Below are 144,179 nucleotides of genomic sequence, written 5' to 3' on the forward strand. Positions count from 1 at the left end.
CTCAAGCTGTTACCATTTGCACAAATTATGTGTTTTACTGACAGGCTGCTAGTAACAAAGTGTCTAAAGGTACAATTGGAAATTGATTATTTGCCAAGTTGTCTGTTAGACACAACATTGGTTTATCCCTCCGGTTGAGCAACTTTTTATACTTGAATATGATTCATAGGTCAGTGATAAGTGGCTGGACAAACAACTAAAAACAGACATTTCTCTGAAAATGGTCAAATACAAGGACTCAACTGAAAATGAGTGAAGATGATAGCAATGCCCAAAAGAAAAGCCTCCAGACATTCAGAAAGAGAATTATTGCTGAAGACCACTTTAAAAAATTGCTTCTTGAAAGCAAAATATAAAGAAATGAGGCCTACTTCAAGACTTTTGTACAGTACTGTATATCTGGTGATTCTGATGGGTTCTGGTTGTTCAGGTTTCACTTCATATGGAATAACCCAGCAGTAAAATTAGAAATAATTTAATAATCAAGTTTTTCAACAGAGCAGATAGAGAGAAATATAAAATATAGTAATTTTTAAAGGTGTTTTAATCAGAGGTGTGTGGTAATATGAACAGAACTGCAAGCAAACCTGTAGGCTCCAGTCCCCGACCCTGATAAGTATACGTGAAAGACTATGGATGACTCCATCATTAAGGCTTTCCCTAATAACATGTCAGGAGTTTTTGGTTAATAAAAGTTGCTGTGATCATTTGGAAAGAAAGATCAGAGTGTAGAGAATAAAACAGATGCATCAATATTTGACCACCACAGTCACATTTTCATCTTTATTGGACATGATGACAACACAGTTTTACACAGCAGATTTATAGGACGCACAGTAGAATCAACCTGTTCTGTTACATCACGTTAAGCTCATACATGCAATACATCACACACTCTTAAATATGTAGACGGAGGTGCCTGTAAACAATAAATACAATCAAACTAAAATGAGTAAGAAACACCGATTTCGTTTAGTGTAGACTGCAAGTAAGAAAGCAGGTGTTCGGCTGTACAAGAAGAAGAAAATATAAGCAGAAAATGGGAGAATTTCTATATTAAAGTAACAAGACTGCTTCACTTTGTTGTAAACAGCTGGGTAAAGATGAGTTTTACCATCTCCAGTTTGGATATTTCCAGCAAATGTACCTCATGTGTTTAAAAAAGAAAAATCCCCAGAAGGTTCTAACCATTTTGGTTCACTACCTTCACAGCAGAACCTCTTTTTCTGGCTGGATGACCTGATCTTCCTCACTTGTTATTTACTCCTCAGCTCTTCCTCTCTGCCTCCTTCATTTTTCCTCACCCTTCCTCCCTCGAGAGGCTGCCAAAAACATATTTTTTCAAACTGTTAAGTGTGCCGGAGAAAACGAAAGATTAAGATCTCAAAGCTGTCAGGACCTGGTGGACTGTTTGTGTGTGCGTGTTTTCAAAAAGAAGCCGTCTGACGAAATGCTGGAGGAACTTGTGAAAAGCTTTGACACGCCCGGGTTTACAGGTGTGTATCGGTGTTAGAAGCTTTCTGACTGCACTAATGAAACTGACAGGAGATGGAGAGAGGAGAATGACGAGTGGAGAAAATAGAAGCAAAGCAAGTTTGAGCATTTTGCAAGTCACAAAAATCTAAGCTCAGTACAACTGACAGAAAACACTATAAATATATTTGCATATATATTTATATATAGATAGAATTCACTTTTTGAACGAGTACTAAAACAGTTACATTTTTTTAAAGTAATAATGTGCAAAAATGTGTCATCAACCACAAAGAACAGAGCTCAAAAACCTGATGGTAAAATTATGCCGTTGGAAATGTCCTTTGTTGCATCTCTAAGCACCCCTAACATCGATGTAATCATGTACCAACACCGTAGAGTTTGTTTATCCCCCTGCAGAATGGCACAATCAGTATGTGCAACTTCTGCTAGTTTGCTATTGTTAAATTTCATCACCTTTCTCCTAAGAGGTGATGGTTGTACTTGGCTTGGGGCAAACAAGGTAAATCTAGAATGATAGCAGCATTTTAAATATAAATGTACCTCTGCATCATGTATTTTTAGTGTCATAAGACGACTTTTCCATTTTGGCTCTTTTAACTAATCCTAAATAAATTTGGTCCTTCTTGTTAACCAATGGGAAAAGCACATTTTCCAAAAGAAGTGATTTGTGGTTTAAAAAAACAAAACAAAACAAAACTGCTGGCAGAGGCTTGAAAATGGACTGAAAATTGTGAACTGGAAAAGGGGAAATTCACCACATTAGCCACAATGCATACAAAACAGGACAGATGCTCAGATCACTGTACAACATGAACAGCCTACATACACTGCACAATGGCTCTGAGGATATGTTGGCTGAATATGGACACATTTATAGTCATAGATATATTTCAAATGTCAGATGTGAATTGCAAGAAGAGGACGATGATTTCACGTGCAACTGTCAAATATACAGTGTTGTCCTCTGCAAAGAAACAATCCAGTGGAAAAAAAATGAGCTTTTTAAAACATTTGTTTTAAATGTATTAACCTACAGAATTTTTAGCCTTTGAAAAGAGAAACAAAGTCCAGAGAAACTTTGTGGAAGTGATAGGAATGATTTCACTGGAAGAATAAAAAAAATGGTTGTGGTTCATTTGGGAGTTTAAATCAAAATGTCTACATTTTGCTTAGCCGCTTGGCTTGTTTTCTTTCCAAGACAAAAAGCCAAATTTCCACATCAAGGCTCAGTTATTTAATTATAAGGCATAGATTAACAAAAGGAAGCCACACAAAAGATGAAAAATGGCCAATTTCATCCTATCAACACATAAAATGGTTAGTAAACTGAGCTTTGCGATGATGTACCTACTTATCTATTTAACTTTGTAGTTTGATTATTTCAAGTGGACCAAAATATTAGTTTGTCTACTTTGGTGATACAACAAACAGGATAAACTTTCCAATAGTCAGATGGGAGGTGGATTACTAAAAATTGTCAGAAGAAGAAAGGTATAAGAGTCGGAATTAAAGCAACATCATTTGCGTAGAAGCACAGAATCTGGTTAAAGAAAAAAAAAAAAACCTCAAATTGTTTACTTTAAATTATTAACTTCCAGGAGAGCTTTTCCCTTTCTTAAATACTCATAAATGTCCTCTGAAACCTTGTGGAAGAGAATGGAATGATCAACCATAATATGAAGAGGAGGAAATAGAAGAATTTCATTAGATATTTTAGACCAAAAAGTGAATATTTTGCTTTATGAAGGTGCTGAAGGCTGAGGATCAGCTAGCTAAGAACCAGCTGACATACAAAACGAGGGGTAAAAGTTCATGCGACAAGTGAAATTAACAAACACAAGAAATATGATTTTTTTTCTTAAAAATGACCAAACATTGGGAACTAAACTGAGCTTTGCCATTAAAAAAATAAAATAAAAAAATACTACAAAAACCCATTACTGGTAACCACTGATGATGTATCTAACTTAATTTAAATTTAAAGGAGACCAAAATAGCATTAATTTGTCTCCTTTTACATATCTGCAGTAAGAGCGGCTACACCTCCAACCTCCAAAGCTTTAATGGGACTTTCAGGACGAGCAGTCTGAAGTGAGAATGTGTGTTTAACAGTGAAAATACACTTGGGTGCAGACACACACACACAAACACTTCTGTGTGAAGCCAGAGAGGTTTCAAAAGCTTCCAAGGTGTCACAAAAATACTCACACACATGCACACGCACATTTGTGCGTGAAATGCATGTACGGTCTTACAGAGGTCGGAGCGTACCTAAGGCCAGAGGCCAAACTAATTCCATTTTCTACCCCCCAAAATACACATTTTAATCAAAGTTTAATCACCAAAGTAAATACCTCCCATACATAGAAAACATTTAATAATCAAGTGATCCAATTACTGGAACTGAAATAAAATTTAAAAAAAAAATGAAAAAGGAGACTTAAATGAACAGCAAAGGTTTGGAGGGTCTGTGACATCCAGCATCAACGGCAAATAAATAGGAATGGCAAAGTAAATTATTAAAAATACATCAATGCAAATCATGTAAACAAGGCTTCTATCACGGCCTATAAAGATATCACACAGTCACTTTCCTTACAATGATTACTGCAGGAGATAAAATGAGAACATGAATCTGGTCCAAACCTGGGCCTGAGCTGGGTTTTTATCATTCCTTCAGATTTTGACCTTAACTATTAGTTTTGATCATACTTCGAATTTCTTAACTCTAAGACTTGACCTCTAAAATATCATCTGAACTGCAAATACCAAAATTACCACCAAATACATCCAGAGTGTAGCTTTCTAGAGTCTGCTTCAAAGTAAAAACCTCCTACCAGGCCCAGGTCTGTCGGTAGTAAATACAGCTTGGATTTAGACCATGAAGCGATGCTCCTTGCCATCATGGGCCATCAGGATGACATTGCGGTTGGAGGTCCAGATGAGACGGGCAAGCTTCAGGTGGTTCTGGGAGCCTGGGGAGGCCGGCTGGACCGGAGGAACCTGGTACGTCTTGATGCAGCGAAGCTGAGGAGCAGAGTTCAGCATTCCGATGCTGCCCAGCAGACTGGTGTTCATCTGAGGAGGACCAACAACACATGAAGCTACACATTCACCTCATCTATCAATCAAAACCTCTTAACATTTGCCAGGTGTTCATAGGTGACCAATTTAGGGTTAGGTTTAATTTTTAGCAATGTGCTAAACAAGCAGAGTTTTATAAACTAGAAGCTAGAAGATGCTTTCAATTCAAGTTTCTTGGATACTTGGATACAACAAAGGAGTTTCTTTTGGTATATACAAAGGTGCCTCTATGTCTTCTTTATTTGTGGCACTGAAATTGTATCAAGTCACCTCATTAGATAAACTTTGTGAACTTTTTGCATTTACTGCCGACACACCATTAGTTCTTCTTTTAGGACAAACGGTTGAATATTTCATATGAAGGGGTATTAGTAAACATAACTGTAACCACCTACTCTATTGGCCTAAAATTGAATGACTTTTTCTGGCCTGCAGTAGATCTTTTGCTCCTCATCTTGAGGGGTTTCTTGTTGTACAGTTTGAGAGCCAGCTTGTTCATTGTCCTTGACGGCCGATGCCAGCACATATTCACGGATAAAGTAAAGTTGGTGGACTAAAACAGGGAGAATCACTGAGATACTTGCACTTCCCAAACACTAAACAGGTCACTAGCAACCTGGAGGATTTTAACCAGTTTATTGCTCAGCCAACCTGGGAGGCTTGAAGTTATGTTAAACTAATTTTAGTTCCTGGGGAACATAAATACCACCCCAAGTTGATCTCAGATGGGCCAGATCAGTAAAAGCACTGGCTAGTAAGTTATCTTTTTTTTTTAACGTAAGTGCAAATGCAGCTATTGGTGAGATGGAATCATTAATGACTTTTCTGCAACTTTTGCAGTTTGCAAAGCCATCCACAGTAGACTGGATTGGTCCACCTTCATCCATGGGTACTCTTTTAAAAGAGATTTTTGATCTCACAGTTTCATTTCTGGAAAATGAAAACCCACTTTATAACTATTTCTGTGAGCCTTTTGTGTCATAGTCTTGGTTTTCTGCGTATTACTCAAGCATCACTTTCTGGTTAAATACAATTCAAAGAAAGATTTTTAATGGAGCAGCAGGTAACTGATAAAACACGAGGCAGGAAGAGCTGGGCTAGCTGGTCAGTACTGCTTTTATTTTGAAAATTCAGGCAAGGGAATGGTGTCATTCTCAGACAGCCATTAATAAACCTGAACATCCCGCTCATGCGCTCATGTGAAGTCTGTGTGGGAAACACTGCCTTCTCTTTCTACTGAGAGCTGATATGGTATCTCCTCCCTCATTTTGACAAAAACTGCAAAGAAAAATTAGTTATTGAACATCTGATGATCATCAGTTTCTGCTGAACCCTGTGAAGACGTCTCAGAGGGAAAACCTGGAGTTTAACCCCAGAGTGTGTCTATGTAGGAAATACACAGCGAGTGGAAACCAAGACTACACTGCTTCATACACACACACACACACACACACACACACACACACCCCGACAGAGCGTCTGCCAGCTCATTACCACAGCAGCCGTCTTGCCGGCGCGCTTACAGTGGTTTATGCTTACAGTAATGCCATTAACGTGTGTGTGTGTGTGTGTGTGTGTGTGTGTGTGTGTGTGTGTGTGGACATCTGTGTCAGAGGTCGTAAAGACCTTTCATTCAAAATAACGGTTCCTGGAAGAAGATAAGAAGAGCCTGATCGGTTATCTGAGTTTGTTATAGTTTATTTAGATGCTTTACATGTTAAGACTTTTATTTTCAAGTTATTTTTTTAGTTTGTGTAGATACAGTGGGATTAAAAGCAAACATTTAAATGAAAATATCTAAATTCAGTTTTTTATGTTTTTAACCCACTGTACAGAACAGTCATGACTGAAAGCACCCAACTGGACAGTATTTTTTTTATTTGTTCAAATCCACCGCAGGTTTGTCTTTAACAGTGAAAGCACAACTGAAAAAAGAAGTGAAATCTGAAGCTGTTTGCATGCTGATAAACTGATAGATCTTTACATTTGGCAGATTTCATGTAAACTTTAAGATACCTGCAGGGAGGAGTCTAAAGGAGGGCTCAGCATTTATTCCACTGTATATATACTAAAGAAATCCTTAGTTATTGTTTTTTCCCCCGATACAGATTTATAATATAAATATTAATCTAGAAATAAGTTATTCTCTTGTCTCATAGAATAAACTTTTTGCAGTTTTTTGCTTTTAAAAAAGGGTCAGTCTAATTTCTTGCACTGCATAAACTACATCCTTTCTTTTATCTATTTTATCTAATCTATTACTTTAGTTTTGTGTAACGTTTTTTTGCTTGAATAAAAAGACAAGACTGGAAATGTGCAAAAAAGGTTGCCCTTCATATAAAGCTTTAAATCTGCTTTAAATATGCTGGAAGTTCATATCAAACCACAAACCCAAGTCCATGTTTATTACATCAGAAACAAACTGACCTTTGTAAATCTGACTCTATACAGTCTTACCACAAAATAGTTAACGACTTCAGAAGGAGGACTTGCATTAAGACAGTTTGTATGTGTCTGTATGGGTGAGTCTTACCTGCCAGAAGGAGATATGGCTGTCAGCGTTGGAGTAGGTTGCCAGATAACGGCCATCAGGGGCGAATGATACTGCTGTGATTGGACCTTTGTGACCATGAATGTTCTACAGAGGAACAATATGGGATAAAACAAACTCATTAAAAACAAATGAAGAATAAAATAAAGTGAATAAAAAACACGCCGTAGATGGAAAACATAAAAACAGAGCATCAATGCTCGTCTCCTTCTACTAGTAACTGTTAAATGAAAAACTTATGCAAACTTCATTTAAAACTCCAGGAGTCATAAACTGTGTGTTGATGGTGTCAACATGCAGAAATCAGCCTGTTAAAATATTTACTCTTTAACATTTACCACAAGTACATTACTCAGAAGACAAATGAGGTGGTCTAATTCAAACTGTGCTATGGGATTAACTTTCCACCAACTGGTTAAACATTTAAAACAAAAATAAATTAGGGGAAAGTGTAAAGTAAATAAACACAAGAAAACTTAAATGTAAATTCACAAGAAAATAAAATTATTCAATCTTTGTCATGTTTTATGAATTAATATCTAAGAAAAACAAACCACTCAAATCAATTAGACAGGCATCCGAATCAACCAATACATCTGGTAACCAACCAAAATAGAAACAGGTAGGCAATCAACTAACCACCCAGGAGGACAACCAGCCAGGCAAGCAAGCAACCAGGTGGATAACTAAACTAAGCCAATAATTCTTGAATTCAATAAAACAAATAGGAAGGCAACCAAACCAGGAACCAGGCAAGCAGGCAATCAAACAGGCAAGCAACGAAGCAACCAGTCAACCAGGCAGGCATGCAACCAAACAACAAGGTGGGTAACCAGTCAACCAGCTAGCCAGGTGCGTAAGCAACCACCCAAACAAGTAGGCAGGCATGTAGCTAAACAGCCAATCAATTAGGCAGGCAATCTATCAACCAAACAGGTAAAGAAAGAGCTCTTTTATTACTTATTTATTAATACGTTTGTGGTTTTGATTCCCCACATTTGTCTGCTTTACACTTTAAATAGCCATTTATAAAAAGCACAGTTCTGACATGTCCAAACCTCTTCTGACGAGAGCTTGTTGCTCTGTTTGTTGCTGTGATGATGGCAAGCCATTTTTATTGAGGGTTTTATAACACTGAGAACAGACCAGAACAAAATACCACTTTACAGTATCACAGTGTTTTATCAGGCAGCTGCAGATCACTCACTAGCATCACTTAAAGCAGCTAAAATGAGAGCATGCCCCGATTTCCCAGACAATTCCTCTTTCTGATGGCTGGAGGTTCAGTTCAATAAACTCTGCTCTGTTATGAAGCCTGAATGAAAAACAAATTTTGGCCCTTGTTGAAATTTCATCGAGGCGTTTTAGAAAAACTCGGCATCGACAGCACGTGTTCGCTTTGGCAGAGATAATTCCATCAGATGGGTGGCAGCTTCTGGTCCGACAGATGCTGCCATTCGCCTCCAGAACTCTGGGGACAAAATATACCGCTGCGTGTAACACAATAAACTGTCCCACCAGATGCAGGGTGTGTAACGCAATAAAAGAAATCATCCCCCCACCCACCCGCCTGCCTTTGCTTGCGACTGGGATTACAAACTCTCACCTCCAGATGAGATTAAGACGCGTCGCCTCAGGCACCCAGACTCTGAAATAATAACCAGTGTGTGGCGATTAAAGCTAAAAAAAAAATAATAACACAATGAAATGAAAATCTCATCTTTTTAATTCGTTCTCTCCCTACTTTTTTTTTTCCTTTAAAGGGCAAACCCTATTAGATTCCAGCAGTGTTGTCTGGGAAAAAAGCAGAATTATTTTGATTTCCTTCATCCCTCTCCTCCCCCCATTCAGTGTCTGTCTTCATCTCTACCTTTCCCCTCCATTTTTCTATCTCTTAGGAGAGATCCCAAATCTCATTTCCTGTCACTACTCACCTTAAAGGGAAAATGATCAAAAACAGAGTAAATGCAGTTTGTCTGCAAACAATCATCAGCCCTAACTAAAGGATACTGAAGCCACTGAGAGGGAAATATGACAACTACATCCAGTTGCTCTAAGTCAAAATGCCCACAGTCATGTTATTCCAAAACCAATAAGTAAACTATGTCTTTAAAGTGCTTTTCAAGACAAAGAAGAGTCACAACCTGCTTTTACAAAGGTAAATAAACAAAAACAGCCAATGCCCAGGCAAACACAAAACACAGACACTACCGCAATTGCTTGTCTGAACAGATTTATTTTAAACTGGGGGTTTAAAATGAATCATTTCAGACAAGGATGAGGTCAAAGAACAGGACAACCATGGAGTCACGGTTGTGAAAAGATAGTGGTAAGATGGTCCATAGTTTTGGAAGTTTTGAGGTTTGGAAGACCCAATCATCTTTAGTTTCCAGTGGAATCACAAAAAAGCCCCTGTCTGAGAACCTGACCACATGAATGGATTATTTCCATAGTGCAGGTTGGGGGCCTCACCCCGTGAGGGCATAAAAGAACGAACCAAGATTTTAAAATGGCATTACAATGTAAAGTGACTTGAGGCAACTGCTGTTGTGATTTGGTGCTATATAAATAAAAATGACATCAATTTGAAATTTTAAAACAAATTACTTATCCAATTCGGGAGATTTAAAAGAGACGTAGTGTCATCAGCATAGAAGTGATACATGATTTTAAAACTGCTGGTAATAGAGCTGTTCGATATACATATGTATACACATATATACACATACATACATACATACATATATATACACATACATACATACATATATATACACATACATACATACACATACATACACATACATACATACACATACACATACATACATATATATATATATATATATATATATATATATATATATATATATATATATATATCGGCTGATGTGAAAGCATCTATCGTTTCATATTACGCACATTTGTTTCGTGGTGTTGCAAAATAAACTGTTTATGGCAATATTTTTTCATCATTTTGATGGTCACTGTAGTGGCTATATTAATTTCTTAAAGTTCTCTCTTTCTCTTATGTTTAAAATAACCACACTATGGACGGACAAGCGACTGTTTTTACGCGTTGTCGTTAGCAACAACGATGGTAAACCCAGCGTGCGGCTCCACCGTCCGCTTGTTTATTTTCCACATAAACCTTTTACAATAAAGCTAAAGATCCTGTTAAGGTTTTTCAAAATAAACTGAAATGATAACAAAATACATTATTCTCAAACATCAAATTTCAGAATATGCATCAAACAAATTACCTCAAATAAAAAGATGAAGTGACTATAAATGGTGCTTATAGTCACCACGTGGATGCAGGCACAGAGAATACCAGCATGGCCAGTGAAGATAAGTCAAGATGAGTTGCCTGAGATTGTACAGAAAATGTAAAATTTTCGTGATTTCGTGATGTTGTCGGGACGATAAATGTCTTATATCGGGATATGAGATTTTGGTCATATCACACAGCCCTAGCTGATAATGTGAGGTAATGGGAGAACACACAATGAAAACAAGAGAAGACAACCTGGGAATGTAGTAGAATAGTAAAATGCTCCAAAATATCTAATTCAGTGATTCAAATTTGCAGATGTAAAGTCTAGCACACAGTGTTTTCATCAACTTTAGACACAAATTCTACTCCTCGTGCAGTTTTTTGTTAATTTCTGCTGTAAAGTTAAAATCAAAATTAAAGTCTGGAGCTTCAGGTGGGCATTAGAGGAACTGAAGTTTTGGGCTCTTCTCCACCGGCTTCATCAGTCAACTACACAGTCTCCCAGCTCTTGTGCTTAGAAAACAGAACAAATTTAGGTTTATACACACTTGAGAGTTAGTTACTTATATTCAGGTGTTTTTCTTGTTTGTTTTGTTTTTTTTTTAGACAATTTTTGAGTTCCTGACAATAAACAGAGGATTCTGACGTTGCTATGTGGGGACAGTTTCATTTGATGTGCAGCTGCCATTTTGCTCAGATGCCCTCAAAAAGTCAGAAACTGGAGAGGTATTTTTGTTTTCCCTCAATGTGGATGCATAAACTAGCTCCTCTGCCTGACATCCTTCCTTCTTGCTCATAGCAGCGATCATCACGTTTTGGTTCACAGTTAGTGACTGTTAGTTTTAGTCACTTCATTTAAATATTATTTTGTCTTCCTCAGATCCTCACACCGAGAAGGTGAAATAAAGAATAATGTAGAAAACAAACTGTATAACATGGATTAAACATTGATGCTTCCATATATATTATGATCTGTGTGTGTGTGTGTGTGTGGTTTGTGTGTGTGTGTGTCTTACAGTGGATTGCCTACCAAATCAATCAGCCTATCAGAGCGCAGTGAAGCACACTGAAACCATTTACAGCACTCTGTACTCCAATACACCTGACGCCTGGGGCTCGGCTGTGTGTGTGTGTGTGTGTGTGTGTGTGTGTGTGTGTGTGTGTGTGTGTGTGTGTGTGTGTGTGTGTGTGTGTATGTGCGCGTGTGCATCACATGGGTGCTTCACCCCATTTTATTCTTCCATCTTCTCTGCCGAAGACTGACAGCTTGTAAATCCCGCCCCCTTGCTGAACAAGTATTACGTCAGCCAATAGGAGAGGGTTTTTTGGTTTATTTTTTTGGACAGGCAGTACCCCGTATGTTATCATCAAATGGGAATTATAATAGTGAGAAGGTGTTATGTGTGGACAAAAAGTGGACAAAAAACTCAACACAAAAAAAAAAACCCAGGACCAAGACAGCTACGGGAATAAAACCAACTTCCTCCTGTCAACAATAAGTACAGCTAGAAAAACAAGGGTATGTGCGACTGGTAGACTAGAAGCTGTTACTGCTCTCGCTAGTTGACACCAGAAATTAAAATCGTTCTAATTTTTAACTAAAGTTGAACATCGTAACAATTTAAAGGTAGAAACAGTACTTTGAATTATAAGAGGAGCGGCTGTTTATTGGCTGTGGGATTGAACTGACATCTAACCGAGGCTTCTACCCAAATCCTCGTCCTTTTAAAATGCAATATGGTTATCAAAGAACTAGATTAATACTTTCAAATAGCACTTAAATACACAGACACTATTTTTATGACCAGAGTAAGTCTTCTTACTTTTAGACTCATTTTTCCCCTCATTTATAACTTTAGCATTTAGTTTCCAGGAACATCTGCAGTTAAAAACATGTTCCTCATAGAGTGTTTTAAACAGCAAATAGCAGCTGAACGTGGTGTAGGTATCACAGTAGCCCAATTACCACCAGAACAGGGACACAGTTTACATTAATTCATCATGTCATGCATTGCGGGAGACGATTCTTCAGGTTAATTTTGGCTACACTGCCACCTTCAGCTGCAGGTTTCAGCTGTTAGAGAGAAACAGATGCAGAAAGAGGTACGAAATCACTCAGATTGTTTCTTTGTGTTCAATTAGTAGACTGAGTAGAGTCTGTTAAAGAAGCAAGCAGCTGGAGACACACACACACACACACGCTGCTGACAAAGGGCTGTTCACGGAGGCTGATCAAAGCCGTGGCAGATGGTCATGCGGGGACTAGCTAGCTACGGTTGGACACACACACACCCGCTCGCACACACACACATGCAAAGATGGATTATGAACAAAAACTGCCTCTCATCTCCTTCTACTCTCCGTCTTTGCTTTTCTTCTGGTCCCCATTTCTCGCCTCCTCCACCATTTCAGAGATGTCGTCTCTCCTTTCTCTCCTTTCTCTCCTCCTTCTCACTTTGTTTTAGATACACTAAAACAAATCAAACAATTTAGCTCCTCCGAAATTCTTGGAAATCGAGATGTTCCCATTTTTCCAAGGAGATGCCGTTTATTCAGAAGTCTCTAAAGAGGTCTGACAACTTTCTGTTGCTGCGTTAAATTTTTATCCCCATGGAGGACAAAGCTGGCCTCTATTGTGATGATTATTTTAAGCTGTCATGAATACAAACTGACAGCTGACATTCTTGGAGGTGATGCAACACACAGTTTCTGAATTCCCCTTTTGAGTACACAGCAATTTACTTGTGTAACTTGGAACAGCCCCCCTGCAACCCTGATAAGGATAAGAGGAAGAGAATGGATGGATGGCAAGCTGACTATTATGAGTGCATGACTTTCACCAGACTGAGTCTGAGTCTGGTGAAACAATCTACAGTGTAGTTCAGAAAACTTTGGTTTTGTATTATTCTGCAGTCAAAGAGTTGCAACAAAAAATATTTTTCCTCGGAAGTGAAAGAGGTTTTGTCTGCTCGGTGATATAAGTGACACGCTGCATTGCAAATTAAATGATTTTTTTCCCAAAAAAATCATTGTTGTTGTACTTGCATCTGAACAAACCACAAGACTTCTGGAACAATGTCCCTTAGACAGACGAAACCAAAGTGGTGATGTTCAAGCATAATGTGCAGCACCACCACGTTTGGAGAAAACCGAACAATGTATCAGGTGGTGGTGGTCAATGGTAAATGGACTGGTTCTTATATAGTGCTTTTCTACTCTTCTGAGCACTCAAAGCGCTTTACACAACTTGTGTAATTCACACCCATTTGCACAAGAACATTTTCTTAGTGCTTTCTAACTAACACACACATTGGGTTAGTACACATTTGGGGTTAGTATCTTGCCCAAGGATATTTAGCATGCAGACTAGTGGAAGCCAGGAATTGAACCACCAACCTTCCGATCAGTAGATGACCTGCTCTACCGCCTGAGCTACAGCCATCCATGGTGGTGGAGGGGTGCTGATTTGGGCTTGCTTTGCAGCTACAGGACCTGGGTAACCTTACAGTCATTGAGTCATCCATGAACTCCCTCACAAACCAAAATATTCTACCTAGGACTGTGCATAAACCAATGCCTGCAAACCTAAATGAACTGAAGCAACGTTGTAAAGGTAAGTTGGTCAAAATCCTTCCCCATGATGTGAGAGACTGAAGTCATACAGAGAAGGTGGCTTCCCAAGCTACTGAATCATGGGAGGTTCTCAAGTATGTTGTAAACCCTCTTTATTTACAAAGTGCAAACCACTGGTTACAATCAAGAGGTGGTTATTTATAAATGCTATCTCCGGTTTTTAAAAGACTCCTAAATACAGGCAAAGTATTTGTCTGGCCAATGTTTAACCTCATCCATTAGCCTGTGCTTAATTTTAACCGTTTTCTGAGTGTTTGCTCACTTTTAGACTCCTCTACTTTTTAATCGACTAATATTAGGTGCCTGGAACATTGCTGCAGGTGGAAGCCTTGCTGTACAGGTTTTAATTACAGCCCTGGGAAGACCATTTAAGAAATAGTGAGCTTTAAACATTCTTCTTTTCTGGCTGAATTAATTACCCATCACTTGATAGAGGTTTCTGTAAGTGTGTTAATAAAGATAATAGCTTTATGTTGCACCTGAAATAAAACACCTGTAATGGTTCCAGCAGAGAGACACACACTTCCCACAAAGCCATTATCTATTAAAAGTTAATTACTGCAAATAACACACACCAAGTGTCTCCTGTCTCACACACACACACACACGTACACACACACACACACACACACACACACACACACACACACAAACTCGCTCACAATCAAACGAGATGTTGGGTGAAAAGGCCCGTGCTGTTATCAGATATAAATGACCCCCTCCACCAGAGTAGACTGCTCAGGTTACTGCAAATCAATACACAGCAAATTATCAACACACACCCCCCACAAACACACACCCGCTCATACAAGAAATACACACAAACATGGAGACCAGCAGCTCACACACACGCGTGCGCAGGCTGAGACACAAACATGATTAAGAGAGTCATTGCTTCATCATTAATCAATTACTGAGGGGTGAAAAAATAAAACTCTTCTCCTCCTTTTCTCCTCCTCTCTCATTTAAACCTACTGTTTCTACTCCTCCTCATTTCCTCCAGTTTGAGCTAAAGCATCCTGTTTGCAAACAGATGGAAAATTTCCAACATAATGAGCAAACAGAGATTAAAGGCATCTATTATGCTTAATTTTCTGTCATATCTGCTGTTTCAGATGGATTAAACATGGCCAAAATTTCAAATAATGACATCAGTGTGTGCAAAAGCCAAAGACAAAAACTGAACACTCAGTTTACCTGCTCACATGTGTTTTCTAATTATAAAAGGATGAAAACATGATGGTGCTGAAGTTTTGAGATGTCTTAGAGTTTAGTTAATATATCTGAGTTTTGGTTACCTTCTCGCCAAGGACTTTGTATACAAGACATTAACTATTTGGTTTTCTAATCACTGATGAAATCTCTCTTTGCCTCCTGCACTCTGTACTAAAGACCTATCTGTGGAGAGGGCTGGTTTTCCGCGTGCAGTCATAATTATAAAACTGGCTTCGGAAATCTGTTGAACGCCTTAACGTAGGCCGTGAGGGCTACATGCAGGGGTGGATTAATACAAAGTGGGATGAATGGATGGATGTGAGTGAGAAAATGAATGAAAAAGAAGATGATCTGTGTGAAGGAGGCGGTGGAAGAAAGGATGGGTAAAGCTGGGGTCCAGAGTAAAAACCAACTTCATCTGGTGTAATCAAACAGCTGCTGAGCTGATCAGTTTAGGTTTTTCGATGTACCTGACATTTCCCTGTACGGACATCGTAGAGGGCCACTGAACCTTGGCGAGCTCCGACAGCGATGCGGTGACTGCGGTCGCAGTAACCAACCATGTAGAACCTAAAAAGGTGGACGGCAAACACACATGAACATTTAACACTGTATAAGGGAAGATGTTTAGCGTTGAAGGAAGATTTCATTCATCCATTTTCTTCCTCTTGTCCAATTCTGGGGGCTCACCCCCACCCCCGCCTCAAGGTTAATTTTTATGTAAACAAACAAATGGAAACACTAATAGCACACTGAGGCTGACACACCTTAATGTATGAATATATTCTTGTATATAGACTGATCTGGTTAATCCACCAGCACTGAGGCTGATGTCCGAAACAGACACAGCAGTCAGGGCCCAGCTCGCCTTTCCCAGCCCCTCCCAGTTTGAAGATATTACTTGGGGTTGAACCTGATGACAAACTTACTTGCAAATAGCAGGGAAACATTCCTGCAGTCCTTTCTTCTTCACCAGAGAACCTTCAATACAGTACATGATGATATCCATCACCTAAGGATCAGGAGAACAGTTTTTATTGTAGTTGAAGCTAACCTATGTAGCTTGTTTCCATGTATTAAACACTTTTTATTGCCAGGGTCTGAACAGATCATCTTCTCTGACTCTCCTTTAGTTTGGTTTATAAATCCAACCCTGAGTCATGGGGTTGACTAGCCAGCAGCTTCTGATTCAGCACATCCAGGTCTTTTCTGTCTTAGATGATGCTAGCTTTCACTGGTGTCATTAATAACAATAGTTGTCTAAGGGTAAAAAGAGCTCCTTTTTTATTTTGGTAAAGTCAAATACTTAATTGAATTATATTATGCTTGTGTCCTATGCTGGGATTTTTGAGAACGTTATCTTTCATCGATCTCAAATATAGTTCGAATTACTTCAACCAGAAGATCCACGACGTCTCCAGGCATCTTCTCAATCAGGATGTCGATCACTCGCAGGATCTCCGTCTTGGCTCTGGCCAGAGTGGTCGTGTGAATGTTCTGCTGTGACTGAGAGTTCGCCTGAGCAGCGTTGTGCCGATGAACCTGAAAAGAAATAACACTTATATTTATAAGAGCTGGAGAGGGAAAACAGTTGGTGAGTACCTAATAAGATGGCTTTGGTTTCAGCAGCTGGCAAAGAAGTCTGAAAACACACCTCTTTTGCAATGGTGGTGATGAAGGCAGGCGGCCGGGCGGTGGCAATAAGAGAGAGGGCGTGACGGGCTGAACGGGCCGAATCTGCTGGAGGGTTGAGGGGCAAACCCATGGTGACACTGTAGAGTGAGGGAGTAAAATGTATCATTCAGATGTTTGAAATTACTGTTTAAAAAATACAAAATACTAACAGAGACAGAATTAATGCAAAAAATACTAATGCAAAACAACAGTAACAACAGAGTTTCAACAGCTTTAAATTATTACAAGTCTTGACTAGCAAAGTTCCAACTCAAAGCCCTGCAGCGGTCTGCAGCAAACCCCGGCAACCCTCGGTTGCTAGGGAAAAATTTGTATTCCCTGATTGGTTGGTGAGTGGTTGCAGGAGGTTGCTGCCAGTCACAAGGGGAAATTGGTCAAAATGTCTTACTGCAGCCAACACATTTTAAAAGGTGCAACTATAACTATACAGTTTTATGCTTGGAGAGTAGATGGCAAGTTTTTGCAGACAAGCTGGCAACTTCCATCCAAACTACAGGCAACTGCAGAAATCTGCTAACAAAAGCGATCACAAGGAGGTTTTTGGTGCAAGGCCTTATTTGGGACCGATTTCACCAAGCCACTGCCATCACTCGCATACTTGTTTGGGAATACACATTTTAAACAAACCATCGACCAAAGTGAAAACAACAATCTGGGTTGCCAATGCTTGCTTATGTTCCTCTTATTCTTCATAGACAATAGATTAGGGGATTTTTGCTGTTGATAATACAACATATTGCAGTACAGTGATGCTGAAAGATGGCTATGGAAGGCAATTTTTTTGCCTGTAAATTGTGACACTTTGAATGAATGTAAAATTGATTTGGTTTCAGTTTTTAAACAGAGCCAAAGTGTGTTTCCCAGCACTGAAAATTGAATGTTCCATCTTTGGTAATTATGAAGTTATGAGACCTTAAAAACACTGGAAGCCATAGCACCAAATTTAAACCCAGGACATACTCATTATTGTTTTATGTGCTTTTGCTGGGATTTGTTGACAATAAGAAAACATGAAAGGCTTATCTCTTAGAGATTTTACAAATCTAAAGGGGGACTTAGACATTTCAATCAGCCACTTTAGGCGAGAGGAAGAAAACAAGACAAATCTGAGAAAAGCAACGGCGAGATTGAGTTTTACAAATATATGGAGTGAAGAGATTAGCCAGCAGCTTATAATGTCAAGGCCAAGTCAATGGGAGCCATTCACCAGGCGACAGCATAATGGACTCCCACAATGCAACAGGAATTAGACACACATACATACACACACACAGACACCCCTCAGAGAGTGTATGTGTATGATTGTAAGAGAAAAAAAGACTACGAGGGCGAGTGAGGCCACCTTGTTAACAAATGGAGGAGAGAGAGAGAGAGAGAGAGAGAGAGAGAGAGAGAGAGAGAGAGAGAGAGAGAGAGAGAGAGAGAGAGAGAGAGAGAGAGAGAGAGAGAGAGAGGGAGGGAGGGAGGGAGTGATGGGTGGACGGCTGGGCGAGTTGCACAATTCATCTCCTCTGATTACACATCACAGCCGCAGATCTCGTAATTAATACCGGTAATATATCGGCAATATATCAGCAATATTGAAATGTTTAATTTCATTCAGAGAGGTGGCTGTAATTGGAAACAGTCACAGTCTTGATATAAGGCAGCAGGAGTGCAAAGGGCCAATTGTGCCGAGACCGGCTGAGGTTAATAACCAGCGTTTAGCACATGTAATGAAATAATCTGGGTTACCATTAGAGTCACAGGAGACAGAGAGAGACACAGAGTCATGAAACAAAACTAAAGCCAAGAAAATATTAATAAATAAAATTAAATATTAAAATGGGTCTATTTTAAGAGTGTTTCATCATCCAAACTAGCAGCCAGCAACTGTCCATGAAATAAAAACAAAAATTCAGCATTAAAGTGGTTGTACTGAAATGGATTAATGAGTCCAGATAGAAACAATTTGACTGTGATGAACTTTCAGTGCTGACATGAAACACACACTCAGGGCTTACTGTGTGTGTGTGTGTGTGTGTGTGTGTGTGTGTGTGTGTGTGTGTGTGTGTGTGTGTGTGTGTGTGTGTGTGTGTGTGTGTGTGTGTGTGTGTGTGTGTGTGTGTGAGAGAGAGAGAGAAGCTGGCAACATGACTGCATTCACAGCCAATATCACGCTGACATTATCCAGTCGATACCAAGTCACACACACAGAGCGAGGACTGGAAGTATTGATTTTTGTGTGCGAGGGAGGAGTGAATAACTCCAGTCACATGACCAGAATCCACGCTGCAAGAAGCCAGCGCTGTGTGTATATGGCTGAGTGACTTCCAGGGACTCACTGGCTTACCGATTGGCTTTCTCACTGAGTTGCAGATGGGGTAACTGGACGGTTTACAGACTGATTTACTGGATCGTTTCTGAATTGTAAGATGTGCCTCTAGTTAACGCACATTTGACCTTTTCTATATAGACTGATGACCCTACTTTTTACTGGGGTTGGGTGACTGGAGTTTAACTTTGAACTGTCCAGATTTATTAACACCCACCCAGCTATATTCAAATTTATTCCATTAAATTTTCAGGAGCAACCCTCCTTGCATTTATTCTAAAAGTTCTGCAGTTCTTAACAAGTAAGGTTGAACATGTTGAAGTTCTCAGAGTCATTTGGTCCGACCACAGGACTCACTATAGACAGTACAAAAGATGGATGTAGCCACCAGTGTTTTCATTCTTGCCATCTTGCTGTTTTTAAACCAGGTTTGAGGAGTGATGCGCGAGCTTCAAGCTGATTGGCTAAGCATATCCTGTATAGTGACAGTTACAAAATGAATTTCATATTTTTATTTAATATCACCTAAAATGAGCGACTGAGCCCATAAATTAGGTAGGAAACATTTTACAGAGGTTTGGGCAGAGTGTAATTTTAACAGATTTGTACCAGACCAGAAGTCTTTTTGTGTCACCCTTGGCAACAGTTAAAACGAATGCAGATTCAAGACACTAAATAATCCCGGGGTGGTGATTTGTTTACTTTGTTTACCGTAATAACTGAGTAAGTATGCTGGAGGGAATTTGTGTGAATATGTTGATCAGCTCAGGATGTAGAGCAGGTCATCTACTAATCTGCTGGCAGCTCCAGTCTGCATGCTAAATATCCTTGGGCAAGATACTAACTCCAAGCTGTTAGACAGAATGTTAGAAAGCATTTACGTAGACAAAACATAGAAAAAAGTGCTCGTAAGAATGGGTGTGTGAACGGTTGAATCAGGCATGTTGTATAAAGGTAGAGAAGGCAGAGCAGAAAAGCCCTATATAAGAACCAGTACATTTGCCATGTCCACACTCTGTCTCTTCTGTCCTCCAAGGAGTGTTTTGAGTTATGTTTTGGTCATCATTCATAGCTTTTCATAAACATCAAGAACAAAAAAAGTATTGATAAAATGAATAAATAGCAGCAAACAATTCAATTAAATGGAAAGAACTAAAGTTCAATTTATTAAACCTTTTTTTTTTTTTTAAACAGCTTAATCTAAAGGTAACAGTTTTTTTAGATTTAAAGATTTTTAGACCCCAAAAAAATAAGAGATGGATGCTTAAAAGCTTGGCGGTGTACAATCTGTGGAGGGTTAGCTGGCGTGTGCTGACCCGTTCACATAAACTCTGACATGGGCTGGTCACGCATCACTGTGTTGGTCTAAATGGACTGACTAACTGGTTTTCTCAGCTGCTTAAAGGCATGGTTTACTGACTGCAAATGTACCCACAGACTGCAGAGAGCATGGTGGAGAGGTGGAGAGTAGGGCAACCTTTTAATGCAATCTTTACAGCAGACACTGGCTTTCTCAGTAGTTAATTTTATTTTTTTATTTTTTATTTTTTTTGACATTTTGGAATAATATTCATGATATTCCTGAGATTCTGACAGCCTTATCTCAGGTCTGGGTGGAATTTACACAAACACAAACACACCCACAGATCAAAACTGATCAGTAATGGTGACCTGCAGTTTCCTGATTTTTGTTTTTCCTTTAGGGTTCATGAGTGGACATCCATGGTGACAACAACACGTACTTATCCCTGCGTGACACACAGATTGCCAAAGCATTCATTTACCCCTGCATGACAAACGCAATCGTTCAAAACTTGTAGACAGACAAAATACAGTGTAAAAAGATGTATTTATCCCTGCAAGACAAACACATTGAAAACATGCATTTATCCCTGTGGTGGTCTCTGACTGGATGGAGACAGGGAGGAGATTCAAACACCCTCAAAGTTTTAGAAAACTTTCTATATAAATGTGATATCTCTGTAGATATGTAGTATGAAAGCGGGCTTAAATTCAGAGTGATCTTATAGATAGTGCAAATGAGAACAGAATTTAAAGATCCAACAATGTCCAACAATCACTGTGGAAAAAGCTTTAATCAGGATACCCATACAATAATGCATGGGCCACAAGAATAGATACTGCAGAAATCTGCCATGGAGAAAGCTTGCAGTCAAATCTTGTTTGTAACAATCCCACACAATTTTAGCATAAAACTATTTGGGGGTATGGAAAGATGCCAAGCTTTTCTCTTTAATGTACATATTGCTGATCATGGTAGAAATCTCGCGAAAGTGGCTTTGACTTAAGGAATAAAAACTACTTGTAGAAGCTACCTTTCAGCCTGTGATTGTATGCACACAACCTACTCGATTTTCAGTCAGACATGCTTCTCTTTGTTTCATTACATTAATTGGTTACCACTGAATTCTTTATGATTTTGTAGGCTAGCTATGACTGACCACCTGGATAAATCTCTCTCTCTCTCTCTCTCTCTCTCTCTCTCTCTCTCTCTCTCTCTCTCTCTCTCTCTCTCTCTCTCTCACTCAGAGAGTAGTTACCAGCTGTACTCTGCCAAAGATTTTTCTTTAAAAGGTTGTCTGGAACTTTCTTACTATCAACCTTGGATGTGTAATGCTTTCAATCTGGCCCCTGATTGCCAAGCCTACATATTCTCACCATATTCTGCCTTAAAGCAAAAATGGGGTGGAATGAGAGGACTTCGAGAAAAGTAAGCTGAATTGTAGGACTTCATAGTAAGCTCTAAAAACTATGTTACTGTAATCTGATATAATCTGGAGCTATCAGGCTCCTCTTTGTCATGCTGGCTGTTAGCTGAATATTTGTGGGTTTCCAACAAGACTTTATTCATGTAAGCTCAAATTCTTTTTTGTCTTTGGTGTGAATGCAGCATAAGCATAGACTAAAGCTAGAGGTGCTGGAGAAAGACCCAGTATACACTCACCGGTCAGTTTATTTTAAACTGTTCATTAATGCAAATGCCTAATCAGCCAGTCACATGGCAACTCAATGCATTCAGGCATGCTGACATGTTCAACCTGCTGAAGTTCCAACTGAGCATCACAGTGAGAAAGAAAAGTGATTTAAATGACTCTGAACGTAGCATGGGTGTTGGTGCAAGATGGGCTGATCTAAGTGTTTCAGAAACTGTTGATCTGCTGGGATTTTCCCCACATACCCATGTTTACAGTTTACAGTTTACAGAAAATGGTCCGAAAAAGGTCAAATGTCCAGTTAGCGTTAGTTCTCTGGGTGAAAATGTCTTGTTGATATCAGAGGTCAGAGGAGAATGACGGGACTGCTTCGAGCTGAAGTAAAGCAACAATAACTCAAATAACCACCCATTAGAAAAAAGATATGCAGAAAACATTGAACCTTAAAGAAGAAGACAACAGCAGAAGACCACACCGAGTGCCCCTCATGCCAGTTAAGAAGAGGAAACTGAGGCTACAGTTTGCATAGGTTCCCCAACACAGGACAAAAGAAAATTAGAAAAACGTTGACTGGCCTGACAAGTTCCAGTTTCTGCCGCAACATTTGGATGGTCAGGCTTTGGTGTAAACTACAAGAAAGCATTGATCCATCCTGCTTTATTCTGCCTGTGCATTGTCACTCATCCTGTCCACCCCTTTATAACCACACTGTATCCATCTTCTGCTTTCAGCGCAGTGACACAAAGCTGAAATATTCGGGTTTATTGAACATGACAATGAGTTCAATGTGATACTGTCAACATTTAGCAAAGTCTGTGAGGAATGTTTCCAGCACCTTGCTAAATGATTGTCACAAAGAATTAAAGCAGCAGGGTCCAACCTGGTACTGGGAAGGTGTGCCTAATGAAGTGGTGGCCAGTGAGTCTAAAGGGAATATGGATTATTACGACCCATTAATCATGCAAAGCTACTCTAGTAGCTTCACCACAGACTTTGGATATGAAATTATACGGAATAAGGAATGTGTTAGCGTTTCCTGGAGATGGCACTAGTGTTTTATACCATGTTGTATATCTTGTACTTTGTGTTGTATTTTTAATATATTATGAGTTTGTGTGGCTGCTACCTTGGCCAGGTCTCCCTTGTGAAATAGATTCGACCACAGTGGAACTTTCTGGTTAGATGCACAGAGGTAAACACACAGAATAAATACATAAATAAACGAGAGAAAAAAAAATGCCGATTCTATATGGGTCAGGTGGACGGCGCAGATTGATTTTTCATGGAACGACCCTGAATATTTTCTGTGTATTTTTATCAGTTATTTTTTTTATAGTCTAGTTATCATTATTATTATTATTAATACACTTTTTATTTAAGTTAAGTAAAATATGTCTTCACACTTAGCTTTAGTTAGTAGTAACTATAATAACCCTGGTAGGGTCAGGACGCACCGATGACCTTCACATAAAAGTAACTCAGGTGTTTATTCAGACAGTAAGCAGACAGGCAGAGCATATAAAGGTGTGCGTCTGCTGAAAGCAGCTTTTACCTCTTAGAATGGATTCCTTGAAAACTGTGTGGAGACTGCTGAAGCAGTTTCTTTCCCTTTCTTTTCTTTTCTTTTTTTTTTTGGGCTTGTGTGTCTGAAAATATAAAGTGCAAGTCTTCCACACCGGGAGCTTTTTCAAATCTCTACCTATTGAAAAGGGATTATCCCACATACACACACAGCTCTGCGAGGAGTGTATTGACAACTGGTTGGGTGCATCAGGGACAAAAAGCCTCACTGCAAGTCAGCTGCATGGAAATACATCCTCAGAGAGAGAGCGGAGAAAGAAAAAGAGTGAGCGTGTGTGCTCTCTTTTACCCAGTAATGCATTCAACTCCTTGTTTCTCTGTCCACAGAAAAGAAAATTGCCCAAGTGAAGGAATACTGACTGTGTGTGTGTGTGTGTGTGTGTGTGTGCGTGTGTGTGTGTGTGTGTGTGTGTGCGCATCCTCTCCGTATGTATTATAATGTACTGATGTGATTACTGTGCGTCTCATTGATCAGCCCTCGTGCTGTTTACTTGAACAACACCAGGAGGCAACACCACACACCTGCAGACTTCACATTATTAATTATGCATGGTCATGAACTCTGCGCGTGTGTGTGTGTGTTCCTGTCTAGCTATCTTTGTGAGGACCAAAATCTGCATTCTGCTATACTTGTGAGAACCAACAGTCACTTGTGAGGACACACAACCCGGTCCTCACAAATTTGAAGGCATTTAAAGGCATTTTTGAGGCTCAAAATGTGGTTTTAGTGTCAGGGTTACAATTAGGTTATGGTTATGTTTAGGGTTAGGCATTAATTTTTAATGGTTAGGGTAAAGGGCTAGGGAAAGCATTATGTCAATGAAGGTCCTCACTAAGATAGCTGAACGGGTTGTGTGTGTGTGTGTGTGTGTGTGTGTGTGTGTGTGTGTGTGTGTGTGTGTGTGTGTGTGTGTATTTTAAGTTTTAGTATTTACTTAAGCTCACCACTAAGTCGCTGAGGACTCTAAAGTATCTAAAAAAGAACATTTGATACTGCAACACTTCTCCTATAATGTGACTCCTGAACACACACCACATGATAATAGTTTAATTGAAGCTCCCATTAGTGCTACTGCTTATTTTTGCTATACCTTAGTTTAGTCTCAAATGTGATTCCAGAGGTTGATAGGCAAAACTTTGTCTATATTATCTATGTTGAAAAGGTTATCAAAGGATTATAGGGACAGCTGTTGCTATAAGGAGACTTGAGATAATCTTTCTCAAACTGAATGTTCAAAAATCCTTTATTTAAATTTATTTTAAGTTTCCAGTTTAGTATTTTTTCTGACTGTTACCCTTAACTTTATTTTCCATTTCTTATTAATTTATTTAACATTTCCCTTTTATTAATCTGAATTTATTTACTGGCATATTATGCACATCCATATACATGTTAGAGGGATTACTTACCCATCATCTGTGTTATTAAATTATGCATTTTGATTGGACATCATATCCATGTGATGTGATTATATTTGCAGAAACATGTGATTTAAGGTGGAATAAATGTGTAAAACCTGGGGTTCTGTAAAAAAAAGATTTTTTTAAAGACAAGATTATAATAATTATGTCTGCCTGTTTTTTTAATACATTTTTTATTGTTGTCTTGTGTGGCATCATATGTTTTAAAGGTTCGTGAAGATTTGTTATTAAAAGAACAAAAGATAAAACAACATCAGTGAGGTGGTAGCTTATTCAGCACATAATCCCTCACAATTTCCAGGTTATTACCCAGAAAAGTCAAATATGACCTTGATCTTGGTCGCAATTTGCACAAAGCGCTCCTAAAGTGACCAATGTGTGTCAGTTAAAATCTGACCAATGCTCCAAAAGGAGTAGTAAATATTTAAATTGGGGAGGGATAGACAAGCACTTCACCAGGGCATAAGCTTGTCAGCAATTACTTGAAATATAAAATTACTAAAAATATAAAATGACAGAGGAGGTGAAAAGAGATGCACGTCAAACACAGGATTTTCAAAATAAAAGACTGTGCAAGGGGGAAGGGGGGAAAAAAAACTATAAATTATGCTTCTGAGACGTTCCTGGTGTGATTGGAAGCACTGTGAAGGATTAAATTGCTTGGAGTCAAGCAAATTTTTGACTGCTATTTTTTGCACTACTGGCGTATTATCTACTGTATCAACATTTTTTCACTGTACTGTAACTTATAAGAATATTTTTTGCATTAATTCTTGTGTGGATCTTATAGGCATCTTCCCTTTCTATTTGACCGAAAATGTATTCCATTAAAATGGAATTGTGTCATTTCTCTTCCAGACACACCACTCTGCAGCTTTCCTTGCTAGGATACTTCACTGACTTCAATTTATTGTGAACAGCCCAACACAAACCCTAACCGGGACCCCAGAAACGATGTTTCGCCTCATTAGGACCTGGTTTGGGTCCCCATGAGGACTAAGGTCAGTGTTTATACTGAGAGAGGTCCCAGGGAGGTAACAAAAATGAACGAACACACGGACGGAGAGACACACACACACACACGGACACACACACACACACACACACACAGAGCGGCAGACATATCTATACTCATTTAACCAGACTGGGCCAGCTCGAGTTTCAGACTTAATAGGATCAACTCATATTGGCCAGTTAAGATTTCAGCAGGGAGGAAGACCCACACGCGCTGCTCTTTGTATCATACATGAAGAAGAAGCCACTGAATTAGCCTCTCTGCATGACCCCTGACCTTCGCTTGTGTAAGAAGCTGCTTCAAACCACAACCTCACTTTGATTGCATGAATGCAGCCACGACCTCTGACCTCGACTCTGCTGCCAGTAATGTTGATGGTCGAGTACGTGAAACCGGCTCTGCTGACATCTGTGGTTTTACAAAGTCTTGTAACTCAGCAAGTCGGAGTGTCAGTGTCTTTACCGTTTGCTCATCTTAGTTCTCCAAAAATATTTAAAGGTGTTATCTAAGCTGGGAAATCAGAAGTCCACACTCTGGTGCTTATATTGTGTACTTTGTTAACATCTGATCTTGTCTCTCACCTGATTAAAGTCTAACGGGTTAATCTTGTCTGGAGCTAGAGACTGCAGGGCAATCTGCTCGCTTTTCTAGATGGAAATTTTTAAGAGCCACTTTAAGTGGGGCACAAAATGCTAAATAAAATGAAGAAAAAGACAAATGTGTGCACAGAGACAGAGGACTCTCGTGTCAGGCCAACGCAGACATCGTTACATCATCATAATGTCTTGAAATCAGATTAGAGTCGGGCTTCCATAACTCACTGTGTCGGCTATATAATGTTCGTTTGTGTGTGTGTGTCTGTATTTGAGCGGATGCATATGTTTGTATCTATAGGATATACTCTGGAATCTGAGAGGGACGGATACAATTTAACAAACAAATTAACAAACAGGAAGTGAGTACAGACAAATTGTCTGTTTTCAGTCGCTGGAGAGAAAGTATACAAATGCAGAGCGTTCAATTTCCAGATGCAAAAGGAGATTTTTTAAAAAAATTTACCTAATTATGTGAAACACCGTCAAATCGGTGTGAATGTGAAAACACTGAGTGTAAAAAAAGCAACTATTTGTTAGAGAGGGTCCATTTCAACCAGTCTGCCCTTACAGGAGAATCAGTCGGTGAAAACACCAATGACCACTATGGTGTTTTGACTTTACATCTTGTCAGCATCTTCTGCCTGATATGAAACATTTTTTAAAAAGGCAGCAACTTCATTTCTGTTTAAGCGGCTCATCGTGACTCACTTGGCAAGCTGCTTCTCGGCGTCGGCGCACAGCTCCAGCAGTCCCATGAGCACCGCCGACACATCCATGTACGGCTCCCACACGGTGAAGCCTCGACCAATCAGATCGATGGCGGTGCGTCGGATGGTGCTGTGTGCAGGCAGCTTGGGGCTGGGGGGCTGCAGCAGCAGGAAGGTCAGGGCCTTACCTGCAGAGAGAAACAAATCAGAGGGTTTTATCAGAAAACAGCAGGAGTTTGAAATCAGCCTGTGAGGGTTCAGCATCAGACAATACTAAAGAATACACACAGTCACCCTCTTATGCTGGAATTTTTGTCAGTTTGAGGACATTAATATTAGTTTTCATGATCCCATCAGCTCTGAAAAGCAGCCTCAAGCTGCACCACAGGCGCAATCTTAAACAAAGAAAAGAAAGGAAAACATTCTCATAAAGACAAAATATGTCCTGATATTTTTGGTGAGGTTTTGGGTGAAAATAGTCCAACACACACACTGACAGACACGCACCCGGAGGATAAAGACAGCAAGCGGGATGGAGGTCACTTCATAGCTGACCTGACATTTGAGCCAGTCTCAGTGGGGACAGACTGACCATTAAGACTCCTGAAAAAATCCTCCACCCCACCCCTCAATAACGCTCTCCTTCCACCACCCTCTGTCCTCCCCACCTCACATCAGTCTGTCTTTCCTAGCTCGTCTTACCCACCTATCTTTGCAGGCAGAGGTCCAAAGATAACACCAAACAAAAAGAGTTTCATTTGTTTCATCCTCTTTTTTGAGTATCATGCATTTAAGTTCTCATTTTATCTACTGTGAAGCTGAAAATCTGTCTTTTGTCTGTTCTCTTCTGCTGCTGCTGCAGTCTCAGAAATCAATACGACCCTTTGTGTGTTTTCACTTGAAATGCAAAAGCTAAATAGGCATAAAATGAAGAAACATACAATATAAAACAGATGATTTACTTTAGTTATAATCCTGTGGTGGCTCTAAAGGTCCACCGGTCTCCAGACGCACTCGGCTAATTGCATCACCAGGATCTCCTGGCATTTCATCATCAGCCTGCCTTAAATGGCAAACCCCCTTCCTTATTGGTTTACATCTACACACACAAAAACCTATGGATGGGTCTATGAAAGATATGGCAAGAGGTTAACTGTGTAAGAATAGCAGCTATCTACAGACAGTGACAGCATTGGCTAATGTTGTTAGCTGGTATAGTTAAGACAATAGGGTTTATATTGGCTTGTGAGCTCTGCACTTTCAAGGCTCCAATTTTAGCTTCACAACCACATTGGTTTTTTTGGAGCCAGAAGTGACAGTCTTTGAACGAGGGAGTGAGATGAAAGTAATAACACACCAGAATATCATATGAATCATAAAAAACCTAAATGATACATGGAATAATTCATGGGCAGACTCGCAAAGGTCAGCTTTACTGTTTACTGGAAAGGAAAGTTCAATTTTATACTTTGAACTGGAACACTCCACTGTGATAATGTTGTTGGTGGTAGCTGTTAATTTAGGACTTGCTTTTTAAGTCCAAATGTTGTCGCATTGGATTAAAATTACGGGAAAAAAAACCAAACAAGAGAGAAACTGCTAGCTTTGAACCTTCAAGTCTAAAGACCAATAGGTGACATGGTAACTATTTCAATCTTTCAATACAATTCACCAACACCCTAAACACAATATGAAAGGTCTAGTTTAATAACTTTAACTAATTAAAATGAAGTCAATTTACCTGGGGAGCACATGCCAGCAATAATACAAACTTAGCACTTCAAGAAAATAAGAAAAGTTGCCTTTTAAAAAAGATTCACCCATCTGTGTAATTGTTATGATGGGGGACACAAAACAATTTGTTGTATGAGGCTGTAAATATGTTTACTTCTGCTGTAAAGGTGGTCAATTTAACATTGGAGCCTATGGGGATAACCTAACTTTTGGAGCCTCAAGTGGTCACCAAAGGAACTGCAGCATCTCCTTTATTGCCGCTTGGTGAAAACAATGAAGCATGCAGATCAGGTAGGTTTGTGCACTTTCGACCCCCAGCAGGTAAGCAAACACAGACATGAACTCAAATCTATCAATGTTTTTATAAAAAGCATCAATAAGCTTACAAACTGCGGACTATAAATATCAGCAGAAATATGGGGCTCCGTGACCTCTGACCTCCACTTAGCGATCGTTACAAATAACAGACGCACAGAAATCAATTACACTTGAGTTTCTGGCTTTTTAAAAAAAAAAAAAAAAAAAAAAAAAAAAAAAACCACACACATTTTGACAGTTTTATTTCAATCAAAATCAGTGAAAATAGAAAATAATCTTTAATGACAGTTAGAAAGGCAATAGTGTACCCCTTAAAATGTTTCTGTGAGATTTAGGGACACTTCCAAAGATGAGCATTAATCGTCCTCAAACAGGCTAAATGTTATAACTTTAGTGGTTTTCTTAGTGTGAATCCATCAGAGCATTGAGCCAGGGGACCGATTCTCTCCACCTAATGCAAAATAGGCTTTAGAGGTCATGAGGTCAAAGTTCATTAGTGTGAGCAGCAAATGTGGGTGGGGTGTGAGCATAACAAACCCTAAGGGAGCCCACTCTGACCACAGAGCCATATTTGCTCTTCGAAGCCTCATTATTTTACTTTTATTTCCTCGCAAGACAATTAAAGACGGCCGTTAACAGTCAGCGCTGTAATTGGCCGGATCGAGATTCAAATTTACAGCCCCTCCCCCCATTCCCAGCGAGGGGAAGACTTTGACTCAGGGCTCATTTCTCACAGCGGACATCTTTGTTTAAAGGCAGCACCGGGCTCCCAAATGAACCGATTGCTATTGACAAAGCATCAGTCGGCCGTAATGAGCTGTTAGTTAGGGCAGTAAACATGTCACATTAACACACAGAGAATGATTAGAGGAAGAGGAGGAAGGAGGGAAGAAGGAAGGAAGTAAGGAAGACGGAGGGGGAGAAGTAGAGTGTGTGATATAGTGACAGATTGGTGACGTCTAAAATTTACCAGGCCGAAACGAGCGCTAACAGGCTTTGTGCTTTCTTTTCTCCATCTGCTAACTGCCCCTTCTCCCTCTCTTCCTCTGTTTGAGCTTAAATGCGAGGTGAAGGTAAATCAATGCTGGGGACTTGGTTAGTGGATGAGAGCTGGATCAGACTGGCTGCAGAGTGCTTGAGAGAGACGGAGAGAAAAAACAAGACAAAAAGAGAAAGAATGAAGGTTTTATCTCATGTAGAGACGCTGTGCACCTACATGAGAAGTGTAAGAAAACCTGTGTAACCGTTCACCTCTAACTGGCACCTAGCAGGAGTGTTTGTCCATCATTACATTGCATAACCCTGTAGTCAGTCTCACCCCTTCTATACCTGGTAATAACTGGCCTGCAGATCCAGATCATCAGGATATGACAGGCATGCATTACGCCATTTTTTCTGTGTATTATTGCCAACGTCTGAAAGGATTTTAACAAACGAACGACCAAATGATGAGATCTTTCCTGATTCTCTATGTGGCTACATCACTTTTCACAAGTTATTTGCTGTTAATGTAATTTTTTTCCCCCCATAAATGTACAACTTTGAGCTTGAAATTTTTCAACATTTTCTCCCCTTCTGTTTGTTTCTCAAGTGTTGATGAAGAAACGGTTGTATTTCTTGTATCCCACTCACAGCAGCAGAGACATTTCTACCTTCCGTTACCTGCGTCTCCCTGTTAAATGTCCTACAACACAAAGTAAAACTCAATTTCCAATCAGCTCTCATGAATGTTTGAAAATGCCACGGATCAGACTTGAGTGGGCCTCAGAGGGGACTCGGAGCATTTTGACATTTACTGTGAGCTTTTTATTGTCCAGAGACTGAACACACTGATGTTCAGTTTGTTTCTCCTATCCTGCCCAACAGCAGGATAATTCCTCCCCCTTCCCACCGTCATCATCGGTCCATCAGTCCATCCTTAAGCTCGATTCCCCCCCCACCATATGAAAACATCAATCTATACTACAGGCTACTGTACCCTCCCACTCTCTAGGTGGACAGCTCTCATTCATCACACACTGCGCTGTACGCCAACAACACCGATCCATCTTTCAATTTCATAACAGAGTGAGGGAGGAAGAGGGGGGGAAAAACAACAAACTGAACAAGAGTAGTAAAAAGGAGGAGGAGGAAGAGGTAGGAGTAACAAAAACCTATGAGAAAGAAGAGAAAGCATAAAAACGTCCTAAACTGTGCTACAGTGCATATATAACCAGGCTAATTATGACCATAAGATGACCCAATATAAGAGAATGTGCACACACACCCTTCCACCATTTAATTACAATCTACTAGTATCAACTATATCTGATCTTGAACATTGTTCCTTCACCACTTTCAAGTCAAAATAGAAACTTTAAGACCTTTAAGGCCTAGCAGACCACTTCCTCTGTCCGCAACACCTAACTTCATGGGACATTTTGCTAATAGAGAACATAATACTTGATTTTTTAACTCTGGAGGTTTCTGCTAAATAAATAAATAAATAAATAAAAATGCATATTGGCTTAAAAATTGATCAGTGCCGTTTTTGGAAAAAGAGTAAAAAATAGAAATAACAAATGTTAGCCACACAGGGTTGTTAATTAACTCATTTTCCATATAAGCATGGCTGAAACTAGAATAAATCTTAAGTAAGGAGTAGTTTCAGTGTGTTCATATTCAAATTTACATGTAATGCTGATGATTGTTTAAAAAAGCTGTTATAATTAATAGCTTTTCGGGGTCTCCAGTCGTGAAGTTTGGCTCCAGGAAATCAATTAAATCTGGAGTTGTTTTCATCTCATGACATGGATTTATGGTTTCTGGTGCGTGTGTGTGTGTCCACACAGGTGAGCCGACTGCTGTGTGCAGGTCCAGCTAAGAAGCATCACGCTCCACAGCCTATCGGCGAGAGCGCAGGCTGTGTCACCGGGCGGATGCCCCCCTCCCCTCCCCCAGAGGCAGCCAATCAGAGCACGGGAGCAGTGGGACGGAAGAGCAGCTCTACTTAGTGCAGGTTTGATGCCCACCAAGGTCCAGCGCTGCAGGCACAGCGTGGCACAGGGCCGGGCTCGCCGAGTGTGTGTGGAAGTCAGCGCCAAGCTCCTTAAGGTGTCAAGCTTGGCAGGTGAAAATCAATCCCATCTCTACTCACCTCTAATCCAGCACTGAAGTTTCTACTTTGTCAGTTGTGGAGTTGTGGATGTTCACGGTGTGTCTTTAGGATGTTTTTTTCCTTCAGTTTAGTTGGCTAGATGCTTTTAAAATTTGATTGGGTTTAAGTTGGGAACCAATTAAACCTCATAAAATAATAATAAAACTGTGCTATTGGTGGCTTTTGGACCATTTTAGTGGAATTACCTGACAATAACTATGGGCTTGTATGTGGCACAATCAAGAAAGTTTGTTTTTTATTTGTTTGTCACTTATTAATTAGTAGGTACTGTACTATACAGTCACTTCTGGCTCCAAAAACCCAACACAGCAGCAACCAAAACTCTAACGTTGAGCAAGCAAATTCAGCAGCGTAGAAATGAGTAAAAAAAAGGAAACCGTTACAGGCTTCTGAAAGCTGAAAACAAAGAGTCCTGAGGGTCTCTACAGGTTAGTATCATAAAGCATTAGGACACAACACACCTGCTATGGTGACACCTGCCAGGACTAGAGATTTTCTGCAGAATTTACACAAACATAAAAATGTAAAACCTATAAGCACCACAGTCATATCCATCCAAAGGTTTTTAAGATTTCTCTTTACCTATCAAACTAAACAAAATGTGCACATCTTGGTGGTCCATTTGAAGAAGTCCAGGGTGCAAATTTAATCAAATAAATGTGTTATCATGAGTGTGTTTGCCGTTTCTGGACTTACAGGTGTGTCTGGCCAGGGAGTAGTTGGACGATCCTCCGCTGGTCAGTCCAAAACCTTCGGGTGCCTGTCCACCAGCTCGAGCCCGGGCCGAGCCCTTCGGGGGTTCGATCTCTGCGCCAAATTCAGCCCCAATGACTCCCAGAAGGACAATGGCAGTGGCCTGTTTACGGCGCTCCTCGTAAGAGTTGGAGATCTTCTTCGCGTTTGGCGGGAGGTTAGACAGACAACCTTAAGAGAGAGACAGAGAGAATATTTTTGGATTGTTTGAAATATTGCCTAAACAGAAAAGAGATCAACATACAAACTCCATGTTTAGAGAAAGAAGTATAAACATATAGTCAAAAATCTAAAAACTAGCATGAGAATTTTTTAACACTGCCCCCTGGTGATGGTAAACAGCTACAAAATGTAGAAGTTCCGCTGTAAAGCTTGCCACCACTGGTGTTTTCAACTCGGAAATAATTTATTCAGTATGACCGAAATAAGTGACTGAGCCCAACAAGTCAATAGGAGGTCAGGACTGAGGACTGGTTCCTATAAACCCCAGGTTTATCGCAACTACAGGTATCGCCCCCTGGTGACTATTTAAAAACACAACAGGTTTAAGGCCCTTCTGTTTTACCTTCACTTTCCAAACCCAGAAGCAACATTTATCTTTTATACCGTGTATGGATGACAACTTCATGAAAACTGACCAAACCCTAAACAATAATAAGGACAAAGAAAGATACACTAAAAACTCCAGAAAATTACGATCATCTGGTTGAGGTATTGTTAAACTTTCTGTGTTTGAAATTGTAATTAACAAGTCTGAATCTTAATTTGACCAACTCAAACATCTTTTGCCAAGAACCTCGAGGCTTCTTTCAAGGCCCTGAACCATATAGTTAAACGTAATCAGGAGAACCAGAAAACATGGATTTTATTCCCCTTTTCATGCATTCTATCGGTTTTTAGACACTGCATTTATTTTAAAAGATCTGTAGATCGATATATTATTCAGATCAGTGTGAGGACCGTATTATTATCATTATGAGTATTTTTTTGTTTGTTTGTTTTTTACTTTTTAATTTCTGTCCTTTTCACACTGAAGTAAAAAGTGGTTTGAAAAAAAAAAGGGGGGGGGGGGGGGGGGGGGGAGTCTCCAGTGAGCCGATAACAACTGAACAGGCACACGTCTATTGTCCTGGTATTAATCATCACACACACACACACCTCATTGTCACGCTGAAAGCCTTTAGTCACAGTGCAAACACATTTACACACAGACGGTCGTGTTCACAGACCTCTGGAAGGATTTCGGACATGTGCAACTGTAGGTGTGTGTGTGTGTGTGTGTGTGTGTGTGTGTGAGTGTGAGAGTGTGAGAGAGAGAGGGAGTGAGAGTTTGGAGGGGGACGTCCTTTTATTGTGTCCATCAACACGACCCCAAAATAACCTCCTTTGTGAGCACGTGTGTGATGGGGTCTGCACAGTGGGGAAACTCTAAGAGAGAGAGAGAGTGTGTGTGTGTGTGTGTGTGTGTGTGTGTGTGTGTGTGTGTGTGTGTGTGTGTGTCACAGCAGGAGATGAGAGCTCCTTACACACTTTGGATCAAAGCCCCAATAAGGACTACATAAAAAGTGTGTTGAGCCCCACACACACACACACACTCTCACTCGCACACCCGCCTCCACCCTCTGATATCTAATTCTTATTTTTCTCTCTCTCTGGATGAGCAAGCACAGCATTGTTATGGATTTGTATTGCAGGGTGAACAAGCACTCACTCACAATGAACACACACACAGATACACACACCCACAAGAAGAGGCGGCGTGAGCGAGCACACTTGGTGTGTTGAATGGAAACCGAGTGAGAGGGTTAGCCACTGCTGGGTCTGCGTCCTGTCCATGTTCATGGCCCTTGCCATTACTACAAGTGTCCCACAGGGATCTATACTTGGGCCTCTTGAAAAATAAATAAATAAATAAAAATTACCACCCACAACTAATGTACTTTTTTTGTTGTTTTAAACAGATGATTTAATATGTCACTGGCCATTTCTGAAAACACTCAAAAAAAACAAAAACAAACAAACAAAAAAAAAAGCTTGTTATAGCCCAAATATGGAGAAAATCCAGCATTATGATTACATTACAGGTTCTGGTTGGAGAAACCCTCCCGCTTGCAGCAGATTTCCAGAACTGAACCAGGACTACCATCGCCTGCTGTAGTCCAAAATGGTAGAGCTGGAGTTGGTCTCAGGGAAAAGCCACAACAGTGGCCTGATGGTTCTTATGGTTTCCTGCTAACTGCAGGAAACATGAGAAGGGAATGATCTGTGCCTTCCAGATCTAAACCGCTAAGCTTCTAATTAAAAAATTTTATTTTGGTCCTGAAATACTCAACATGTTTAATTTAAATAGACTGTAACACACATATTATGAACGGGGATAGATTGACATGGCCTTTTCAGAGCCAATAATGATAATCGATATTACAGAAGACCGATAACCAATATCAGAAAATAATACGACATTTGCTGTACAACAAAACAAAAATAAAATTAAGAATAAAACATAATTTTTCTTCAATAATAAAAATGTATTCATGAAAAAAACATTGCAGGCAAGTAGTTATTTAACACTCTGCTTCTTCATTCCCAATTACTTTTAATAATTAATTAGCAGTAATATATTGAATGTAATGACACAGATAATCTGACAGTATCATCAGTGGCTTTAGTGATCCGATAATGAAATCAAATTGGCCAGGTAAACCACAACCTTCAGAGGTGTTATCTGGACATCAGAGTGTATTTAGATCCACCTTGATTAAAAATGACTATTAGTCCAAAATACAGTAATGGTGACTCTATGTAAAAATGTGATTTTGTTTTATTCCCAGGGTGTTTCTTCTCTGTCCCTTGTTTTGAGCTCAGGACCCCCTTTCCCCCCCTCCTGCCTCCAATATTTCCATACTATATCTTGATGCTCTTTATAATGAGATTGCTTTAGGCCAGCTGTCATTTGGAAGAAGGCCCAGCGGCCGCCTCTGATAAATGGATTACAGATGGCATCCATCCCTCGGGCCAGACTGGGCCAGTAGATAACAGAATTAGAGATAGACTCCCAACCAGAATCACTAAAAAAGTTCAGGTTAACAGAGAGGAAAGTGAAAGTAAAGACAGAGAGACAGATGGGGGACGAAATAAAGGCATTTAAGTTTTTAGTAGACAAGGTTGGTCAGAACAACCAAGCACAAGTACATTCTTGGTAGTTTCATTCGTGTGCTTTTGAAGTCTAACCAAAATACTCTTGGAACTCCAAAGAAAGACTTTTTAGCTCTGCAATAATTTTGAGCTTTTATCAGCTGCTTTTTGCTGGCTATTACCAACTTTAAGTGCCATAGAGTGCTCCTCATTTTTGAATCAGAGATGTATTTGATAACTACTCGTATACTCAAGTCTTAGACTTAAGCTTCAAAAATTCAGTCAATCCTCTTTCCAACAAGTTAAAACCTCTTCAACAAAAACAATCGGGTTAAACAAACAGCAAAAGGACAGAAGACCTTAAACGGACCATCTACGAAGTTGGAAATACTACAAAAATAGACAACATGCAGGATGTTTCTAGTCACCAAAATCATGTGCTTTCTAGTCAGACAGAGCAGACAAGAAATTATAAAGAACACACAACATGAATATCATCGTGTCTTCGTAAAGTAAATGCTATGAGTGACTGATGCGGCAAATCCACGTTCATGTGTGTTAATAAACTTCAACTTCCTGGAAAAATTTTCTTCACTCTGCATCACGAAAACCCATCAGGTGGAACGCTTCTGAAGCCATCAACAATCAGAAATGGACGACAAGCTAACAGAGCAGTAGCTTCACCATTTTTGAGACAAATAAAGTTGCTTTTATCTCTCTTTCTTTTTTGACAGCATTTATTTTATGTCACTTATCGCGCATTTTCACTCTGAAGAGCCACATGACTATATTATATTCAGGTTTAGTTTACCAGTCACATTTTAACTAGTGAAATTGACTCTTATATAGTCACTTTTATTGTTATTTCCTCACATCTACCTGGACTCAAAACAATATTAATAAACACCGTAGATGTGGATGAGATCACAGAGGCCCAACAGGTAAACAGGTTTTTGAACTAATCCTAAATGTTTGTACAATCATGAAAGTGACGAGCCGATAATGACGAGCTTTGATTTGACATGTTAAAACCATTAAAACAACTTGCTGGCTGGTGAGATGTGAGGCAGTATCACTTCCTGTCCAGTGTGTACCTGCTGCCTTGGTTTCTGCCCGCGTGCACAGTGTGATTGATTTTTGAAGCCTATCGATCCGCTTCCTTTGCGACCAGCAGATCTATTATAATGACATTGTATCTAAATCCTATTTGTTGGGCAACCTGCTCCCAAACATAACCCAATAAACTAAAGAGGGGGACGGACGAGCTCCCCTCTGTGCGCGCCTCCGCTTGGCTAAATCTTCATAAAAACCAGAAATGGATTGGGATAAAAAGGCTTTCTGGCTGAAATGACATTATCCATAAAGGAAGGAATCTATTAAAAAAGGGCAGGACGGTGTAATGCAACAACCTGTGGAGTCCATGCAGTTAAATTATGGACGTGTCATAAAAAGGAGAACAACTGAAATGTCAAGGAGCATTAAAAAAGGCTGTAACCTTTAAGAGGTAGCTTTATTTCAATGATAATAACAAGAAATATCACCAGAATGCCTTTGCTTTTAATTTTATTTAATCATATTTAAGTAATGTTATTGAATGTGCTGTGAGGACTGAGGTCAGCTTGCTTGTAATTTGACAGAACTGAAAGGGTTTGGGTTTTTTTTTTTTATAATGATTAATGATGACTGATGATGGAACAGAGAAAAACCACAAAGCTGTGTCCACAGGAATAACGTCAGGACCTCATTTTAAATAAAATGTAAGAATAGTGCTTGAAAGGAAATTCACATCAGAAGAAAGAAACTGAAAAAGACTGGAAGGAAGGAAGGAGGCAAGACCTAAAAGAAGGAAAGAAGGAAAGATCCAAAGAAAGAAAGAAGGAAGAAAGGAAACATTGAAGGACAGAAGGAACACTGTATGAAGAAAAGAACGATAGAAGGAAGAGAGAGAAAAAGAAAGCCTGAAAGAAAGAGGGTCAGATCGAAGGACACAAGGGAATAAAGAAGGACAGAATGAATGAATTCTGAGTGGAAGAAGGAAGGAAGGAAGGAAAGGAACACTAAAAGGAAGGACGATAGAAGGAAGGAAGAAAACGGAGAGAGAGAAAGAGAAACCAAAAGGAAGGAGGAGGAAATGAAGAAAAGAAAGGAAAAAAGAATGATGGAAGGAAGGACGAAACTAATGCTGAAAGGAGGAGGGAAGACTGACAGAAATAAAGGGAAAGAAGGAAAGCTAAGTAAATAAAGGACCAAAAGGAAGGAAGAAGGACAGAGAAAAACCAAAAGAATGATGGAAGGAAGTAATATGGAAGACTGAAAGGAATAAGGAAGAAAAAAAAGAAAGAAGAAAAGCCCAAAAGAAAAAGAACGAATGAAGGAAGGAAAGAAAGGAGAGGTGTTGTCTGATTGACTTGAAGTTGTAAAGGGGCTGCTGACAGAAAATAAATGTTTTTCATTATCAGTGTTTCATTTAGAAATTTAAACAGATGAATTGATTGATCATATTTAATTTAAAAAACCAGCTTCACTGATCGTCCAGACAGACCTCTGCTGTGGCGACTGTAAAATTAAACGCTGTCTAAATTTAATTTAACCTTAACACATTTACGCCACTGAGTCAAACACTTTCATTCAGATAAGCAATAATTTAATAATAATAATAATAATAATGATAATGATAAGCAATAATCAATTACAAGTAATAGTTAGTATAATACTGCACTATGTTTATTTGTGAGACACCCAGATCAATAATTAAGCTGTATTTTTTAAATATCTTATATTTTTGGTAATCAAAGCTAAAACCCTCCCATCCCTGCCTCCTACTGCTGCAGCTACAGCCCTGCAATCTTCCCATCATGCACCTCAGCTCTGCCTCCATTGGTAATCAATGGGAGACTGGTAAAACCTGATCACCAGGGACTGAGGGAGGGGATCAATACCAGCAGGAAACTGATGTGAGAACGAAGGAGAGGGAGGAGGTGGAAGAGAATGACAGACTGAAGGAAAAAGAAATGAAGAGCTCAAAACAAACTCCCGAGCACGGCCTCGAGGGTTACATTTCTGTCCGTTAAGGAAAAACTTCCATAAAACAAAGAAATCCTGGGCTCGTGGGGAGGAGGGAGAGGGGGAAACTGTCCTTACAGCAAATGTCAGGAGACAGAAAATCTGGGCGAAATAATTGAAAACACAATTAAGTTGATAGAGAAAAAAGATTCGAGTCCTGAAACGGTGGCTGCCCTTCCAACCGGCCCGAGTCCATCTGAAGGTTAAGTGTATTTTATTTGCCATCTTAAGACAGAGACAGGAGAGCTATCTGCGCTCACCAGCTTCAATTAGACGAGGGTACGGAGGGAGGGTCAGCGGGGAGTCCACAAGACACACCACAAACAAACTGGATTCAGGTTCATAAGAGGAAGCAAGCAGCCCTGAACCAGACTGTGCTGATCATTCATCAGATTTTAGACTTTTATTTCCTAAATGGTTCAAATTCCTTCCAGAACAGACACGTGATCAAAGCAAAGCACTTCGCAGTGTCACCACTCAAACATTAAAACCAGTATTTCCCCACATATAAATTTAACTGGGCACACTGGCCACATCTGTTTTTTTGTTTGTTTGTTTTTAAATCTTTAACTTTAAATGGAGACAAGCCTTGCCGTTTTAGTTATTGTTCTCTCAAGTCTTGGCATTTAGAGGGAAAAATAATTATTTTAACTGACACGTATTAAAATTTGTAATTTTTTACCTCCAAACATCCCCTTTTTTTGAATATTCAAAACATAAGGTTAGAGCTGGAGTCATCACTAACGACAGCATGAGATTTAAATTATCCTGGGTTGAGCTTAACCCACAACGTTTTATTTTCTCATGGAGGGAGGAACAACAGCTCAGTGCAAGAAAGGCCCAGCCTTGGTTCAAAGCCGGGATCCTCACAGTCTTCAGGCAAATGTGCTGCAAACTGATGCATAAATTAGCAGATAATCTTGCCTGCTCTTATTTTGAAGGATTAATCACTGTTAACCAGTTAGGCTCTTGTTTCCCTAGCATTTGCCTCGCTGGTCTGTTTTGCTACCATGGCAGCCTCATATCCTATCGTCTCCAGCTGCTGATGGAAGCAGATCTGCTCTGAGACGGAGGACCACTAACCAGAACCCGCAGCAGGTCCAGAGCTGGTTCCTGTGTCGCTACACCGAGCAGAACATGGAGTACAATGTGCAGTCCAAGTCGGTGGAATTGGAGTTCGTCCACAGGATGAGAGAGAGCGGTGGCTTCATTGCTTAGTTATACCTCACAAAGAACTTGGCAAAAATAAACAAAAAATAATGATATTGGGAAACATTGTTGTAATTTTAACTAAGGATCTCAGTCTCTTTAATCAGTTCTTCAGGTTTCATTTCTTTTTGGTCTCTTTGCATGCTGGGTCGCTATCATTTAACACTTAACCACATCACATTGATCTGATGGTTAGGGCTGACCCAGGCGTGGCCTGTATAACTTTATTATTACTATCATTACTATTATTATTATTCCCAGCATTTCAGACACTCTACTGCTTTCTCAGCAGAAATAGACAGATGCAGAGTAAACGCATGAAGGAGGAGTCTCCCGTTCCTCCTCCCAATCACATTAACTTCTCCGCACTTCATATTTCAGTCACACTGTATGAAAGTACAGTTTGGCAATATTGAGAGCCTGAGGTCTTATTTTTTAATCCTCCATTATCAGTTATGTGTTTGTTTTGCAGTTTAATTTCCCCTCCGACAGGTTTTTAATACAGCTAATACTTTCGGTCCTCTGCAGCTGTCACTTTCATGCTGTTAATGGAACAGTCTGAAAAATGAGTCTGGATGTTAATTTCACTAATGCAGAGACAGTGGACGGCCTCCATTGCACAGCGTCTTCATAAAGGAGAAATTATTTTTTATTAAAGCCACCGCACCTTGGTCACACTCTCCTCTCGATCACAGATGAATCAAAGCCATGTGACAGAATTAGATTTCAGCTCTGCCAAATGAAAAGCATCACAACTTGGAGAAGGTAGAGGAAAACGATTTTCTCCACAAACGGAGGATGGGGGTCCTTTTTTTTTTTTTTTTTTTTAAATGGAGGAAAAAAACTGACTTAATCCCCAGATATTTGGAACATTTAAATCTGATTGAAAAGAAAGCAATGGTCAAACTTTTAGGATGCAGGTGGGCTACACCTCAGGTCTGGGCTGACTTAAAGAAAGGCCACACAATAGACGCATAGACAAACAGTGAAAAAAATCGATTAAAAAAATCAATTAATGTTGGGAGCATAACACCTTAGTTGGATTAGATTTTGAACAAACTTGGATACTGTTTCAAGAACCAAAAATCTTCTATTAAAAAATGTTGATTTGATGTACGATCCACCTGAACCTCAGTCACACGAAGGAAAACCGCGGCATGATCGCAGCACCACCAGAATAATTGCTGTTGTGTACAATGAACTTGTAATGCTTTTGCCTTTAAAGTTGTTTAAGACGACAACTTAAAATTGACTTTGACGTGTCAAGATGGTGATAAAACAGCAATAAGACAGAGTCAGTCTGCTACCAGTCTGCAACTGAATGGAGTGAAGTTGGCAGCTACATGCATAATAATGTGGTGATCAACTATGATAAATCCATGAAAATCACAAATCTGATGCCAATTTACATGAGCTAATGACTGTGTCCAGCCAGAACCTCAGACTGGAAACTGAAATTAGTGATGTAGCTGCTGCAGGACCAACATTTCACTGCAAAACAAAAAACAAACAGGCACTCACCGCCCATCTTGTTATATACAGGAATATAACCAGAATACAAAGTGTTGGCAGCCAGCTGAGTCGAGTCCCCTATTGCAAAGAGATCCTAGATCAATATTTCATTGATCACTTTGAGTGTTGACTAATTTGTATTGCATTTACTATACATGAGATTTATGTCTAGCATGGATACTTTTACTTGCTCCTTCTTGCACATGTTCTCATTTCTTAACGTCTGGTCACATTTCGTTTTTCATATTTGAACTTGGACTGAGCAGAAAATGTACGTTTATTTAACGTGGAGCCACAAAATTTGAACATTTATGATGTCATATTTTATTTTATATTTTTCTAATTGCTCTATTTGTGTTTGTTATACCTATGAAGCTCTTTGCAGCAGACACCATTAGCCCGGCACAATTTTCATTTTCATGATGACGTTCTTGTTTTGATTCAGTAATTAAACACAACGTTCATATTTCCATTATGTTATAAAGGCTGTACTGTCACTGGCATTTTCACTAGTTTGCAGCCACAATCCAAGGCAAAGAGTCAAACATACTTTTATGTTTATAAAAATACCACAACATATAAATGTATGACTGCTCAGTCACTTAAAGGTTAAATTAAATCAGTTTTGGTACTTCGGAGTTTGAGAATTGTTTAGTTTGTGACTCCTACTTTAATAATACATAAAAACAACAAAAACAAATCCCATCACTGGTTTGTTGTCTATCAAAGAGCTCGATGGCTGCTGAATTGCAGAGAAATGGAGCAGAAATAACAGAGGAGCTTGATGACAGATTTACAGTTTGTTGTGTCGAGTCTGAAGTGTCGGATCAATTCAAGACGTCTGACAGTTAATCCGACCTGATTACACACAACGAGCAGATGTGAGCAGCCAGGAGACGAATTATCTGGGAACATCTGAACACAACGTTTTCCTGAACTCAATCACTGCCAACGGTGGTGGAAGCAGGAAGATGAAGGTGGAGCGAGCAAATGGGAACAATATGGACATAAATACAGACAAGGCGGTGAAGGGGAGACAAAAGCACTGATAGAAAAATTACTACCAGTTATGTAGCCTCAAATATTATGATTATATACACGTCTTTAAAATGGAGTTTCCATAGATTAGAAGAGTTTTTCTTCCAAGTAAAAGTGGAACAAATGGATTTAAATCCCTAGCTGTAAATGTTTATGCTTTCAAAACACTTTTTAATGAAAATATGATTTAGATATTATGATTTCATAAAGTAACCATTGACATGAGTACTGATTCAGCAACAACAACAGGAACCGATTAGCATTAGCAGCTAACATTACTCTGTTTGCTTCCCACCTGCTCAATGTGCTCACATCAACTGTACTTAAATTCATTCAAAGTCACAGTAAAGGTGTTCTTATTTACATAATTTCTTGTTTGTACTAGCTGTATAGGCATGGGTAATGTAATGGCCTTTACTCTCAAGTCACTGAAGAAAAAACATCTGTTATGCTTCCTTGGCTGTATTCACTCGTTAAAAAAAAAAAAAAAAACAACCTCAAAATAATACCTCAACATTTCAACGTACCTCTAGTTGGCTCTGAAAACGAGTATCCATAAATACTGATAGTTATTATTTTTCCATCTTTCCCCAAAGCATTGTTAATTTAGTATGCAGTCTATGAGAAATGGTCATAATTAATATGGAAATTGATAGACTTTTGTTGAGGATTTACATTTTAAAGTTGCCACTTTTCTGTAACATTTATGCATCCTTCATTCTTGTACCTTTTCTGCATGAGGAAAAAAAAAACAGTCTTGTGAGACATACAGTTTACTAGTTTTTTTCTACTACTTCTCTAAATGGGCAGTCACTGCTCGACACAAGCAGCTGAAATCACTTTACAAAATGATACTTGTGAATATTGGCATGACATGCACTGTCAAAATCACTCATCCTCTCTTTCGCCATCCCTCCCTTTATCTACATATGGGGCCATTTCCATATAATCCGATTACACTTTTTGTGTTGTGTATTTCTGTGATGAGTGTAAGACCTCATCCTCTGAGGTGAAGCTTTAAACTGATCAATCTGATCAGTAATACCATCTGAACCTGCCCACGGGGCTGAAAACAACACAAAGGCTCACTGTCTCTCCATCTATGTTTCTTTAGTCCTAGAAATTAAAATATTTTTAAGTTGCAGCAGATTTTTATCACTGATATTGTACATCTCACCCAGCTCAGCTCGTTTCAGGTCCATTACAAGATTTTCTTATTATATCAAGATCTGTCTCACCTCAGTGGGTTCACAACTTTCTCTGGAGAATACCAGTCTGAGTGACCAAGAAACATGACCATGCCATCTATCCATTTACAACACACACAAAAAATCCAATATCTACTCATATGGCAGACTGTTGCAAACTTGCCAATTATCCTTAAAACCAATTTCAATATTTGATTTTATTTTATTTTTTAAATCACCAGATCCATCATCAGTTTTACAGAAAATAGAGTACATACCAAGCTCTCAAACAATCTCCATTCAGCTTTCCCTTCCACGTCGGGACCCAACTGCCATGTGCTGACAAAAGCAGACCATGTGAGCGACCCTAAGCTGACAAACATGACTCCAAGCAACTGTAAAGAGTTTTACCACATGAGGGGCACAACTGCTCATTTTATCCCAACTACGCCCATCATCTCACATAGTCCCATTCATCCTAAACACCAGGTGGAGAATAATACAAATGGAGAGCCCATATAAATACTGTTTCGTAAGATCACAGTGATCTTCAACCACCAAGTGAACGTGTGTGAAATTTAAAGAAACTTCCCAAAACCGTTACCAAGTTTTCAGGTTTAAGAAATTGGAACAAACTGACCTCACATCTGTGGTCAGACTGCTTGTCAAAAAGACACACACACACACACACACACACACACACACACACACACACCCCAAGGCCAGCGCTTTATCTTTGTGACACATTCATAAACCATGACACACACACAGAGACAGTCACACACACTCAGCAGGGTTGGGTGTGTGAAGGTGGGAGAGGGTGTGTGTTTCACACTGTAACCAAACTTTTATGGTACCATACTGTACCATACTGTATAATATTACAGCTTTACTACTCTGAAATAAATCTGCTGTAATGTTAAAAACAAGTGAATGAAGTATCCACGCCTCTCTGGTGATAACTTTTCACTGCTCGGCTTAAATAAATTTTAACAGCAGCCTTCAGATGCCAAGAGAGGCCGTGGTATTTGCACCACATCTTTCCTGCAGTACTGTTTCCACTCCACAGCCAGCAGAAATACATTCCTGTACATTATTAATATTTGGACTACCTGTAATACAATAATATCCTCATACACCAGCTGGGTCCCTCACTGTGTAACACAGCAGGGACACAATTGTCTGAGACAATCACCGCGTTCGGAGTGGCGGCTCGGAGCATTTATCTCCCCATAAGTTCAATCTGTTCTGAGGAGAAATGTGATCTGACCCAAACGACCTCCAGGCTCGGGTATTAGATTAGCCAGGGAGGCTGACGTTTCAGATAACCAAATCAAAACTGGGCTAATGATGCCGAGAGGTGAGGGTCAGCCTGACCTTTGACCTCTGACCTCGATCACCGCTGCTGTGGACCCCTCAAAATGGTAAGAGAGGACAGAAATCCCTTCATACTCTGTGTTGTCCTGACCTTCCCTCCTCATAAACAAACCCATATAAATATTTTATAATAATAATGCAAGATCAGCTGCATAATGTATAAAACCACTTATTTAATTTTACTGAATGACTTTGACTGGGAGCAATCAGCAGGGCAAAACTGCCCAGCAGTGAAAGTGGTTCAGTGTGTGAGGAATGGAGGGTGTTGGGGCTGCGTCCACCAACAACCTTTGACCTCCCTGGGGTCATCCCCTTCATCAAAATCCATGGGTGCGCTTATTTCTCAGTTAGTAGAGGCAGACTTCCCTCTAGTGTAGAAACAAATGACTGTTCCACACCAATATGACCATGTTTGAAGGTTACCCACCACTGAACGAAAGTGCAAAACCAAGAGAGACACCCACAGGATCTCAACACACTTAGCTGTTGATGTAAATAAATCAAATCCATGTGTTTATATAATTATAAAATGGTATTTCAGAATTAACCCAAGATTACTGCAGGTGGGGCATTCTATATTTGTGCTTTATGACAAACTAATTAGCTTACTATAATGACAGTATGTATCGAGGTTATAGTTAACTAAAATTAAAAACTAGGCGTGAAAAAAAGCTTTACTTAACTACAATAAATTTAAAAAAAAATTAAACTTGAAAAAATTAGAGCTGCAAAAAATAAGTAAATAAAAAATAATAATAATGACAGCTTTCCTGATGAGGCACTAAAGTATGTGTTTTTTGAGACTACAAAACTTTGAGTCAGTTGCTTTTAGCAAGTTTTGTGGGGTTCTCTGGACTGATTTTCCTAAATCTTGCTTCAGGGTCTGGAAACTAACAAGCGAAACTAAATTCATAACAAAAAGTCAAAAAGACACGTTTTGAAGGACAACCTCTGCGTCAAAGATTTGGCAGTGGGACTTGTTTGTTGTTTGTGAGATCATCTAGACTGCAGTCATTCAGGAAATAGCCAGGGCCCATAGTGCTGCTTTACACAGCATAACACAGTGAAATGTAGGAATTCTTGTATTACAATAACAACAAATGACCTTACACTAATTGTTTAGATTCTTGGGCATCATTTCCCACCAAAATGCCATGCCATCAGAGATTTAATGAACTAAATTCAAGTGAGAGTGTGTGTGAGAGAGAGAGGGGAGGAAGAGGAGGCTGTGGATCCTAATGACATCCCCTGACACTGCAACAGACATAATTACAGGTTTGTGTGTGTGTGTGTGTGTGTGTGTGTGTGTAGGGGGGGGGGGGGGGGGGGGGGGGGGGGTTGTGGCACTGAGCAACAAATGTTCTCACCTGCACATCCTGGTGTGTGTACATGTTGGTGTTTGTGTGTGCAAGTGTGTGACAGCAGACTGATGTGATGAGTCTATCGCCGTGGAAACAGCCTGCAGCCAAGTGATTTTGCTGCTGTAGACATCTCTGTCTTCTCCCCTTTGTCTCGTCCACTTTCTCTTTTTTCCCCTTCACTCGTTTCATTTGCTTCACATTTTCGCAACTCACATTTTCTCCTAGCAAATCCAAAACATGACGAAAACCTCGAGTTCCCACAACCTCAAATGGCTATTTCTGTCTATACAAAACACAAAAACTCTATAATAAAACAATAAAACCCACAAAATCATCTTACTAAGTATCTGAAGTAAAATGTAATATTGCACATGGGCATGTACACAATTTTTCCTGACATGAGCTAAACAATTACAGTACCACTGTGCTCACCATAAAGCTCCACGTAAAGCTGTAAGACTGAACATAAAAACACTGCACATTAAGTCAGTATGTGTTAGTGTAAGTGTAGTCTGTATGTGCATGAACAGCTCTGATGCTTGATGGGATGAGCCTGAATTAATCCTAATTACGTCTTCAGTCTGCCTTAAACCGTTTGTTCCCCTCTCTGGGCTCTGTATGATGTCACACAGAGCAGATATCCACTGAATGGTCACCTTGGGGACACAGCTCAATTGCAAATATGTAAAATATGCTGGAGCTAAAACCGATAACACAAACAGAAGATGAATTAAAGGGCTGCACTGAGTTCTACTATAAGAAGGATAAAGGAATAATTCAAACTACTCTGATAGAGTCAAAGTATAAAAACATAGAGACAGAAATAAGCGTCACAGAGTGAAATCAGCGGTGCAGCTCCATCGAGTTAGTGTCATGTTGTTGTTTTTTTTTTTTACAAAAGTTTCCTAAAGCTGCACAGTGCACAAGAGGAAAACAAGAAGTCAGGAACAGAAATGACAGACAAAACGTTCCACTCTGTGCAGACTCACAATTTGTGAATTCTTGAGGTAAAACCCGTTTGCCAACTTTTAACATGAAGCAACGGAAATCATACACACATCTAGGGCTGTTCGATATAACGATATATCAGATGACGATATAATAACATCTATCGTTTCATTTTACGCTATCGTTTGTTTCGTGGTGTCGCAAAATAAACGTTTACGGCAATATTTTTTCATCGTTTTGATGGTCACTGTAGTAGCTATATTAATTTCTTACATTTCTCTCTTTCTCTTATATTTAATATAACTACATTACGGACGGACAAGCGCCTGTTTTTATGCGTTGTCGTTAGCAACCACGACGGTAAAACCATCGCGTGTCCGCTTGTTTATTTTCCACATAAACCTTTCACAATAAAGCTCAAGATTCTTTTGAGACTTTTCAAAATAAACTGAATCACGTGAAAGAGTATGCAGAGTATTTATGAATGAGAAGCAAAAAAGAGCCGTCAGGTGCTAAAAAATAAACCTTAGACTCAAACGTTAGAACAGGCTTTTCCCCGCAGCACGCCGTGTAATAAATACTCACAAAGAAAACTGCGGCCGTTACAACTTATGCCTAAAAATATATAGTTTCATGCATCGGTTAAAACGCTTGACTCCAGGTACACGACGCCCAGCTGGGAACACTTCACGCAAGTCGAGCAGCCCGAGATTCACAGAATTTACAGAAAACATTAAATTTTTGTGATTTATATCGTTATCGGGACGATAGATGTCTTATATCGGGATATGAGATTTTGGTCTCATTGCACAGCCCCACACACATCATTTTTCATATGAACCCATTCAAATTATAACTGCAATTTTGGTACATGGTAATGTTAAATACCATGTAGAAATCCAAGTAGTGAGTTTATATACACTGATAATCTTCATATGAGAGGTTTCCAAATGGAGAGTGCTTTCATTCATAAAAATGTTAAAAAGTTCAATTATAAAAACCACAAAAGAAACAAAGAGGCAAAAGTTCTTCCTCCACAGAAGAATAAGGTTCAGGTTGCTCTCTGTTTGAGGTTTCTGCTAACAGATTTAATCCTGCAGAGACCGAATGAAAAGAGAAAAAAACCCCACAGCTGTCAATAAGAGAAAAACGAGCTGAGAGAAATGATAAATTGTCAGACACATCTGTGATATTGACTGGTCTGAGAGAAGGATGGAGGATGGAGGATGGAGGGAAGAGGAAAAAAGGTGGTGCAGACAGTGAGAACCCAGTGCCTAAGCACTGGGTTTTTTTTTTCTTTATTACAGAAATGAATGTCTTTAAAATATTTAGACAAATGAGTCAATCCTGCTTTATTGTTCTGTGATTCTGGATGCAAAAACTGCTGATGTGTAGGAAGAAAAATAGAAATGCAGTGCTTAAATGTGTTTATCTTAGAGTGGAGAATCGTTCTATGTGTGTGTCTGTCACAGTTAAACATTCAGGAAAATGTGGCAAGGATAAATGGACTGGAAAGTGTGTGCATGTGTGTTTTTCTACCTGTACTGCAGGTGTGAGTTGTTTCCTGGGGAGAAGTGCTTCTCACCTTACTGTGTGTGTGTGTGTGTGTGTGTGTGTGTGTGTGTGTGTGTGTGTGTGTGTGTGTGTGTACGCTACACTAAACTGCTTTTAACACCATGCAGGTCACAGTACACGGGTATTACACGCAGGCATTGATTAGGACACGCGTGCACACAAACAGTAATGCTTATCCTCCACTCAGAGTCAGCAGAGCAAAACACCTGAATTCAGCTGCAGATAAATAATAAATGACTTCTTCATGTTTTTTTGGAATCAAACCAGATGAGACTTCTCAGGTCGCGGAGGGGAAAAATGAGCCCTTAATTTTAATCCTCAAACACCGGAGAGGTTCACGAGGAACAGAAGAAAGTCTGAAGAGGTTAAAGCTACAGCATCGTATGAAATGTGTTTCAGCTTGTGATCATGGGACAAAGCAGGGATGCTTCAAGAGACTTGAATTTCCTTGTCAAATATTGTGGGGGTATTTGCTGAAATTTTAATCTGCACACACAAGATTCACATTAGATTGCAGAGTGTGGTCACTGTTCTTTCTTTCCTTGGAGGTCAGCATCCACACGGCAACTCGTTGGCTGATTATGGCTGACTTCACATCACAGAGAGATAGCTAGGCTGCTGGTCTTTTTAGGACAGTTTTCAGAGTTTTGCTCAGAAAGCAGCTGGACGTTCTAGACAAAACTGTCACTGCCTTCTAAACTACGACTGCAGCAATATGCTAGTGACCAAAGCAATTAGCAACTTTTAACAACTGGAATAAACAGTAGATGCACTTGGTCTTATACAGTCCTGTTCTACTCTAATTGAGCACTCATGCCAATGAACGAATTGGAGAGCATAGTGGTGTTCAGTATCATGCCCAAGGATACTGTGGCATGCAGAGATTAAACCACCAACCTTCCAGTTACTAGATGACCCTCCTCTTCCTTCCTGAGCCCAATGCAGTCTCATGACCAGTGGTTGCCAGATGATTGCAGACCAGTTGTACCTGTGCAACTGGATCCTGATCCACTTTATCCAACATTGCCACTACACATGACTGCAAAACCTCAATAGGTAGCTCAGCAGTAGTAACTTTCCTTCTTTCTTTTTCTCTCATCTATATCATTTGGCTAAGAATTACACTTTGGATCTCTGTGTTTAAATAAATGAATGGCCTGGTCTTCACAATTCACAAAAAAACCCCAACAATAATAGATTTGGCAGCTTCCTCTCTATTTACATACAGTGTTCCCTTGTTTATCGCGGGAGTTGCGTTCTAAAAATAACCCGCGATAGGTGAAATCAGCAAAGTAGTGAACTTTATTTTTTACAATTATTATAGAGGTTTTAAATGGTAAAAATGGTAAATGGCCTGTATTTGTATAGTGCTTTACTAGTCCCTAAGGACCCCAAAGCACTTTACACATTCAGTCATCCACCCATTCACACACTGGTGATGGTAAGCTACATTGTAGCCACAGCCACCCTGGGGCGCACTGACACAGGCGAACGGGTGAAGTGTCTTGCCCAAGGACACAACGACCGAGACTGTCCAAGCCGGGGCTCAAACCGGCAACCTTCTGATTACAAGGCGAACTCCCAACTCTTGAGCCACGATCGCCCCCATTTAAGGCTGTAAACCCCCTCATTACACACTTTATACGCTTTTCTCAGACAGGCATCGACATTTTCACACGTTTCTCTCCTCTTTAAACACTCTCAAAGTTCAAACCTTCGTAGAAAAATAAGTCCAGTACTATAGAATGAAACCAAAAGTCAAACCCTGTTTTCAGGTCCAAAACATGGGAATAGAGCAGCTGCGAGAGAATTCAACATTAATGAATCAAAGGTACGGAAGTGGAGGAAGCAAGAAGAATGAGTTGAGTAAAGTTTGACTTATCTGACTGTTTGGTTTCACTTAATGCGCCTTATAATCCTTTGACATTGACAATGTTTTTGTTGTCTTCTTTTAGCGAAGATTTATGTAAATTTGACAAGCTGAACGCATTCTGTACTGTACAGGAGACACAGCACGAGATTGATTAAAAATGGTCTACAGCCGATCAGGACACAGAACACAATGCACTGTTAAAAAAAAACATAAACAAACAAACAAAAAAACATGCAAAATTGCACCCCCAAAAAATCTGTGAAACAGCGAGGCCGCGAAAGGTGAACTGCGATATAGTGAGGGAACACTGTACCCTGTGTGTACCCACTTAAATAGACGCAGTAGGCTATTATTAAAATCATTAACTTCTACAGTTACAAAGCCCATCGCATCAAAAATTGGAAACCTGGCCCACTCCCAGTATACCATAAGAAAAATGAGCTTAACCAACTAAAATTTCTGGTTCCAGCTAGCAATGAAAGCATTCAATGTTTACAGTCAGTCTAAGGCAACTTGATGAGTGTGCGAACGACCAATTCAAACCATGACCAACCAAGTTGCAGCTCTACAGTTTCTATCATTTACTCCTGAGATGGGTAAAAAAAAACAAAGAATACCAAAGAAGTGTGCGTACTTTAATCCTATTTTCCCCTGCTTAGAAAGAAATTTGTGCTCTTACCTGCTGTGATGTCATCATCAGTGACATCCATTTCCTCCTCAGGAGCCTTGGTTTCTACTGGCTGAGCCTCTGGTGGCGGCAGGGCTGGAGGGGGAGTGTCGGTGGTTGTTCCAGCTGAGGAGAAAGAGACAAAACGGTTCAGTGCAGAGTCCGTCCAACGAGCACAACCCAGGTTACTATTATAGATATAATTTACACATCTCCCCTAAACGCATCATAGCAATTATAAAGTCACTGATTCGAAAAGAGAGCCACTGTAAGAATGAACTCACTGAATCTGTGTGCATTATTATTTAGTAACTAAAAACAATTTAAGTGAGATTTAGCACGTTAAAACTACTGTGCCCCTACCCACTTCATTACAGCGAGGCATTAGAAACTATTCTGATAGATTTAGACAGCAATACTTCACTTGTGTTAGATTTAGGCACTAAAACGTATTCTATTTGATTTAAGCAATAAAGAGAACATAGATTTACGCACTAAAAAATAAGCCATTAGATTTTTATGTTTATTTGTTTCAGGGACCAAAGTACATTAATCACATAAAAGGAAACAATGCTAATTTAGCTATCAGCTAGCCTCCATCTGCAGTACCTGGGCAGGTAAAACAAACAAACAAACATGCAGTTCGTTAATTTAACCACTAAAAACTACCCCACTGGATTCAGAAAAAAAATGTTTCTATTAAATTTAGGCAGTAAAAAGTACCCCAGTAGAATGTAGTTTACTGCTCAAATCTTTTAGATTAAGCCAATAAGATAAATTTGTCAATAAAATTTACTGTGACAGATTTAAGTAATAAAAACTACTCTAAGCAATTACGTTAACACAGTAAAAACTACGCCGATAGATTTAAGCAGTAAACCAAACCCTATTAGATGTAGTCAATAATAACTACACCACTAGATTTAATCAATAAAAACTACTTTGACAGAAAGTTGATGGTTTGGTAAAAATAAAACAACGCACACACTGCAGACAAGCAACAAACCAGTTGAATTAAGTTAGTTTCATGTCTGTGAACGTGACCAAACAGGTTATTCGTGACCATTTCACATTGTGCCATGAGATCAGGCTCACTGATGTCACCGACCATCAGCGTAATGGTTTGAATGTCTGTATGTCAGGATGCTCTCCACTGCGAGTTTCTGTTCTGGTCCTCATTATTGTTATTATCAGGTTAACTGCTCTGGTTAAGCAGCAAATAAAGGCTTATTGGACGTCCTCGTATAAGCAGAATGAATAGAAACACACGGACACACACACACACACACACACACACACACACACACACACACACACACACACACACACACACACACACGGACAGAGACACGCTTTTATTTAGTGTTTTCATTTAGCTCTTATCTCTCTGTTGGCAATTAAGAGTGGCTTTTCATTAGCGGCCGGCACTAATGAATGACACTGTGCTAATGAATGAAGCAGCTTAAGGTAACAGAGTCGGCACAGGGCTAATCTCTGGGAAAACAGCCTGCTTAATGAATTACAGAGACGCAACCACAAAACACTTATCAAAAACAAAGAAATATATTCCTTTTCTCTTTTTTTTTTTTAAGAAGAAAATGTAATTAACAAAAAAAGAAAAAGTTAAATAGCACAGTTTCATAAGGCTTCTTCAGTACACCAATAAAATAAACTGTAATTACACTGTGTGTAATTACATTGATTAATCCAGGTTAACATGTGCTTCATGTTCCAATTAACCTGCTTACACACACAGCTGACAGCTTGACATAATGACTTTGTATCTCACACACACACACACACACACACACACGGTGACAGAAGGCCAATACACAGCCCGGCAGTTGATTACCTGTCTCTGACATTAAAGTGATAAAAACGTAATTGGATTTAATTAAAACATAACTGATGTTTTACTGTGAATGAACAAAAGGCCTGCGGAGAGCGAAAAAAAGACAACCAACCCTCGCTTCAGTTTCTATTTGCATGTTTCCCTCTCTGAGCAGGCGGTTTCACGCCACAGATAATGGTGGTTACATCCATCTTTTATATACAGTCTGTGACCCTCGAGGCTGCTGCTTGGCCTGAAGGTGGCCCAGTTCTTGTGTTCTGCATCTCCAGCACACACATCATGCACACCAGCTGGGCTATAACCTCCAACTTAACTGTCCTGGTTGGAAGAATGACAATGAGCGATACAAGAGCTGAGGGAGAAGAATAAACAGGAGGAGAGGGAAGTGGAGGGGTGGAGAAGGAGGGGAGGAAAAGGAGGGGAGAAGAAGGAGGGGAGGAGAAGGAGGCGTTCTGCCCTGCTCCAAGGTCAAGCTTGTCATGTCAGCCATGACACATTGCTCCCAGCATGCCTTGTTAACCTCCAGGACCTCCTCCTCCTCGTCCTCCTTCTCTTCGTTTCTTCTGACTGTTGCTCCCTGTATTCCTGTTTGAGACCCACACTTCCTGTTCTTCAAAGCACAGCTGGGCCTCCTGTTTCCCAACCTCTACTGCTCTTTCACTATAGTTTTAAATCATTTTGAGGAGAGATTCATCTAAAGGAGGACTCACATAAGGATGACTCGAATATTTTTAGTTCAGATTCTGTCTTATATAAGATGATGCAAGGGAGTTTAATCTTCAGCCTCTATTGTTGTACTGTAGTCCTGATATTTTAACTTTGCACTACAATGTTTCTGCTTGCTTGATTCTGTGTTTTAGCCATAAGAAGAAAAAGAAGAGGGGAAAAAAGGTTTATGAAGATATGAAGAGAAATAAAATGGATGATTGAGGCACTAAAACCTACTCCAGTAAATTTAGGAACTACTATGTCAGATTTAGTCGATAAAGACTACTCCATTAGATTATGGGACTAAAAACCACTCACTACTCACTAAATCTAACCAAGCTGCTACTTGGTTAGATTTAGGCAATATTACTGACCATCTTTAGGGACTAAAAATTAGTGAATTACATGTAAGAGACGATCATGATTTTGGTTAAATTTTTAGACACTTTCATGCTCTTGAACATGAAGAAACAGGGTTTTCAGTGTGACTATTTTACATTTACAGAAAAGCTGGGAAAAATGTGTAGGAAAGGATGAAGGGAAAAAGGGAAGACGCAAGAAAGAGGGGGAGAAGGAGACTTTGAACAGCAGGTTGATTGGAGTTTAAAAAAAAAAAAAAAGTAAGAATCTGGATGTTCGAGGCAGACTGAGAAGCAACAACGGAGAAGAGCAAGAGAGAAAAGGGGGAAACGGAGTGCTCTTCAGTGATCAAAGAAACAGCTGCTTCACACATCCACCATTTGACCCTGAAAATTGCATGTGATCATGCGACAAGGAACAAAGCTCGGGGACTTTGGTTAATGAAGTGTGTGTGAATATGAGAGCTAAGTGTGTAAGTGTGTGTGGTCCCTCAGTACCCTGCCTCACAGCTCCTGTAGCTATGAAAGACCTGTTTTCAGTTTTTGTTTTGTTTTGTTTGTTTGTTTTAATTGCTAACAGCAGCTTTGCCACTCATGGCTTTCCAGATATGACCAGACCTCCCATCTGCAGGTAAACAGCTCCATGCAGCCACTTTCTGATGATAAAACTACATTCCCAAAACAATATGCGGCTCCACACCATCACAGCAGTGATGATGGAGACTCTGTGGACAGTTCATTTCTTCCTCTGAGTGGAGGTTAACAGCCCCTGTTTTCTCCGTGTTAAAGCCTTTTAAACACTTCCAGGAGAGCTGAAAGGTCAGGCACGGCTGCTGCTGTTTGTGTGTGTGTTGTCAAGTTGGCTCCCTGCTGCGACGGAGGGACTCGGCTCAGTGACATTTCCTCTGCACTTAAGCCTAACAGATAAATACAGGCGACTCTCTACCACACTAGTCAGATAGCACAGGTCTCACTAAAGGTCTCATCCCACCCTCATGGACTCTGACAGTTTCGTCAGAAACATACACACGAGTAACCTACTGAGGTCATTTTCATGGTAGGGGTGGTCATAGCCATAACATGGATAGTAGCTGACAATATCAGCTACTATCGTGTCCTCTCGTTTCCAAAATAGTGAGATTTTTGTGTCTAGGACAAACGGTAAACGACTTATGGTAATTTAAAGAGCGCTTATCACAGGGTCGATACCCCAACCCCCCACCCCCCCCCCCAAAAAAATAATTGTTAAGAACCATTTTGAAATCACATGAAAAGCATTATTTGATAAACAAGTCATGCTTTAAATGGATCTGAAATCCATTTGGTTAACATTATAGCAGTGCTATCCGAAGCGGCCTTCCTTCCTTGTGGGATTGTTGTTTGCTGTCACTTTATGAAAAACACTCAGACCCAAATTTCTGAGATGTGTTCTGCTGAAGGTGCTGGTCAGCATCTTTACATCTTTACTAACAGTAGAAAATCATTTAATCAGTTAATCAATGGGTTTTGTGCAGAGAAAAAAGTTTGGGTTTTAAGTTGCGGTAATTACTGTAAACCAAAGACTGATCCAAGAAGAGCCTCAGGGTTCAGAGGACGTCTCCAGAGGATTCAAACACATCTCCGACTGTGCCCTGGAGATCCAGGATTTCCAGGACCAGCAGGAGTCATCTTTCTGCCTTTTCCAGTCCTGCTATGCAGCACACAGCTCAAATTCAATGACCCTTTAACCTCCTTTTCCACCCGCCTCCATTCTCCCTCATCCCTGGAGGTCACTAGTCCATCACTCCCCTCCACATAGGCACCACCCCCGCCTGCAGTACTGCTGTGGTAACACAACACTGACCAGTGCCCGTTTCCACGGCAACTGTTCCCCCGAGAAACCCTTAGCATCCTCAGCAACCACAGGGCGACTCCTGAACACACACACACACAGCATTTTAGAGCGCTGTTTCTAGTAAAGGAAGGTGGAGATTCACCTTTCTTCCCATCAGCAGGTCTAACTATAGACAGAGAGGGAGACCAGGGAATAGACAGAGCCGGAGACAGCGTGGCAAAGCGAGAGAGACGGAGGTAAAGAGAGACGGCACTGACAGCTGCAGAAAGAAATGACCAATCAGAGCAGTTCGTGCGCAGCTACTGTGAGATATTCGTTAAAAATTTAGATGAGCTGGACAATGCTATACACGGCTTTAAAAGTCATCTTAACATATTAACAAGACTAAAAAAAAAAAAGAAAAAAAAAAAAGAAAGAAAGTGAGGTTGGTCCTTGGTTCAGCCTCCAAGTTCATTTTGTCTGAAACAGGCTATTTTAGCTTCCTTATAGTTCTCTATGACATTACAGAGAGCCAAGAGTGAAGGAGACGGAATACCTTTATTTCCCTTTTTTGTTTTTAGAAATTCTGCTAGGAAACTGCTGTGGATATTTTTTTAGTAGTAGTTTAGTAGTAAAATTGGTAGTAGTACTAATTTTTTAGTAGTAGTAGTAGTAGTAGTAGTAGTGGTGGTAACCAATACTGATACAAATACCTTTAACTTATAAAGGCAGCTTATAAAAGGGACAGCATCATATCATGATTGATTTGATTAGCACACAAAGTTGTGGTACTTACGGGAGCTGACTGTGTCGACATACTGGGGCAGGTATGGAGCCCACATGTCAATGGTTTCTTTGCGTCCTGACTGGCTGATCCTCCTCAGTTCAGCCAAGAGAAGAGCTTGGGCTGCTTCTCGTACCTGAAACCACAAACACACTAAATCACTGTGAATTAAAAACAATATCACATGTTATTATTTACTGTATTTTCCGCACTATAAGGCACACTTAAAATCCTTTAATTTTCTCAAAAATCGACAGTGCGCCTTATAATCCTGTGCGCCTTGTGTATGAATTCTGGTTGACCTGACCTCGAACAGATTTTATGTAGTACACAGCGCTCAAAAATCTGTCAAAAAATGTTTTAGTACAACTTAGGTAAGCTACGAAGCCGCACCGCTTGATGGATTGTCGGAGCATTACGGCTGCCGTAGTCAGGAGCCTCGCAGAGTAATCTGGGTCCAAAACTCCGTCTGCTTCAGGTCCCAAAGTCAAATGAACACTGTGGCATCACTGAGAGTTAAAAACTGTCTAAATTCTTTCATCTTTAATAAAATGATCAGCGTTGCTGCTTTACCAGGTGTAACAATTAAGTTTAACATCCAGGCATCCATGAAAACAGAATTTATTAAATTTAACAGAGTTAGCAGGAAGTAGTCTCCACCTAAACATGATATGCCATGTTCTGACTGAGAGATTTCTGAGAAAATTAAAACGTACAGCTCTGCTATCACTTCCAACATAAATGAAGACAGAAAACTAAACAGCAGTGACATTTGTAGGGTTACTGAAGTTTGGCTAGCTGGTATATAATGATGTGCTATGTGATCGCTAGCAACACAGCTATGTTAGCATAGCATAAACAGTGAAGCTGGAGGATGAATGCTAACTTTTTTCCGCTCAATAAAAGTTAACGTGAGGGTTCCCTATGGTTAGGGACAAATGCATTCGCATGGCAGGATGCTGTAAACGGACCAAACTTCAGTCAGGAGAACAACTGAGATAATCCATCCACAATAGAGGTTAATCATTAATTTACTGCAACAACATGGGAATAGAGCAGCTGCGTGAGAATTCAACATTAATGAATCAATCGTACAGAAGTGGAGGAAGCAGGAAGAATGAGTTGAGTAAAGTTTGACTTATCTGACTGTTTTGTTTCGCTTAATGCGCCCGTGCACATTAATATTGATCTCTGAAGAAAAAAAAAAAATAGATTCCTTCTGACATTATATCTAATACACTCTTAGTGAGAAAGCAGAAACAGAGTCAAAGTGTAGCCAGTGACCTCAATTTGGACGAAATGGGCATTTTAACCACCACATCAAACCTGCTGCTTTGTACCAGAGTTACACAATGCTTTTTACCAGATCCTGATTTCTGTGTGGATGAACTGTTGCATAAATTAATATAATTAATGACATAAGAACATTTTAAAATATAGGTATGACAAACACAAATAGAGCCATTAAAAGTAAAGATTCATAAATGACCAACTCCACTCCATTGAAAGTTTAAAGTGGTCCAAATGGCACCAACCCCAGGATGTGTAGGGATGCCTGTCAGTAAAAATGGCCACACCCCTAAATTTAAGTCTTAATAAAAATCCAGTTGGATGAGTTATTAAAAAAATTCACACCCTGTAAAGTTTTTTATGAAGGGAAAACTGAACAAAATTTATGTCTGTATCAGGCTATAAACAGCTTTATTTATGCTGTAAAGATGGATTTTCAAACATGGGTGTCTATGGCGACCAGAGATGGGCAGTAACGTGTTACTGTAATCCAATTACTTTTTTCAAGCAATGAAAAAAGTAAACAGTAATTAGATTACTGTTGCTTTCCCGTAAGCACGCTGCATTACTAAACCGTGATTTTGTTTGTGAGAGTGTCTCGTGACAATGATGTACGAGCATGCGGCGTCCGTGGCAGCAACAGACGTGTAGATCAACAATGGATAATATGGAGTGCGGGAGCGAGTACGACCATGCAGAGTTTAAGCTTGGAAGTACTGACATTACTTTGAGCTTTCAGTTTGACTCGTAAAAAGTGACAAAACCATTAGCGTCCACTCTACACTCTGCGTGGGAAGAAAACTTATTTCTACGGCAAAAGATTAAACTTCAAATCTGAGCAAGCACCGAGCATGCTGCCACGGGAGTGTGAAATTCACAGAAACACTGCTGTGGTACCAGGAAAACCTGCACCGGTCCCACTCCTGCTAAACAGGTGAAAATAGATTTAAGAGCGATAGGACTTAGTGCTGCTGAACCTTTGATTTTATTTATTTTTTGCTGTGTTTGACTTGCATCTATTTGAAAGAGTGAGTGTAAGCATAAAAAATATTTTATTTTATATGCTGGAATATGTTTAAATGTTAAACAAATTTCTTCAAATCAAAGACTGCTGCATATAATTTAATTTTTGATTTATGCAATGTGCATAAAGTTAAAAGATTAAAACTAATAAAGAAGCCTTTAAAAGAGACTTTTTCATTTGGTTCACTTTTATACGATGGATTATGCAGAAACAATAGAATTGGGCTGAAAAGTCAATTGCTTTATTACATATTCAGGTTGTGTATCATGTTTTTTAAAAGTAACTATGTAATAAAGTAACTAATTCCTTTTGAAAATAAGTACTCAGTAAAGTAACTGGATTAGTACTGGAGAAGTAATCAGTAATTAGTAACTAATTACTATTTTGAAGTAACTTGACCAAAACTGATGGCGACTGACTCACTTTTTTTTTTAGCTTGCCTCAAGTGGCCGTCAGAAGAATTGCAGGGGGGTGGGGTGTTTTTTTATTTTTGTTTTTTTTTTGTTTGTGTAGGGTTTTTGGGGTTTTTTGTTTGTTTGTTTTTTCAATTTTGACTCAATTTTTCTTGATGCCATCATACATACCTCCAGACAGCGGTCCTGCCATCTCCTCGCCAGCATCTCCAGCAGTGGCGGTCTGAACTTGTCCAAGCCAAGTAGGTCAGGGAGCATCACGCAGTGCATGGCCGCCAGCTGGCTCCATCCTGCACAAACAATCACAACCACACACACACAGACACATTTTACACACACAGTCAGAAAAACTACAAGAACAAGTTAAAGTCTTTCTAATGCTATTGCTGTCAAATAGAAACACTGTTTTTAATGCAGTGCCTTGAAAAGGTATCCATACCCCTTGAACTTTTCCACATTTTGTCAACCATGAACTTGAATGTATTTTATTGTGATTTTGTGTAACAGACAAACGCAAGGCATGGAATGGAGAGTATGTGTTCACAGTCGCTCTCCATCCAATCTGACTGTACTGGAGCTATTTTGCAAAGAAGAATGGGCAAATTGCACTCTAGATGTTCAAAGCTGGTGGCGACATACCTCAAAAGACTTGCAGCTGTAATTGTAGTGACAGATAGTTTGAGAAAGTATTGACTCAGGGGGGCTGAATACAAATGCACAATATGAACAGACGCCCCCGATCCAGTGTGTTGTGTTTGTGTATCACACAAAATCCCAGTAAAGTACTTTTAAGTTTGTTGTTGTAACATAACAAAATGGAAAAGTTCAAGGGGTTACTAGGTTTTTGAAAGCCTTGAAAGTAATTTATTTTATTTTTTTTGTTGTTGTTGTCGTTTAAATCGTGGCCAAAAAACAAACTTCAGTGTCTTCTTGAGTCATCCTTGCAGAGAAAGAACATACTTAACTCACCATTTTAGTCTTTAAAAGGACATTAAAAAGTATTTTTAAAAACTTGTTTCCATGTGACAGCACTGACTTCCAGAGGAAAGGAAAGAGAAAAAAAAAAAAAAAAAAAAAAATCACAGTAACAACAGTCAAACACGGGATGAGAATATTATCGACAACATTATCTGCAGTCTTGGTTAGAGCAAACTAATTTTTTCTGCTAACCAGAGTCTGTCTGATGGAGTTTAAACAGGTAAACAACAGGTATACAAAAGCCTTGTAACGATACCTTGGCATGATGAATTTAAGTGTGTGTTCTCAGCTACATGTGGGTTTTTACTTGATAACAAAAAGAAACACTGAAGGCTTTCACAATAAATGGCAGACACTGAAACGCTCCGTTTCTCAGTTGTGTGACAAAAACATTCAAAATGTCTTGGTATCGCTTTAAAAGGGCTCAAAACAATGGCATATCTTCATATTTTTGACCATACACCAAAGATATACACATCACCTCTTACACATCTGTGACGCTAACTTTTTATTTGCAGATACTCAACATAAATCAAGCACCTTATTCACATATATTGGATTAATATATGGTTTCTGGACATGATGCATGTCTATGAAATGCACTTGTGTGATGGAGACTGAATGGCTGTTAGGCAGGAAAGAAATTTCATACAAATTTCTTTGCTGGGGGAACCGTATAAACTTACCTCCACCAATGAAATATCCAGATATTACAGAAAAAATAAAACGTTATTACAGAAATACTATGTAGAGGTTGACAGACTAAAGATTTCATCATGTATATGTGACAGATATATTATAATAACTATTTTGTTTATAACATAGGAAATCAAAGCAATCAGTCAACCTCCACATGCAAATATGAATCACTGCCTTGCAAAAACTGCAGAAATTTGAATCAATTCTAGTTCCCAAAATCAAATTTTACTGATATTATACTGCAAAGGCTGCTCCTGTTTTTTTTTGTTAGTTTGTTTGTTTTTTAAAATCAGACTGGACTTTGTTAACCAAATGAATCCTCAAGCCAAAGAAGCATAAGATGCTCAAGGACTGTACTCACAGGCAGCTGGCAGCATCCATTTCATATATGAGTCCTATTAAAAAGGTCAACAGCAACAACAAACAACCTCCAAAAACAATCTCCATTAAAGAGTTTGTTGGTTTGTTGACAACCAATGAACTTTTGGAACAAAGCTATGCTCATCAAGGTCCCCTCCTTGTCATGGACGAGTCAGAAAATCAAATGGTGCAGAACTAACTGATATTTGAAGAACAACGAGAGAAGTGCCAAAAAATTTGAATTGTTACCTGGAGGGAATGAAGAGGGACCTGTTAATGTTTACAAGAAGAGACCAGAGTAAAAATTGTTTTGTTTGTTCCTAAAGGGTTTTTATTTCAATAACCAATTGGATATGCTGCTTTTAGTTTTATTTAGGTTGCATTAGTTGGGTTTATGGGCTTCGTGTTACCACAAGCACCTTCTAGGTGAACTGCTGCCGACAGGACAAGCTTCAGGACAAATCAGGAAAAAAGCTGTGGAAGTCCAATGAAAGTGAAATAATGGACAAACAGAAAAGCAGCTACCAGTGGATACAGATCTTTGTGTTATTTTAAAATGTATGCTTTTATAATTATTGTTCATGCAGCTATTTTTAGTGTGTGTGTGTGTGTGTGTGTGTGTGTGTGTGTGTGTGTGTGTGTGTGTGTGTGTGTCACTTTGTTCTCTGCTAACAGTATCTACTATCTACTACAACAACTACTAGTGTAAATTTGTTTTGCTATTACTGCAACTGCTAGTGGTAATATATATTATAGTACTTATAAACAGCAAAAAGCAACAAAGGAAAAAATTTGTTTTTGCAGGGCAGCGTTTTTGACTAAACAACTATTGAAATTAAAAAATATATATATTCCTACATGTACTGAGAAAGAATGTGACACTGCGAGCATGCTTGCTGTCTCCCATTTGTTTTAGTATACAAAAAAGTTAATTAGCTTTGAAAAGGAACTTGTATTCCCTTGAATTCCCTTAGACATCACAAATAATCTTTGAAAAACAAACAAAAGAACACATTCATCAAATGTGTGGGAGTGAGAGCAAGCCTCCATGGTGAAATCCAAAATCCTGTTTTTTTAAAAAAAACAACAACAACGAAAAAGGTTCATAAAAGAAGGAAAGGAAGGAGAGTAGTAGGCTCTGACACCAGAGAAACTCCAACGACAACTCCATGTAAAAAAGAAGCCTTAAAATCAATAATGCAAAATTTTAGTTAGCTTTCAGTTCTCCGTGTTTTTTTGTTTGTTTTTAAACGCAATTTTCCGTATTGCATCTGTTTAAAAATAAATAAATAAAATTTAAAAATTTAAATTAAAAAACACACACACACACACACACACACACACACACACACACACACAGAAAAAAAAAAAAAAAAAAAAAAAAAAAAAAAACAGTCGGAGGTGGGTGTGCTGGTGTGCATTTTGTTTGGTCTTGCTTTCCTTTTTGATTTTTTTGTTTGTTTGGGTTTTTTTTTTTTTGTTTTTTTTTTGTTTTTTAATCTCCTCAGTGAAACACTCAGGTGGAAATAGCAAGCATGCAAACAGCACAGAGACACTGGAACATTAAGACATGTGGACATTCAGACAGGCGGTAGAGACAGCAGAAACGGAGCAGGACTGTATATTACTGCCAACAGTTGGGAAAAATAGAGACAAGACTGGGGCATAAGGATTGTTTTCAGTGCACACTCAACTCTGTCAGTTCCAAATAACAGTAAAGTCAGCCTGTTTGCAGACGACACCACTCTTTATTGCACCAAATTTAGGAAAAGCATTAAATCATTTTAAAGCTGCTGACATGTTAGCAGCTTCTTGTGGAGTATTTCACATTTACAAATCATTAAATTTGTAACAGATTGGCCCAGAATTGCAATTTCAACAAAATTGCAAAGTGCAAGGCTTGGAGAAATAATCACTTGCTTGGTAAGCCAGATTTTACAAATTTACTCTACCTCTTCCTATGCAAAGTTTTTTGTGACATGCAGATTAACCTAATTCCTTCAACTGACTGGGCTGAAAGTGGACTGAACAGGTAAAAAGATAGCAGCGCTGTAGACAAAAACAAGGACATAGGACACTCAGGGAAAAAAACTAAACACAACAAAAATGGAGCTAGATACCAAAACTGGCTGCAGTGGAAAACAGGACTGGTGCAAGAGAAGAGAAATGAGGTGATCCAAGGTGAGGTGAGGGATTATAATCACATAAAGAGAAAAGTGAAGAGAGGAAAGAAGAAAACACTAAAACAGGGAAGGTCAGAGAACAACTCATAAAAGAAAAGAAATTAGGGGGACAGATTCAAATAATAAAAAAGGACAGGAGGCAGTGACAAAGATCTGGGAAGCAGAAGAAGGCTCTGAGACTTTTCCTAAGTGGCAGCCGTCAGTTCAGTCAGTACCTTCGTTGACTGAGAGGATGTTATGAGAAGCAGGCCCGGGGCTGGGGTAGCCAGGAGCCCCCTGAGGGAGTCCCCCAGGGGCTCCCAGAGCCCCAGCAGAGGCGGCAGCAGAAGCACCGGTGTTGGCTGCAGGAGCTACAGCAGCTTGTAAAGGAAGAGAAGGAAAGAAATAGTCAAGAAGGAAAGAACAGTTTAGAAAGATATGAATATATTAAGTACCCAACAGAGAGAAGAGACAAGCAGTTTGACAGGAGGGAAGAAGAAATGAAGTTACAACAAAAGAACAGCAGAAAAAAAGAGAACAGCAAGAGGTTAGAAAATAATGTTTCCTTTTCAAAATAAATTAATTTCTTCTGCTTGAAAATATGCAAATAAAATTAAAATCAAAGTAGTTCATCTTATTTGGTAAACAAAAGAAATATGTGAAAATGGCCTTGATAACCAAAGGATTGGAAATAATGGACCAAAGGCTAACATTAGTGTTTAGCTATGTCAAATTTCCCCACAGATAGGATAAAACGTGGACGTAGTGAGCCAAGTCATAATATTAAGCCTTGTGTTGATCCTTTCAACATCACTGTCTTGGTGTTTTTAAAAACAGGATGACTAATTTTTCCAAATAAACTCACCTAGATACTAATAGCAGTGTAACTGAATGCTGAGTGTGAATGAGTTCTCATCCTTTTCAAAATAAGCCTTCAACTATTTACTGGATGTGCTCAAGCTGTTTAAAACGATAAACAAACACAACAAAGTGACATAAGTATTTGCAAGATAAAAAAGTTAATTCAAACCAACAAAAATAAATGAAAAAATAAAGTCAAAGCAGATTATAAAAAAATTATAAATATAAATTGTTAAACAAGACTGAAAACTCACATAACTGTCAAAATAAAAACAAGAGAAACGAAGATGGACACTGTATTTCCCACCAAGAATTCAGTGAAAGCAATAAAACACCACCCAAGCAACCAACAGCTAAAAGAAAGTTTTCATACTATAGTACCATTTTTTAACCCTTTTCAATCTGGAGCAATTGAAAAACCCCAAACAAACCCCAGTTACTTCAAGTCTGCAGGTAAAAATGTTATGCACCCAGTGTAATTTTAATAATTTCATGAATCAGAACTACAAACCTGAAACCTTTAAGGCACATTAGTAAAAGTTAAACCTCATTGATATACACCATTTTAAAAAAACATTTCTTAGTCCTTAGATACACAGAAAATTGTTCTTGATCAAGTTCTTGATAACAAAGTTCATCTAGTACAGAGGAAACATGAAGCACAGAGACAACAAAGGAAACAGAGAAACATTACTTCAGTAGAAAAGTAGAAAGAAAAAAAATGGTTAAAGAAAGAAACCCTGTAATACAAAAGAGAGATTGAATGGAAGTAAGTGAAAGAAATCCTGAAGGGAGTGGTGTTTGTGCAGAGAACAGGCAGCAGGCTGAAGCCATGCAGTGAGCAATGAAAAGAGAGAGGAAGAGACAGAAGAGGACAATGGGGAGAAAAAAAGACTGAAACAGTAAATGATCAGTTTGAGGTAATTCGACAGCAGTTTGCCAGTACATGAGGAGCATTAAATGTTTATTTTTTCCATCTTAAATCAGTTTTAGCTGGCAGGTTATCTGCTGAGCATTGTAGCATGATTTAAATGTTGGTTTAATAAAATACTAATTTATATAGATGATATAGAGCTATTTATGTCTAACCTGAATATTTCTAAAGCAAAGAGAAAATGTAAAGAGAAAGAAGAAAAGCAAGAAGGATGGGGATAAAAACAAGGAGGAGAACCCAAAGGAGAAGGAAACAGAGTAGGAGAAGAAGAATGTCTTCTCCTTCACCTCCTCCCCAAAGAAAAAGAAGAAAAGAGAATGAGAAGAAGGTGGAAAAGAGCACAGGAAGAGGAGGAGGAGGAGGAAGAGGAGAAGAGAGGAAGGAAAATTCAATAAGTAGAAGAAAAAGGAACCAGAAGAAAGAAGATGATTGCTATAAAGATCTTTTAAGAAAAGCAACCAGCATTTCCATTCTGTTATTTCCAGTCTGAACTTGTGTGACAAGTTCAGCATAATATGAAGGTAATATTCTTCATGGCTTTATTAAATAAAGTTTACTTTACCTTTTTGGGAAAGTAAATTAATAAATCAGACAATTCTGAGGGGGTCAGGTGGGAGACACTGATTGGATTTTCACAGATTGACCCTTGAAGGCAAAAATTCACTATTAGAGTGTTAAATATCTTTTGATTTATGGAAACTTTTTGACAAAGAGAGAAAAAAATGTAATATAGAGACAGAATTTGAAAGCTCTTTTGCACCTTGTTGTGTACATGATTATAAAATACTAAGTGTGTGACATTTTTTGGGGGGGGGGGGGTTAAAAAAAAATCATGTGTGGACTCCCTGCTCTCTCTGTTCATGTCTCTGCTTAACCGGAGTATATTAGAGGGGCCTCCTCATTTATTTCCATGTGAAAAGAGACAGTGAGCAGGGTTAACAGCACTGCTCTTCTTCACAAAGCCACACACACACGCCACGCAGGAGTAGCTGGCTAAGCAGAGGTCACGGCCGAGCGTTCCCTCTGAATGGCGGTGAATAGGCGTGTGGCGTGAATAAGTCCACGCGCTTGTCACGCTTGGCCTCCATTAAGGCGTGACAATGGCACAGAAACCCTGCCTCCACCCAACACCCGAGGGTGCCACTTATAGCACACGCTTGTGTGTGTATGCATGTGGACCTGATTTTTAGCGGTGTGTATTTGTAGGTATTGAGGCTGTTGCTGTGTGGTAGGTAGATGTGTGTGTGGGTGGGGAGCAGGCAGATGGTGACGGCTGGTTAAAACATCCCCTACAGTGAAGCAGAGCAGGTTTCTCTCTGCAAACCTGTAAATCTCTCCCTCTTTTTGCCTTGTTTAGGCGTTTGATCATCCAGCTCTTACAGTTATGGTTAAGAAAACGTCCCACAAAGTTACAGAGATACCACATGGGGAAGCAACAGAATATATTTTAGTAAAGTTTTTCTGGGATGCACAGAGGAATCATTCATTGACTTCAAATATAAGCATTTCCAATCACAGAAGTTGTTCATTCGACTGTTTACTGATCTGCCACAGATGTGATTAACCTTTGCTTAAGATAGAGACTGGTTTAGGTAAGAAAGGGGAATAATATGAGAATACTGATCCCCATTGGTTTGTCAAAAGTTAACAATAGCTAGAGAAATTGTATCAGCACTCCTACAAGTTAGGTACCCTGGTTTACTCCTACTGATTTCCACTTACTCAGAGGCTGTGGGTCAGGTGGTAGAGTGGGTCGTCTACTAGCAGTCGGGTCCAATAACAGCAGACTTACACAATTCAACACCAAAACAAAATAATTATTCCACGTACTTAAACTTGAACTAGTTTGTGAGGTTGAAAAGAAATGCCAACTGGTTGTAAAATGCTAACATGGTGGCAGATCATTTATTTAAAATGGTAACATTTTATTTTGTTGATTACACACAGGAATGTGTGGTGTGGTAGGATGTTTGCAGAGTAGCCTACTAATATCACAGCTACATTATGTTAGCTTCAGCATTTAATGTGAGCCATTGCAAATATTTTAGCCTATGAAAAGAAGCTGACTTCATTTCAGTGCCAGCTGTTTTGGACAAAATGATGAACTGCATTTCAGGATAACGTAAGGAGGACAATATTTTGGATGTTGTTACTATGACCTGAAGCTTACTCAGCTTGAATTCTTTGAACATGTCTGGATTTTTTTAAGTGCTTCCCTGAACTGGAAGTATTTCTTCCCTTGGTCTGAAAAAGACAATAACATAATTTTCTCTTCACTTCTTGTGAATCCATTATCATCCCTTGGTAACCACCCCTCGAACACTGCCTTTCCTATCACTGAGTTAGAGCAGAGCTATCATGGAAACTGAGCAAATCTACCAGTATGTAGTTTTTCTTTTGCTTTTGGGCCATTTTCGTTTTCATTTTCAGCATCTACAGACAGTCTAGAAGACTTGGGGTCGTATGCTGCCCCCATCAGTTCTGGATATACAGCCTTGGTGGTACCAAAGAAAAACAAGTAACATTGCATTCACAGAATTTTGGTATCAAACCGTACCCTAAGTATTGGTTCTGGTGACATCCCTCTCATCTACTAACTGGAACGACAGTAGTTCTATCCCTGGCTCCTTTAGTCTGTATGTCAAAGTATTGTTGGGCAAGACACTGAACCATGAGCTGCATCCACTGAAGTGTGTGTGTGACTCAATGTTAGGCAAAGAAACAAAAGCACTTGTTAGAATGTGTGTGTGACTGGGTGAATGAGGCTTGTAGTAAGAAAGCTCAGTGTGAATAGAAAAGCACTTCCTAAGCACAGTCCATTTACCACTTTACTTCTTCTGCTGCCATTTTTTCCAACCCTCCTGGAAGAGACTAGATCAACTCAAAGAGAGTAAAAGTTTGTTTGGATTTCACCTCTAACTAACGTAGAGGTCATCCAAATGAGTCCGGCTGTGGTGAATGACTATTGGATAATTAATGGACACCTACCTCTGCACCACTTACTCGATACTTTTTCTAATAGCTGTGCTTCAATCATCAAACACAGATACAAAATATTGTTTTTTAATGAGCTGCTTTTTTGTGTTTGTTCTCTGTTACTGTTTTTGGAGGGTTGGTTTTTTTTTGTATTTTTTCATGCCGATAAAAAAAAACAGCCATTTCCCCGAATTTGGGATAAACAAAGTACATTTTATTCACAAAATCATTAAGGAAAAGAAAAAAAGGGAAAAACCAAACACTGAGGTGCAAGCATTATTCCGAAAATGTGCCTGTGGGGTTTTGTTTTGCTTTTGTTTTGTTTTTTTAACACTGATTTTGAACATAACTTCATTTGCTTTTAACCTAATTCAGAAGAAACCCCCTGGCCTAACACTGAAAACTCCAGAATGGCTCATTCGTAGTGAGAACATGATCCGACCTCAGTCTGACCCAGTTTCATATAAACTTCGTCCTGTAAACAGGAATGCTTTGTACGCTTTGCATGCTGGGATGCATCACAGCACACAAACTGTAACAGAGCACTCGCTAAGACGAACAACAAATTCTGCCCATAGCCTAGCGTAATTCGTCCTGTATTTAGTTTTGTTTCTTCACTCTTCTCACAGGGTTTGTAGTGCACAAACTCATAGACTTATTCGGACCAAAGTAAAGTCAATTCACACAACTATGAACAAACACCGGTCATTTTAGGCTTTTGCGCTAATCTGTTTTTTGTGTTCACAGTGAATCTCTGAACTTGTGGTGACAACTGAGTCAAAGAAAAACCCTTCAAAGCCATTAAAGCAGAGCACTGCCGCCCATGCTACCCCTATCAGAGCACAGTCTGAGTTTACCCAGCGTCAGATGCAGTCTTTCATGGATCAAATTCATTTCCAGAGAACCCAGATGCAAAGCTGCAGTCATATGTTTGTACTTTGAAGTTCAACAACTGCAAGAGAGCCCTTTAAAGACCTGCTGACTTTGGAAACAACAGCAGCATCCTCCTGTGATATTTTTGTTTCTTTTCTTCAACCCTCGGTGGGTTTTATTGCCAGTGGGCTGCATTATCAAACCCCACCTCCCTCCTTCCCTCCCCGCAGGGCCCCAGGGGTGTTCGAAGCGAGCGCCACCTCCTTTTGTAGTTACCTTGTTTGATCTGGGCCTGTAGCGCCGGGTTGGAGGGCTGAGGGGGGGCGGGAGGCGTCCGGCGAGGAGTCTCCGGGGTTCCTCCTGGTCTGGGAGGCCTGGAGGAGGATCACAAAGAGAGGGCATGAAATATTAAAGCAGCAGGGAGCAGAGAGATGGGCCAACGCACAGACAGAGAGACACACAGAGACACATTCACACACCCCTAAAATTCAAAGAAACACACAGAAACACATGCATTCATAAAAACCAGGAGTTCACATACGCAAGATTCTTATTTCTTTTTCCTGAAACCAGCTAAGTAAGTAAGTGTGTGTGTGTGTGTGTGTGTGTGTGTGTGTGTGTGTGTGTGTGTGTGTGTGTGTGTGTGTGTGTGTGTGTGTGTTCAGGCTCCAGCCTATTGAATTTTGGTTGGAGGACAGTCCTCTGTGAACAGACTGGAGGCGTCTAACTTTCAGAGACACACAAACACTTCCAATACAACAATCCACTGGGTGATCAATTGCAGTTGTCGGGGAACAAAAACACATCCAGAAAGCTCCATTTAAAAAAAAAAAAAGAAAACGACAAAAAAGACAAAATTCTTTAAAGAGGGCAGGACAGTGGTCACAGCTCTAAAGACGAGATCAAACAATTACTTTTTGTCCTTCTGCAAATATCCTGGACTACACTCAGGGTTCCTATGATAGAAAGCTCTTCACACATGCACTAAAGTCAGATGTGCTTGTGACAAAATATTATAGAGGACTAAAACAAAATCAGTGATTAACGTAACATTTTCCCCCACTGGCATACAGAAAAGCTACCTTTATCCACAAAAATAGAAATCCATATAAAATCAATTTTTAAAAAAAATTCATAATTAAACGAACAATATAAAAGAACAATTTACTGTAATGTCACCAGAAGCAGCTAAAAAGATTGGATCAGTTTAATATGCAGAAAAGCAAACAGGTGGTTTACTGGTGTTTTAATTTCAACCAAGCTGCTTTACATGAGAAAATGACTGATAGAAATGCCAAACAGCCCCTTTTTTCTGCCTTTGGAGGTCGCCACAGTGGCTCATCTGCCTACATCTTAGCCTTCCCAGTGTCCTACTCTGTCGCACAAACCCTCTGCATGTCTTCTTTCACTACATACATACATCTTCCTATTTTCCTCCTGCCTGGTTCTTCATCTTCATCATTGTTTGCCCAAAATATCCACTCCTGTGCACATGTCCAAATCATCTCAGCCTTGCCTCTCTTTCTCCCGACCGTTCAACCTGAGCTGTCCCTCTAACATACTCCTTTCTAACTTTGCCCATCATGGTCACGCCTAGTAAAAATGTGGCCATCCCCAACTCTTGGTTATTTAAAATTGCAGCAGGACCACAATATTTTAGTAAACAGAAAAGAAAAATTAAAAACTAGACATGATACAAATGAGAATAATCTAAAACTGAAACAAAACCAAATAAAAACAATACTGGCAGCAGTCAGTGGTACCCATCAGCCTCCTACTAGATACACCTATGGTATCAGTTTCAAAATCCCATGTCGCCTTGTTCTCAAGTTATTGCATTCACAAGATTTTAAGAAAACTTGACCTCTGAACTCTGTCCTTGAGGTCGAGGCCAATGAGATTCAAACTTGTCCAAGATTTTTAGTAGATACACCTATTCACAAACTTGGATGTCCACATCGCCCGTCCACACAGCAGGATGACGACAACACCCTATTAGCCTTTCACAGCTGGTTACAAAACAAACTATGTACAATAATTCTGAAGTGAGAAATGTACAAAGAAGTCTTTAACCTGCCAGCTTCCTACAACCATATCTGTAAAACGTCCAAATGTACCGATTCATCCCTGTGCAGGTGACAAACAAAATCCAAAGGGTCCAATCAGGTCCACTGGATCACTCTGCAAAGTGTGAAACTATAGAGAGGTCATTAATTCTGAATTCACAATGCTGATGCTTCAAAATGGCACCATGGCTAGGATCCACCTTTTATACAGTTTATGTCCAAAAGGTAAAGCTCATGTTTTCCAAAAGGAGCTTGTCAGAATCCACCCAAAGTGAAGACAAAGACATGAAAGTTATTCAGGTTTGGACGAGAGAAATAGTTTTGAGGAAGAAAGAGCTAAAGACAATATGATCATAGACGTTGACTTAGAAAAATCACTTAAATGAGGTTTGGTTGAGGCTAATTCAGTCTCGTCTCAGGCAGCCAAGCTGAAGGCCTAAGCAAAGGCAGGTGGAGGAACTGCTGTTGAAACTCTTAAAGAGTTCAGGAATACTTCTTTTCAAACTCCAGCACACAGAGAGGAAGCTTTTCCGCTATCATAAATGTAAGATGAGAAACATGAAAAAGCCAAAAACCAAAACAACTTCAAATATTCACAACTGCTGTTCTGCAGTTTCGAGGCGAAGACGGCCAGAGAGAAGATCCTTGTTTGAGCTTCATAAAGAAGTCTTCAGCTTCTGTTTGTAGCTGCACAATCACCTCCTCTGATCTGGACACACCACAGAAGCACAGTTACGGGTTTATGTGAAAGTAATAAACTTCTCTGGAAAGTCAACCTATGAGTGACGTCTTTTGTTCTTCTGCTTTTTACTTTTCATGCTATAGCTGTGACTGCATCTACTCCACAAAGTTTGACTTCCTTTAATTTCTTACTCAGAAAGTTAATCTGATAATAGCGTGACATCAGCAATGCCACCAATGACAGGATGCAATGGCAGGAGTCGTCAAATAGAAAAACAGCTGATTTGATTTTAACTTTGACATCCAGCCACCAGTTTTCTTCTGCTTTCTGGAATTTGGCAGCAGGCTAATTCAAGACGTCCTTCACCCCAGTAACATTCCTCAGTCCCTTCTTTGTGATCCCTACGTGTTTCCAGCCCAGATGAGATATAGACTATCTGGCATGTTCTTTTAAACCTCGAGACGGATGCACCCAGGAGGCAACCAAAATTAGATGATTTGACCTGCTCCTTTGAATGTTAAGGAGATTCAAACTTATCACTATATAAGTTGATGGGGCTTTAGCTCTGGCTGTAAGGACTTCAGATTTGATTGTGAGGGAAAAAGTCATCATGACTTTAGAGTAAACTCAACAATACTGTATTTCAAGGATTTCAGAACTGACCCAAGACTGACACTGAGGACACCTTACAGCTGACTTTTATGTCACTTATATTAGACAAGACTCTAATGATGATTAGAATCCAAGCTGTACTTTCCACCCTAACATATTAGACATAAGGGGGTTTAACCCTTTAGCCCTTGAAAACCTATTTAGGAGTAACCATTAAAGCTCTTTTCTGAACTGGTTTCTGTCATATTACAGGTATGCTCATTGAACAAAATGACTAGGTTTGCATCAGGGTGGCAATTACCCTTGGAAAAAATCTTTCATCAAACCACGTTTTTATTGACAGATCCTGAGGTGTCAAAACACGTCATTATGGGCACAGCGGATGTCCTCGAATGTCGTCTTTATGGGGGAAAGAGTTCAAAAACGACATCGAAAGTACTGAGAGGACGAAACTTTACAGGGACTAAAGTAAAGCTCTGTAATTTTTGCTTTTGGGTTCTAATAGAGAAGGTTTGCCTGATCCACAGTTATAAAAAAAATATCCTTATTTATCTTATATTGGGCCCGTCAGCTAATATTTTGCCTGAAATGAGTTGTTTTACTGCCCATACCTTTACGCAAACTTTACTTTAGGCAATGTTTGTGTTGTGAACCAAATCTATGATTTGTGTTTTTTTCCTGTGTTCTGACAATACTTACAGCTCTTGCAACTCTTGAATCACCACCACCACACCCACCCAAACCCAGCATCACTTGTGTTTATTCCATTACAACAGCCTGGTTCTTCTTTTGTCTTGTTTTGGTATTTTTGTATTTATTTCCAGTTATGTATCCCAGCTCATGACAGCTCATTTCTGAATTCACAGTTTAAAAGAAAAAAGAACTTTGTCCTTGTTTAATGTGAATATTTATCATTGTAAAGCTATAAAGCTATACATATGGCAGGAAAAATATATTTTAACCACAAAAATAAGTCAATTATAGACTGAAAACTTATGAAGGCTGGTCAAACACCTCACTACCCCTCGACCTGTGTTTTTATCATCTCTGACTCTTCGCTGCTCGCCCTCCCTGCAGAGTTATCCTTGAAGCAGGGTTGACGGGACGATGAAATGTTGTGTTGGTATTACAGCAGCAGCAGGACCTCGACCTCTGTGTTAAATCTTTCACAGCACAATGAGAGCTCAGACAGACTAAACAATCAGCCACACACACACACACACACACACACACACAGGTAGCCAGAGCTCAGCCGCTGGTGGTAGGATAGTATATGTCCTGCACTTTGAGTTCAGTTTCTGCTGCAGTTTGAGTTGTTATAGCGTTTTTAAGCTGGAATCAGAATTGTGTGTTACCAGCCTGATAATTCTAGATAAAATGAACTTGGGTTCATAAACAGGTATCAATTTAAAACAAATGTGGATACATTTTTGTGCACAATTCAGGGTGTTGAAATAGACTGATTTCCACAGATTGCTGTTTGTTTTTAGCTGATGAACAAAGTTTGAAATTTAAATCCCATAAAAGCCACATGAAGGCAAAACAAGTTTGCTGCAGCTTTGTTTACTCAGCGTGGGCCAGAGCACCTACAGAAGAACAAAGATCAAAAGTAAATATAGAAGTAGACAGTAATGTATAAAATGCGACAGTTCAAAGGGAGTAAAAACAAAAACATTACATATGTTTTTGTATTGTTACATATGTATTGTATTGTTATATTGTTAAGATAGCTTAACAATATAAATATATGAATTAATCACATTCCATTTAGTTTTAATACTGTTTTTGGTTCATTTAATGGCACATTATATTTTTTTTAAAAAGTTATGTAATTAACTACCAACATGCCACCTATCCAACCGTCTATTCATCCAACCACTTTGCCTCCATCCAGCTGTTGGTCCAACAAACCATTTAGCCATCTATCCACTCATCCCACATTTATCCACCAAACCATCCATGCATAATTTATCCAGGTATCTATCAATTATACCATCCACAGACTAAACCATCTATCCATTCATGCACACATCCAACATTTCTTTATCCATCCAACATATATCCATGTCATTATCCATCTAATAGACATCGAATCTTCCCATCCATCCATGCCCAAAACATCTTTTATCCATCAACCATCTTTCATCCAACTATTTAGTCATCCAACTATATAATTAGCCCTTTAACTTTCTATCCATGCATCTGTGCATTTAACCATTTATCATTCTTCCAATCATTGAACCATCAGTATTTCAAACCTTCTATCAATTCATGTATCCATCCATCTTTTTATCCATCCATCTATCATCCAGCCATTTAACCATCCCTTGATTCATTCACAGAATCCACCCACCCATCCACACAAGGAAAATCCTTCAAGAACTGGCTAACATGTCTTGATGCATTCTCAATCATCCAGGAAAGTAAATCTCCAAAAGTTGATTCTGTTCATCTGGACGTAGCGTTTTGCGGGAGAAACGTTTCGTCACTCATCCAAGTGACTTCTTCAGTCTCAGCTGATTGCAGGTTTCCCCAATCTTATAAACAGTACATTTGCATAATGACTGAAACCAGCCCACTGAAGGAACAATGGGCTGGGAGGTCAGTTCCTTAATCTTAATTATGCAAATTCTCATGACCATTGATCAACAACCACTGACCAAAACCCACTGATCAAAGACCACTGATCAATGGCCATGAGTACCATTCACAGAGAGTTGGGGATTGGCTGCAATCACAGCATTGCAAGATCATACATCCAACATTCTTACTTCTTTAACTTTAGTTTGGGCTCAAACAACTCTTCTGAAAAAAAGAGTTTTTAAAGAACAAATATAAAAAATAAATCACTTTTAAGAGTTAGTCCATGTGTGTTTGTTACCTGGCCGGTGCTTTCTTCATGTGCTCTCCAACAAAGGTGGCGTTGGTCATGCCCATCAGAGTGTTGGCCAGTGAGATGACGGAGAGGAGGTGATGTGTGGTGACAGCCCTCGACACACCATATGTCCCCTTCCCCACTATGTCTGACAGAGATAGCTTCCGACCTGTCGCCAGGGAGAGCTGACGCAGCAAAGACTCCTGGGAAATGGAGTTATACAAAGAGAAGAGGTTCTTATTTTCGGGTGCCCTGTTATCAAACCATTAATTTAGCTTTTTAAATGCTTCATGCTCAACGGTATGTCTTTCGTGGAAAGACACCTGGAACCCAGGTGATAACAGACAGTTACCTTGAAGGTGGGCAACATGAGGGACATGTGGCCTCCTCTGGAGATCAAGCCGAAGGAGATAGGGCAGTGTGGTCTGAGCATGCCCAGTCGCTCCAGACAGATGGTGTCCAGCTGTTCGTTGAGACCCCAGGCGTGCAGGCAGGACATGAAGAGCTTGGCTGTGTCCATCGTCAGGTTATACTCCAGCAGACTCAGAGACTTGGACTTCTCCTCGCGCCGCCTCATCTCCTCCTCTTCATCCTCATCTTCATCTAATAGGTGCTCCTTAATGGTCTCTTTCATGGTCTCCTTCACCTGGTTTTAGGAGAAATTATTTACATGAAAAACAAAAATAATACATTAATAAAAGACCTTCATTAGTGGGTTTTTTTGTGTTTATGGACCTGTTTGAAGATTTTATGAGCCAACAAGGACCCGCCCTTATCGGCCCCAGCCTGGCTCTTCTGTAGCGTCTCCGGGGACACCAGCATGGGGTTCGGTCTCTGAGCTTCCTCTGTCAGCAGCTGGATGATCACCGCCTCCACGTCGAAGAACAGCACATGCATGTCAGGGTCTGTCAGGTTGGTCTTCATCGCCTGGACCACCAAGGCATTGTGGGAATATTTTGGTAAGTTGCCCTGGTGGAAAGAGAGTTCAGTTTCAAGAACATTAATTAGCAGGTAGCACTAACTATGAGAAACACGATTATTAGTTTAAAAAAAAGAAAAAAAAAAAAAGCCAAATATATGAGACTCCATAAGATAAAGTGTCCACCTGAGAGAACATAAACAAAATCATGCGCTTAAAATCAATCACAGTGTGACACTTTTCACATTAAATATATTTAAATGATCCATTGTCGATATAAATTTAATTAAGAAGTTCAAGAGCTCCTCATCAAAAGCTCATTATTTAAATAACAAAAGACAGGATCAGTCATTCTCACTCTCTCTCTCTCTCTCACACACACACACCTGTAATTGCCACTAATATTAACACTCGGCTCAATTTTAATTGTATTAGAAGAGACAGCATGTGCATGGAGCTGTTTGCTTCTCGTTTCCATGTTAATGAGCTGATGACTGCAATTAAACTGTGATCCTGTTAGACTTCGATTCCAAGGGAGGAGACAGGAGGAGGAGAAAGTGAGAGAGGAGGTGGTGATTAAGAGAGGAATGAAGAGGGGAAATAAAGAGGAAAGAAAAGGCCAAAGCTGGATTTTTATCTACATGTTTTGTTTTTTTTTTAACCTTTTGCCTTGAGATCACAGAGCTTTTTCGCCATCACCACAATGGTGTTTGAAAAAGAAACATGACAAGTCATCACATCCTGCCCTATCATTCTGTTTGACTCTAAAGGGGCCAAAATCTACAAAAACAAACATTTTTCATTAAATAAGACAAACAACAGAGTCCATAAACTTCTCAGGAAACTCACAGAAGGCTCATTTTCCCATAGATCAAGTGAAGCGACCCGGTTCTCATTCCACAGGCTGCAGGTTTCAGGGACGAAAGCACCGACTTCACTTTTCAGACCCAGAGTTAAGCCCATTTCTTTTCACGTCTAAGCTCACGTCACATCATGTCTATCATTTACCTTTGTAACCATAGCATTGCATCAAATCTTTCTTTAAAGATACACAAAGAAACAGAAAACATCTGATTCCTAACCGAATATTTCTCCTGTTTACTTGCCTTTAGAGTTAACTCACTGTTATAATCATGTTATTTAATTTTCTCTCCACATTTTAAAATAAACTACAGGAAAGTGACTTTAAACAGACACAGACTTCAAACTTTGCTTTTTCCTCTCGGCAATAAGCCACGTTTTTCTTTCGAGATTTGCCATTTTTCTTGTGAATATGACATTTTTCCATAGAAATTTGGTAGTGTCACTTTCGTAAGTATGGCACTTATTTCTTTCATAATTTGCCAGTTTTGTCTCCGTTTTCCCTTTCCTCTCGACAATGTACCATTATCGTGTAAATTTGCTCATGTGTTTTACAAAAATTTGCCTTGGTTTTGTCAATTTGATATTTGTTCCCCCAGGGGGTCTGATATTCTTTGCCTTCTTTTTCCTTAAAAAAAAAAAAAAAAAACTTACCAGTTGTCGTTTTTTTCCTTTGTGAATTTAAAACTTAACTATTGAAAATTATGAGTTTTTAACTTAAAAATGTGAAATTTAAATACATTGAAGTTGAAGTTGAGCATGAAGTTAAGCATTTGGTGCTGCAGGAGCCAATATTTTTAAAATTATGTTAAAAATCTTCAATATAAACATATTTACAGACTCATTACTTCTAAACAGTAAAATCTCTGTGAGCTTACCAAGTTTAACATTTCGTAGCACAAGCTATGAATCAGCGCACAGAGAAGTGACGATGAACTGATTCTTTTATGTGATAACTAGTTTTGTATCTGGATCACTGAATACTGATTGACTTTGTGTAAAATTCTGGTATTATTTTCATATTTGTACCTTCACTGATCACTGGTCATTTTGTTGCACTTAAGTACTTTTTTTTTCTTTTGCCTGAAGCTCTTTGTATCGAGCTGGATGTGACTGTGTGGGCGAGAACAATAATTAGCGGTAAAGACACGTCCTGACTGACCGAGAGACACAATACACCTGCAGCTGGGACACACACACACACACACACACACACACACACACACACACACACACACACACACACACACACACAGCGACATCACAGCTTTGACAGGCTGGTCCTCCCTGAGGGCTGACGTGTTGTATGTCTTTGTGTGCGTTTGAAAAGTGGTGCTGAAAACAGTGATGTGCTCATAAATTCAGTGTATTCTTCAAACATGTATAACTGATCAAATCTGGGCTCATTTTGATATTTTTACTTGTCCGTTTATTTTTTTTTTTTCTTATCATTTACATGTAAAAAAAAAAAAAAAATGATGTGAAGTAGATAAATATCGGCACTGTTATCGGTCTATTAGACACAGTTTCCTGGTACGCTGGTGCATGCACAGAAAAACATACATTTGAGGATGTTTATGAAGTATTTTATTCAAAGAATGGCTAGACTCCTGCTCGGATCATTTTAATTCTGGTTTCTGGCTTCAGACTAAGAAGTTAGTTCTTATTTTCATAGATGTCTTTGATTTTTCCTGATACTGGAGCCTCATCCCTGTGTCTGTGTGAGTGAGGCTCCATTTTGGTGGAGTAACACTGCCATCTAAAGGCAGTCTGCAGCACTGCATGGGTACAATAAGAACAACAACACTTGCACACATATCTATTGTCGGAGGGTTTTTTGATGATACACTGGATCACTATTCATCTCTACAGTGGAGTGCAGTCTGTAATATTTAAGTTTGAGAATGAAGAAACATGAACACATAAAAATTCAGACATTGTGATGTGAGGAAACATGGCTTCAGAACTAGGTGAGAGAGTCAGAATTGAAATTGTTCTCCTGATCAAAGAGCAGCTTTCTTAGAGTCAAACACGACTCAACTACAAAACAGATCCAGCAGGAGGACGTGGAGTTAAAGACAGAGTGACAGGAGCAAGAGAGAAAGGCGGATTAGGCATGAGATCATTTAAGTAAATGAGGAGAGATACAGTTAGCTTGAATTTGTGCAGAAAACAAAAAGAGGAGACAGAAGAATGGGCAGGAGGATAATGCGGAGAAGGACAAGGACAGAGAGGAAAATGAGGATGAAGAGGAGGCGAAGAATAAGGTGGAGAAGAAGAAGTTGGTAGAGGAGGGGAAGGTGGCAGAGAATCAGGTGGAAAAGGAGAAGAAGTTGAGGAGGAAAAGGAGAACAGGACAGTAGAGGGCAGAGGAGGAGAAGTAGAAAGTGGAAGAGGATGGAAGGAGGAGGATATGAAGGCAGCAGAGGAGAGGAAGGAAAAAGGAGGAGGACGTGAATAAGAAGAAGGTGGTCAAGGGAGACACGCAGAGAGAAGAAAGTTGAGAAGGAAAAGAAGAGGAAGGAGGAAGACGAGGCAATGAATGAGGTGCAGAAAAAGGTGGGAGAGAAGAACAAGAAGAAGATTAGATGGGGGAGAAGAGGAGCAGATCAACGCTGTCATTAAATTCAGGTGCAGCAGGAGGGGGAGGAGTCACAGAGGAACTGAGGCACCTGACTCAGAGTTCCGGTTTCCCTGAGCTCAGGATTAACAAACTCAGAGTTCCAGTAAACTGACTTCCTGGATCCTGGCAAAGCTTCAACCTCAGGTTTGAAGACCTAAAACATCATTCTTGCAAGCTCCAAAGTCTGGATACAGTCATTTTTCCTCATGAACACAAACATTCACAGATCAGCACATTCAGCAGAATAGCTTCTGAACAAACCCACACACACACACACACACACACACACACACACACACACACACACACACACACACACACACACACACGTCAGCTGGGTGAAATGTTTGGGTTGATAGTCTGACATTTCATGGTCATTATCCACCATTACACCCAGCAGGGGAGGACACATACACACGGTGGGGGGAGTCGGTGATGTTGAGCCATAATTTCAGCAGGCATGAGGGGGAAATGACGGCGGGGGTGGGAGGCAGGAAAGTGAAGCACAGTGATGCATTTCTGACATAAAAGGAGAAGAAAGATTACAGCTGTTGTTTGTTGGCCTTTTCACAGAAGAGCTGTGATTATGGGCAGTTATGACCGGGGGGGGGTCTCCACAGACGACCCAGAGGAGAGAGAAAACAACACAAAGGTTATCATGTGGAAGGAAACAGGAGGGAGGGAGGAAAATTAGAAAGAAAGATCGACCCCTTAGAGCAGAGGAGACTAGAGGTAAATGAGTTCCAAGTGAACCTGCAGAAGTCAAACTGCACCGGCAACTAAACTAAACGCTGTTCAAGCACTAAATAATTCACAGCGCTTGTTTTCAGTGCTGGGCCGCACATTTGGGCGGGGTTACCGCTGTCGGGACAGATCAGATCATCACATCTGACAAGTGGTCCCCTCACAGGTGAAGCTCAAAGAAGCTGAAAGCTACCGAATACAGCAGAGAAAGGGTCACTCAGGTGTGTCGTGAGCTAAAATATAATTCTTAATTACGTATGATCGTTGTTTAAAGCTTCTTTTCATTATTTCCAGTCATATTCAAAAGGTAGATATTCATAATTAAAATACCTTAAACACAAAATTTAAGACATTTTATGGTAGAGTGCCACAATAAAACATTTAACTCAGTTTTCCTCTATGTTAGTTTCATCTCCACAACAGTCCCAGGTTCTCTTGTGGGCCTGACTGTGGGACTGACTCACTTTTGGAGTGAGCCTCTAGTGGATATTAGAGAAACTACAGTTTTTGGTACTTGAGCCAACAGGCACGCCTCTGCTCCCATACATCATCATGTAATCAGCATGAGCCATTACATGGTTTCATGCACAGCACTAACTGTAAAAACTGGTTGCAACATCATTTTCCCGGAAAAGGCAGTTTGTTTTTTTTGAAGCTCCATGTTTGAATTTGTGACTTTCTATACGTCATTTCGTCATGAATGTAAATGTTCTGTTGTTTTATTGGTATTTTAAGGTTTTCAGCACCGATCAAAGACAACTTTTTAATTTTGTTGTTCAAGCACCAATGACAACAAAGATATTCATTTCAATTCAATTCCTCAGACACTGAGAACTATGCACTTTTGGAAATGGAATTTTGATGTACATACTGTCTTTTTGCAAATTGTGCACAGTGTGCATTTTATTTTCATTTTTATTATAATTTATAAAAATGGGTGTATCTCAAAAACAAAGTTATGTGCACACTCAAAATAATGTTTTGTGGTTTGAAAGGATTTTATGCAACTTTTTTCCTTTTACAATTTCTGTATCTATGTTCTGGGTAGTTTATTGCATTTTTTGTGTTTTTATTTAGTTACTGTAAACTTACTACACACGCATTTTCAAAACTGGGGATATAAAGGATGTATTGATGCACAGGAAGTTGGGAAAAAAGCACAAAGGCACTACAGCATGTAAAAATGTAAAAACAAGCTCTGGAGGGTAATTTTAAAGTAGAAAAATAAATAATTAGGACCCAGTTTAAGATTTGAGAGGGAAAAAAAAAGAAAAAAAAAAAAAGAGGGCTACTCTAGTAGTTTGACTTGTGCTGGTACAGGTTTAAATGTTGAAAAGCTAGTCTCCAGAAAGTCTCTGACAAATGAAACGCTGGACTCACTCTTTTTCACCATTATGACATTTAATATCATCGTTCCCTGGAGAAGTCACTGTACGGTTGACCTTTGGGTCGTCTCCAGCAGAGTTTTAATTGGTCTGACTTGAGCCAGCAGCTTTGTGACTGAGATGACGTGTGTGTGTGTGTGTGTGTGTGTGTGTGTGTGGTGAATGATGCAAAGAGAAAATCATTATATGAGGAGCATAAAGAGACATCTGAACTTCGTAGAAATGAGCAATAAATAAATAAATAAATAAATAAAAGTAGAATCAGGATTTACCACAAAGTGTTGAAAAGATTCCCAATCTGAATCAGATTCCTGAAAGTGACGTCAATCCGGAACCTCTATTATTTTAATGACCACCAGGGGGGCGACTCCTTCGACTTCTTGGTCTTCTGTGACCTCTATGAACTTAATGGGCTCAGTCAGTAGTTTCAGGTCATAAACAGAACATCAAGTCATTTTGGTGGATCTCAGGCTTGTCTGCTGTCCCCTGTTTCTAAGGTTATAATAGGTTTCATAACGGGACTTCACTATTAATGGGTGATATTTAATATTAGAGGATTTGCTAAAGGAGTGCAGTGACCAGCTTGCAAGTAAAAATTGCAGACACGTGTATTTGTAGGAGTTTTCATTCTGCAGAGCCAACTTAAAGGTAAGACAGTATTTAATGACAGAATAATAGATGTGTGAGGGTTGTGACAGGCAACCGCGCTGCAACAGTTTATATTCATATCTGCAGTTGTACTTTAAAAATATACTCTGATGGTAAACAAATATTCCTGTATACATGCTACAGGTCAACCGTTATATGCACATTTCTTTGTTTTGTTTTTTTTGTGCCTTTTTCTGTTTAACTTATTTCTTCCAGTGTTTTTGTGACTTTTAGTGGTCGTCCTCACCTTGTCAGCGTTGTCTGCAGCCAGCAGGTTGGTGGCAAGCGTCTGCAGTTTGTGTTGAGCCATGTTCTTCAGTGCGGCCAAGCTGCGGCGGGTCATCGCCTGTTTCAGGTTCACCGCCGAGTGGCTCAGAGCATCCACAGTAGCTGGAGCCAGCTCATCACAGGCATTCAGGATCTCTACTGCAGTTATTCCCATCACACAGCGGTCCAACGCTCCTGGAACCAAACCAGTAAACAAATCTGCCTCAGCCTCAGAAGACACAAGCTACACACAAACCAACAGTCTGGTATTTTTTCATATTTTCTGTAGTCATATTTTCACCCCCTGGTCCACCATGGCCCACCTGCAGGTGTACGCCTGTGCACAGTAAACCTGAAATATATAGATTCACTGCTAATTTCTAATACATAAGTGCCTTGTTTTTTCTCATTGTGCCCATTCATTTCTCAATTAGACCAGCTAAAGATTTTGCATGGAAAGAAACTGCTAATTGGTTGGTTTAAAGTCCTTGTAGCTGCAGGTCTTTAGCACTCACTGTTTTAGTTGACTGATGGTACTCTATTAAATCCATCCATCCATTCTCTGCCGCTTATCCTTGTCAGGGTCACAGGGGGGCTGGAGCCCATCCCAGCTGTCTAGGGCGAGAGGCAGGGTACACCTATGGGCAATTTGGAGTTACCAATTAACCTATCCCCACTAACTGCATGTCTTTGAACTGTGGGAGGAAGCTGGAGTACCTGGAGAGAACCCACACAAACAAGAGAACATGCAAACTCCACACAGAAGGACCCCGACCTGACAGTGGACCTTCTTGCTGTGAAGCAACAGTGCTAACCACCGTGCTGCCCCTCTATTAAATCCATAGGGTAGATATAGATAGCTCTATACCTCAAGCTCTTACCTGCAGTACAGTCCTCAAAGGTTATTAGGTTAATTTGGTAGTAACACTCAGTTTAAACAACACAAGGATAATACAAAGCAATAAAAATGAAACACTGCAATCGTATGCAGTTTTAAAAAGAAAATTCTTGCAGTGTATTACAAGCCCTTTTTTTAAAATCAATTTTACATTTAACTAAATTTCGAATTTTTAAATGACAAACGTGTCATAGTAGATCCATAAGTAAACAAAGGAGTTGTGTTTTAAGCAGACAGAAATAAAATAAAAATTTTACATGTAAAACAGTAAGTAAACCTAAAATATCTCAAGAGACATTTCAAGAGAAAAACATTCAATAGAAAGAGCCAGAGTTTTGTAAAACAATTTTCATCCTGCACTGATCTTTTTATCAATAAATTGGAAACGGTGAAAAATGTCCAGTGTAATTTCCTTCAATACAAGATTGTATTAAAAGTACGTTAAAAAAATGCCTGTCATCTGTTGACCACCCAATCAATTAATTGAACCACTTGCACTCTAAAGGGGGATTTCATCTGAATAAACAGAAAATACGCTTCACACTGGATAAAACTAAAGCAATCCTGCACAGGTGGGTCTTAAGCTTCTTTTTAAAAAGAGAGTTCTGCAAATTGGACCCAGCTACAGCCAACATTTCCCTGAGCTCAGAGACCCAGGAGCTGCATATGGATGAAGCAGTTCATTAATACCAAGTAGAAATTTGACCATGAAGAGCTCCAATAGTGATCTCTGAAATCTTCAACTCAACCCTAAACTTTAAGGGTTTCCAACACACTTTGTTTGTGGGAAGCTCAATGGTTTTGATTCAACTTTGACAGAACAGTAGGTGTCGTGTTGTGTTGTGTTCACAGGGCCTCAGAACTGCACTGAGCTCTGACCTCGACCCTGTACGGCATCATCAGGATGAACTGACACATCGATGGTTTTATCTCAGCCTCTCTCTCTTCATTCTCATCACACAGACTCGCCTTCTGTTTCCATCAGTCTCCCTCCTCTTGCCCTTGCACTCTCCTTTTATTTATATCAATCTTCCAATCTCTCTCACACCATCTCAGACTCACAATCATTATCTATAGTCTCTTGAATATGATTCAGGTCACAGACGATCTTCTCCAGTGTAACAATTCTCCACCTTTACAGAAAGAGACGGGCTTTAGAGAGACATCATTAGCTGCAGACAGAGCTGACATCAGTATTGGCTCTGGTATTGAGTGAGAGGAGAAGTGGCACCATTATACCTGAGTGTGTATAGGTGTGTGTGTGAGTGATGAAGGCCCATGAGCCATGGCCCCATTACATGTCTAACGCCTGAGTACACACACACACCTTCCTTAATTTCACACTTAGATACCCTGCAATTTCCCAGCACTACAGCTCATTCAGGTCACACACACACACACACACACACACACACACACACCCCTACACCTGGTCTGTTCCAGTACCCAGTCATCATTCAAGTTAATGCTACCTCTATGCTGTGCCACATGGTGCAGACTGCACAGGAGCTAGCAGGTACAGAGGAACATGTTCACTTCGTTTCTTCATGTCAGGATGATAAGATGGATACTGTTAAGCACAGAGCTCAAATTAGGATAACTGGGAAAACAAAAAACCAAAAAACAAAGGATGTAGCCGCCACATTGACTTTGTAGCTATTGTTGGACGAGAGCCAAGTTATTGTTCAGCCAACACAAGCAAGCCTGTTCATCAGGCACCAATACGAGTTTTGGGGGATTATTAGGTGGCTGTAATTCAGGAGGCAGACCAGCTATCTACTAATCAGAAGGTTGGTTGTGTTTGACTCTTTGCTGCTTTAGTCTGCATGGTAAAGTATCCCTATCCAATATACTGAGCCCCAAGCTGCTATCTGATACGTTTATTGGAATATGGATGTGAATCTTAGGAAAAGTGCTTGTATTAATTATTTGATCAGTGTATGAGGACTAACTCTTTTGAAGCCAGTGTCTAGTGGTCATTAGGGGAAACCCCCCCTCCCCTTAATGAATTCTTAGCATTAAGACTAGAAGTAGGAGGAAACTGCAAACCTGAAACTTTCAGCCTTGGTAGCAGCTCGCAAAGGTTTTACTTTGAGCTAACAAACAGGCTAATATAGATTATTATGATTGGTATCTTAACAGTCATAAGGTTTCCATGTTCTAGTACAGTGAAAACACCTCCTTCCTGGTCCTCTGGCTCTTACCTGTGTCCATCTGCCAGACGTACACAGAGCCATCAGAGCAGCCCACCACCAGGTAGTCGTCTGCCGGGCGCCACTTGATGACTTGGATGGGGAAAAGGTGCCGCGACGCGAGCATGATGCACTTCCTCTCCCGGAGACTGAGCAGGCCAACAGAGTGGTCGCTGGCCACCGAGCAGACGCAGTGCTGCACCCGAGTCTGCAGAGGAAACACAGCAGGAAGGTGAGGCAGAGAATCTGAAGAAGTGCTTGCAGGTCACCGAGAGGTTAGCAGACAATAAGTCAGAGTAGAAACTCAATACGGCCTCTGAATCGTTTAACATTATTTTATTTTCAAGGATTTCGAAGCATTTAAAACCACTCAAGATGTCAGATTTGATTGAATTTAAATGGAATGACCCTTTTTAGTCATTAGTGACTGCACTGCTGCAAAGGTCTTCTGATCTCTGGAGTCAGATATCACTGGTTAAAAAAAGATATCTGCTCTCTATGACATCAAGTAGAGCCAAGAGTAGAAACAAACTGTGTGAAACTGATTAGAGCATCCTGAAGCCTGAGCGTCCGCCTCACAGTTTACTTTAATATGAAGAACCAAATTGGAACAGGACATATGTGACAGGAAATGAGCAACAGTTACAATAGGTACCCTTTACTATTAAAAGAATGAGAAGAAGCCCATCTGATGTCTTCATTAAAGCTTGTGTGTGTAACAGCTCAGCCATTGTACTCAACAGCATTAGTGTGATTTCCATGGCAGCAAAACATCTCTAACCATTTATTTTAATGTCATGTAAACAATACGAAGTCCTCTCTGTGTAGTTTCAGGTGGGCTTCTGAAACCACAACAGCACAAAGGTCTCAACTTATTTCCACAGTAACGATGACGACTGTAACCTCGTAACATTTAAATCTAATGTCAAACGGCGTCGCAGAGACGGCAGAACAAAGCCTGAAAGCAGACATAGACCCGTGCAGTGGCGGTCTTACGCTGCAGTTTTCTGGCGGAACAATGAGCTGCGTGATCTCCCCTCCGTGGACGCAGAAAATGTGCTTCATCTCCCCGGTGAAAATGTCCCAGACAATGACGGAGAAGTCCACTCCCCCAGACACCAGCGAGCGCTGGTCGTAGCGTGGCGAGACCTGGTATGGGTACAGGACGCAGGTCACCTTGTTGCGGTGGCCTCGTAGGGTGCGGTGAGGCGGCCAGCCTGCAGAACAGACCGACACAAAGGTCAAAGGTTTTTAAAGTCAACTAAAACTAGAAATAGGCATGAAAATGAATCTTAACTGATGTAAAAGGAGTCAAATTGAAACAAAACTTCCCTGGATTTGTTAGTGTGTCTGTATAGTTTGTTTGTCTCACCTCTCCTGAGCATGTGCTCGCCCTGCAGCAGCTGGACGATGGCCGTCTGAGTGGCGGGAACGAGGATGATGCTGCCGTCTTCTCTCCCGCACACCAGGCGCCCCTGAGAGGGGATGTAGACGCTGGCCGTCACCTGAGGTGAAGCACACACACACTCTCTTAGAGTTTCCCCACTGTGTAGACCCCATCGCACACGTGCTCACAAAAGAGGTTATTTTGGGGTCGTGTTGATGGACGTCCCCCCCAAACAAACAAACAAAAACACACACACAAACACACACGTTTGTTTTCATTTTTGAAAGTTTTCAACTCTGTGAGAATATTTTGAATCTTTAAAACAACTTCTTTTATAATTTAATGAGAACATTTCTGTGTTCAGACCTTAATGGGTTCGTCTTTGCCTGGCAGGACGCTGAGCTGGTCGATGATCCCCGAGGACACTGGGGTCAGCTTATCAAACGCCTCCTGCAGGCTGATGGTGAATGACACCTGCAGCTCTGCAGTGATACAAACAGACAAAGGACTCGTTTAGAGATCAGCCTTCTGAAGGACTTGAGGATGAAGAGGAAGCTCTCCAGAAAGTTGAACAATGCAATCAGGCATCTTGTAAAGGGGACCTATGCTGCTTTTCTTTTTTCTCTTTCACATTTTTCTTAAGAAAAGAAACTCTATGAATCAAGTTTTTCTGTTTGTTTGTATTTTTGGACCAACAGACTAAAAACAACCTCCGTTAGTACCAACTCGTTAACAATGGGCTGCTTTAAAGCTCAAAACAAAAGAGATCATTGTAACGTCATGCTGAGTTTTTGAAGTTCAAGAAAAACAGAAAAGTTTTATGAAAAGACTTTCACCGGAGAAACCTCGCCATCTTCCCCCCTTCCTTACCTGTGGAGGTGGACTGTGGCTGCAGAGGCGAGGTGTCCGGGATGCTCCACAGGGTCATTCTGCCCGCCGAATCACCCTGGATCAGCAGCTTATGGAAGGGCTCCCTCCGGCTGAAGAAGAAGCGGGTCACAGGAGGGCAGATGAGGAGCTGGAGGAAGGCAGGAAAAAATACATGTCAACACCAACAAGATGTGATGCCTCAAAGCTCCCCGGTGACAGCTGGAAAACATCTTTAAAGGCTCTCCAATTGGCCAGAACACTACCACCAACACTGGAATATGCTGAACTTGTAAGCTGAGCTTAAATTTAAGAGCCAAGTGAAGTTGAAATGGTTGGTTTTGCTCTCAGGTTGTCTTCAAACAAACTGCAACAACACACAGCAAACTGCAGAAAAGCAGAACCACACATCTCTGATCTACAAGCGCTCCAACCACAGTTTTTTTGTTTTGTTTTTTAACTCTGGGATGAAATAAGCCGAACTCATGGATGGTTGTCTCAGTGCCATCTCTTGGTTATATGAGAGCCTTATACGAGGCTCTGAAGTAAAAATTTGTAGAGCCGAGTCAAAGATGAGATCATTTAGGTCGAGTATCACCAAAAATCTGAGCAGATTCTGTTCCTTGGCTCAATAATTCTGGACATCAGGATAAAACTGAGCTCTCCGGGAGAGAATAAACACGACTGGAATCACACTTTAGCATTTCATACTATTTAAAAAAATAAATAAAAAAAAAATCCAAAGGTTACTGAAAATGGTGGAGATGGGAGGAGGGCAGCAGAGCTTTTACTGCCTAAAAACACAAGCAATCCACCGCTAACCAAAACTGGGCTGACTTACATCTATTATCAATACATGAAGTAATAAAGAGTGAAAACTGATTAATGTGACGAGCAGTGCGAGAACAAGTCTCAGAGTGCAGTTTGGGCTGCTGGCAGGCATGTGGAGGGGGGTGCGATGATGAAAGCCGGTGAACCTGCGGGCGTAGCGTCACTGCGTAATGGCTGAGGGGGTGAAGAACGATCGGTTAGTTCAGCTCATCTGAGCGCTGTGGACGAGCAGTGAGGGTATGCAAAGTGCCACCAAATATCACACAAACACACACAAACCAAACCACATCTTTCACTAAAGATGCAAACAATTAAACAGCAAGGAGAGTTTAAGTTTTCAGCAAAAACCACCAGAGAGAAAGCAAGAAAAACAGAGACGGGACACCCACCCACTGCACCTCATTCATCTGGATAACTAGAAACACAATATTCAGAGTTCTGTGACGTGTAACCTGAATTTCTTTTAACCTATCTTAATATTTAATGCAAAAAGAAAAAAGTGAGCAAAACTGTACAGAATTAATGTCGCTACTAAAAAAATTTATTTGTAAATTCCAAAGTTATGAGTTACTCTTCTCCTAGTTAGTAAAACTGAACACTTCCTGTACATATTTCAAATTAAAAGCCAACCAGGAAAGAGAATTTTAGACCAAGGATGATGGGAAAAAAAAGCTTTGGAAATTTGGCCATGAAAATCAAAAATCTGATTTTAGTTTAGAAAATCTCTCGTTCTAGATCAACTTCAAGGTAAGAAGATGAGCTACATTTCTTTCAGAATGACACTTTTCATTGTGGCTGACCCGACAAATGTCAAACTGGGTTTACCTGAGCAACACAATATTATTTACAGTAAATAACTTATTATTACTTCACATTAAATATTGTATCACACCAGATGAATATAAAATTACATTTTATATTTGGATTATTTATTTAGCTGGTGGTGATCATATGAAGTTGGCCCTAGCACTGAAGCTCATGCTGGCTTTGGTTATGTGTGTGAGTTCTGTGCACCATATTACAATTATGTGTCACATTTTTTAAAAAGCATTATTGTAAAAGTACCAAAAAATTGGTATTCACTTCAATGAAATGTTTCGCATTTGATGTGGACCATGGCCATCTTTTCCATTATGCCAAGATAATAACCACCTTTTTGCTGTGTTATCGAAAATTTAGACATATAAAAGAAAACAAAGACATTTGTCAAATAAAGGACATTGGTAATTATAGCAACCACTCTGTAGCTTCCCTAACAGGGAAAAAAAGCTGTTCCCATCAAAGCTAAATACCTTTTTTTATTATTTATCAACACCTCACAAATAACGTAGAGTTTTTGGCTGTTTGACTGTGGCTGACCCGTTGTGCGCCTTTGGTTTGTTATGACCTCCGGGACTCAGCGGGTCGTTATTTGCTTAGAAAGCAGCTTGGGGGACTTTGCATGCATCTTCATCAGCATGAAGACAGATGAGGAGGGTGATGGTGCTTTTGGAGGACGAGTTTTGCTTTAGTGGGAGGAGAGCGTGAAACCAGGTGAACCAGAGTGAGTTCAGTCCATCAGTCGGTTAGGCAGGAAGGAAAACAAAGAGCGGAGCAAACAAAAACAGGCAGTTCACTCAAATAGTCATCAACTCAGCAGCTCACTCTCAAAACAACTAATTACCTCTTACAAGCAAAACAGCAGCCGTCAGTGGTTTGTTTTCCTAGCAAACTTACAGATATTACCATTTCTAGCATTTTCTATTATGATGGCGTTCCACAAGGACTCATTCTTGGACCACTGCCATTTTATGTACATCCTAAGCCACAGCTTCGCTGACATCAGGAATTAGTCTACGCTTTCATATAATAAAATTCAGTATATTCTTCTGATAAACAAAGTCCTGAATGATCAGGTCCCATTACATCTTACAGGCCTCGTATAGACCCACAGTATCCCAACACTCTCAGTCACTCTCAGACTGCAGATTTAAAAGCGTTTCCTAGATTTTCCCAAAGTAAAATGGCACATCAGGATCCTCTGTTTTTTTGGAAACATCTGCCCACCACGCACCACATCACTATGTCAACAAGCCAAACTTCACTAACCAATCAAAAGCATTTGTCTTAGTGGTGCCTAAGTGTTTGCTTGCTTTTAAGAACTGAAGGCACATTTGAACCCGGAAATGGCTACACCAATCGGAGACCTGCACCTCCATGATCCTGGTCCGACTGGAAATCTCTTCTTGTTAAAAAGCAGTTCTTCCTCTCCACTGTTGCCAAGTGTTTGGTCATAGCGGATGTTCTGATTGTTAAGGTTTTCCCTCTAATAGTGTTGGGTCTTTACCTAGTGTATAAAGGACTTTTGCACCCCCTGATGAGATGGGATGGTGTGTTTTTTACGGCTGAAAAGTGTGAGCTGAAGAATGTGAGCCACTGAGCTGACATCAACACTTTCACTGCTGTTCTCACAGTTCGCTCTTCTCACCTGGTTGTCACTTTCTGGATGAGCTGCAAAGTCCCAAAGTCAGTTTGTAAATGCTCCAAGCATTTCAAAATAATATCTTTTTGACCCCACCTGGACCCTAAGAATAATTTATATCAAAAATTAGCTCGAAAGAAAGATTAATCGAGCATTTTTCAGCTCTGGCTTCTCCAAAGTAAGGAATACAATTCTAAAAACTCTTATTCTGCCTCTTGTAGCTTTTGCAGCTTAGCCATGACAGTGAAACCTTCTTCTTCCTGCCTTCACTTTCAGCATGTATTTTTTTTTTGGGCTTACAGGTGCCTCTAGAGGCCGGTGGTGGAATAACGGCTCTGGGGTGTAGAGCTCCAAGTCGTACCCGCTGGGAGGGAAGCACTTCACCTCCAAAACCATCTCTTCCTCCTCACCTCCCTCTCCTTCCCTCTGAGAGGAGCGAGGGAGGGAGCATAAGGTAGAAACAGCAAAAGTAACAAAAAAGGCACAGACAACACATTAATACCAACAAGACGACAAATTATAAATACACACATGAAAAAAAACTGAGGAAATTAAACCAGAAAGGAACAGAACACAGAGTCAGGTTCATGCACACGGATCAAGATGAGACCTTTCATTTACATTTCCTGCAGCAGTTTCAAAATAAAAGCTTTAAAGGAATAAAGGGGAAACAGGGATGAGCTACTGCCTGGAACAACAGGTCATGTCTGCAACTGTTGTTGGACTTGACTGATCTCTGCTGGCTTTTTTGTAACCTTGAAAACACGACCAGGTGTACTAATCCATGTGCATGAAGTGAACCTCACATAGAATAAATCATATAGACAAGACACAGCAGCCTGAAGACTTCAAGAACCACATTCATCAATATTATTGCAGAGCAGACAGCTAGTACCACGTTAGGTTGGCTTTACATAGCTAAAAGCAGGACAGGCCAGCTGGTTTGCTGCACAATAAGGTTACAGGTTTTCTGACTTATCAACTACTGAAAGTCAATGTGAATAACTGGAGTTCATAACTTTTAGTTGTGAAAATACATTTCCTGATGGAGGCTCAATGCTGAAATGCAGTATAAAGTTTTTAGCTTAAACATGTCTTAATATAATAATAATAATAATAATAATAATAATAATAATGTTGTTTTACCTGTGTTATTCTCAAACTGTGTTTAGGATCTCATTCACTCACTTCTCAAAGTTTTTTAAACTAATCAAATGACGCCCCCGTCAAGTCTATTCTATTTATAGTCTATAAACCATTTAAAGAACAGAGGCTGCCTTATAAGTTCAAAGCATCGGTATCAGTAGCTATATCTGCAACACTGGCCCTGTATTTACTTGGTATGAAATCGTTAAATCTCCCGTCTTCCTCCCTGCACATGCAATCTGAGCCGGATGGAGGACTCACCTGTTTGTCTGAGCGGTCAGCGATGCTGTACACCAGCGGAGGGATCGAACCTTCTTTGGTTTTCCCAACGTCACTGCGGAAATGCTCACTAGCAGGCAGGCAGCTAAGAAACACAAAGACGCATTTAGGTTAAGTTGTCATGACGATGAACCTGTCTTTTTCCTGCAGTGATGACAGATGAGCGGCAGGCTTACCTGGCTGGCAGCTTGTAGATGTAGCTGCAGCCATCCTCGGTCCAGATGATGACTTTGTCCGCGGCGATGAACTCACCTCCCGTCCAGGACTGGTCGTTGTCGTTGGACACCGAGCAGAGCAGGGAGTAATCGCCCGCATCAAACACCTGAGACAGACAAAAATTCATTAACATAACCATCTGTCCAGGCCAAGACTTCAGACTGCTGTGTGATGATATTGTAGAGAACCATCAGCACTCCTCTGTGGTAGTAGGGTTGGAAATTCGTCAAAATTCTCAGTGTATGTTTAGCTCAGTGGTTGAGCAGTTTTTAATACTCTGACTGGTGTTTCTCTGTTTGAAATGTGTGAAATTAACACCCTGATTAAGGCTTGTGTGTTCAAAGTCTCATAAGTGTAACGTGTGACTCAAATACAGTGGTCCCTCGCTATAACGCGGTTCACCTTTCGCGGCCTCGCTGTTTCACGGATTTTTTGTGTGCAAATATTATGGTTGTTTTTTTGTTTTTGTTTCCATTCTTTTTTTTTGGGGGGGGGGGGGGTTAACAGCGCATTGTGTGCTGCGTCCTGATCGGCTGTAGACCATAGTCAATCAATCTCCTCCGTGCCGTGTCTCCTGTCCAGTACAGAATGCGTTCAGCTTGTCAAATTTACATAAATCTGCGATCGCTAGCAGTGTGAGTGAAGTGCTGTACTGCATGTTTTTTAAGTTTTCTCCCCAACAAACACAACAATGTCGACAAAATGTCAAAGGCACCTTCGATAGCACCCAAAAGGCATGGGAAGATGCTAACCATCGCACAAAAAGTTGGAATTCTGGACATGCTAAAGGAAGGTAGAAGTTACCGTGTTTTTCGGATTATAAGGCGCATTAAGCGAAACAAAACAGTCAAGTAAGTCAAGCTTTACTCAACTCATTCTTCTTGTTTCCTCTATAATACATGACTTATTTTTCTACGAAGGTTTGAACTCTGAGAGTGTTTAAACAGGAGAGAAAAGTGTGAAAATGTTTGTGCCTTTCTGAGAAAAGTGTATAAGGTGTGTAGTGAGGGGTTTTACAGCCTTAAAACATCTATAATAACTGTAAAAAAGCTGGATACTTCGCGGATTTCACCTATCGCGGGTTACTTTTAGAATGTAACACCTGCGATAAATGAGGGACCACAGTACAGAGTTTTTCCTGGTTTCTTTTGGCTGCACTTCCAGCAGAATAAAAGAGGTTTACCAGCAGATTATGACAACATTTTATACATTTCCTAAATCACCACCTTAATACATGCACAGTTGACACAAAGTTTGGGTTTATTCGTTGGTTTTAGTAGGGTATGACTTAAAAAGCTGCACATATAAAACTCATTTCTCTGTACAACAGGTACACTGCACTGCTCCAACAGCAGGTGGAGCAAACCATAATGATTTACCCAGTAAGAAGTAAACCATCTTCATAGTATAGAAAACCCAAGGGTAACCCTCGAGTTACCTGCTACATAGTACAGGCTTCATGTGATTGGCTAAAATGGTATTACATGATAACATTTCTTTCACTCTACCAACTTTGTTCAATCTATTTTGATCAGTTTAAAATAGTTAACCTGACACAGGAGCATTTCATCACGCTCAATCACCACTGTGACCATCATGCCAGCAAAAACAACCCCCGAGTGGTTCGTGCAGGTTCTTACCCTCCAGTATTTGGAGCACACGACCAGCAGGCTGCTCTGAGTGAAGGTGCAGAAGGAGATGCTCTGGCAGCCCTGACAGTAGATCGGTTTGGACTCCTCTTCAAACACAGGGTCCAAGTCCTGAAAAAACAGACAAAGAAATTACAAGTTAGATCCTGAGCAGAGCCATGCATCGATGCTGAAGACACAGAAAAGAAGCATTTTTTTCCTTGATTTTTAAACAACCCCCTGGGCTGAAGTGCCAAAATTTATAGTTCCTCTAACGTCCACTTGAGGCTGGCTCCAAAAGTGAGTGAGTCTCCACAGACTCTCATGTTTAAATGTTCAACTTTATATCAGAAATAAACATGTTTGCAGCCTGCTGCAATAAACAGTTTTAGACTATTGACACTTTCCTCCATCAGATTATAATACTTTAAAATTAGGGGTGTGACAGGTATGCTGAAACAGACACTAGTAAACTTGTTAGGCCTGACCTCCACTAAATGCTGGTACCTTTTTAAAGCTGTCCAGAAACCAATGGGTGACATCAAGCTGGCCACATCTATCTTTTATATACAGTCTATGATATTCTAATCTAAGTAGGACTGGGGAGGTCTGTGTTTTCTTAGCTTTACTTTATTTACAGTTTCATTTACGATGGTGTAACTGAAGCCTGATGCGCGTTTTAATAAACACCTGTATGGAGGTGTACCTGCATTCTGCTGACCTCAGGTGTTATGATCCAGACCTTCAGGATGCCCGTCACTGACACCGCCACAACCGTGTCCTCTGCAGAGAGACAGAACATAGTTTATTCACAAGTACAAACATGAAGAAGTCCACAGCGATGATGTTTTGTGCAGGGCAGTCTGCAAGCTAACATTCAAAGCAGTGAACCTCAGGGAAACTCTCACCTTGTGTGCGGTGGGATCGGATGATGCTCATAGAGCTAATCCAGTCAGGAGAGATCTTAGACACCAGCGAGTACAGGACCTCCAGGCTGGTGGCATCCACCACCAAGATTTCTGGGTAGTGGCCATTACAGAGGAGACGCCCCTCCCTCTGAGTGCCGATGGTGAACTGGTAGTACTGAAGAGGAGGCGGAGAAGGAGGAGGGGAGTGAAGATGAAATGATCTGGATTAAAGGTCTTTTCAATCACCTTGTGGATTAATTTTGGTCTCTACTTTTTCCTGAAGGTAATATTAGGCTTTTGCGTGCTGTTTTTTTGTTCCACCTGAGCTTTTTTCCCTTTTTTCAGGGAAAAGGGAAATACACCTTAAAGCTTAGGGAAAGAGCACGACCATTCCCTTTGTATGCTCTCATTATGAAAACCCTACAGTAAATACTAGTTTACACTAGTATTGGGAAGCTCATCTGTAACCGGAAGGTTGCCGGTTCGATCCCCCAGCTCTCTCTGTCCTGGTCATTGTGTCCTTGGGCAAGACACTTTACCCTACCGCCTCCTGGTGTTGGCCAGAGGGGCCGATGGCGCAATATGGCAGGCTCGCTTCTGTCAGTCTGCCCCAGGGCAGCTGTGGCTACAACTGTGGCTTGCCTCCACCAGTGTGTGAATGTGAGAGTGAATGAATAGTGGAATTGTAAAGCGCTTTGAGTGCCTAGAAAAGCGCTATATAAATGCAATCCATTATTATTATTATTATTAATGGTACCATAAAAAAAGAAGCCAAGTAGAAAACATCTGACATAATTAACCAATCAGACTGTATTTGGGTTGAATAGATAAGGCAAGGCTGAATCAGTGCTATGTAAATGTACTGTTTAACATCTTGATGTCTGATGATCATTCACTGCATACGTGTGTGTGTGTGTTACCTGTATGCCAATGTGAGCGCATGCCAGCTTTGTGAACTCAATACAGCGTCCGTCGTTCACGTCCCACAGACACATCTCCCTGTAAGGTCAAGAAGCTGCTGTCACACATTAATGTACTTTGAAGAGCTTCCTCATACACAGAAGCCTAATCTGTTTTTAAGCTAATTATGGTTGCAGTAAAATGGACTGCATTCTTTTAGAAAACCACAGTGGTTGCAGTACATGAGATGGTCCCTTTCGTACACCAACAATGCCTCATCTCAAAAACCTCCAGCTCTGAAAATGACTGGAGGTGAAGTCAGGCAGTCTAATACACATTTACCACTGATGTGCTGTCCTGCACCAGTGCCTTCCTCTCAGACTTTTTAGCATTTCTCACACTTATGCATTTGTTGGAGTTTGGCTCAGAGCTGGCTTAGAAGTTATGTTTAAAAAAATAATTTATATGTTGTAATGACTTATTTCATTGTTTTTAACTTTTATGCATCACCCTGTCCAAACTAAACCTCCTACAACAAATCATCACAGCAGAAACACAACGGCGACTTCATTTAGGACAGCTGTAACGCTTATTTAATCAAAAAAGGCAAGCAGCAACCTCTGAGACTGAGAAATAAATCCAAAGAGTGCAGTTCCTTTTAAGTCCATAAGTGAGTCAGTCGCTTATAGACTCCCATATTAAAAGACCCGAGTTTACAGGACTTTACAGACTGTTACAGAGAACAGTTTCTGCCTCTATGGAGAGCTTTAACTTTTATAAGGATCACAGTACACCCATCTGTTAACAGGTCATTAACAGATCAGTGTGTTATTGATCTATTAGCAGATGCACGTGTCTGCCAGTTCCATCTGTAAAAGCCTCGTACTCCACCCTTTCATCCAAATATGTGGACTTCTGGCTCAAATAAGCCAAAATGCAAAAGGTAATAAAGTCTCAGTATAGGACTTTACAAATAAATGGACCACATTAGAGTCCCAAAACCTGTCGTTTATACAGTTTATGTCTGTAACATGTAACCACTGTACAGGCATAACAATTAGGGCAGATGTGACACATGTTTAGGATGAAAAGGCTCAAATTTAAATACCAGTCTTCAGAGTTTATTCCCAAAACTATTCTGACAAATCTTTCCGCAACTGAGCCTCAGCACTGAAATGAAAATACTTTAAGACACAAGTTTAAAAAAAAAAAAAAAAAAAAAAAAAAAATCACAAGAAAAGAAAGGTGTACACACTGCGACTGTACATACAACCCACATGAACGTGTTATATAAAAGTCAGCAAAAAGAAGTCTCACGGAAGCACGCTTCACGCTTGCTCACCCGCTCTCAGATGCACTGACGATGTACTGTTTGTCGCTGCACGCACTCGCTTTAGACAGGCAGGTGATGGAGGCTGTGTGACCAAACAGCATTGCCCTGGGACAAATCTGAGCAGGAAACATAAGAGGAGCAGAGTGTTTGATGAGAGGAGGAGAAGAAGCAGATTGAATAAAGCTGGAGGACAAACACTCACCTCCAGCTCAGGCGTCATGTCCCAGAGACAGATCTGTCCATCGTGGCAGCCGGTGATGATGGTGCTGAAGTCATCCATCACCAGCAGGCTGCTGATGCAATGTGTGGGAGCAGTGCGGCCCCAGAGCACTATCGGTAGAACCAAGTTGTTCCCCGACATTATGGTGATGTGTCTAGAAACAGAGGAAACAATAAGGCTTCAGTGTGGCAGAAGTCTGCCTTAGCTTAATGGTTTTAGCAACATTTACATGTTTGAATGACTTCCTGGTTAACAGCAACCTGGAACAGTTTTGATTGGTGCGTTTTGGATCTCATGTTCATGCACAACAATCAGGAGGAAGTTTGATTTTACTCCAGCAAATAAAGCTGAATATCTAAGGACACCAATCAGAACCAGGATTAAATCTTAAACAGCTAAAATACTACTGAAATGATCATTTATGACCCATTTCACATGGGAATACTTTTTTAAACTTGTCAAGTTTAAAAATTTGTTCTGCAGGAACAAAACTTTGAGTGTGTTTATATTTACAGTCCAAATTGTAATAAGTTACTAAAGCAGTGAGATAAATCTACCCAAGCACACCCTGCGATCTCTGCAGCTCTCCCTCTGCAGGTATCACTGCTAGAAAGCCTGAGGATGGCTGCTGTCAGTCTGAAGAAAGGTTTGCAACAAATATGAAATTTAGATTTAAAGATAACAGTTCATATGCAGACAGACAGCTTCCAGTTTATCTTTGTTCTGTAGCAGGTCTGCACAATAAATATAATTTTAATCTGAAATCATAACTTTGGTTTCCCACAATGAAATGAATACGATCAAGTGATAATGAAAAAATGCTTGCTCTGCCAACAAAACAAGCTGCGTGGTGCAGTAAGCTTCAAGTTTTCTGGATTAGTCTGTAAGAGCAACACTCCATTAAAAGACGGAAAAACAACAAAACTCAAACATGTGACAGCAGAAGGTGAAGAGTTCGTCCCTCAGTGCAGATCATCATCATACTCCGGATATTCTGCAAGTGATGTGACTCAAGAACAAATCTTATGCAAAGAGGGCTGGAGAGTTTTCCTTTAAACAACAACTCAAAAAACACAATACAGAGACCCAACAAAATCATGATAAAAATAACAACAATCATGCAGAACAACACAAATAGGAAGTCAGCAAGAATGACTGTTAAAAAAACACAACTTCAGTTAAGCAATAACAGGGCAGGAAGTTTGATTCTGCCTTGTAAAGTGACATTTTATTTACATCCTTTTGATCGCCATTAAACCATTTATTGATCCATAAACAGAGCCAATGTCATCCTGGAGGAGACCACATGTTTAATCACGTGAGGTAAATCAAGCAATCATTCCAATCAGCATTAGTATTGATTGCAGTGACCCTTAGCTCCAAGGTGACAAGATTACTCAAAAGCAACAACAGAGCCTCCTGATACTCTCACTGTGGGAGCTCAAGAGTTCAGGACTTTGGACCATCACACTCACAAAGTTAAACCATGCTGGAGTAGTGAAAACTAAGACCATTCATCCCCACTCATCATTTACTCATCCCCACTAAAGAAAAACGGAGGTGCAAACCAAAGCTGTGGCTCAAAAATTAACGAACGAATGAATCTGTGGTCCAAAATCCCGAGGTAAGTACTTAAACAGAGGCATGAACCCAGAAACTCATAAACCAATCTACAAATTAAATGGTGGCCCAAAACCTGAAGTAATGAGGTTGTACAAAGGAATAAATAAAACTGTGGCACAAATATCAGGATACAAATTGTAGTCATGGCTCAAAAAACCGTGCTTCATGGGAAACTATTAAGCTGCTGTTGCCCAGGACACGAGAGATGTTCAGGAAGACCTCCTCCTACAAGTGCAGATTCTTCATGATGCTTTCCACCAGGTCAGCCATGGATATACCGATAGTGAGCTTGATAACCAGAAGGACTTGGAAACTGAGTTACTAAGAGTAACTCCCGAGTGGGAAGTGAAACTCTGGCATTAACTCAAACAGTGGCCCCTGAAACGCGTTCAGAAACGTCTTTACAGGCAGTACAGCCACGTGCTCACTTTACATCATATTTCTGCTCCTCTACTATTGAGAGTCAAAAAGGTTAATCCAGCTGCTCCAGTCTGACACAAACACACCATCAGTCTCAGGACAGTCACCCACACACAAAAATGCAATAAAGCCAGACAAATAACACACACAACGTAAACATAATTAAGCCATCATCAGTAACCTTGGTGTCACTCGGGTTTAAAGCTAACACTGTATGGATAAAACGGAGATGTTTAATTCAAGGCTAGCTATTAAGCTGGCAGCTGGAAAAATACCAGCAGCGTACATTTGATCTTAAATCTACCCATGAGTGATTAAAAGGATGCTGCACACCAGCTGCGCAATGATGTCTGAGACGCTGAGGCTAAACTACACCTGCAATGTCGGGACTTCCAGGTTAGCAGCGCAGCTAACGGAACCAAAACATAGCGCTAAAACGTCTTTTACTCACCAAAAGCAGCGGGCCTACTGGAACATTTCCCACTAACAGTGGGGCTGAGTGGTAAACGGTTCCCTCTGTGGAGAATAAAACGCAGAAATACCCTTTTCTTGACTCGTTTCGTCTGTTTGTCCTAAAGACGCTCAGAGCTGCTCGGTCAGCTGACCATAGGACGACCGAGGAGTCGCATCCGGTAAACGGTTTTCAAAATAAAACAAAATGCGCAGGGAATTCGTTATAAGTTGTAGCTCCTAAAATGCAGAAATCCACAAAAATCAGCGGAAAACTACAACCGGATGAATAAATAAAAAACAATGAAATGGCTAGATGTGATATCATCGTGCCACACCTAAAAAAAAATTTCAAAGAAACATTTTTTTAAATAAATAAAATAATGAAAAGTTTGACAGCGATATGGAGCCTTAAATACAACAACACAGTAAAATGATAATAATAATTAAAATACCACTAAATTATAGAGAATAATGTATTTAGTTTCAATCTCAGTTTAATTTGCAAATATTATATTAACATAGCGCTTGAATTTAACTGGAACTAACTACAACGCCGTAAATAAAATTAAAATATCAATAAAAGCAGATTAAAAAAAGTATGACTCTTGTCTATCGCCTTGATGCGATCGGTTAAAATAAGCTTTACTTTGAAATTTTGCTCGCTTTTGAAATGAAACCGAAAATTCTCAGGGTTTTGTAATTTTTTCTATAAAACGACCATCAACTTTATTTATTTTAGTGTTTTATGTGGTGTTTTCTCGCTTGGGATTTCCTTTAAATAGTCCTACAAAATTAAACGCCTGTTTTTCTTGTTGTTGCTTTTTTTTGTTTTTTTGTTTTATTTTGGGGGGGGGGGCGTTGTTCGTTTGTGTAAGTCTGATCACATTTTTCATTTAAGTCTGGAATTTTTGTTTTTGTCTTTTTAAGCTAACCGGAAGTCATTGTATTTGTTGTTGTTGTTGGCGCCAGCTGTAAAGCTTGACTTCCGGTAGTTTTGTCGTAGGGGGTCTACACGTGTTGGTGGACTCACTGAGGATTTGGGGTCATTTTAATGTCTACGTGGTCTCTTTTGGACTCCCGTGTGTTTATGTATGATCGTGTTTAGCACCTCTGAGCGGGTGTCACGATGTTCAGACGGAAATAAATAGAAACACGCGCTCGCTGCCGGCGGCGGGATAGCTAACGTTAGCTGAACATGCCCGAACTTGTTCTTCAACACCGACAGAGAGACAGACAGGCATCGTGGACACCGGAAAACCCGACTGCAGTTTGAATGATTTAACAGCAAACAAACATGGATTACCATTTCCCCCAGGAGCTTTTTCCATCGTTTTATAACTGCGGGCCGCCGAATTTGGTGCAGAAACACAATGCTGGAGGCTGGGGCAGCTACGACCGGGTCAAACCTCAGGTGGGTCCCACGTGGATAATTCCGTGACTCCAGATCTGTCCGCATTCCTGCGGGGAAAATAATTATAACTTTGCTTATATGATAATTCAAGGGGTAAAATATACTAGATCATAGCAATATTTATGTTTAAGGTCTTTAAACTGAGGTTAAGTTATCACAGTAATGTGTGTGACAAATTCTCCTGTTAATGTCTTTGTTTATTTTTATTTATTTTTTTATTTATCGGCAACCATGTGGTTTACACCTACCGAGTTACAGAACTGTTACGGCCCCTTTCTGGTTTAAACTACAACTTAAGAGATTTTTAAATATATTTCTTTCTCTTTTTTGTAACCTAGCAGGTGGCTTGACTGTAACTGTGGGGGTTTTAAATGTTAGGCTCCAACTTTATTCGTGTTGGATGTGGTTGCGCTTTCAGGTTGGTTCTGGTCCTCTCTCCACCTGGACTTTCACATCCAGGCATCAGGTCGGAGGGGAGCTGTGGCGTCAAGTCGAGCCTGTGCCGGTCCCCCTCCTGGCTCCTAAACACGGTGAGTCCTCAGTCAGCAGATCCTCCTCTAGTTCAGACTCCTTAATAAACTGTAGTGACAGCTGTCAGGACCAGATTTTAACATCTAAGGAAAGATAAAGGGTGTGCCCAGAATATAGAGCAGTTTTCCTCTTTCAGATACTCTTGACTTCCATTGAATGTGTTTTTCCACATGTATGTAAGTTAATTTTAACTTTTTTTAGCTATTCTTTCGCCTTTGACGCCTCCGGATCCAATGAACTTCACAGAGCATGTAAGAATTAAAATTCTGTAAAAAATGTATTTTGTTTGTTTGTTTGTTTTGGGGTTTTTTTTTGTTTTTGGTTTGGTTTTTTAAGTCGAGTCTATTTTTTGTTTTTTCCAGTTTAACAAACTGAATTTTCTGGGCAGTGAAGAACTGTTTAATTTCTAATCAGCATTAAAAGGAACAAACAGTCCCAGATGACTCGTGTTAACAAACATTCATCTTTTCTTTGTGTTTAGATTAATAATTTTTTCATGGATCACTCCCTGGACGCCTTCGGCTGCATGAGCAACGTTCTGTCCGAACACTTCTCCTTTAAGCTAAAAGGGCAAAAAGAGGTGGGTGTCGTCACGATGGGGTTAAATTACTTCAAATGTGATCAAAATCACACCCTGATTTTTATGGACATTTAATGTGGTGTCTCATTTGAGCATTTAATTATTTATTTTATCAGCCCAAAAGAACACAGTGAACAAATTATGACTCTTCCTTTGAAAAGGTAGTTGCTGTTTTCCTTGCTGCTGATTGAGTGGATATCATTCAGCTCGATTTGTGTTTATACACACTCCAAAACCACAATCTTGGGCTGCAGCTGACGAAGCTGTCCCCCCAACGAGGTGAAGGGCCACTCCATCCAGATCCTGCAGCAGGTGGAGTTCATGCAGTTGGCGAACTCACTGAGGCTGTGGAGCAGAATATGGACTACCAGCTGCAGTACAGGATGAATGATTCACTGAAGAAGATGGATGATTTGGCAAATTTAATACAGCACAAATAGAACCTTAATGTAAAGGGCAGTTTAGTTTCAAATTATTTGCATTGTTTGGCTCCAAATATTAATCGGGTCTTTAAGATATTTAACAGAAGCAACCAAAAGCTACACTTTAACAGAGTGCCAGAAGACAGAGGTGAAAGAGGTTTACAGCATTTTTGGGACTGATGCCATTTACAGCAGAAGACAGGTGAAAAAGAGGAAATGCACAAAGGCTCAGAAATCAACATCCAGTGAAATGTAAACAAACTGGAGCCACAGACTTAAAATGTTTGTTTTCTGGTCCTAAACATTGTTCACTTTTGTATAAATGTTCTAAGAATAAAATTATTGCTTGGAGCCAGATACCATGCACACCTTTCTCGACTCTTTAAGTCATTGCCAGAATTGATCCACTCAGTCAGGATGTATTCGTTAGCAAGCATCATTGTTACTATAGCAAAGTTGGTTTCTGGGCTATAGTAACAATGCAGCTTTTATGGTGTTGATTGCAGTGCTGACTATCGCCTATAGTTGGAGCTTTGTTCTGTTTGTTGTGTTGGATCTTGAGCTGAGAGTTTGAAGCAAACATTAACAACAGATAACTGATTTTGTTTAACGTAAACATTTGTATATAAACATAGAAGAAAGCCGTGCAGTCGTTGGTCATCAGATTTCTGTTTGATTGCAGAAATATTTTAAGGATGCAGTGAGGATGGGGAGGGTGACCTACTTCCTGGATTTGCTGAAGGTTAAAATGTGAGTTGAGTTGATTGGTTGAAATTCCTGGATGTGGAAGCTTTGTTTTATTTTTATTTTAATCACGTTTACCCCTCCCCACGCAGGTGCGAGCAGAAGTATCCCTGCCAGAAGCTGGCCCGGCACAGCTGCCAGCTGTATGACGTGGTGCACTCCATCCCTCCAGAGCTGCTCGGCTCACTGCTGTACGATGAGCTGGCGGAGCAGAGGGACCGCCTGCTGTTCTCCGAAGGAACCACAGGGGGTGCTCTGAGTTTCGTTCCCTTTTCACAGAGTGATGGTGGCTCTCAGCGTGGCTGCCTCCTCTATCCTGGAAACCCTGCACTGAATACCCTCAGTATCCTTGAGTTTAGATTTAGGAAGCTTCTAAAGCAGCACTGTCAGAAATATCTTAGGTCCACAATGATCTTAAAACCATTAAAAAAAACTCTTTCACTTAAAGTACTCACTGGGTCAAAGCCAGGATTTCACATAACCATGGCTGCAGCCATCATTGGATAAAATGCTTCTTGCCCTTAACACAGTACCTGCAGACTTCCACAAGGTGGAGCTGCAGCACCACAGAGGCGGTCCTTTCTGTGTGGATACCAGCAGCAAACCGTTCAGCTTCCCGCTTAGAGGCGCCGTCAGACAGATCAGCACCGCCTCGCTGTTTGGCGAATGTGAGAGCAACTGTGGGAAATATTTGGAGATGACTTCAGGAGCATGGAGGCGTTTTTAAAGATGTTTGTTTGTTTGTTTTGCAGGTTGTGTGGCTGTGCGGTCGGATTACCTCTGTGGTGTTTGGAGGTTCAGTGAGAGAAATGAGCCGCAGGCACTCCAGGTGGTCAGCACGTCGGAGGTCGCAACTTGTATCAGCGCCAGGTTGGTGACAGTTCAAAGAGTGAAGTTGATGAGATGGATCTTTTTTTGTGTGTATATGGGGGCCCATGTGAGGCTAATCATCTCTGCTCTGTGCTGCCAGTCCTCATGTTTTAGGTGAAGTTCTGGTGGCAAGCGAGAGCGGAGCCGCAAACCTGTGGACGGTGGGGAAAGGGTGAGGAAGCCAATGCATTCAGCTCAGAGATGACAATGTTTAAAGGGAAGCGCAAACTGAAATTGACTCTCTGACCAATCAGGATGCAGAAGGTGCGATATGAGGACAGCAACCTGTACTTCAACGCCAAGTCTCCATGGAGATGGTGCGAGTTCACGGCCCACCCGCGAGTGGTGCTGTATGCGGACAGGACGGGGGTGGACCTAACAGACATCAGGGTGAGTCAGGAGGCTGGTTAACATTGGCGATTTTGCTTCTGTACTCCACCCCAGTGGATTTTAAATCAAATGACTCCTCCTACATCTTCTTCTTCTTTCATTTCACCATCTCTCCTCCTCCTCGCCCTCATCTTCTGTCCCTCCAGGTGAGTCCGGCCTCCTGCCACACTCTGTTTCGTATCAGCAGCACCGCTGATTGTCGGAGCGGAGAGAGACTTGTCCTGTCCAGGTATCTAGGAGACTCCCACTCCTTCCACCACCTAATCACCACTCAGGTACGCCCAGCATCACTTAAGATTTACAGGAAGTAACAAATCAGCTAAAACGTTAACGGTTCCACTTCACCTTCCTCTCTCTCACTTTTTGTCAGTACTCGGCCTACATCATGGACGAGCGCTTCCCGTGCGTCCCAATGCTCAAATGGGATCACATGATGACGTCTCCACCTATTTTCTGTCACATTGTTCCTGGCTGCGCCTCGTCAGGCTTGTCAGCTGGCGAAGCAACCACTAAGGTCCTGCTCAGCTCCCAGAGTTCTCAGGAAATGATGATGCTGCAGTATGCAGGTGAGCCACCAGGGGGCAGCGTGCTTTAGTTACTTTTATATATATATATATATATAGATATATAGTAAGATAGATATATACATATATATAGATATAGATAGATATATGGATTGAACATAAAAGTGAAACTGTGTGTGTTCAGGAGGCAGAGGGGACGCCTGTTTCAGTCGAGGTCCTCCTCAGGCTCTGCTCAGGCCCAGAGACAGTCTGAAACACCTCCCAGTCCAAATCCCTCACCGCTTGGACGTTGCAACCAACAGACTGTCCTCATATGCCGCAGGTGAGAAAGTGATGCTACAGTTTACGTGAACTATCAGTTACAAATTAATTTAGCAGGAACCTTTAAATTCTTAAATTTTTATAGGTTTTGATTAGACGTACCTGTAGCCCAGTCACAGTCACATAATCATAATGTGGCATTAGCCATCATCTGAAATACGCTACGTGTAGTTTTGGTTCATCTAATGTAGTTAAATAAGGTCTAACTGAACTTAACACAGTTCCCATGAGTTATTAAAGCCTTCACTTTTAGTTTCTAAGTTTTAGTCATGAATGTTAGAAAAACGTATAAGATGCATTAGCTCAGTTAATGCAGGCTCCATATTTGATCTAATTTGATCTATTAAAACAATCAAGGAGGAGGTGGAAGTTTTTTAACCCGTTTCACACCTCAAGCTTTAATGTTCTGGTGGTTAAAGTAGAAGATGGATGGATAATAACAGGTTCTGAGTCTGCAGAGGTTCACTGGGTTGTTTGTTTCCAGGTCTCACTTGCATCCAGAAGGCAGCAGAAGGTGGTGGTGGCGGCGAGGAGTGCATGTGCGTCCTCCAGCTGACGGAGGCAGGAGATATTTTCTATCAGATCCTGGAGCACGAGCAGCCGGACACCGACGAGTCACAGCCTCGAGACGTGGAGGGTGATCTGAAGCCTCGGCAACATATTCGTCCAGGAATGACAACACGGGCAAGGAAAACAGCTGAGAGCCTTCCACCTGATTCTCAGCTGATCATCTCCGAGACATCGAGTGATGAAGACGTCGTTGGGCCCACACAGGGTCCATCGAGCATTGTACCTGAAACACCGGAAAGAGGACGGGAAGCATCCAGCTTCTCTGAGGATTCAGAGTCAGAGATGAACCGAAACCGAAGGCGGTTGCAGCTGCAGGTTGTTGTCAACGATGATCCAGGGGCGGAGGAAGAAATTGGATTTGACGTCGGTGTGAATGATAAAGCTGTTGAAGTGGAGGAAACTGTCAGTGGTGCATCTCGGAGAAAGACTCCAGTAAAGCTGAGTAGTGGTGCTCTCGTCACATGGAAACATTGGCTCCAGAAACTGATGCAAAAAACCTATGAAAATAAGCACCGCTCACACCTCTTGCAGCACTTCAGAGCCAACACTCAAGGTCTGCTTTGTATTCCTGAAGGCGATCAAGGCACTTCACGGCAGGATAAGTGCATGCAAAGCCTGAGGAAGGAGCTGAGGTTGGGCATGTCCAGACGGTCACTGCTGGTTCACAGCATGGTCTCCACCTCTCTCAGGCCTCCACATGTAGTACCCTTACCAAACCAGTTTAACACGAATGTCTGGACAGATCCACTTAGTCACCGACTGACCCTCTCCTGGCAGGGTGAGGAGGCATGGCAGAAGTGGTGGAAGGACCAGCTGGGCTTCACCAAGGAGGCGAAGGTGCAGGCTCTGCGAAGGAGGAGGAGGAAAGAAAAAGAGGCGAAGCAAGCTACTGGACATCGATTGAATCTGAGCGCTAGCTTTACCTCGTCTGTCAGCTACCAGTCGGCGCTGGATGACCTCTCTGACTCTGCTGGCTGGTCCTCCGGAGTCAGCCAGGCGGCGTGGTCAGACACAGAGGACAGAGGGAGGCTGTCTCAGTTCTTAAGTATGTCGGAGGGTGAGACTTCGAGGGCTGCGACGCCTTCCACCGTTCTAAATGACACTCCAACAGCAACTCCAACTCCCACCCCGACCGCCACACCACAACGTGATAAACGTAGCAACCCCCAACAAACCCCCAGCAGGACCACCACCCTTCCTCAGACCCAGACACTCGGACTGGACTCCACACCAGCCAGTCAGAGGAGGAGCAAACGACCAGCAGACGACTACCTCGAATCTCTGTTCGCGCCACAGGTAGTAACATGTCTTAGATCAGATGATTTAAAATGCTCACATAAAGAAAGTGGGATTTATTTGTACTTTTATTAATTAATTAATTTTTTCATATATCGTAAAGAATAGAAACCTGAACAATAAAAATTGGTGTGAATGTTATTGTTTGTATAACAGGACCTAGATAGAATATTTGTACTTGATTTAATTAGATGAAAAATTGGCAGGATTCATTTCATCTAACAGATTATTTTATGAGCGTTTGGTGGCTAAAGGTGACCACTGGTAGCCAAAGTACAATACTGTCTCATCCAAAAATCCTCCACAGTGTGTTAGCTTGGCTGACTATTCTTCATTCTTTCTCACCTGAAGAGGAGGGTTTCTGGGCTTCGTTTTAGGACCACTGCTGTTCTTTATATAATGTATTTTTTTATGCTAACTTGATACCACCCACCCCCAGTACATATACCCTAGGGCAGCGGTCCCCAACCTTTTTTGCGCCACGGACCGGTTTATGCCTGACAATATTTTCATGGACCGGCCTTTAAGGTGTCGCGGATAAATACAACAAAATAAAACTAGTACCGGTACCGAAAAAAGATTTATTCATAACACACGTGAAAAGACCCAGGAAAACCGAGTTAACGATAAAAACAATAACAAAATAACGCTGAAAACCGATAAAAACCCTGAAAACCATACATTTCACACCTGAGCCTCAACTCTTGCGGCCCAGTACCAAACGACTCACGGACCGGTACCGGTCCGAGGCCCGGGGGTTGGGGACCGCTGCCCTAGGGCATATATCTTAAATCTAAAGGCATGGATAATAAATGCCCTTTTGTGACCTTTATGCTCGCATTAACTGGCTGATGTTTCCAGGATGATCCTTCGCAGAGCCATTACTTGGATGAGGGGAGCTCCACAAATCCATTCTTGGCCTCATCTCAGCTCCGCAGCTCCCAGTCCATCCCTCTCCGAAATTACAGTGTGGATTTGACCAGAATGAACTTCGGCTCGCCGGGCTCCTCTCAGTCCAAGTCTCAGTCCTACTCTCAGTCCCAGAGTTCACAGGGTCGACTGTCACAGGCATCGCAACCAAAGAAGAAGTCTCGAATGGGATTTTGAAATGTTTACTCAGTCTGGGAATGTATTGTTTGGGATTTTGGGATTACGCTTCCTGGATTTGCTACACTGGGAATGAAATGAGAAAACTTGGACACTGGATCTAAGCTAATCAAGGAGGATCACCTGTGTGACGTCTGGAGGAGTCACTGCAGACTGTTTGGTAGGACTGAATGGAATTTATTACCTCAGTTGTGTATGTGTGTGTGTCTGTGCGTGTGTGTGCATGCACGCAACTGACTGAGCTCATGTTCCAGTTTTATTTATGTGACTTTTTGTGATAAAAGCTGAGGGTCAACATGCAGGATTAATTAAAGCTGTAGAGAGTAATGGTGATAATTAACTTGAGATCAGCAAGGGCTGGTCCCTGAATTATGCTAGGGTCTGTTATAACTATAAAGTCTAGATAAAGCTAAAGAGCCTTTAACGTATCAATAATTTCCATAAAAATGATTAAAAAGATACCAGAAGTTGGTTTACCCAAACGTATTTCAGAAAGTCTTTGGCCTACGAAGATGATACTGTGAAGACTATATTACTGTACCAGACAGCTGTCATCCAACTTTCACATATTTAATACCAAAACCATTCCTGAAGGTCATAATGAACACACCCACAAACAGCCGCCTCTCATCAACTGTCTGTGTGGTTAAATGTACATTATTTAAAAAGCTGTTTGACTATGAAGTATATCTTTTCTTATATGTTTGTCTGTTTCACTCATTTTGCCAAATTTATGTTTCTGAGACTTTTCTACATCTGTTTTCTAAGCAGAATTTATTTTCTCAATAAAACCACGACTAACATGAACAAAAATCTCAACTTCTCTTTTAAAGGGAAACAAGGGCAGAAACTTAAAAGACCAACCACACCTGCCACTTTCGTGGGGTTTTTATTTTTAAGTTCAGCTGTGGGTTTAAATTCAGCAGGTTGTGGCGTTCAATGGAAACGCTGTTAATATTTAGATGAGCTGCACTACTTATCATTCTTGATTATTTGTCAGATGAGTCATCTCCTTCCATAAAGGACGATCCAGTGTATCTTCTATGAAAGGAGGTAGTAAAGGAAGCACGGAGGCACCTTTCCTTTATTTAGAGAGAGCTTCTGTTGTGGCTGTCGGGCAGAAACTTCCAGGTCTTGTTAGTCAGTTGGGAAAATTTCTAAGAAAACTGACTTTTGTGGCAAAAGACTGTTGAAGAGTTTGTGCCTTGTATACAGTCTCAAAAAGCAGTTTGTCCAGCTCAGTCGTTTTGATGAACATTTGGTTGTAAATTGGGTGGCCAAGTTTAAAAAGCTGGAGAAAGGTGTCATTTGTTTGTTTGTTTTGGGGGGTTGCCCCCCAGCTTGTCCAGCTTTACTGAAGTCAACGCACCAAAGTTGCACATGTGGCTCTTAAATGTGTTTTAAATTCTTGGATGTGCACGAGTGCTGTGCCTCTAGAGAAAAGAGCTGCACTCAGGTTCAGGTTTGATTGATGGAGTTGTTTTTGCTTGCAGACATGATTTAAAGGGGGAAAAAAAAAAAAAAAAACAGAGACGAGATGTTTAAAAATAATATTTTTATAAGATTATTCTTTTTTCTTCTTTTTTTTTTTAGTACCGGTGACAAAAACAAGAATAAATAACTTAATATCTACAAAAAAATTATAAACTATTTTTTTTGTACAGCATTTACACTTTTACATATTTTTGTATGAACATTTTTGACATTTTTCAACTTTTTTTTGACACTTGGTCAGTATTATTTAGTTTCATACAACAATCTCTGAACAGTTTCAAACACCACAAACGACATTCCTTTTGTTTTTAAGCTACATCCTAACATTGGCAACTTCAAATTTAAATCAGAGTCATACTTACAAACACATCCATAAACACACGATCGTTAAATGTTTTTCCAACCTCCACTTCAATTTAACACTTGAAATTACATTTAAAAATAATAATAATAAAACTGTGCAAATTAAACTGAAACAGATGACCCGAGCAGCCGCGGTCAGAAAGTTTCCAGTTTGATCTGGAGAACACGTCACTGATACATCTTTAGGTTGCTCTCATTTAGTTTAAAGTCCTGATTTATCACATGAAATTCGACTAAAAGAAAAATTGCGACCACTGCTGCTTTCAGCCTCTGTACGCCAGAGAAACGCCTCCTACTCTTAAAACAGTCTTGGATTAATAACAGTCAAAAGACATACTCAAAAACAAACGCCACGTTTTGGCAAATTACTCTTCCAGCCTGATCTGACATTTTAGCGACCATCATGTGTCTGCTAGCTCAGCACCTTGAAGACCAGGCTGCCCAGAGTTTATCTGCATCACTTATATCCTTACAAAGAAAAAAAAAAAGAAGAAAAAAAAACTTGCATCCTGGAATGTGACATCTCAACATGCACCGACACATCTACAAACTAAATCTATCTGGAGGATTTCTAACCGCTCAGCTGCCAGTTGTGCTATTCTCCACCAGCACCAGAGCTTATTGAACAATAAATTAAAAGACGGCAGGAGAATACGGGGTGGAAACGGCGAGGCACGGGCGGCAGTGGCTTCAGGCATAGAGGTATTGGCGTTGATTTTGGCGACGGAGGTGAGGAGGGAAGAAGGAACCTTCAGCATCGCTGCCCAGAGAACTGCTGAGAGACTCTTCACCCGAGCTCATCATATCCTCACACGAGTCCTCGCTGTAGACACACAGAGGGAGGTATGAGGTCAGTACAGTCATATGTAGAGGCTCTGGCAAGTTGATATGACCATGGTAGTAACTTCCTGAGTCACGTTAATAGTTGTAGCATCTGACATGTAATACTGTTAGTATCTTGCTAAGCTCTCCTGCTTTGGCGTGTTTTTGAGGTGAATTTGAACTGTTAGTATCTCGTCAATTTCACGGTGAACAATTAGTAGTGCGTGTGGAGTGGTTGTACCTTGCACAGGTATGTTTGGAATGAGAGTATTTTAATCGGGGGTGTTTTGAAGTGTTTGTGTCTGGTTTGGGTGTGTTTTTGTATCAGCAGTAGTCTCTGTGGGCTCAGAAGTTACTCTTAATGAGTAAATCTGTTTTATCCTTCTCATCACCCTCTAAAAATAGAAAATTAATCTGGTGCATTGGGGTATTTTCACCGAAAAGCTAAATCATGACATTTTTCAAAGTTATTTTAAATCAATCAATTAATCAACCACCATTCATTCTTAATTTAATTGGGGTTTCTTGGCAGTAGAACCAACTGAAGCCAGTTGGAAGCTGCACTAAACCAAACAAACAAACAAACAAAAAAAAAAGCATTAAGTGATAGAAACTGATCTATTCTAAGTCTATTTAGTCATTTATGAACTTGCTGAGAGGCACTGGGATGGAGATGGGCTGAGCAATAAAGGCAAAACAAACCAGTCAGCTGTTTCAAACTTCCGCATATCACTTAAGACTATCAGCTGATCTCATGTTGTCTGACTCAGCTGACTGAACCTTTGAGTGTTAAGGTGTGTAAAGATGTTTGTTGATCGGGAGCTTTGTGTACTCAGCTTGTGCTTAAATACCCGCCCACTGGAACCATGTCTGTTCCTCTTTTCGCTTTCAACACACTGACGTAGAAATAAAAAGGAGCTGTCCTTGATACATAAAGGCGAGGCCACCCTGGCTTCATGTGACGTCATGGAAACATTTGTGTCAGTGGGATGTGACTGGCTGGGAGATATGAGAGGCCCTGACAAGCTCGGACAGTTTCAACACAGGAGAAACTTCAGTGTTGCCGCTTGTTGCCACAGAAAAGTGTTTACTGCAAATAAAATAAAAGAAACGCACTCTCTCCACTGATTTAAACTTCATTTCATAGATTTTTCTGGCTTTATCAGCACCAGTAACAGTAAGTGTCCTCCTTCACTGCTGTTACACTTGCTCCAGATTACCCTACCATACCCTTGCTCTAGATTACCTGACAGAGACTTTTCAGGGCGTTTCTCTGTGCTGCGTCACTGCAAAGGCTGAAATATTTGGCGTATGTGATGACACAAAGGGTGTGTTTGGTTCCTTTTTCATTTAGCCTCTGTTTTTGTTGTTGTTGATGGTGGTAGGAGTGTTTGAAAGAAGTGATCAAATCAGACTGAAACTGAAGCCAGTACAGTCAGTCTAATTGGTTTCTATAGCTTGAAACAAGTCACTAAGACCAAGAAATTCAGGATCGGTTGTGTTTTTGGAGGTGTGACGGCGGTGTTGCTTGGGTGTGTTTGAGGTCCTCACCTCTCGCTCTCATCCCAGCAGCCCTCTGGGATGGTGGGCAGTTCGGGGACACTACGGTAGCTGTGCAGGCTCTGGGCGGTCCGTCGTGACACGATCCACTGCAGCTTCCTGTGGTCGGGTTTGCTGCACTCGGGGGACGCGTAGTCTGACAGGCACTGGGCCACGCATTTGCTCCATAGCACCAGGTCAGCATCAGCAATCTGAAAACAAATAGGGGAGCAGATCAGTTTAACTGTCTGCGCTTCGCACTGACAAGACGACGGTGTGTTTAAAACCATCCCGTTACTTAACACTTAAACAGAAACCTGGTGGTGCTGGTGATTTGCAAGTGTGAGAAAGACAAAAGAGCTAAAGATCAATGACATCAGCTCCTTTTTAACATGGAGCCATCACAACACGCCAGGTTACATAACTACAGACATCAACATAAAGAAAATATTCTGGACCAGAGCTGGGCTAAGAATAAACACTCTCACGATACACGGCTGCTGCTATTCATAACTCGAGTGCTCACTTCTTCTATTTAAAAACTGGAGTCTCATCTTGAAGCTGCAAGTCCGCAGGCTGTAAGGATAGTTAATAAAGTTCTTCACATTTGCCAAGTAAAAGTCTGCACATGTATTAAAAATGCCTCCTGTCTGCGGCTGATCCAGGAAAATGCCCACACTAATTCTCTTTTAATGGAGCCATGAGACATCTGCTAATTTAAACTTCTCATTTCCTCTGAAATCTACCTGCTCTGTGTTGTTGACTTTCGAGTGGAAAATCTATTTCTCAGTTTTTTTCCATGATTTGTACACCTTCCCCTCCCCAGATGAGTTGTTGTGTAATGAAGTCATGCACTGTTTGGCAACAGCCTACCTTGAGGTGTCTCTGGATGTGAGAGGCTATTTCCAACATGTCCTCGGACTGAACGGCTTCAATCTCCTGCCTCAGCAGTGCCAACGCAAGGACGGACGGCTGGAAGGAAAAGCAAAAAAAACAGTTAAACAGGATCAGTGTTGTGTCAAGAATAAAATGCATTTATTTGTCAGTTTTTAGCCAGGACAGACATGGAATTGTTACCTTTGCTTTGGAGAAGGAGATGCGGCACAGACAGGCTTTGAGCTGAGCCTCCAGCTTCTCCAGGCTGAGCATAGTCTTCCTGTTAGGACAGACACAAACATGCGATCAGGTTCGGGTCTTTAACAATTCTCAAACACACGCAATCATCAGTTTTGTCCATTTAACTTGTTTATTGCTATTATTATTAAAATAAAATAAAATAAATGGGTCTTCCTTCCTTAACTTTGCAGATAACTCGATCCTGGATTTGAGTCATTTTGAGTACAACATGTTTATCTTGTAAGTTATGGTTATTCTGAGAATCGAAAAGGTGGCTCAACATTATCTTGGTCAATCACAAGTGGTCAGCCAATTAGTGTTCAGTTTCACAACCAGATGGCAGTGGTAAACACACTTAGCAGGACTCTGCAACTCAAACAAAACACTGATGTCGATTATGAGGCCAGTTAAATTCAGTGCAACTCTTCAATTAACTTAATTTGCTCTAAACAAAACATAAACTGGTGTAAACTCTCTGATGTGGCATTTTGACCCAAGCTGAGCTGGTTAAAAACAACACGGCAGGGTTACATAAGAGCAAAGTTTTGTTGCCAACAGCAGAAAACAAGTGTTATCAGTGCACTTCAGTCAGCCGCTGCCTGCTGCCCTACATAACAAACTTTCTGCCAATCGAATGTCGTCCAGACTTTTGAACCCAATCCAGAATCATCAAGCTTCCAAACATCAACTGTAATGGATCATCTATTTGCAGGCACAAATCTGAACACGTAACCTTGTGTTTGTAGGGGCCTCACCTATCGGTGCAGTGCGATAGCGCGATCTGGTAGTACAGGTGCAGAAAGGTTAAGGCGGTTACAGCTTTGGACTTGAAGTTGAGCTTCTCGGTGATGATCTTCTCCATCCGTGCGAGGTCGGACACAGTGAACCGGCACTGTCCGATGCGGATGAGCTCGTCGGTGGGCGTCAGGTTGCACTCCTCCTCCGTCACTTTGGCTGCTATATGGAGGCAGCTGAGGCTGATGCAGGACAGGTGCTTGGGCTGGATCTGATGGGAGGAGAGACGACAATTAAGTAAAGAAACCTCTGAAGCTAAAGTGTGCTGTGTCTGCTCCTAGCAGGTGTGAACGTCTCATACCTTCATCATGGCAAGGAATCTGTCCAGCAGGTTAACAGCCAGGACGAACGTCTGCGTGCTGTAACCGAAGAAGCTGGTCAGACTCCACAGATCCTCCACTTTGGCATCTCTGCACTTGGCCGAGATCCGACTGTCACCCTGGAGAATAAAGACACACTGTTGGTTAATTTCACAGTTATTAAGAAGCCTGTTAGCGATGCTTAGATCTACAGGTGCCCACCGGCGCTGTGGATTCAATGGCGCTGAGTCCCGTTACTTTGGGGAGATAATGCACTTCCTGCTCACAATTCACCCTCAGCTCCTTCATCAGCTTGAAGGCATCCATGTCTCAGCTGGCACTGCAGGAAGTGATCTGTCTTTTTTAAATACAGTACCGACACTGCAAGGAAAGAAAAGTCACAAAGTTTAGTTTTTATGCTGTAACCTTAAACATCGTCGGGATTTGTGTGATCAGTAAGAAAAGGCCGACTTACAGCCTTTGCTGTGAGCTTGTGCTCCTCGGCAGCTACAAGACTGTCATAGTTCAAATAGTTGCAAATCGTAACTGAAACTAAAAACATTTTTGTAATACACATACTTAACAGGATTTCTGCAAACTCTCCGTCACAATGTAGAGCAGAGCACAAGTTTGGAGTTTCCCCTGAGGTGAGTTTGTTATGACATTTGACAATGTTATGAAATTCACTTCTAACCAGAATTCCTCTGATTTCTTCTTAAATCTGCTTTTCTCCATTTTGTTTGTTTTAAAAAAAGTGACTTTTAATCACACTCATGCCTCTAACTATTGAATGATACAAATCTAGATTATATTTTTAAATCCTGTTTGCATCCTGGCAGCTGCCTGATGTACCTGCTGCCTTATCTGGCAGGTTATTCAAAGTCACCAGACGCACAAACTTCTTTCCACAAGGACGTTTGGACTCAGTTCAAACAAGCAAAATCAACAGAGCCTCTGGGCAGTTTTACATTCTACAGCAGCACCACTCTTATGCAACAATTAGCTCTTTTCTGTACCTGTACCTCACGACTTCTTCATGAGTCGTTTGTTTGCACATTCGTTTGCATCTTAGTTTTGTTCCATATTTAGCATTTTACTTAACTTTTCATTATAGAGATTTTTGCCATTTAGCAGGGGGTTTATTTACTGCATTCAAACATCTGTAGGTTACCCACCCAAAGAGGGTTTGGCCTTTCCTGACAAAAAAGTCTCTGTGATCATAAGAAAATATTTTTGAACCTTTTTGCTGCATGAATAGACTTGTCGTGAGTATGGCAACAAATTCACTGCCTCAACTATAGAGGGAGGAGAGCTGCTAATGAACACATCCCCTCCCCCCAAACACCACATCCCCACCAAGAAAACCATGTTAAGCTACTAAATTCTATTTAATTTCTATTTGAGGAATTATGTGGCACATTGTTTTACTTATTATCCTCTATTAATCTGTTGTTTTATCGTGTTATTTGCTCCGTTTTATCTACTTTTTGGGAAAAATAAAATCCAGTTTTACTGTATTTCACACAGAGCAGAAACAAACGCTTTCTAGTCTGTTTTAATGTAGACGCCTGAGTATATCATGAGAATAATGTGAATGAAGAGGACACATTTGAGGTGAAGTCTTTGGAATCGTGTCGGATAATCTGTATCCAGGTTGAGGATCTAAGTTAATCACTCGGTCGTTGCTAAACTGCTACACTGTTACCGTGTTGTCACATGACTTCACATTTTCGGGTACATTGTTGCTAAACTGTTACGTGACTGCCGTGCACTCTCAGTCTGGGGGTCAGAGCCCAGGGCCCGGCCCACTTCCCTCAGCTGGGCTTCGGTGTCAGATTTCGGCTTGTCTACGCCTTCTCGATCCCCTGACCGAAAAACAAGTACCCCTTTTTCCTGTTATGGCTGTAAATTAACGACCTAAAATACAAATTAAGTTGCCCCACACGTCTAAAAACACTGTTTTTGTCTTTTGGTTTTGTTTTTTGAATTTTTGTAGTTGATGTGGACGGTTAGCCTCCGCTAGCTAATGGTTTAAATCCTCTGTAGTCGGAGCGGGGGGAGGGGCTTCCGTTTAAAAATGATGAAATATCTTAACTATTTTACTACGGAAACACGATTACCCACACAGATATTTAATAATTGAGAACTAGAGCAGAGAGTTGACTTAACAAACCGATTATATGTCATTGCAGTGGTTTGTAAAAGTGAGTTTAACCGAGCTTAAAAAAAAAGGAAAACGGGTCCAGAGGATACCAGCTACAACAGCGAAGAGAAGCCTCTATGCTGTACGTGCAAACTGAAGCAAAAATATCAATTTAATATCAATTTATCAAGGAAAAACACACATTAAATGCTTTTAATCTAATGTCAGAACTATAAAATTCACCTATTTGCTATTTTTAAGCGCTTCTGGACGAGTTCCTGTCGACAGTTAGTAATGAAAAACCTTCAAAAACAAAAAACGACACTTTACTCGCTCAAGTGAACGCTCTAAGTAAAATAAATGCAACTGTGATGTATTTTAAAGGTTTGCTCTACCTGTTTCTGTGAGTTAGATCCACATATCTGTCCTGCTGTGGCTTATTTTTCTTCTGCTCTTCTTTCGTCTTTCTCTTTTTCTGTCCTTTGTTGATGTTGAGTAAGCTCACGCCTACTTCTCGACGTCACCCGGCCACAACCAATCAGACCCATCGCTTTACGAACAGCTGTCCCCTTTTTAGGGCGTTAAAGGCACAAATTGCAGCTCGATTCTGGTGTTTTTGTACCACCGTATTAGCATTTTCACCATATTCACACTGGAGATAGATAACCCAGCTTGAATCCACAGATACAGCTCGGAGAAACGGAAACACAGCGTTTGGATCGCGAGAAACAAGCCCACCTTGAGTAACATTACCGTGAGCCAATCAGCAAACCGAAGTTTGCTGCGTTCAAATAGTCCGCCCAAAATGTAATGTTTTGATTGGATCGTGCCTACACAGAGACCTGACGCAATAATAGCATTACGTAGTGCCTTTTTTGGACAGTTTTTTTTAATTCATTGTCTGTGTCAGATGTGAAACAATATGTCTGTAAATGGTTAAACCTCAATTCCACCTTAAACAAGCATACCAGTGTTTTTATATACTCTAAGATCTTTCACATGTAATGAAGATGTTTATATTAAATAAGAATTCAACACAAAAGTGATTAAATTCAAAGATATTGTGGCAAGCCCAATAAAGTTTATAAAAACAAGCGGAATGGAAGATTCTACACCTGGGTTCATGTAACGTCACAATGAACCAGAATGAGAATATCTTCTGATGTATTGTCAGGAGTTATTTGGTTAGTTATTTTAAGACCCCAGTCTAAATTAATGGGTATATAGCTAAAAGTCCAATTTAACATGAAAACATCATGTATAGAATCAGATCTGATAACACTAAAATAAGGCTTTATAAGCTTTAAGTCTCCCATATGTTTTTAGCTATGGTTTTATTGAATTCTAACCTTCGCAATGAAACACAGAAGTACTTCAAGAATAAAAATATTAAATATGAAAGTTCATGATTTTACTTTTATGCAACCCTGGTGGCAAAACCAACCAGGGTTTGCTTGAAAGGTGTGACTGCTTAATCCATTGATATGCAAATATCAATGGGTACTATATAAGGAATATCTAAATGTGCACTAACTTACATACATTTCCATTAGATAATGCGTAAATGAACATTTAAATGTCTATTTTAGACCACTTTTTAGGAGCTTTTCTTTCCTCTTGCCTGAGAGAAGACAGCTTAAGCAAAGAAAGAAAAATATATTTGTTAAAAGCCCTCAGAAGCCAAAAAAAGTAGTTTGTTTGCAGTTTCCTGCTGGAAAGGTGCATTAAAATTTCATTTAACTGTGATAAGATAGTTAGTTAGACCACTAATGATGTCAGTACTTCTGTCTAGCTGTCCGTGTCAATGATAAAGTGCATGGTCATCTTGAAATAAAGAAGTCAACCCTTACGTCAGCATTTACTTTGGAGCTGCTTTTGAGGAACCACCACTTCCCACACGCTGGTAGGAAACACACCATAAATCCCTGCCATACATCATACTCAGAGTCACAGAAAAGTCCACGATGAACTCCACATTCAGCACACTGATCAGTATGTTTTGGTTACGCTGGCCCACAGAAGATTACCAGAGAAAGACCCAGCCTTTTTCTTTTGTTTTTAACCACATAATGGAGTCTTTCCTGGGACAAATGCTTGTACACTCCCACAGAAACATCCAGAAAGAAGCTTTGTGTTAATTCTGTTCTCTTAAACAGAATCTGTGACGAGCTAAGATTTGACACAACTCTGTTTTTACTCAACTGTCATCCTTTCTAGCCCTTTCAGTTGGGTTTCGGTCCTTTCACAAACGATATTGTAATTGGTGCTGATTCTGGTGGTTGCTCTGCTTTTTTTCTGCTGGACTTGAAAGCTGCTTTTGATACTGAGGAGTCAAAGGTTTGCCTCTTAACTAATTTCAGTGTTACATCTAGAGTTATACAAGGGTCTGTCTTGGGGCCTGTTCTTTTTTCTTTGTACATGCTCTCTCTACCTCCAGTTATTTGTCAACATAACCTCTTGAGTCATTGCCATGCAGATCATTTACATTTGCATTTAGCTGTGAATCTTAGAAACCACTGTTCTGTAAGAAAGTGCATATTCGATATATATTTTGAAAAACAAGAAAACAACGTTTTTTCCAGGTGATATTGTTTGTCCCTTGACTATTTACTGAGGGGTTAACAGATAAACTGGACTCTTTAACTACTTTTGTTACAACACATACTAAAATCTTTTTCTTAAATTGAATTTTATTATTATTTTTTTAATAGAAAAGAGTTATGTTTACTTTTGTTCCTTTAATGCACTGTACACCAGAGTTAATCATCTATTGCTAGTCTATTTATAGTGCAAAATGCTGCAGCCTGATTACTGACTGGGACAAAAAAGAGAGATGACATTTCTCCAGTGTCAGCAGCCTTGCACTGGCTCCCTATGCAGTATAAAGTGGTACTGTTTGTGTTTTTAAACAGGGTTGCATCTACATATGTTGAAGCTATGCTGAATCCATCTCACAGGTGATCTTAGATGGTCTTGAGTACACTAGGTTCACTGTAAACTGTTAAACAAACTCCCCCTGAAGGTACATGTATCATTAGTATGACCGTGACCCTCTGCTGAAGGTTTGATTGTTTTGCATTCCCGTTCGGCGTGGAGATGGGCGGAGACTTTGTGTTTCGCTCTTCCCCCCGAGTCCCCTCCTCGGAAGTAGACGTATCAGTCTATATTCCGTTCTTTTATTTTTATATATTTTATATACAACAACCCCCTTTTATCCCGAATCACGATGGACGACTAAAGTGAAGTGCGGGTACCCGTTTTCACCCTTTTCTCTCGTCCTTGAACCGAGTGGACCGGATGAAACCCAACTGCGGTCTTCTCCGCTTCGCAGGGGAGGTAAGGCTCCGGGCTCCGGCTACTTACTGGGTCTGACTCAGCCATTTAAATGTCCCTGCTGTGTAGTTAACGCAGTCTGGAGACTCTTTTACACACCGCAGCTGTTTTTGTTTCACAACAGTGGAGAGCAGTGAGCAACATTTTCAACTATGTTTGTGTTTTTAAACAAGAGCGAATATATAAGTAATAGCATGTTACGTCAGCTAGCGAACAGCTAGCCACGTCAGATTAGCTCAGCTCCAGAAGATAGCCGGATTCGGGGTTATATCATAAGGAAATGGTCGGTAATACACCTGCTCCTGAAGCCTCGGTGCTTCCCGAAGTGAAAGGGACTTCCCGGTTGGATATTCACGGTAGTTTCCCGATAAAAGGAGAAATTGTTTGATTTCAGTTTGTCATAGATTAGACGGTGACTGATGTGATTACGGTTAGCTAGGTTCAAAGCTAACGTTTCAGATCGATAAGGTCCCCCCCAAAAAAACCACCCACGGCCCTGAATTTGATCCACAGCCTTACAGGAAATGTAGGGTTAGAACGTTTATATTTTCGGAGGGTTAAACAATACATTTAGATAAAAACTGTTCTCCATTTTTGAGAGATTAAAATGGTAAATTTACAGGAAAATGGTATGTTTTCTGAGGGTAAAAAATGTTCATAGATTAAAGCAGTAAATTTGCAGGAAAAAACGGATATAAAATTAATAAAATGACAAAAAAAAATGATGTGTAGTTTGAAATTATATTAGTAATAGTACAGGTGGAAAACGGAACCTTTTTAGAGATTGAATGCTAAAGTTATAGATTTGTTTTTTAACCCAGAGATTAAAGTGAGCCATAATAAAGAGATTGTGTATATTTTCAGAGATTAAAATGGTACATTTACAGAAAACAATAATCTTGATAAATTGCAGGAAAAATTTAAATCTTTAGAAATTACAGTGGCAAAAGCACAGGGAAAATAATACATTTTAGAGATTCCCGTGGTAAATTTACAGTATATTTTCTGAGATTAGTCAAATGACAGGGGGGAAATGTCTAATTTCTTTAGAGATTAAAGTGATAAAATTACACATACAAAATTCAAGCATTTGAATTTTTTTTTTTAATTATATGGATGTAACCAACAATATTATTAAGTCGCCCATGGGCATGTGACATCAGCTGTTTTGAGGTCCATATTTGAAAAGCTCAAAATGACAAGAGCAATGGTGTAATTTGCAAATAATAATTATTTTTTGTTTTTAATTTATTGTTATGACCATTAATAATTAATAATCTCTTTCTGAATCCATTAAATATGATGTACACATATAAAAGGGACATTTAGGACAGCTGCAGGGAACAAGATACATTTAGTAAGAAATAGGTGACGTAAGACAGAAGTGGAATATAATCATCAGCTCCTCAGGGTTCAATTTATTCAGTTTTGAAGAAGCCAGAGGCCTAGATGGCGGACTCATGACTGTGTTTGCCACCTTCAGTAAATGTTGTCACTTCTTTGTTGTTTTTAATCCCTCACTGAAAAATAAAGACGTATGCTTTGGAAAACCACATTTGTGGTCCTTAAAAATTATATCTTAAAGGTGGTTTTGTGAGTATAAAAGCACCGGTGCAGTCCCTCTTGGTGGCAGTGTTCTGATATCCTGCCCCCTCCAATTGTACAGGTAGCTGTATCCAGTGGGGAGGTAGGCTCAGCCCAGGGAGGACACAATGAAGTTCACCGAACCCTGGGGACGCCAGAGGCTGTCTTTTCTTTTGGAAAAGGCCGCCTCTAGGGAAGCCAAGATGTGGAAGGTCTACGTGCCAAAGAAGCCTTCATCACAGGTGAGATGCTTCCTCAAGTCACCCTTGTTTATTTAACTGATGTATTCACATAGCTAATTATTATGATTTGACATGGAAAAACCAGTACGGGAATTGCACTACAGCAAATTTATATTTAATAGCATGTTTTCCATTAGAGCTGGTGCTGTTGGTAGTTAAAGCAGAATGATGAGGGTTATTGTTGGCTCGTCTATCCGATGGTTTTTAGCTTGGGATTCATGAACTATTTTCAGTTTATACATCAGAAAATTCAATAAACTACATTTTTCTCACATAGTTATGAGAGGTATTTGTAGACAGTGAAGCTGAGATAATAAACATTGGAAATACTGGAAAAATTGGTTGTTTGCATCATTGCTTGGCTGGGATTCTTGGTTCTTGGCTTTCCTTTCCCAGCTTCTCCCATTCTGTGCAACAAATATATTGTTAGCACCATGCAGCAAGAGAAGACCGTGAGTGAGTGGGGCTCACAGATATAGAGAGTGGAAGAGTATCCACAAATCTGTACATACTAAGGCAAACGTGTATAGCTACATCTCAGCTGTTTAAAAGGAAAAAATGTGTTTCTTCTTTAAAAGACAGATTACTTCTAAATAGTGTGAAGCGCAAGCTTTTGGTCCACTGGAATGTGTTTTTGTACATACGCTGACAACATTGTTTTAATCTTCAGTCAGTTTTAATGTGAACAACCACCACTGGAACGGAGATATATGGCAAAAATAATCAAAGTAAATATTCAACTGCCTCCAAGAACTGTGGATGTTTGTAATCTGTTGCCTTTTTATCTCACTAACCCACCTGATTAGCACATTTCCCTTATTCTGGGACCTCCTCATTCACAAATGCAGTGTAAAATGACACAACTTTCCCACATGCAGCAGGAGAACTGTAAGTGAGGCGTGCAGATAGAGAGGGAGAAGCTTAAGGATGCAGGTAAATGACAAAGAGAAACTAGTATGTGTATCCGTAAATCCATCCATCCTAAAGGAAACAAAGAGGTGAATGTTTTACAGGCTGCCTAAATGGTTCTTTAGTGAGCTTTACTGCCACAAGGCCTCAGCCCTCACTGGCCATCTTATGTAATCTTTCGCACAGGCTTGGGTTTCCATCTACACACTGAAATATGGAGCCAAGAATTTAAGACGAGGCTACTGAAAAGAGCTGGCACCAGTTCAATTAATAGAGGCGCAGGCCAAGGGGTCGGCACTGAAAGGTCTTTAAATATCAGCACTGAAATATTGGACAAATAATACCGGACAGGTTTAATGTGTTAGGCGACTCAAAGTTCACATTTTCAGAGACAACACAGGTCCAACAAAACTGACTCGATTTCTGTTGATTATGTAATGATTGTCATTCTTTTTATGGCTCTCGAATGGTGCCATATCAGCATGTTGATAATGGAGTTGCAGAGAGTAGTCTGCTCCCAGACATTATCATAGACAGACACTGTGTAATCACAAAGCAGCAGGGCAGAAGAAACATGGCGTTGAGTCACTGAACAGTCACTCGGCCCAGCTGTTCTCGCCCCGTTTACTGGGAACGTCTCGACATGTCGTTATTTGACGTCACAGAGGCGTCGTTTCATCACACCCTCAGGTGGTCTCGCCCAGTGTATGTGCACGTTCTCACATGATGTCACTTACCTAAGATATTGCACAGTTCTGTTTATCAGATGGTCAAAAATAAGAAAATGTTTAGAAAATGGAGTTGTTGTTTTTTTAGTCAAGAATAACCCTCCCACATGCCTTTATAACATGAGCTATAACTAGTTTAGTTCAATTTAGATATATTCTGTTTTTTTTGTATTTCCTCTCTACTTTAAGCCCAATTTAAGCTTAGCATTAGTGTCAGCTTAGTCTTATTTAGCTAAATATTAGGCATATGTCTCTAGCAACTAGTTCAGGTATGTTCTTCAAAAACACGTTATCTAGTTAGTGAAATAGGATTGGTTATTCAAACAAGCAGCATGAACCTTGTGCTGGGTTGACAGGTTCATGTGACCTTTTTCCTCTGTCTCAGGTCATGACCTGGGTCAATAATCCCTGTGTGGTGCTGTGGTGGATTTTGATTCCTTACTAACATATTTTTCAGTTCAGTTCAGTCCTGTCACGTGTCTCGGTTGTTGTGTTTTCCAGCTGGTGGAGGTTTTTGTTGTTGTTGAAGGTGGTGGTGTTCTCTCAGGTATCACCCTGTTTGGTAAATACAGAAGGTTTTGTCTTTTTTGTCTGCTGAGTGCTGATACCATTGTCCAAATACACCCAGAGAGCAATGCAGCGGTAGTCATGATAACGCACATAACATCACCTGCATTAGGTGACTCAGGTGTTTTTATGGTCCCATGGTTACGTGCGCTGGAGCAGGCACACGTCATGGCCAGAAGTATTCAGATTAGAGCTGAAGTACCTATTTATTTATCTAGCATATTGAAAAACAGTAGTTGAGTTGAGATGATTTAACAGTCCATGTATACGAGAATACAAAGACTAGGGTATATGAGAGAAGCGCAGAACACAATAAACATGAAACATCCTTTTTATCGTTTAGTTTGTGGCAAAGAAAATAAAATAGAACTTTTCTACTGAAAGTTTGCAGTTCAGATTCACCTACTGCTGCATCAACAAGGAGTTCAAGGGAGCTAACAGGACCCATCAGAAGCTATCTGGAGATATCAAGATGTTTTGGGAGCTAAATCCTGGGAGCTAGGGTTAGACAACAACTAACTGGGGCTATATTTAGAGAAACATCTGGATGAGTCTTATTTTAAATGCGGAAGAAGGTCAAGAATTAGTGTGTCAACCACTGTCTCTGTGTGGAAAAGCTAGAAACGTGTTGAAAGGTCATTTTTATACTGCAGGGATTTTAGTTTGGAAGGGTAAAAGGGAGAAAGTCACCTCTAGAGCTACCCCTCCCAATTTGGGTTGGGAGGGGTAGCTCTCCCCTCTCTGCATCAGGCATCTAGAAGGCGAAATAGATGCAGATGAAGAAGTGGGGCTCAAACAAACATTTATCATGTGAAAAGTGAAAGTTGAATAGAAAAAAATTCTAACTGAGAGCGGCCATGACTTCCGGTTGACAAAAACCTTCATTTTGACATCTCTGTGTATTATGGAGGAATTGGTGGAGGGTAGAGACACCGTGTTTTTATTCTTTGGATACATTTTTAAAAAACTGCACAGGTTTAATACAACAACTCCAAATCTTAGTGACCTGTTTAAACTTTGAAGGACATTTTTACCCTAAAACATACCCAAGAGTAACGACTACAGGTTAGGCTGGGTTTGTAACTTTTCATGAAGATTTCACATTCATTTAAATGAGGATTTTTGACACAGACTTTTAGACATTGAAAAAAATGGAATATATTTCATTTAATATATTATTTATACCCTTCAACAGGTATATTGGGAGCATCTACATAGGAGCTGCTTCAGTCATGACATCATCCACTTAGAAGACCACTGAGATTATTCTGACTAATACTTTGGTATTCAACCAGTAGCTTAAGTAAAATCAACCAGTATCTGAAGATTACACCTGGCTAAAGACTGTTTAATCGCTGATCCTGCTATGTCAACATGTGCATTGTCACATGAGCTTCTATCAGGTGATGTCTAGTAAAGTTCAGGGCTGTAGAGCATATTTTGAAACATCTCAGATCTGCAGAAAGTTCATCTGGAAACCAAAAGTAGACCTGGGTAGTTTTACTGGGTCAGAAACCTGCTTATGTTTGCATATAAAGTTTAACAACGAGGCGTTGCATATGTTACTGGAACACTGAAATTAACCTTACTTAAAATAGCAAAAAGTACTACAAACGAACCTGCCAAGCTCATTTGTAGTACTGAGCTGATAACACAGAGGCCAGTAAACTCCAGGAAATGATGTAACAGATAGTTATGATGTTTATCAGTGCCTTTAGCCGAGTTTGCAGGTGTGGAGCCCAGTGTTAGAGGTCAAGGAGGCAGTCGGTCTAATCAGGGTGTAAAAACAAGAGGAGTGCTCAAACACTACAGTCACAGCGAGCAAAAGTCACTAAGCAAAAAGTCAATGAAACGTCTGGGACTAAATCTGGGTAAATCTGGGACTCTCCACCATTTGACCCTAGAAGTGAAGAAGCTTCTTGGATGAGAAGTGAAATGTCTTCAAGCAACTTAAAGAAGTCCATACGCTTTTTGTGTAGCTTTGTGTTGTGTAGCTTTTTGGCATTTGTAATTTTTTGTAAAAAGCATTTTTAGATTGGAAAATTTGATGAGTTTCTTAACTTGACTGGCACACCCTGCAGGAAGTTACAGGAAGCCTTGACCATCCCTCTGATAATAATTATAAGGGATGGCTGGCCAAGTTACCCTGAAGACACTGCAGAGACTATGTAGCCAGTGAATTGTTAGAGAGAGATGAAAGAAGTTAATTTAAGCTGGTGTCTGGGTTACTTCCCTTAGCCTCTGACTGAGCTTGTCTTCTGTGTCCAGCCAGTACAAACAGGCTGGAAGTAGGCCAGTTGTTTTTAGTTTGGACAGTCAAGAGCTGAGAGGCCAGATGGTGTCACGTTGCAGATTAATTGGCCGGTGCATTCAGCTGTGCTTTGACCTTTGGCCTCTCCTGCAAGTCCAGTGTTGGAAACTGTAAGCCACTTACTTACAGAAGCTATGTGACGAATCAGAAATTTTTAAGTCTTAAGTTTTGTTATAGCATTTCATTTAAACACAGAAACAACAAAATAAAAACTAAATATCTTAAGTTCTGGTTCATTCTGAAAATTGACCATTTAATGGCCAGTCCAGTACATTCACCAGCAGGTTTAAAGTGGACCTATTGTGCTCTGTCCTTTATTTTCATATACATATATAGATTATAGTTCTAGAAGTGAACATCAGCATATGTACAAGTGATCCCTGTGAGACAAAACCTCAGGCTTCAGATTGCTGTGAACGCTTGGCTTGAGAAAGTTTTTTCTACTCTTGGCTTTCTGTGATATCATAGAGGCTCAGAAGCCCCTCCCACTTGCTGTTTTTGATGACGAGGGTAGCCAGTTAAAATGGTTTGTTTTAGATAGAAGATGAACTAAAGTACTCTAGGGGTAAGAGAGACAAAAGTTATTTTGAACTACTCCACTTTAGTAGAGTACAGGAATATATAAAATGTCCCCTTTAGGTTAGTGTCAGTTTTAGCACATAACTGACTATTACATGTAGTTACAGTGTCTGGTAATTTGGAGCTAATGGCAGCTTTGAAATGTAATTACCACCTTTGTCAAACCACTTTCACACACAAATGAACTTTTGGCTCATGTCTGATGCACAGATGCCTGACTGTAATGAGTCCTGTTGATGTTTGGGTGTTAACAGGGTCATTGTTTTTGTAGAAACTTGCTGCTGTTGAGGTTTTTAGTGCCGTTTGATGGTTTAAGCACTGTAGCAATCTCAAAACCTTTAGTAAAACTAAATCTTTGTGCGACAGTGTTAAAAAGCTCTGAACTATAAACTAAAATTGTATTGTGCTTTGTAATCTGTGTTTTGTCACCAAAGATGAAAGGTTAGATCAAATGTGTCCAATTCTCTTTTATGAACCAATGTAACTTTTAGTCCATCAGAGTGATTAAACTTTCAGGTCTCAAAATGCCTGTTTAGGGGTTAAGACTCTGTTTTAGAGTTTTTAAATGGTCAGAATTTGTGTTAGGGTTTGGCCCTGTAGAGTGATAGTTAAAAGGTTTGGTAATACATATTAATAATTGTCCACACACAGAAAGCCAAGGGTACAAGCTGGTAACACTGAATATGAAACAACATTAAGGCAGCTGATGCTCAGCAACACATCCACCGAGTCTCAAGAGGATGAACAGTTGACGAGTGTAGCAAAGAATAGATGGATGGGTGGGAAAAAAAATCTCTGCTTGTTAATGATAGTATAGGGCAGGGGTGGGCAACTCCAGGCCTTGAGGGCTGGTGTCTTGCAGGTTTTAGATACTACCCTGGGCCAACACACCTGAATCAAATGATTAGTTCATTACCAGGCCTCTGGAGAACTACAAGACATGTTTAGGAGGTAATTTAGCCATTTAAATCCGCTGTGTTGGATCAAAGACACCTAAAACCTGCAGGACACCAGCTTTCGAGGCCTGGAGTTGCCCACCTCTGGTATAGGGTGACCAATCGTCCTCTTTTTTTTTTTGCACTTGATGACTTGTAAAAGCCTATATGACATTTTTTATTTCACCATTCATTAATCGCACAGAGAAGGCATTGTTTAAATATGTAAAAGTTTTTTTAAGCAAAAACTGTTATTAAAGTTCTTCATGACTGCGCCAAGTGTCCTCTTTTTTGGAAATCAAAATATGGTCACGGTATGATAGTAGGATTTGGCTAAAAAAAAATCCATCTTTTGAAACGTTCTTTCTCTTTTATCTTCATTTAAAGCAGTTTTTCACCTGGTTTTATATGTCAGACCTGCAGTTGTCACATTTTCTACTCGTTTATAATAAGGATGCGCTTTGTTTTTCCCAAAAGTCAGTACATTTCTTTGTTACAGCAACAAAAACTTTAATAGCTTAAATAAAGTCGAGGAGCTCCATAAAATGAAATATGACAACACGGAATTGCAGGAAAGACTACATTAAACCACTGTAGCCAAATATAATACAATAAAGGGGCTGAAAAAGCAGCAAATTAGTCCAGTAAATTCATTGTACTGCAGAATAATAAAACAATGAGATGGCTTGTTAAAAAAAGCACAGCAAAGGTTGGATAAGTTTAAAGTGGCTCAGTAGACATATATATTTTACAGTTTATTATTGTGCACATGGGTTTTGCAGTGTGTCGTCATGCTAACAGATTTTGTTGCAGGGTTATTTTCATTCTGCAGTAATCATATCATAAATGCAGTTAAATGGTTGAATGTTGAACCATTCAACCAAACAACAAATTAAAAATCCAGTGGAGTTTCCAAACAGAAAGCCTATGCATGGCATATAAACCCATTTTATCTTAGTGTTACAAACTTGTGAGAAGGGTGCGTCAGCTGGTGAATTCTTTCAGTTCTCAGATGCTTTACAGAAGGAATTCTTGGAATGTTTTTGAGGCAGAACTGCTGGCAAGTCTAATCCGCCTGCCAAGCTGATTTAAGATCCTGTTTGGCCCTTCAGTGGAAGTGTGTCAGTCGCAGAAGCCTCCTCAAGATTGTCCTGAAATACCTGAAATCAGATTCCAGTTTGCTGTCTAACCCCATTTTGCCCTGTCGAGGAAGTCTTTGAGAAAAAAAGGCTCTGCAAGATTTCCAGTTTCTTTGTTTGTTTGTTTTTCCAACTTTGTTCCACAAATAGTTCAGTGTTGGGTATAACGCTGGGCTTAAACCTCAGTGTTTCTGCAGGACTGCGTTGTAGAAATGGTAATGGAAGATGACTACTAATAGTTATTATTAAATACAACACATTTAAGTAGCTTTCAAAACATAAAAAAAACAAGTTTTAAAAAATTATAAATAATATGAAAATACATATATAATATAAAAATATATAAATAAAAATTGCACAGTGGCATACTTTGTTGTATGTTGTAGGGAATCATTAATGACATCGAACCCTTGAGTCACTCTTAATGTTTTGTTTTTTTTGTTGTCTGCAGGATACAGACATCTCCCCGGCCCAGCGGGACGAGGCGGTGCGCTGGCTGACGGAGGTCCATGGTAGGCTGCAGCTGTACCCAGAGACGCTGGTGTTAGCTGTCAGCATCCTGGATCGCTTTCTCGCTCCCATCAAGGTACGTAGAGAGCAACAGGTGTGCTGTAAATCCTGCTGTTAGCATGTGAGGGTTTGCAGAGAGCAGCCTAAACCTCCAATCAGAAAATCTGAGTGTAGGGAATCTTTTAAAAAGTAAATGTAATAGAACTCATAATAAACAGACAGTAAGTGAATGAAAAATGTGTGTTTAAGGGAGGGTTTAAGATTTCAGAGCCATTCACTCCACTTACATCGTTTACTTCACTTCGTGCCATCACCATGGCAACTTATGCTACAAAGCAGGCTATGTTTGCCTAACTAACTAATCATTCCTGCAAGAACACTTGATGGTTTTTAGAACCTGTCTAAGACTGGGCTTGTCAAAGGTTTGATGTGCTAGCTGCCAGTTTAGGGAGCGCGCAGACAGTTGATGACTACAAAAGGAAAAAATTTAACCATCAAACAAAATCATTTCCAAACCACTGATTTAGCATTAATTTGCCTTCAGAGTAAAAGTTATGTCTTGCTGTTGCCAGGACTCTGCAAGCACAGTAGTCTGCAAATGACCAAAGCAATTGCCATTGTTTTTTTTGGTGCACCTAACAACAGTCTCCAGCAACCACTCATCAGGCAATTGGGGAATACACATTTCTGGGAAACAAACTAAAAGTGTAAAGTCATTTTTAAGGCTCGCGTTGATGGTGTTTTCCTGTAAGCATATATCAAATGACAGACATTTCTTTTTCTTCATTGTTGTTTAGTTTCATTTTTGTTCTAAAGAAATCTTCACTACAATCAAACGTTTGTCAGTCTTAGACCTTTATCAGGATACTGAAACTCAGATATGAGATACAGCAGATAAACATCGGACTCTGCCATCAATGAAGGTCATCTTATTAACAACAGAGTGAATGTAGGCCTTGATGTTCAGACTGCCACTATTATAAAACGCATAACATTTATTAAAGTCCTTTTTATTCCTCAGCGGCCTCACGTAGCCCAAAATCATGAATGAGAGTGATAACATCTCTGTAATTCTGGTTTCCTCCAGATACTCCAGAATATGAAAATACTATGAATATCCTATGATCCTAGTGTTACTCAGTTTTCTCTCTGAACTTGAAATCATTAGACTGGATTAAATGTATCATGTTAGATACAATCTATATTCCCTAATTTGCATGAAGGTGCAATCTTTTTATTGTAAACACAGCATTTATTTGGCTGTTTGTCTACTCTGATGGACTAGAAAATGTCAGATTTTTAGGTGTGGAAGCTAAAATCTGCTCAAGTGTAAGACCACATAAAGGAAGCAGACTAAAGGGAACAGAGGTCTTCTGACAAGACCTCAGCTTGTTAGGAGGGGCGATGTCAGAACGTTCTTGATTGTTCTTTAAATTTCCTGCCTCATAGCTGACTGTGTGCGTTCGTACAGGAACAGGAAGCGTGAGCTCCAATTGTCCCGTCAGCATCCCTTCACACAGACAGGAAGTTTCTCACTGAGGTTTATCAGGAGCTGGTTTCTGTTTATTTGTGGTAGTAAACACTACCTAACACTGTATCTGTGTGTGCTGTGTGGCTATCTTCATGAGTAGCTTTAGACCTTGGAATCGTGGATATTTTGGCCTGTCCTCACTTGCATCACATTTGGATACTTTGGAGCTGGAATGACTCAGATACAGTAAGCAGAGGGCCATAGATTCAACAACTGGATAGAAACATGGCTTCTGTTAGCCAGAGGAGTATTAGCTCTACTCTGTGCCTGGCTCAGCCCATCTCTGGGAGCTCAGGCCCCCCTTTGGAGGAAGCTCGTTTTGCCAGCTTGTATCTGTAGTCTCATTCTGTCTCTACTCACAGCTGATGACCACAGGTGAGAGTGGGAGTGTACTTCGACTGGCAAATTAACAGATTTGCTTTCACCACAATCAACTGGTATACTGCTCATATTACTACAGGCACTGCACCAGTGCACCTGTCCTTTCTCACTTCAGTCCCTTCCAACTGGTAAGCAAAAACTGGAAGTGGAGGGGCGTGTGTGCCCGAATGATCCCAGGAACCATGATATCAGGGGCAGTTTGCCCCTGATAGGGTCTCCCACGGAAAATCAGTCCTGAGTGAGGGACCAGATTAAGAGCAATACAGAAATCCCCTCTGATGAAACAGGGGTGGCAGCTCATCTATCAGTCAGAAGATTGGTAGTTTCCCTGACTCTTCTAGTCCAGAGTTATTCTTGTTATTTTTGGTGGTGGCAGCAATAGTATGAGTTTAAAGATGTGTGAAAACTCTGTAAGACGGGACTGACCTTGCAAACAAGATAAAGTAAAAAACACATTCAGGTAACAAAATGTTGATGAATCACAGATTTGTGTGCAAAACACTCATACGTATGGTTAAGCACACATTCATGAATGAGGCCCTTAAGTCTCTCGGCTGGTTTGGGAACACTCTGATATTCTCCTGGAAGAACCAGGATAGTAGCTAAAAGTGAACCCAGAGAGACAGGGAGTAGATGGTGAAAAGTTTTCAGATTGATTAAACATATAATCCTTAAATTATACGTAACTGATTAATCATGTTAACTGTTGTCAGGCCCGTCCAAAGTACCTGCGCTGCATTGCCATCGCCTGCTTCTTCCTGGCTGCCAAGACCTGTGAGGAGGATGAGGTGAATATAGACACACACACACGCACAAACACACTAGATTGTAGGCAGTGCATCAGGACAGTTAGAGCTGACTCTGTGTGTGTGTGTGTTTGCCAGTGTGTGCCATCACTGAAGGAGCTCGCCGCCTCCAGCGGGTGCGGCTGTTCTCCCTCAGAGATCCTGAGGATGGAGAGGATCATCTTGGACAAACTGAACTGGGACCTGCACACCGCCACAGCGCTGGACTTCCTGCACATTGTACGTCTAATCACACACAAGCACAAATGCTTACACATTATTACTTTTTAAAGTGATTAAAGTCAGTTAGTGACACCTGGGGGCAAAAAGAAATCCCTGCGGTTTTCTTTCTGTTTTTATCTTAATGCACTTAAATCCAGTTTTTAGAAGTGCTTTTTTTGTGCTGTTGTTGCTTCTAATTCAAACCAGTCTGCAGTTAATTTCACAGATTCTCTTTTCTTCATTCAGATCAATTAATTTTTCCTCTCCTTCCTCTCCAGTTCCACGCGATGGTGCTGTCGTGTCGCTCCGGGTTCTTGGACTCCATGTTGGGACTTAACCGCTCTCAGCACCTCGCCCTGCTCACTCAGCGACTCTACCACTGTCTGGCTGACCACACACTCATGCAGGTACACACACACTCAGTATTTCTTACTTTTACAGATTGAAGATGTTATGCCTTCAGCACGGAGCCTTTCATACCACTTTTCATTTAAATATTAAGATAACACAATAAATAATAAAATTATGATATTTATGTATATATGGAGTGTTATGACCTCAATGTCAGGGGCTGTCTTGGCTAAGACTGTGTCTTTGAAGGGTTAATAATCAATAAATATAACCGCTTATAGTCGCCCCACAGTGGAAAGCCCCTACTACTATTTTGCTAACAAGCTAGCGCTGGCAATTTATGTCACAGGTTTTGCCTGCTGGCTTGCTCACTGGCCAGGTTGCTGGTGTGTAGATCTGATCTTGTCCTGCTGCAATGGATGCTCTTTTCTGCTCTGAATATTTGCTGTGAGCTCTAGGGTCACTCTGACTAGAACCCGCAGAGCAAGAACTAGGTCACAAACTTGCCACACTTACCAAAAATATAATCTTTATCATAGGAAACACAGCTTACCACAGTCATTTATCAAAAGTGTGTTTATAAAACACATTTGCTGTTATAAGCTGTGACTCCAGACCAATTTAACGGCACCAAACCTTTAACATTTCCACTTTCACTCGCTTCTCTTGTTATTTAATGTGTCATTTTGTAAGCTTAACTTGAGGTTGGTTTTTGAGCACGTTTGTCCCTCATGTGTTTCCATAGCTCAGAGGATCCATGCTGGCCTTGGCCCTCTTCACCCTGGAGCTGGAGAACTGCTGTCCCGACTGGCTGGCTCTCACTATCGAGCTGCTGAGGAAGGCGCAGGTATCAGTCTGTCAGTCTTTGGAGCTCTGTCATAGTTTGGTTTATCTCTGAAGACTTCAGGCATTCGTGTGACCTCGTTAGAACAACAACTTCTTTGTGGGATTGGGATTTGATTGTAGGTTTCCAATGTCATTATAGGTCTACACTGATGGGCAGCCATGTTTAACATACAAGATGTGTCAGAGAGCAGCGAGGGGAAGTAAAAGCTGTTAGGCTTGTTCCTCTATTTGCTGTTCAGTAGTTCGAAAAAAACAAACAAGCACACACACATTGTGCAATATTTCTCTGGTGTGGCATGATAAAAAAACCTGGAATCTGATTGTTTTTTGTCATCCTAAGTAACTATAGGCAAAGAAAGACATTTGAGGCTTTAGCCAAGCACCAGCTGCAGATGTAAAACCATTTACCTCATTTAAGAAAGTAGAACTTTAAACTGCTGAACAAAAAGGAAACTGTGGTCCTCAAGTTTTATCAAGTTCATTGAGTTCCTTTCCAAGTTCCTGTTAGCATTAAAAAAAAAAAAACCCCCCACAAAAGAACAACAAATTATGTGATTTTTTTTGTTTGTTTGTTTAGTTTTTTTCTTAAATTAGTTTTGTCATTTATTTTTCCATGACTCACTCTGGATGACAGGAAGACAAACAGGCTGAAACACAGAGAGGAAAAAAGAGCAAACAAATACCAGCAGAGGGCACTACACCTGCAGCATGATTGCAGAAGAAAGGGAAGAAGTACTATGAGGAAAAACAAGGAGAGGAACTAATGCAACAGTTTCTATACTGATGACTTTCAGGAGGAGAGCTCTGTTGTCAGACAAAAGGCACCAGCGGTCACCTCATTCATATTAAACACAGATTTGTGGAGGGCCTTCTCTTTGTTTTTACCTCATTCTTTACTTTGTGGCTCATCAGAGTAGAACTGTAGGGAAATGGGAAATTTATGGTTTTCAGGGTTTTTATTGTTATTGTTTTTATCGTTAACTCGGTTTTCCTGGGTCTTTTCCCGTGTGTTATGAATAAATCTTCTTTTTTTTTTTGGTAGCGGTACTGGTTTTATTTTGTTGTATTTATCCGCGACACCTTAAAGGCGGATCCGTGAAAATATTGTTGGACATAAACCGGTCCGTGGCACAAAAAAGGTTGAGGATGGATGGAGAGGATCTCCATCGAATGACTTGTGTTTTACAGTAATTTGTCAAAAATACAAAAAAATGTGACTAGGTGTAAGAAACAGAAAAACAGGTCTGTCCCTTAAATACTGAAAGGATATTTTACTGCATATATTAAATTCACTGTTCTGAAACCAGGAACTTTAAAGGTGGAATATTTTCATGTGTTTTCTATATTGGCGTGTAACATGCTTATTGAAGTAGGATGAAGGGATTTTAACTGGAATACGTAAATAAATTTTCCTTCTTCTTACTTTGATGAGAAAAGTGGCAGAGCGTAAGTGGTGTCCACACAGGAAGTGATCATCAGTGGCGTCAAGCACCATCAGTTGAAAAGAGTCCTGGTGGTGTGCAGTGGGCGAGCCTTAAGTTTTCTGAATGTCCAGGCGAACAATTGAAGTGACTACCAATGAGAGCGCAGGATTTTGCTTTTGATGTATGCCAGTAAATATATTAGAGGGTTACCCAGGCAACAGGAGCCTGGTATGTCTGCTGTTAACTGACCATCAGCGACAAAGCACAGGTCACATGACAACCATTCAGAAGCGGTGAACAAAGCAGCTGCATCCTCATAATCTGTGTGTGTACATGAAGATAAATTATCACTTTTCTTTTTCATAACAAGACACTTTTAGTTTCGTTTCATGTCTGTAGTATTTTGTCCACATAAAGCAGCGACGCGTCACCTTGGCCACAAAGAAATAGGCAACCACTGCAGTTTAAACCAAAGCATAAAGTCATTTTTGACCAAACCTAAACGGGGAACATGTTTTTACTCAGTAACAGATTAAAGATGACGACACGTATGTCGACACGTATGACACGCAGCCTATCCACGTATGGACTTTTTCACCTTTTAAAATGAGAAAATGTTGATTTTGTGTAGCAGGAGGATGAAAAATTGTGAACACAAACATGAACGATTCCACTAGAAGTTAAGACTATTTTACAAGCTGCGGTGATCAAAGTGAATTTTACTAGTTAAAGGCGAGCACACATGCTTCTCTGTCCATCACATCAGCTCAGGGCTGCAGAGCTTGTGTAAAGATAAGTCTCTCTCTCTGTTCCTCAGATCGACAGCTCTGAGCTGATTCGCAGCCGTGAGCTGGTGGCTCGTAGTCTTTCCACACTGAGAGCTTCCCTGCCTCCGAACACCGTGTACATCTACCAGCCCCCGCAGCCTACACCACCCTGCTGCACACTGGGTATGTTTGACTTCTACATCAGAGCTGCTTATCAGATTTTTGCTGGAGGACAGTGTCTGAAATCTTTCTTGAAGCACATTATGCTACTGAGCCAGTCACCAACTCGGACCTGTGAAAGTGTTTTGCCACTGAGGAAAAAAAAATGTAGTTTTCTTAGTAAGCCACATTTTATATTCATAAAGCAAGTGTTAGCATCAGAGGGCGTGAGCTGTATTTGTGACGTCCTCCTTTGTAGGGACCATCACCTCCACCACCGAGTCTTCCAGGGACCACGTCACCTCTGCCCACCCACAGTCTACTGCTGGTGGTGGGGAAGAGGAGGACAGCCAGCAGCCCTTGAGTGCCATCTCCTCCTCCTCCTCCTCTGCAGACAGCAGCATCCCAGCCCTGCTTTCTCCCCCCAAACACCTCCACCATCTTAATCACCTGCAGAAGGTCACACTGCGCTGCAAGGCCTCGACCAAACGCAAGGTGACTCTATTTTCTTCTCACATTTGATATTAGGCTGGACCTGTTGTTATTTCCTCTGTTTCCTGTCATATATGCACTGTTACACTTCTTTTCTCCTCTTGATGATGTCAGACAGAAGGGAAAGCCTCACTCTGGTCCTCATAGGCACAGAAGCTCCACCCACCTGATGTTCAAATATTCTAATTGCTAGGGTGAATTACTCAGACAAGTTAGTTCTAAGGGGATGAAATGGAGTTAAATGAGGCTGCTTCAAACAGAGGATGAACTGAGCGGCTCAGCTAGGAACAAAAGAGGCTTATTCTGAACTCTGAATCATGCAAAGCTACCCTAGAATAAAAATATGGAGCTGAAAATAAGCAGAATATGAGAATCAGTAGCTGTAGCAATAAATATCTCTCTCCCTGTCCAGGTGGAGGAGATGGAGGTGGATGACTTTTATGATGGCATTAAACGTCTCTACAACGAAGACGTCACCACCACCAATACCACCGCCGTCCAGGAAGGGGCGAAAACGCCAATAGCCGGAGGAGGAGGAGTTTTGCCAGCTCGACAGGAAGGCAGCTCCTCCCCCTGCCCGCCTCTGCAGCCAGCCAGCGCCTCCTAGAGACCAAACAGGAAGCTGTCTACCAAAATCGCCTTGACGCCAACATCATCTTCCTGTTTTCAGGAAACTGTCGTGGAAGAGAAAAATAAATCTTTCCGACTTTAAAAAATGTAAGCCTGAGAGATTCCGAGTAAAAAGCAGCAGCTCCGAGGGGAAAGTTGCCCGTCAGAGTTGCCGCTAAAAAGAAGATGATGTTAGTGGTTAAGACTGTTTTGGTTGCGGTGAAATGACCCCCGTCCCGCTCTCCCTCCCCCTCCCAACTCGGTGTGAAGCCGAGCTGTTCGGGTGGCCTGCAGTCAGCTCCCATCATCCCCTGCAGCGGGGACAACAGAGCCCCAAAAAAATATTTAAACGTTCAAAAACTAAAAAACCTGCCGCTTCTACTCTGTTCTTATTAATTCTATTTGTTGAACACAAACATGAGAAAAATCATCTAAAAAATTATAAGTAGAAAATACTGAAAAAAAAACCCTAGACTTGACTTCCTGCGTCTGTTTGTCACCTTATATTTGTCTTTATTTTCATATATTTATACTTTTATCCCGTCCCTCCTCACTCTGCCTATTTATAACATTTTCATAGAGAGTCTGAATCAACCGTATGAAGGTTTGTGTAGATTATCTGTAGTTTTCACCCTGTTGTGGGGGAAAAAAATTTTTTTTTCAGTAAAATCTGATTGTTAAAAAGATGCTAATATAAACATTTATTTTCCTTTCAAGCTTGTTGTGACACTCAACTGAATGAACGCGTGTTTCGGCCACCAAACATTCGTTTACTGTTTGTTTTGGGGCCCCGAAAAGCAGCTATTTGTGGATTGTGTGCTTTGAAAAAGTAAGAAAACAATCTGGCTGTGATGCATGAGAGTTAATAAAAAAGGAAAACAACAACTCTGACTTAACTTATCCAGCTACATTTATCCCAATCCTGAGTTGTGTTTTTTGGTTAAGCGGCTGCTTAAAATTAATAGACAGATATGTGTTTTAAGCTGTTTTTTCTTTGGAGTTGAGTGACTATCTTCGCTTTGATGTTCAAAGCTAAAACACGCTGGGGTTTTTTTTGGTTTTTGTTTTTTTAAATCCCTTCATGTTCAGTATATTTTCCTTCATGAAAAAAGCTCTGTTGTTCCTGCTGTAGGAGTTGCCGGTGGCCATGCCAGGTCCCCGAACGCACCACGGCACCAGTAAATAAAGAATATGAAACTGAGCATGTGCTGTGTCTTCCGTTTGTTCCAGATTACTTTCACACTGAATAAGAAAATAGATGAAGAGTATAACTGCAAAAAAGGACAGTGTTATACCCACAGCTGTCGGAGATCTTTGGCTTTGCTATAGAAGCAGTAAGGCGAGCTCCTGATGTCGTTCAACAGTAAAAATCAAAGTATAAGATATATTTGAAAGGTAACCTCTACCATCGTCATCTTGTTTCTGAACATTTTGCTTTTGAATGTGGCTAAAATAAAACCCAAAGCCCAGGTGGGTCATCACTGACATGGTAAACATTAAAACAGGGGACAAGGGTCCATTTTTCTTAAATATATGGTGAACTGTGGAATAATCAGAGAAGGTAGCGTTGGTGTAATAAATCACAAGCTCTGAGTCTGCTTCAGGGAAGCTTTTGCTAGGAGACCTTGGATCCAACTATCTGTCCATTAGTACACTTGATATAGCTAGGAGAGGTTTCAGGATTTAAGATGGGCTGGTGGGGTGAATAGACGGGAAAATAAAATTTCCCATTACCAATAAGTTTGATGTGTGACATGACCCTCTTCCTATTGAAAAAACAAAAGTTGTATCCAAGATGGCCGACTTCTAAATGGCCACCATGGTCACCACCCATCTTGAGGAGTTTGCCCCCTCACATATACTAATGTGCCACAAACAGGACTTTAATATCACCAACCATTCCCATGTTATTACGGTGTATCCATATAAATGGCCCACCCTGTACAAAGACGGTTTGAAAACAACATTCAGAACACGTGCAACAAGATATTAGGAACAAAAAGACCCAGAGGACCGTGTTCTTGATCCCTTAAAACTGTTAAGACTATTTCAGCTGATTATCCCAGAAAAAATGGTTCAGCATATTTAAGAGATTTCCCCTCCTCACTCCCCCCGCCCAGCTTATATTCTGTCCCAGAATCAGAACTTTGTAAAATGCTGTGAGAGCAAAGGCTGCACGGATTAGTTTTTACACATGTATGCACACAGATAAAAGGGAAGCAGCTCAAACAGAGAGATCTCCCACACGTAAACCTGCAGCTTTGAATCAAGTCCAAACTAAAAGAGGGCCCTCCCCAGGTTTTCTTTTGTTTCTCGTGTGCTCTGTGCCTCTGGTGTCATTACAGGCCATTAACCTTTGTTCCCTGTATTGTCTCGAGCTCTGGGTTACTCTCTGAGTTCTTGTAACCTCATCACATCAAAGGGCAGAACAGCGTCATGGTAGACGCACTGTTTCAGTCTCTCTGGCCTCGGTGGACTTATTCTCCCTTTGTTTTGTTTCTGTTTTTTCCACCATCTTCCTCTTCCTGGACCTGGCTGCTGATGAGGGAGTGGAGAAAGCTGAAAACGATTACTTAAGTCACTGCTGCTAAAGGTGGTTCTACAAGCTGTTGAATCATGGGGTGTGCTTCATTTTTCACAAGTTAGGTTTACTGTAAGGGTTTGGCACTTCATTGAGAGTTAAACTTTGGGCTGAAAAGCTTGGGAATGCATTAATGTCAAAGAAGAAACATGACTGTGAGTTTATAACCCCCACCCCACGCACAAGAGTGGAGGCAGCAGCAGACTCTGTAGGGAACCACAGCCAAATTTTTGTCAAAATAAAAGTACCACTGATCCAAATGATGTCAATCTTGGCACCAAACTTACTCGAGTCCCCACCAACACACCTGCTGAGTTTAAATTTGGATTTGGATAAACAGGAATGACATAGGGAAGGACAAATGGAGCATGATTTCACAAATTTATAGTAAATAACTTTGGCAATAACATATCCCAGCTGGGTGTATTATCAGACACTGAAATGGAGTGGAATAATGCTACAGGTCAGACCGGTTATATAGGAAGGGACTTTCTGCTGCTGAGCTTGTTCAGACAAAAACCACACATACACTTACATACACACTTCTTTCTACTGAAATATCCACATTACATAATCTAAAAGTCATGTTTTGAATCCTCAAAGAGGATTTAAAAAAAAACTGCCTTTACAGCTACAAGAACAGCAGCACCCTGAACCCTGACTAATATTAATTTCCTTTAAGTCCGCATAATGTGACTGTTAAGCAGGTTTCAAGTCCCCATTACAGTCATACCCACCCAAACACAACAAAAACACAACAAATCAGGATCGAACATGCCCACAAGCATGAAGAACAGTCTTGAAACACAGAAACAGAAACCCTCACACCAATGTTTCACAAACACACTCCAGCACGCTATCTGACTTGCAGAATTTATATTTAATTGCAACATTTCAGACTAGACCTTCATCAGGCCTTTCAAATATAGATACAAAAAACATAACATATCCAACTGTGAAACATATTTAATATTCAGTGGCGTTAAAAATATAATGTGCATCTGTCAAAGTAAACAACAGACAAATTTACAAACAAAACAGTCAAATGTAATGTACCCTGGTGGTTGTGAAAGGATAATACTTGTGCTTTTACATGTTTTACACCCCCTCAACTTCAAATTCCTCCTCAGCATTTTACAAATTCTCCATCAGTTTTTTTTTTTTAAATTTCTTGAGTAGTTTCTTGAGTTCCTCTGGAAGGTCTGCTAAGAAGCATTTAAAAAGAGTGTAGCACAAAGTGTTTATGAGAGGGATTGTGATACTTTGTTGTGGTGGTGCACATATAGCAAAATGTCAAAGATGTCCAGTACAAATTTTACATGTTTACTTGATGATTGTAAACTTTTTTTTCCACATTTAACATTCACTCATTCATACAATCTGGGTTTTTTTTTTGTAACGTTACATATTCATGATAGAAATTGGGTAAAAGAATAATCAGTCCCACTTTGACAACTGATAAACTGAAAAGAAACAAAGTGGTGACATTGATTATAATTTGTCACAGTAATTAATATCACAAAAATAATTTTGTCCCCTATCCACCAGCTACAACTTCAGTTCAACTGTGACAAAAGTATAAACCAATGCAGAAAAGTGTAAATTTAGATAAAAGTACAACTTTTCAAAGCTTTTCAGGGACTGTAGGAGAGAAAGTTAGCTAATGTTAACTGTTATTAACTACTTCAGGCTAATGAATATATGAGCAAGTATTAGACATCTGAAGCTAATGGTCGCATTAGCTTCAGGTGTCAGCCAAAATTAGCTCAACTAGTAGTAGTAGTCAGCTCAAGCAAATAGTTATATTAGGCTAGCAGCTGAAGTTAGCTGACAACAGCTACTATTAGCCACTTCAAGTTAATGTCATGCTAGACTAGTA

The 144,179-nt window shown here is 40.3% G+C and overlaps 4 protein-coding genes across 8 annotated transcripts; 2 read left to right on the plus strand and 2 right to left on the minus strand.

The window, feature by feature from the left end:
* Nucleotides 1-753: 753 nt before the first annotated feature.
* Nucleotides 754-102,134, minus strand: LOC134618317 (WD repeat-containing protein 7). 4 transcript variants are annotated; one of them, XM_063463677.1, is made up of 32 exons: nucleotides 101,977-102,134; nucleotides 99,465-99,636; nucleotides 99,272-99,378; nucleotides 97,950-98,028; nucleotides 97,030-97,204; nucleotides 96,843-96,904; nucleotides 96,134-96,253; nucleotides 94,454-94,599; nucleotides 94,260-94,362; nucleotides 93,153-93,278; nucleotides 89,564-89,711; nucleotides 89,060-89,175; nucleotides 88,679-88,811; nucleotides 88,303-88,523; nucleotides 87,319-87,514; nucleotides 84,197-84,411; nucleotides 77,505-77,738; nucleotides 77,122-77,415; nucleotides 76,776-76,972; nucleotides 70,811-70,908; nucleotides 65,127-65,270; nucleotides 60,863-60,981; nucleotides 57,977-58,100; nucleotides 52,461-52,574; nucleotides 33,447-33,674; nucleotides 27,543-27,729; nucleotides 16,912-17,029; nucleotides 16,650-16,799; nucleotides 16,187-16,269; nucleotides 15,728-15,827; nucleotides 7,115-7,219; nucleotides 754-4,575 (listed from the first exon to the last, which is right to left on the minus strand). In XM_063463677.1, the coding sequence occupies exons 2-32, from the start codon at nucleotides 99,621-99,623 to the stop codon at nucleotides 4,372-4,374; spliced, it is 4,605 nt and encodes a 1,534-aa protein (XP_063319747.1). In that variant the 5' UTR covers nucleotides 99,624-99,636; nucleotides 101,977-102,134; the 3' UTR covers nucleotides 754-4,371. The 4 variants fall into 4 exon arrangements, with proteins under 4 accessions (XP_063319747.1, XP_063319746.1, XP_063319748.1 ...); XM_063463676.1 differs by having other exon boundaries at nucleotides 96,828-96,904; XM_063463678.1 differs by lacking the exon at nucleotides 93,153-93,278 and having other exon boundaries at nucleotides 96,828-96,904.
* An 842-nt stretch (nucleotides 102,135-102,976) lies between these two features.
* On the plus strand, nucleotides 102,977-111,536 carry taf1c (TATA-box binding protein associated factor, RNA polymerase I subunit C). Of its 2 annotated transcripts, XM_063463680.1 has the most exons (15): nucleotides 102,977-103,389; nucleotides 103,808-103,919; nucleotides 104,122-104,171; nucleotides 104,402-104,500; nucleotides 105,605-105,672; nucleotides 105,759-106,009; nucleotides 106,206-106,334; nucleotides 106,419-106,536; nucleotides 106,637-106,708; nucleotides 106,791-106,926; nucleotides 107,073-107,201; nucleotides 107,297-107,492; nucleotides 107,635-107,772; nucleotides 108,256-109,637; nucleotides 110,499-111,536. In XM_063463680.1, the coding sequence occupies exons 1-15, from the start codon at nucleotides 103,273-103,275 to the stop codon at nucleotides 110,742-110,744; spliced, it is 3,243 nt and encodes a 1,080-aa protein (XP_063319750.1). In that variant the 5' UTR covers nucleotides 102,977-103,272; the 3' UTR covers nucleotides 110,745-111,536. The 2 variants fall into 2 exon arrangements, with proteins under 2 accessions (XP_063319750.1, XP_063319751.1); XM_063463681.1 differs by lacking the exon at nucleotides 104,122-104,171.
* Nucleotides 111,537-112,344: 808 nt separating this feature from the next.
* On the minus strand, nucleotides 112,345-119,835 carry ccng2 (cyclin G2). Its single transcript, XM_063463694.1, has 8 exons — nucleotides 119,711-119,835; nucleotides 117,395-117,553; nucleotides 117,175-117,312; nucleotides 116,834-117,084; nucleotides 116,040-116,118; nucleotides 115,836-115,934; nucleotides 114,975-115,174; nucleotides 112,345-113,424 (listed from the first exon to the last, which is right to left on the minus strand). The coding sequence occupies exons 2-8, from the start codon at nucleotides 117,497-117,499 to the stop codon at nucleotides 113,292-113,294; spliced, it is 1,005 nt and encodes a 334-aa protein (XP_063319764.1). The 5' UTR covers nucleotides 117,500-117,553; nucleotides 119,711-119,835; the 3' UTR covers nucleotides 112,345-113,291.
* A 2,590-nt stretch (nucleotides 119,836-122,425) lies between these two features.
* Nucleotides 122,426-140,920, plus strand: ccni (cyclin I). The gene is made up of 10 exons (XM_063463688.1): nucleotides 122,426-122,651; nucleotides 124,315-124,474; nucleotides 132,094-132,228; nucleotides 134,778-134,852; nucleotides 134,949-135,089; nucleotides 135,350-135,478; nucleotides 136,168-136,269; nucleotides 138,510-138,642; nucleotides 138,878-139,113; nucleotides 139,523-140,920. Exons 2-10 carry the CDS (start codon nucleotides 124,361-124,363, stop codon nucleotides 139,715-139,717), a joined length of 1,260 nt encoding a protein of 419 aa, XP_063319758.1. The 5' UTR covers nucleotides 122,426-122,651; nucleotides 124,315-124,360; the 3' UTR covers nucleotides 139,718-140,920.
* Nucleotides 140,921-144,179: the final 3,259 nt, after the last annotated feature.

Source organism: Pelmatolapia mariae, linkage group LG20 (genome assembly GCF_036321145.2).
Source record: "Pelmatolapia mariae isolate MD_Pm_ZW linkage group LG20, Pm_UMD_F_2, whole genome shotgun sequence".
NCBI classification, from domain to species: Eukaryota; Metazoa; Chordata; class Actinopteri; order Cichliformes; family Cichlidae; genus Pelmatolapia; species Pelmatolapia mariae.

Coding starts and splice junctions, on each gene's coding strand:
- LOC134618317 (XM_063463676.1), bottom strand. CDS start 99,623: ATGTCGGGGAACAACTTGGTTCTACCGATAGTGCTCTGGGGCCGCACT. Junction 77,416..77,504: donor CTCATAAAATCTTCAAACAG/GTCCATAAACAC, acceptor TCCTAAAACCAG/GTGAAGGAGACCATGAAAGA. Junction 17,030..27,542: donor GCCGAGAAGCAGCTTGCCAA/GTGAGTCACGAT, acceptor CTCACTCTACAG/TGTCACCATGGGTTTGCCCC.
- taf1c (XM_063463680.1), top strand. CDS start 103,273: ATGGATTACCATTTCCCCCAGGAGCTTTTTCCATCGTTTTATAACTGC. Junction 103,390..103,807: donor ACGACCGGGTCAAACCTCAG/GTGGGTCCCACG, acceptor TTGCGCTTTCAG/GTTGGTTCTGGTCCTCTCTC. Junction 106,927..107,072: donor TGGACCTAACAGACATCAGG/GTGAGTCAGGAG, acceptor CTGTCCCTCCAG/GTGAGTCCGGCCTCCTGCCA.
- ccng2 (XM_063463694.1), bottom strand. CDS start 117,499: ATGGATGCCTTCAAGCTGATGAAGGAGCTGAGGGTGAATTGTGAGCAG. Junction 117,313..117,394: donor CCATTGAATCCACAGCGCCG/GTGGGCACCTGT, acceptor TTTATTCTCCAG/GGTGACAGTCGGATCTCGGC. Junction 115,935..116,039: donor TCTCCTTCTCCAAAGCAAAG/GTAACAATTCCA, acceptor TTTTCCTTCCAG/CCGTCCGTCCTTGCGTTGGC.
- ccni (XM_063463688.1), top strand. CDS start 124,361: ATGAAGTTCACCGAACCCTGGGGACGCCAGAGGCTGTCTTTTCTTTTG. Junction 124,475..132,093: donor CAAAGAAGCCTTCATCACAG/GTGAGATGCTTC, acceptor TGTTGTCTGCAG/GATACAGACATCTCCCCGGC. Junction 136,270..138,509: donor AGCTGCTGAGGAAGGCGCAG/GTATCAGTCTGT, acceptor TCTGTTCCTCAG/ATCGACAGCTCTGAGCTGAT.